Source organism: Poeciliopsis prolifica, unplaced genomic scaffold, assembly GCF_027474105.1.
Source record: "Poeciliopsis prolifica strain line A6 unplaced genomic scaffold, Auburn_PproV2 SCAFFOLD068, whole genome shotgun sequence".
In the NCBI taxonomy this organism is placed as follows: Eukaryota; Metazoa; Chordata; class Actinopteri; order Cyprinodontiformes; family Poeciliidae; genus Poeciliopsis; species Poeciliopsis prolifica.
In genome coordinates this window covers 1,141,315-1,255,938 of record NW_026562443.1, presented here as the reverse complement: position 1 = coordinate 1,255,938, position 114,624 = coordinate 1,141,315, and the positions used below count along the sequence as shown (strand labels likewise).

Here is a 114,624-nt window from a genome sequence, read left to right as displayed (position 1 = left end):
ACAAACTGACTCAGGGTCAGATGAGCAGGAACTCATCAACTGGTCAACATGTTTTTGACGTCATGAGGTTTTCAACTAGAATTAGTCATCTAGAAACGAGTCACACAGAAGCTACATGTGTATTTAAGGAAGGTTTTAAACTATCTGAACAGGAAGCGCTGCAGGTCGTGTTTAGGCTCCTTGTTCTGGTCAACATCATGTTCTCAGGAACCACAGAGTCAGTTATTAGTGAATATGGTGGTCAAGCTGCTGATCACGCTAGTCATCACGCTACATCAGTAAAACTCAACCAGAAGGAAAACAGGGAGATCCAAGATTTTAGAGAATAAAAGCACTAAATGATTGGAACAGGAAACATCACACAGCATCACGCCTCCGTCTCCATGCTGATTAAAGGTTCATGTTTTTCATTTGTTTTTCAGGTTAATTTCTTCGTCATGGTCAGTAGTTTTTTTCTGTAACAGATGGATGGATGACTGCTGGTGTGATGCTGCTTCACTTGAGTCCTGCTCATCTGACGGGGATTTCTCAAACTGAGCACTTGACTGAACCCAACAAAGACTAATGTTTCTTTTCCAGTTTCGTCACAGAGTACGACTGTTACTGCCTGGTGACATATAACAGCTTTAAGGCCATAATGTCTAGAAGTATAGAGTAGACCGTGTGTTCTCTAGCTGGAGTTAAAACAGACAACATAGAACAGCTCTATTTTCAGCTCTAAGCTCGACCATCGGTGGTCTCCGCTTACCTCTCAAATATTCGAATATAGATTTGAAATGCACACATTTTGAGAAAACTGGTAGCAATGAAGTCATGATCTGAAGCTTTCCAATGTGATTTCTTTGGGACAATTCAAATAATTTCTAAGGCAAAATCTTCTTCTAGTTCTTAACTCACATTTTATTAGCTTATTTCATAGAGTCAAATTTCTGAATGACTTGTTTTGTCGCTGTTTATATTTTTTATTTTGTTTGTTAGTTTGTCTCCTTTGTAAAATGATATTTTGGTTCCCAATGAGGCAACCTAAAGATGTAGCACTTGAGTGATGAATTTGTTTGGCTGTGGATCAATGTCTCTGTGGAAAAATGTGATTCCTGTTCGAATCTTTTTGCTTTTAGTTTCCTAGAGAATGAAAGAGGAGCTCATAAGGGAAGCTCATATTTACTCAGAACGTCTTACTTCTCAGAGACTCTATCACCAGTAAAAGTGTGTTGACCTGATAGAAGAGAAAGGGGGGCTGCACTCTGACGGCCCCCCCGTTCACTGCCAGGAAGAAGAAAGAATAATCCATATTGTAGAGCAGAACACAACCCAGACTCATCATCCTAATAAATGTTTGAATGAAATAATAATAATAATAATAATAATAATAATAATAATAATAATAATAATAATAATAATAATAATAATAATAATTTACTTTTGGTCATTTGTATTTTTTCCAAGCACAAATCAAAAGAGAAGAAAAAACAAGACAAAACTACAGATCAATATGCAACATTTCAGTTCTTTCAGTGCGGAGAACTCAACATGTAAACTGGAAGACGAGGAGGTTGAACCACAGGCTTGAACCTCTCACATTCACGCATGCACACACACACGCTTTACTGGAAGCCCTTCTAAAAATAGAAACAGCTGGTGAATCCCACTCTACTACCTGGAAGGAGAAGCAGGGAAGGTTCTTTCTCCAGTGAAACAACTTTCAGTGGAGAAAGCTCCATCATTTCATTCTGCTGTGTGGAGCACTGAAGTGTAGCCCATCCAGTGGAGCGTGAGCAGAATGAGGCGCGGCTCTGAGCTGCAACACACACCACACCCTGAGCTGTGTCAACCAGCTGCTGGTGACCTGGGAGATGCCATGGCAGATGGGGTCAGATGGGGTCAGATCGGGTCAGAGCCCCTCAGATCGGCTCAGATCGGGTCAGAGCCCCTCAGATCGGCTCAGATCGGGTCAGATCGGGTCAGAGCCCCTCAGATCGGCTCAGATCGGGTCAGATCAGCTCAGAGCCCCTCAGATCGGGTCGAGCGGGTCAGAGCCCCTCAGATCGGCTCAGATCGGGTCAGATCGGGTCAGAGCCCCTCAGATCGGCTCAGATCGGGTCAGATCAGCTCAGAGCCCCTCAGATCGGGTCGAGCGGGTCAGAGCCCCTCAGATCGGGTCGAGCGGGTCAGAGCCCCTCAGATCGGGTCGAGCGGGTCAGAGCGCCTCAGCTTACACAGCAGAAAACATCCTCCCAAGCATGTATGATAATCATCAAAATAACAATCAGACTAAACTCTAAACATTCCTGTTGCCTAAATGCAAAGTGTTCTCCTAAAATGACTCCAAAATAGAAAAGACGGAGTGGAGAAACTATGACTTGAACTCATGTGCAGAGGTGAATCTAGGGATGTTAGGGCCCATGTTGAAGCCATGGGGCCTCCTCTGTCTTCTGTAATTATATTTCAGGTTATTTAAATGAAACATACTTGGACTTAAATTCAGTTTCACCTTTAAATTCTCAGCATATGTTACAAGCAGCCAGGGTTGAGGAACAGGTCTCTGGAATAGGGGTTGGTGGGGGGGAGTTGGGCTGGGGGGTATCTAGATGCGTTGGGTTTTGTTCTGTTGTTCTCTTCAGTAATCCTAGATTTAGCACAAGACATTTGACAGATGAGGTGCTGAAGCTCCCAATACATACAACCGATTTCAGCACTTTGTATTTTGCCGAATGTTTTTCCAGGCTAGTTGCGGTGAAAACTGCATTCTGTCGTCTCTCAGAAGGATCAACTAGACAAACAGTTGATCCAGCTCATTATCTTCTGCTAGCATCTTTGTGCCAGAAAACACAGACTAACACACACCTCCCCTGGTGCAGAGGAGCCTATGATTTTAAGAGTGAGGGCTATTTTAGGTGCAAAAGGGGAACCAAAGAACTTTAAAGTTAGAAGTCATGATTTTATGCATCATCAGTGTTTGTTTCTTAAATGATCACATCACAGAGCCAGGACAGGAGAGACCAGAGGTGACTCGGCTGAATTCAGCTGCTTGGATCAGAGCTGCCGGTCTGTCCATCTGCAGCAGATCAGAGTCGGGTTGGCAGGGTTTCTTATGCTGTGGTCATTTGTATACAGGAAATAATGTCCTTTTAGAACGCTACATTGAGCAAATCCTGTTTCTATGCACAAATCAGCATGCACTAATCACTGTTTGAGTCACTTTAGTAAAACAAACTGCATGTAAAAAACTTTTTAACGTTGATTTTAGACTGAAGACCAGACTGAATCACATAATGTCTGTCCATGGTAACTCGAGTAGCTGCAGAGACTCACCGACTGATAAATTAGAAATAAGGATTAAAAAAAGACAAGTCAGCAGTTCACAGCTCATGCAGAGTGTGAGGAAACAGCAGAACCTTCCTTTAAAGGCAACAGAACCACTTTGAAACAGCGATGTGGGTCCGATGATGCAACAGGGTCGGCCACATTTACTGGACGCCCTTCTAAAGATATTCACCAGGCCTCAAAATAAATTCACTTAATGTCATTAAGAAAACTTGTGAGAAATTCAACCTTAAATATAGGAACTTTGAATAAATAACAGAAATGTTGGTACCCAATGCTGTTAATAGTTTACAAATATCACACTAGCCAATAGAACAGAACTTTGTCTTCGTATCAGTAGGATGGAGCATTCAGAGAGTGGCCTAGTCCATGCACTGCTCTCGTCATGTCAGCTCAGGCCACAGGTTTAGGATGGGAGTTGGTTGAATTGTGCATGGTCGCTCATTTTTATGTTTATTTGGGAATATTTATACATCATGATGCAGTTGAAATATCCACTGATGACGCATTTTCACTTTTTCATGCGGCGTCAGTGAGGTCATGTTATCATGGCGTCTGAAGGTTCCCAGCGCCAAAACAAGCGCGCCGCATCACATAGGTGTTTATGTTTGTGATGGTAGGACAGATAAATCCTTTTCTGGCTTTTCTCATCATGCATATGGTTTGAAAGTGGTTGTCATGGAGACTTGATGACATCAAGATGCCACTCTTTACTGTAACTTTTACTTCTCTGACTACTGTGTCCACTGTGTGTAGCAATAAATGGGTTGCTGTTCCACCCAGTGGCCAGTGTCTAAAAGAAATAGCTCTTCCTCACTCAGATCGACCCAACAGGAAACAGGAAGTCTTTAATTATTTAAAGACTTCCTGTTATTTTAATTCAGGCTAATCGTTTTGCCTCACAAGAGTTTGATAAAAATAAATACATACATTTCTGTTCTTCAGAGCAATGAGGTCCAATCATCAGCTTGTTGAGTCTTCACAGTTAAAATAGAAATAAAAACGATCATCCAACAAGAACTTCCTTACAGTTATCAGTTTAATTTTACATAAAGCAACGGTTTCATTTCAGTCGTCATAGTATGCATCACAAAACAGTCAGTCCGCCTATATCATCATATGTTAGGTCACTTAAAAATGTATGACAACAGATATAAGTTGAGTTTTTACAAGTGTTAAAGTTAGCATTTTATAACGTCAAACACAGAATGGGTAACACTGGCATCAGGTATTTTCCGAGCTCCAACATTTAGTTTTGTTTTCCAGTCGTAAAGCTCGGCTTTGGGTCAAACTCCAGTCAGCAGAAAACAAAACGGCTGCTGTGTTTGGCAGGAAAACGAAGCTCAACTAAGATTCACATTGTCACGACAATCTGGCAGTGTGTTGCAATAACGCTACGTGAGCAGAGCTGCAGCACAAACTACAATACAAAACGTTTTGTCAACTTCATAATCCGTAACGCAACTTTAACACATTGCTGATATAAAGGAATCCAGGACATGTAAAGGCTGCATAGGTTGAGCTGCTAATGCTGCTGAATTCACTGAGCTGCAGTTCATTCAGGTTAATTGAGCTGAATGCAGCCAAACCAATCAGAGCTTTCGATACAACAGCTCATCAGTGACAAAGTTGAGATTCTACACATTTAGCGGGGCTGATTTAGTAAATATGGAAAATCTTTTTACACATTTCACAAGCTGAAAAAGGAAGAAGCTCCGCAAACTGTTGACAAAATAAAGTTCATAGGTCACAAGAGTAACTTTGTCAGAAGCAATCTGTTGCCTAAATAAAGAGGGGCTATGTAAACCAAACTGTAAACAATATGCAGTTTTCACAGTGAAGGGGGTTTAATCAGTTGTTGCATTGCTCTGTTACATTAAGTCCAGACAGAACATTGTTAAGTTTCATGTTCAACAAAACAAAATGTGGAAACAGAAAAGGAAAGGCGTTGTACTGAAATAACTGCAGTTAATAACTTTTATAAAACATATTTATTTACATTTTTGTTGAAACTGTCGCCATCCCATGACAGTATGTTATGAGACAGATAATCTGTGAAAAGGTCGAGCTTCAAATAACCAATCAGAGCCAGTAGGCGGGTCTTAGTGCTGTCAATCAGCCTCTGTTTGATGTTCATACACAGGGTGCGACGCAGCAGCTTCTTCCTAATAGCATAGCCTGTTGTTAGTGCTAACGCTGCTAGCATGGCTGCTCAACAGTTTTCCAGTAACACTAACTTGTTTCTCTGCCATTAGCACACTAAGCAGAGTACAAAAGGTTGATTGTCAGCGCTAAGCCCCTCCTCCTGGCTCTGACTGGTTGTTTTTAGTCAGAGCGTTGCATTTCTAAGTACTACAATAGAAGCTTAGAGAAGAGGCGGAGGACATCCATCTTTTTAAAGATTATCTGTATCATATACTGAGAGACAACGCTGAGACAGTTTTAGCAAATATGTAAAAAACATATATTTATTTAATAAAAGTTACATTTTGCAGCTTTAAAGATATTTAGTATTTCTTCTGAACAGGTCTGCGTGACGTTTGAAGACTTCTGGTTCATGTTTACAGTTTTTCCACAGAATAAGCATCAGAATATAAATGAAGGTGATCATCCTAAGTAGAAGTTTTGTGAAATTGAATGATGAATAATTTGAATCGTAGCTGCAGCTCCAACAGGTCAAAGGTTAAAAGCAGAATAGTGACTGGACTTTTCATTAAACAGACTATGATAGTTATGTGAATAAATGATGTGTATAAAATTGTTTTCTGTTGGACGCAGTACTTCATGTGTTGATGACAGCAAGCCGTTTCTTCCTACAGGCACACACTGGTCATCACACCAGTGTCAGCATGAGGTCCAGCACACACAGAGGAGTTCAGGATCAAACTAACAACCTCTCCTCTCCTTCCCAGTGGAAGCGGGCCGGTCCTGCTCAGGTCCACCAGGACGACACCAGCTGACTCCTCCCCGCTCTGAAATAAGTTTCATGTGGTTCCAAGGAGGTCAAAGGTGAGTATTCTGAGAGGCGTTCTGGAGCCGGTGTCTGACTTGGACGGGGACTTCTTCATCCTGTTGAAACAACAACATGTTTATTATCAGGTATTACTCAGGTATTGCTGTAGAAATCTTGAAATGCAGACTTAATTCTGGTAATGATATTATATAAATATTTTTTTATTGATTTGAGCCATTCTTCTTGTAGGTTTCTATCCCGTCCAGATAGAAACAACCATTTTACTTGTAAGCATGTAACCTCAGCTGTCAGCCTCAGGTAAAGGTAGGGATGTTCTCGTTGTGAACTGCAGGGGGCGCTGGCCAAGAAACAAGAGCCTTCTTGTTTGACTGAAACCTGCAGCTGCTCACATGGTCAATTATGATGGAGTACTATAACCAGACTAACGTGCTGTACATAGGTTTTTGAATACAAGAATAATTTGACTGCTATGAGAACAAAGTTATGATATTAGTAGATCATAGATTCAATATTATTAGGAAAAAATTTGAAAATTCTGAGAAAAAAGTTGTTTGAATCAGAGTTGCCAGATTGGTTGTGTTTCCACCCAGTTGGGCTGCATGTTAGAACCTGTTGAACACGACACACTCATCAGAGTTAAAGAATTAGTTCCGTATTTATAAAACTGATACTAAAGTGTGACTTCGCAAACCGCTCAACATTCCTAATTTTATTTTTAAACCGTTTTTCATGTTGGAGTTTTCATATTACTACTTCATTTTCCAGTTATTAAGACTTAATTCTGGTAATGATATAAAAGAAAGGCTCATCCTGGCCCTAACATGGCTTATGGGGAAAAGTTTCACAGACAAAGATTGAACTAACCAAAAACTGAATATGACATGAACACCCAGGATGAGTTTATGTGAGGTTTTCTCTCTACAGTCCATCTAGAAAACACAGGATGCTTTGATGCTCACAGTCTCAGCCGTCTCCTCTCCCTCAGTGTGTTCGCTGCCTGGAGTGAAGGCCTCAAAGTCAGACAGAGCGCTTTCCACGGCCTCCTCGTCGTAGTCAGTCTGGTACTCATCAGATGGTTCTTCTGAAAGCACATGAAGCAGGAAACAGTGCGATCATGATTCCTTCACAGCTTTTGACAGAGACGTCACAACCAAAGACTTCAGCGGGAAAAAAGAAGACTTTAGGGAGACAGAGGTTTAGGTTTCAATGTTTGTTTCATTCTGTGATGCTGACCGTCTATCAGAGCGTTCTTCACTGGCTCAATTCTGGACACGATCTCTGCCAGGTCGGTGAAGGAGGCGTTGGGACACGTGACCACCTGGAAGATTCCAGCATTTATAAAAAAAATCTGCTCTAATACTGGGTGACTTCTGTTTAGCAGGTTTTCAGTGATACAGACACAAAGTTGTGTAACTTTAGGATGCTGTTCAGAAATCATTGCACTCCTTTAATAATTTATTATAAAGATAATTCCATATTCGTTTTATGAAGAAAGTAGAAAAAATATTGTGTTCCTGTTATGATGGGGAGACCTTAGTCAGCTACAGCTGCTGTCAGCAGCAACAAGATGTTTACTTCTAATTAACATCTCACTGATTCTTGTTTTACTTTTAATTGTTGTTCGTTATATCATAAAACATATAACATGTATTATATTGTTCCAGGCACAAAACAGTCATTTTTTACTGTGGAAATTTGATTTTATATGATAGAAATACTAGAAAACAAAGAGCAAATGCCACGCCTCCTAAACTCCAGCTGTGATTGGCTGTCACTCACATGTCCAGTCGTGGTTTTATGGAACTCCTCCTGGTGTCTGTCCCGCAGCATGCTGTCCACCACTCCGCTGCGGTGCCACACGTCAAACAGAGTCTTACCATGATGGTACCCCACCTCCTGAACTCAAGACCAAAGCAACGGCCCTTCCAGCTTCACATACTTTTCACTTTTCAAAAGAAAATCCAACAAAAACCAGGAAGACGACAAAAAGCTCACAGCAATTTCATCAAATTTGCCAAAATCCAGCGTTCCATATCGATCGATGGGCGGCCGGATGTATTCACAGTAGTCGCTGTCTTTGACCACCTCCAGCTGCCTCACGCAGCAGACGTACGCCAGACGTGTTTGGATCTCGGCCATGTTCAGAACCTGGAGGGAAGAGGCGGGTAAAACCAGAGTCTCTGCAGGCGGGGTTACCAACCGCGGCGGGTCTGACACGGCAGCAGTACCTTGACCTTTTCAGCCAGAGGGTTCAATCGTTTCCACAGCAGCCACCAGCCGCTCAGGCTGTCGCCGTAGTTGGTCAGACTGGTTTCATTCCGGCTTCCAACATCAATGGCGATGACAACCTTGGCACCCATAGAGCGAGCCACGTCAGCTGATGGAGAAGAGAAAGATTCCCTCAGCACCTGTTCCCCATTGTCACTTTCCATTATAAATTCAATATTTTTCAACGGGGGACGGAGAAGCTGGTCTGAGTGGATGAAGAAGACTGATGAAGGTAAAGTAAGAGTGGAGGTCTCTTCTCCTTGGTCTACCAAATAAACATATCCAAAATCAAAACAAGAGTAATTTGTATAATGTCCTAATTTTCTGTGCTATTAAGATCCAGTGGGAGCTGCCTGATCTCACCAGGAAGGTTGTTGATGTACCCTCCATCCATGAGTAAGTGTCCATCTTTGGGATCACAGAGAGGTGGCAGATAACCAGACAGCGACATGCTGGCTCTGACATAACGCCACAGTGAACCTGTGCAGAGGACGAGACGAGTGTAGAGGGAAAAAGGACAAAACACTGACAACATGTCTCTGGGATTAAAATATGAAAAAACATGAATGGAGGATGTTTTTGTTAAGCAAAAATGTTTTTTTTTTTCTATATTTGTGATGATTCTGTTTTTATTTTCAAGGCATTTTGTTTCTTTTTTCTGTCTTCTGGAAGTTTCACCTAAAGATAGCATTAGCTTTAGCATCTTCGACTAAAGCCGCTCTTTAAAAATCAACCAGCAGGTGGACGGCTTCAAAAATTCATTTCATCAAGATCTGACTGCAAAAGAAAGCACAAGTGGTTTTACTATATTTAAAGAAGCTGTATGAGAAGTGATGCCAGTTTCACACACCATCAGTGTGGACCCTCATGGAGGAAGCGGTGATATCTGTTGTTATGGTGAAGTACGGCAACCACAGGTCCTGGAGGTGGAGGGGTCACAAAAACACAAGAAGCAGCAGAAGAGAAAACTCTGATCATCGAGGGGAATTAGGAAATGAGTATTTGAGTTTTACAACCTTAAAACCCTCGTAGTGATTAACCCCCAAGGAAACTTTGAAATGACTGTCCACTTTGATATTTAGTTCCCAAAATGGTGCAACTTATGAAACTGTAATGAAAGCTCTGTGTTATGTTTTTCAATTTTACTTCTGTCACATAAAATCTCCGTAAAATACATTGAAGCTTGTGATTGTGAAAAAACAATATTAAAAATTTAAAAGGTGTAAATAGTTTTGGATGTCCCTGTAGAAAGTTTGGGGTTAAGCTCGGCTCCAAAGCTTTACTGTCCTGCCACTGTTGTTGGGGGAGGCTGGTGCTCTAAACCTACCTCTATCTGTTTGTCCTTGAAGATGGAGCTGACGCTGTAGTTAAAGGAGGCTCCAGAGAACATGGAGGTCACAGGGTAGGTCAGGTCCAAGATCTTCTTGAAGTACGACGTCATTCCCTGAACAAAACCAGAACGAAGGACAAGAAGTGAGGAGAATTGTGCCATAATAAGGAACAAGGCTTTCCAAGGTGTGATTCTTTTGCTAAAAACAATAAAAGCAGGAGCGCTGCCAGGAATCTTCGGCCCCATGACAAAAAATTTGATTGACACTCTTACCTTTGTCTCTCTTTCCCTCTACTTATTTATTTTTCTGTTTGACAACCTGATTTTATCATTTTTCTTAACAGCTTAGTACCTGACACAATCTACTGACTGCTGCTGAACACCGTGACCCAAGCAGGAACCAACCATTTCATGCAGCTCCAAATATGGATGTGTGTTTTGGTCTGGGGGGCGCAACATTTACTTTTTAATGCCAAAAAACAATCTTTGAGAATACAATATGATTATTTTTTAAATTTGCAGCCCCCCCCCCTTTTTTTTAAATTCTATAAACAAAAAATAAATAAATAAATTGTGGGGGCCCCTTGTTAGTCAGGGGCCCTTAGAATTGTCCTAACTTTCCCCCCTTTTTGGCGCCCCTAAATCAAAGAGTTGCTATATGTTGATGAACATTGTGAGAAGGTATCAGACATATGAAATGAAAGTGAACACACCATAGCCCACTCCCGAGCTCGGACCCTCATCCGACTGCTGCTCTTTTCCTCAGCGTACAGCGCTCCCATGAAGGAGCCGATGGAGGTGCCGCCCACCACGTCCACGGGGATCCCGGCTTCGATCAGCGCCCGCAGCACGCCGATCTGAGAGCAGCCTCTGAAAGAACAGCCATACAGTTGATATGGAAACAAACAACAACCATTTCACTTATTCAAGAGAAACACTTCTGTTATTTACAAAAGAGGATAAGAGCCACTGGAGAAAAATGAATTTGCAGATTTTTCCTTTAACCATTTACCTTATTTTTCTTTTTACAATATTAGAAATGCACTAAGAGAGGGAAACACACAAATTCAATTCAACAAATCAAATTTTTAAAATAAGAAAATAAACATTTTATTGCCTAAAATGCAATAAGAGCTCTTTTAGCTTTTTGTAACAGATAAAAAACCCGTCTAACATCAATATCTGAAAGGCTCAACTTAGCATCAATACAGTGTAGGGCTGATCTGGTGATTATGTTTTTGGGTTTACTGGTTAATAATTTAATTACTGCTCTGAATATGTTGTTCATTCAGCAAATGGCCTTTTTAGCGCCTGTATATTTTAGTTAACAACTAATTGATTACTAAATTAGCTGCAGATTATTTCAATAATCGCTTCGTCACGATTAATCTGATAAATCCTTTCATCTCTGAACAACATAAGTGCTTCAAATACACCAAACATATTTCCTGTACTTCATGTAATATCAAGCAATCGTACAATGATACTGATAACAGTCATGGCAGGGTAATTGAAAAGTGCCGACACCCTCTAAGTTCACGTCCTAAACTAACAAAGCCATGGGGAGAAACACAGAGCCTCAAATGGACATCATGGATCAAGCTCACCATTATTTTTACATGAGTCACTGAGTAGAAAACAAGTCCTACCTTGTCAGAGCTCCAGGACAAGCCAGAGCAGTGCGGGGAAAAAACAGGTTAAACACAAAACAAACAGTCACTTTAATGTGATCCGTACAAACACATGCAAACAATAACTGTCCAGATGAGGAAGAAAATCTCTAAAGCTTCACCCTAAAGGTTCTGTCTGGGTCAGACCCAAAGTAGAGATCCACCAATTGCAGTTTTCAGGCTGATTGTCGATTACCAATCGTTCAGAAGCCAGACCTGCAATTCATCAGCTGGCCCATTTATCAGTGCACCCCTGATCCAAAGCACAATTTCCCTACCAGTGAGGTCCGTTTCTATCCTGGAAGTTTTCAAGTTTAGAAATGGACTGAGAGGAACGTTCCAGAAGGGGAAACATGTCTAATGTTGAATGGGTACCTGGCACCGCCTCCACCCAGGACCAAGGCGATGCTGTTTCCTGTCAGGATCCTGGCCAGGCGGGAGAAGTCAGAGTGACGATCTGGACATTTTTCAAACACACGCTCGTACAGCTCTCTCTGCAAAACAGAAACAAACTTCAATGTGGAAAATGCTCTAGAAGGCCCAGTAGGTGAGTACTCCCTCATAACCCATGGATGTCCAGGTTCAGTACCAGCTTGGGTAAGCTCCTTTTGGAGAACACTCTGCGGGGACAGGACAGGTGGTGGTGTCTGGAGATCCAGCTGCGCATGTTGAGCCACTCGGCCGTCCCGCTGGGCGGCGGGCCGTCCTCCCTGTGCAGCAGCACCAGCTGCTTCTGGGCTCGCACTGAGCTGCTCTCCAGCATCCGCTCCAGCTGCAGCAGGGACGGTTTTCAGGAGGCAGAAAGAGACCACACATCACGACTGGTTTTTATTCAATTTTTTCCTTTCTCTCTTTTAGCCTACTTTTTAATATGCTGACATGCACACGCCACAGCTTACACAACCATGTTTTTGTGTGACTGTCGTCAGACATAGATAAACACACTGAAACTGATTAGACAACCTTTGACAGTACAGATTGCAGAAAACAGTAAAAAGCTTAACATGCGATACAGTCTTGGCCTCGCTTGGTTCCATCCATAAGGTGAGCTCACTGTGGCCCGAGCGCAGGACGGTGAATGTAACTCTGTATCTGTTCCATTTGTATGACATGTATGGCTTGTAACATTTGATCATTTTTTGGCTTTAAAGCCCGCTTTTATAAATCCAAATCTCATTATTTCTCAAGGTAATTCACACCCAGGGGTTCTGGTCGGGTCCTGAAACTGGTAAATGGACTTTGTAATAAAATAATCCAAACGGACAGAGACAAAAATGAATCAACTTCAACAATACAACAAATCTAACTCATGCCACAGAGTCAGAGGTTTTATGATCACCGAGCAGGACAAGAGGAGAAAATTCAGCTTTTTAGAAAGCGTGACACTTAAGAGTTTCCTGTGAATCTCTGATTGACAACCCAAAGGCTACTACTGCAGCAGACGCAGACATACTCTGATGATGCATAACAATAAGACCACCACCCTAACCCCTTTAGAATAGGCAATGATTAATAATGTAGCCACCGCTACATGAAGTTTTTCACAAATGACTGATGATCTGATTTAGTCAATAAGATCTTGATTCTCAAATTCAATTTTTTTTGCTGAAATCAAGTTTGTATTTTGTGTTTGTGGTCATTCATGCTACAAAATAAAACACATCCAGACTTCTGTTTATGTCCCCAAAACAACCCGCATGCATAGAAGAAGAACATAAATGTCACACAGCAGTGGGCTGTTTACCACGCAAGTAATAACGGATGGAACCGCCTATGGGCCAATTTTAACGTCTGTTCAGCAATTAGAGCCCACAGTATGACCACAAAATCATAAAAAGACAAAGGAGGCTAATAGAAGCTATTAGCAATGGCATTTTGAGGAGCACTGAGTGCAGCTTTTTGTAGGGAAGTCTGTCTGGTTGTGTAGTCTGAACGAGGATGTGATGTGGTTCACTGACACACTTCAAGCAGCCTTCAGTCAGAACCAGATCAGGTCTTCCAGCAGTCTGAGCTAATGTTATCATGTTATTCACTTCTCTGGGATCATGCATTATTATATGAAGGTGGACATCTCTGACCTCGCCCACAGTGGGCTCCTGCTCCCCCAACCCCACAATGATGATGCAGTCGGCCTGACGGATGCAGCGCTGGGTCCAGGGTGTGAGGCTGGAGTCGGACTGGTAGAGGACTATCCGGTGGATGTCTTCCTGCTGGCCAAGCCAGCTGGACAGACGGTACTCATGGACACTTTGTAAGTAAAGAATTCAGCAGATTAGGTGAATGAGTATTGTCTGGAAGTTTTAGAGTATCAGCCAGAATGTTTTACTCCATGTTTGCAGATCTGACACTAAAGCATCAAGGCAATGAAAAAGGAAAAGTTTCTTAGTTTATATAGTCAATGACTAACCTGTCCAGGGCAGCAGAGCCCAGTCTCTGTTTGATGATGTCACTAGTCAGCAGTAAGGTAGGGCCTGGTAGATGACCATAACAAAAAAAAACAACAACTGGTTACATTGCTAAATCCTTTACATGATGACTTGGCACTAATAAATAAATGTTAATGCACTGACAAAGAGTTTTACTTCCTGTTGAGCTTGCTATTTCTTTCCTGAAATAAAAGTCTCTTTACTTCCTGTTTTGGTCTATTAGCAGATTTCCTCAGAACACTGGGAACCAATAATACAGTCAGAACAGGAACATACAGCGACATAGATGCAGTGTTTCACTAAGTAACATTACCACAAATCTGAAGCTGCATGAAACTAAATAAGATCTATACTTCATAATGTGTTCCCAGAAAATATGTCAAGTTCACCTGTAGAATCAGTGCCTTGCTAAACTATTTAACCATCATAGAGCTGAATGGTAGAACATAATACAGGGGATTCAAAACCTTCAATAAAACTCAACAGTGCGTGGTGTAAATTTGTGTTCAACCCTCTTACTCCATCTGTCCCTAAAAAATGAAGTATGACTTATGATAGTGAGCAGATGCTACTCATGTGTAATTCAAGCTGAGTATAATAGCAGCTATTGTGTGAAAATCATTTTTAGAGAAGATTAGAGCACAAACAGCGTCATGAAGACCGACAAACCAGAGACAGGACTCTGTGGAGACAAGTAGAGTAGGATTCCCATCTAAAACATGCCAAGCTTTGAATGTCTGATGGAGCTCTGAGTGGCTGAGCTACAGCCATGAGACATGGCCGTCCACCTTATTGTCATGGTGGCAAAGACAGAGTTTATGAACAAAGCAGCCACAAAGCTGCTTTGCTTTCTTGATAATTGTGGGACTAAAAGTCCTTATTTCCAGGACTGGAAAGAAAACCTAGTGTTGCAAAAAACTCCACCAGGAACGCCACTTGCAGTTTTTCTACTGTAGAGGAAAGTGCTTCGTCAGATGAGACAAAAATGAAAGCTTCTGGCTAATATGCAAACATCTAGGAGTAAAAAGAGTCCTGATACCAAGTTTTTACTGACAGTACAAGTACTTCAGTATAGGTACTTGCTTATACTGAGTAGTTGGTACTTATAAGTTTGTGCTTATACTTCATCCAGTATTTGTTTGGACAAATGCATTACAACAGGGCGGCGTTCAGTCACTGACTACTTCAACAAATCATAAGCAGAGCAGAATATACAGATTATATAATCTTCAAATGCTATAAAGATATATTTTTCACACCTCATCTTTTCAGGTGTTTATTTTTTTCTAGTACTAAGTTATTTTATGTTGGTCTGTCAGATTAAACCTCTATAAATTACACTGAATATTTTTAATGTAAGGTGATGAAATGTGAGAAAGCTGACAGGTATTGGCACTGTGCACAGTATAAACATCCCTTTTGACAACATGAGGGAAGATGTGAAGAGTTTTTCTGACACTTGCACTTGCAGCTTCTGAAGAAGCAGCATGTCTGCGTGTGTGTGTGTGTGTGCGTGTGTGTGTGTGTACCGATGCCACTGAGAGCATGCTGGAGCTCCAGGGTGAAGGTGGTGAGAGGAACGTCGTCCGACACCGGCAGGATGGCCACAGTGGACAGATTAGAGGCTGGATTCCCAGCATCCCACTTACTGGTGGGCGTGTGGAGGCCCAGGCCACGACCTGGAGGACACAAAACCATTACAGTCAAAGAACTTAAAGAAAACAACCAACGCTGGTTTCCTTTTGCTTCTTTTTGATTGCATAAAATATTTTAAATATACCCATTAAAACATCATGATAGTTGAACTGAGTTTGTTACTTTGAGCTCAAGTCCAAAAATGCAGCAAAAATGCCTTTAGTTGGTTTGTTGGTATCTACAGAAAAATTTACCATAAGAAACAACAAAGTCTTAACCTGGGGGAGGGTGTGACACTGGAATCAAAAGTAAGAAAGAGAATTGATAGGATGCATTTGGCACCAATGAGGATAACCTCAGATTTGCTGCGGTTTAGTTGAAGAAAGTTTTTAATTTCTGCCCTCCTCCCTCACAACCAGTGAGGGAGGAGGGCAGAGGAGAGACAAAGGCTTTAGTCATGATGTAGAGCTGGGTGTTATCAGCACAACAGTGAAAATGAACATCAAATCTGAAGAAGATATTGCCAAGTGGAAGGATGTAAATGATGAAGAGGAAGGGCCTTTGGACAGGACCCTGAAGCACACTTGAGGTGACAGTAGAGGGAATTAAATTAAAGGACTTGAGTTGCATAAACTGAGAGCATACCAGAGAGATAAGGAGTAAACCAGTCAACCAATTAAACCACTTCAATGACTCAGCTGCAGTATTGACTAAACTGGAGTTAGAACTGCAACTGTGGTGGTTTGGAAACAATCTTTTTGTGATTACCGGTCAGAGGCCCGTTGACCTGCTGCATGTTGCCCAGGATCTTCTGTCCCAGCACATGGATCAGCCTGGTGACCACCTGAGGATATCTCCTCTTGATGGAGTTCAGCGCTCCTTCAGGCAGCTTGGCCAGCTCCGAGTCCCTGACAGCGTGGACCGTGGTGGCTCGATTCATGTGTGTCAGGGCCTCCACCTGGTCAGACGCAGAAATCTGAGCTGTTGTTCTGTTTTCTTGAACGTTTCAACAGGGTTGTGGACACCAACGCGTCAGCAGCTCACCACACCAATTAGGTCGCCGCGGCCATACTCCCCAGCCAACTCCTTCTTGCCGTTATCCTTGGCGATGACAGAGCGCAACCGACCGCTGAGGACGATGAAGGTGCTGTCTGACTTGTCTCCTTGTCTAAAAGAAGACAATTGGACTGATTGCAGAGTCGGACATCTGTTCAGTTTGAAAAGCGTTGCCTGGTTGAGCATACCTATAGACGGCGCGGCCAGCCTCTACGGCCATCCAGTCCAGGGCAAAGTCGATCTGCCTGACAAACGATGACATCCTCTTCACCACCGTGTGAGCTACGTTCAGCACCACCCTCGGCTCCTCCCGCATTATCCTGTGGTTACACACACCGAGATAGTCACACATTATTCATGATGAAAGGACACAGGTGTTGTGGACAGTGTGGTCCTACTCGTAGAAGTGGGCCTTGGATACGGAGAGGAAGGTGCAGTCTCGCTGGGCTCGCACGGTGAAGATGAGGGGCTCTCCTGTGAGGACGGCCAGGTGACCCACCATCTCTCCCGGGTGGGTGACGAAGAGCAGGCTCTCTTCCTCGCGGTCGATCATACGCTGGTAGACATGGAGCAGCCCTGAGATGACGAATGCCACGCTCACATCCTGAAAGAAGACGATCACCAAGATTGTTTGTTTTTCAAAAAACCCCAGTTTCATCTAAAACACAAACAATTATATCAAAAAATAGAAACTCTTGAAGAGCCTAGTTAAAGTATTTGTAAACTTTGAAAGGAAACTTTTAACAAAAAGCAAGTTTGTGTGTTAAAAACAGACTTATAACTCTAACTATGCTGCAAAAATATTGGATTATTCGATAATTTTAATATTTGCTTTTTTTATATTCTATTTTGCTACAGCTATTTTTTTCCTCTGTGGAGAAGGAAATGCCCTCAGCATGTCTATAAGCCTTTTAAGCATTTAAAAAATTTCAGACATTTTATTCTTACAGTAGAAAAATATTATGTTTCTGTTACACTTACTTGATCTCCTTGATGGGCTACCACACACCCAGCTTTGACCTGACGGAGGGTGACCCTTCCTTCCAACAGACTGGGGTCCTGTTGAGCAACGCCAGCAGATAATATTGTTCCTTTCTATATTGATATCGTATTACCATAAAACATCCACCTCAGCTTACTGGGAGAAACTTGAAAGATTTCCTGTAAAGGCTACCTGCAGCTGGATGACCTGCAGCAGATCCTTCTTAGCAGCCTGGAAGATGACGTTGACTTTGCTGTGGTGGACAGCTCCTCCTCCAGGTTCACCATAGTGATAAACAGCAGAAGGAGAGTGCTGCACAGTCACACTCTTCTTCAGGATAGACTGAGGAGACATCACCATTCAGACTGAGCATGTGTGAGCCAAACAAGTGACGCTGCAGCTTCCCAGCATCCTGATTCAAGCTAAATCATTTTAACAATGAAACAAAGTGAACTGTTCTACAGAGACCTTAACAGAGCCTTGGTTCACAAACTCTTCTTTGGCAGACTGAGTCTGATCAAACACTCTGGTAACCTCGGGAGGGCCATCACCTGCAAGACACGCACACACACATACACATACACACACAAGTTAGAATAGCTACAATATAGTATCTCTATACCCCGTCTGTAATAAATCCTCTAATAAAACCATTAAAGGATTTTAGTAGAGGATTTACTACAAACCTATCGGGAAAATGTTTTTTCACAGTTTTTTTTTTCACAAAACATTGATTACTATACTATTTCACAATGTATCAAAGCGTTGTTCCATGAAAAAATGCAATATTTACTGAGATGTGAGGGAAGTACTCACTTTTCTTAGATACTGTATGTATTTTCTTGACTTTTCTTCACATGATTGTCTGTGTTTTTGATTATGCATGAGCAGAACATTAGGTGTGCATACCTGAGCCCTGCATGGAGTTAGATTTCTTATATTTAGCTGTAGCTATGTCCCCGACGCTGAACTTTTCTGTCATGAAAGAAAAACAAACAAAAACCTTCAGATGAAAATTATAAGAGCAACGTCACAGAACCCCTGGAGATACGGCACTCATTTCCAACCTGCATCAGCTTTTTCAGAGCCTGTGTCTTCAGAGTGGGACAGCTGCCGACGAAACCCTTTGTGTTGATGAGCCTCACCCAGAACATTGGCTACAGACACCAGAGATATAGCCTGACTTTCCTAGTACACAATAAAAAAAAAAAGTCTTAAAAGTGTTCAAATTTATTCTCAAACAATTGATAAGTTTCTCATGATTTCTGGTGCAATTACAGTACCGGGTTGAAAAGCTCTGTGGTAAGGCCAAGGTAGTTGTGTAAGGCAAGAAAGGTTACTCTCTGGAGACGCACCATAATAATCTAGAGGGGGAAAAATCTCAACAATATGTAGTAGGAATATATTTTTAAAACAGCATCTGTATCAACATGCAGCTGAGATTTACCTGAATGACGCGGACCAAAGTCTCTGGGTACTTTTCAAAGACAGTCTGAAAGGCCACAGCTGGAAGACGCAGGACGGTGGACGGAACTGCAGCCCTGGCAGACACTGTTTTATAAGGAGCCGGGTAACCCTGAAATTCACAGAATGCACTGTCTGACAGGAAGAGGGCGCTCTTGACGAGAGACTGTTCCAATAACAACAAAGAGCAGCAAAGTAGGTGAAAGAGGAGGAGGCTGTAGACCTACGGTGATGATGTCCAGGATACTGAGCAGACTGTGGACACTGTCTCCTGGCAAGACATCCTTCACAACCGCGTCTGTCCCATCCTGAAGGACAGAAAGAAATCCACAACACTCTGGATGAGAACGAGAACTGAGTGGCAGACAGCGACGGCAAATGTTCCGAAGTCATCTTATTCCATATTTTTAGAGAATCAATTCAAACTACTGGACGGCAACAAATGACTCTTTTATTAATAAATTAATCTGATGATACAGATGATATGTCATCTATATCTATGATTTAATGATAAATCAGAAATAATTTGGCACATTCTGCTAATTTTCACTTTAACAATTCGAGCCTTTTTATAAAATATTAGATATTTTATAAAATATTACATATTTAAAACAAATATGCAACATAAAAAAATGCATATAAAAAATCAGTTTATGTGACATGTGTTCTAAGACTATAGAAGTTATCTTTAACTTTTGTGATTTTTTTCTAGTTGATTGCTTCACCAACAATTGGATCAGCTATGAAAAAATGTCTGTTGCTAACATGTTCTCCTTCTCATGCTGTAGCACATTCAATTCTGATCCAAAATACTTTCGAGTGAAAATCCCAACCTAGATACTGAAAAGCTTTGGCTGATTTAGATTATTTCATTACAAAGTCCAAATATTTCAAAGTTTTATGCTGGTAGCTGGTTACACAGATGCATCTTGTTCCAGAGGCACATTCTGGAGTATAACACTTCTACAAGCCTACTTAGGTCTTGCAGAATTGCCAGTATTAATCCTGGTTACTAACCCTTACATCCTGGAAAAACTCAATAAAACCAGAGATTTATATAAACTTATCTGTTGCAAATCTTTGGCTGTGTGTCGACCCTGACTGGTGACTGGCTTGGACAGAAACTACAAAAATCTGATATTTCTGTCTTGTTCATGAATGCACCATGTCTTGCAGTAAACCATCACTCTTCTATGTGGACATTACTGACAGAGGAAGACTCAGAGTTAGCTATGTTTTATTGTGTAGTAGTATTTGACCTTTCAGACTTTGTTGAGGGAACATCCTGGACTAGAAAATGTTGGAACATTTTACAGTTTAAATGAATATGTACATCCTGCAGAATAAACATGTATGAAATGCTAATGTTAGGCTAAATTGTTAACGCTGTCACTATTTTGTGGATTTCAAAACACGAACCTGACAAAAAATGAATGTTTTTATTCTGGTTTTCAACCAAATAGTTGGTCCACTTTACATAGTGGTGTGACATTGTTTCTGCTCCTAATATAAAAAAATATATATCTTTATTTACAGCAGGAGGGCTAATAAGAAGTATGTTAAGTATTGTTTTGATATTTTGTTTTATTTTGAAAGTGAACTCAAATTTGTCTAAAATTGCTATCAGCAATTTTATTGCTATTAAAACAAATAGTTGTACCACAGAAGTCTGATCAGTGCATCTCAACACAAAAACTGACTTTATTAAGTAAACATCTCATTAATGTGACATGTTCAAAATATTCCAGATAGTAAAAGCAGTCATGGAAAAAAAATCAGCAAAAACATATAAAGTTCAAACAGAAGTTAAATAATCCAATAACTATATTATCTGTGAAGCTTTGAGAATTTCAGTCTTACACTCTCATGGATGCAGAGCTCCAGGCGGCCATCTTGAACAACATAAATGCTGTCATCAGTGTCACCAGGTCGGAAGAGCCCCTCCCCCTGGTGCAGCTGGATCAGCACCATGTGGCGGCAGAGTTCCAAGAAGAGAGGCTTCTCAAAGTGGCCCAGCACCCTGAATGCAACATTCTGACAATTACTGACAATATTCAACCTTAATATACTACTTCCTTTACTATTAGCCAAATGCAAAGAATCAAACAATTCATTGGAAGCGACTAACAATAGCAGACATAAACTTATCTGATCTTTTGCAGTACAAGAGGGAGAAATACATTAGCTGTTTTTCTACTACTAATGTGTGCAAATCTTAAAATTAGGAAACAAAGTGGAATGAATATAATGTAACACTGGGGAGTGGGCTACAGAACAAGCTCGCATCCTATAAGGTGTTGCTAAAATAACACTTATTTTTGGCCTGTTTTCACATGTTGTCATCAATAGATGAATGTAGGGTGAAGAAGTTTGGAGTCTTCTGGACTTATTGAAACGCTGTATAAGTACAGGCCGTTAACCATTTGCTCAAGAAGGAAGCCAGGCAGGGTTTCCTGCTCATCCTTTTACTTTAAAGACTAAACCTCCAAAGAAAAGATGCAGAAGAATCTTTGATAGAAGTAGAACGTTACAAATGAAGCTGAAGAGGTAGTAATACCAAGATTACCCCCATTGATTCATCAACTCTAATGTTCCGAGGAAGGGAAAATGGTTCGGTTCAGATCTCTGGCTGATTGCTTGGTGCGTCTCTACTGGGTACAAGTAGAGACAAAAAAAACACAAAGAAACTCTGTCTGGTGTTCTTTACAAACCTGACATTCTTCAGCATGTAGAGCACCTCCGAGGGCAAGTGGGAGTTCTGCACGTCAAACTCAGTGAGATCAGCTTCGAGCAAACACGAAGGGGGCTCTTTGGGCTGCAGGGTGGGCGGTTCCTTCCGGATGCGCAGAATCCTAACCAGCACGTCAAGAAAACTAATCACTGAATCAAATCTCATGCATCGCATGGTCAGTTCATGGTGGGAGGCAACTTTCTTCCACCTGAACCTCAGAATAAACACTGAGCTCCTTCTGCTCTGATGTAATTGTTTTCTTGGCTTATCTTTGGGTAACACTTTATTTGACAGGCTGTGCAAAACACTGACACAACACCTGTCACAAACATGAAGGAACCTTCATGAATGTCTACGACTGTTGTTATGAAGTATCATTAGCTAAATAATGACATTTTTAATGCAAATTTATTCTAAAAGTTGCATTTCTATCCCCATCTAGACCAAAGTGGATAATGAGATCATGTTTGTTTTAAAAGTGGAGAAAATAAGCTATGCAAAATTTCAACAACTTGCACACTAAATGGCAACCATTTATGTTTTTTTTTTTTTTTTTTTTTTGCATTGATGTAAATTTCCTTGGCCTTTTGTTGTTGTTTTTATTTAAATGTTTTTTTTACTTCAATTACTGTTGCATTTATTTTAGTATATATTTGTTTCCATAGATTATCATTATCTAGTTTTGGAGGTGTTTAGCACATGCTCTTTGTTCCTGAAAACATGCATCTTGAAATTAATGGTGTATGCAATATGTTTATGCTCCACATTGTGGTATATGTAAACACCTTTGTTCTGTATGCAAACATATCAATAAAAATATCAACCAGAAAAAGCTCTCACTTTCGTGCTATGGACAGGACTTTGGTCCTCTTCCTTACTCTCTGCCGTGAAGCTGAGTTTGAATTGTTTGCAGGAGTTGTGGACAATGTCTGAACCTACAGCAGAGAAACAAAACAGTGATTTACAGATGGCAAGCGGAGGTTCATATCCCAACCAAAACAGAAACCGTGCAAAGCAGAACTTCAGGATGAGAAAGTGGGACAAGATAAATAAGCTTCAGGACAGTCGAGAGAGAGCCATGATGCTCTCAGTCTGATGGCTGTGTGCTACCACCTGTAAACACTCGGTGATGTGGAGAGATTTGGGCAATAGTCAAAAGAGAAAAACTGAAAGGAACTGCTGTTCTACAGGAAGTAACAGGATATAAATAAAGACAGGAGGAATGACCAATTCTTTGTCCTGATTTTTTTACTTTTGGGAAATCAGTGATCAGCTGATACTGGCATGTGCAGCTGTTCTTTTCCGCCGAACTTATCTAATTTTTAAATCTTTGCAAAGATTTAAAAATCAGACACTGTCCGTCCTCTTCTGCCCTGGTTTGACTGACACAGCAGGTCATGTTTTTACATTTGCAGTTAGCAATCGTCACCCCACTGTTAACAACTCAACAATTCCCTTGCAACATTTCAGACAAAACAAATGGAATCGGCTGAAATCTGAATCTGGTCAGGCTTCTTAAAGATTGGTAATCAGAGATTGACCAGAAACAGCAATCGGTGCACCCATATCTCAATTAGTGGATTGAACCTTCTGAGGATCACCTGATTACAGTGGGGGTGATGTGACCCTTCAGGAACTGAGAGTCATCATCAGCACTCAGCTACATCAGCTTGTTTGTCAAATTGTAACCAAAGAAAAAATCTATGAAGTCTGAAATGTAAGATGAAAGTAAAGTCTGGACCACTGATGGTGAAACATCTGGTGTCCACTAAATTTAGCAACAACACAAAGACTTGTAAACACAATATTCACACACTTTACTGGAAGGAAGTGCATACTGAGCAAACCAAGGAGACTTCTTGCCTGTTTTAGACCTTACTGACCTTTCTCATGATCTTCCTGCCGTAGAACATCACCTTGTCCCTCTTTCTGAAGCGGTAGTGAGGAACGCCGGCCTCTTCCTCTGGAACAACCACAAGCTCTCAGTCAGACCAGCAGACAGGGTCATGAAGTTCAATGACCTAATGCAAGTTGTCTATCAATCATGATATCAGTGTGTGAATGTGTGTGTGAGAGTGTGACTGGGAGAACGGGACTGTTGTGTTGAATGCTTTGAGAGGTCAGGATTAATACACATAAATGTGTCCATTTACCATGTGAAAGAGCTAACATGCAGTGCAGTAGAGCTGTAATGTGAACTTGTAAACGGTTAACAATAAGACACCAACTTGATTTTTTGTATCTTCTGTAGAGAAACAGCACAACAACTCCCAGAACAGAGACAGTGATCACAGCTCCAACCACAACAACAATCCACTGGAAGAAAAACACAACAGAGACAGAAAGTTCAAGCGGTACAAGCCAGTTCACCAAAACCAGAACCAGAACTGATACCAGGCTCTAAACATACAGCACATACTGTAGGCTATTCACAGGTCTGCAAACTGCAGAATATGAAATATTTCATTTTAAAAGGAAGGCGCTCACCAAACTGGATTCAGTCTGTTCCTCCACAAACTGTTCCATCTTGGCTCTGATCTCACTGGTGAGTGGACCTAGGTTCTGAAATATTCAGCACACAAACTCAGCAGATGAAACAAACTGGACCCGAGGCAGGCTGAGTCTGAAAGTACTAAATGAGTACTACAACTCAATTTATAAACCAACAAGCTCCATTCAGGGGAGTACCTTCAGTAAGGTCCGTACGTAAGTAAATTTTTGGACACCTTTACTGTACTTGAATATTTATTTTTGGGAAAACTTATGACTTTCGTCGCCGCTGCATTTCTAGAAAGCTTGTCGTTACTCGTTTCTTTTGGTTCAGCGGAGCTTTGTAGTCTGCTGTTGCCATGTTTTCCCCTTATCAGTTTAAATTGTGATCAGTTAGATGAAAAGCACATGGCTGGATCCCAGTAAGGTGGGATCCAGCTTTTTTCTTCTTTTTTTTTAAGAAAAACATTAGAAACGACTCTTCGCATTTTCACATTAGATTAATGCTTTCATAAATTCTAACCTGTATTTCAAAGGATGTCTGGTGTAGAATAATTTAGTTAAGGTCTGACCACTCTTAGCAATCTCACCTGCTGTATACAGTCTTATTTTCTTACAGGAATTGTGTTGTGCCCAATACTGGGGTCACCCACGCACCACTGACTTAGCACACAAAACACCTATGAACAGTTGCTGTGGACACAACTATGTGAGCTTTTAATTCTTAGAGCGAGGAAATAAATACAAGAGAAAGATCATCATAACAAGATGGTTTCTCATTATAGCCAGATATAAACCTTGTTAAAACATTATCAAGATATAAAACTTTCAATTTTAACAATAACACTTGTGTTTATTTCCTAGCTGTGGGAGTTAAACAGTTCTGTACACGACTGTCAGATAACCTTTGCTAAAAAAGAAAAAAAAAAGTCAAGGCTCAGGACACCCCCAACACCCTGCCTCCCTGAGCAGTGTGCCATATCCTTCATATCAAAATGAAGGATATTTGTAATCAATCAGCCATTGATTACAAATAATTAATTGATCTTCTTTGGGTACCACCAAAGGCAGCTGAGTGGTACTAATATGAAACCAAATAATCCTGACACTGAGAATTTTCTTACCGGGTAGACACAGCTATCCTCCTCATCCTGGCTGTCCATGCCTGCCTGGTGAATTAAAAAATAAAAATATCTCTCAGTGGAAAAATGACATTTAAATCCTAAGCATGTTTATCATCTGAGAATCGATTACATAGAAACACACTCTCCCTGTGTGCTCCACTGAAGTCATTTTGCCAGTAAGCTGATCTGCCCTGGGCTCCAGGAGAGAGAACAACACAGAACAAATGCTCGGAGGGATCTGGGTTAAAGATCACCTCCATTTCTCAGGCTCACTCCGAACTGGACCCTGGAGTTAAACACTAAGGGGTCCGGATACAAAGCTCAGTGGGATTAACAGATTAAAGCTCATTATTAATTAGAGATTTTTTTACGCGTGTTTTTGACTTGCTTATTTTCTTTTCCTCTCCTCTCATGTATAGCCAGTCATTTCTGCTCAAGTTGGGTGTCTTTGGCCGACTTCAAAGTGAGAAGTGACCTTTAAATACACTGGAAGCAATAAAGAGAGGAGCTTAAACGAAAGGATTTAATATTCAGGTAATATTTCAAGCAGCTCGGAGTCATGTGGCTGGCTGTCAAAGTCAGATATAGAGTTTAAGTGAAGCTCGTCGGTTGTTTCACCGAGCTAACGTCACGTTCAGTGAAGAAAACTACATTTCTAAGACTTGTTGATTAATGTTAAAAGTTGGGAGTTTATTCTCAGCAGTGTTTATTACATTACAAGCCGTCGACTCACAACAATAGAACAAGAAAATAAACGCTAAAAAGAAAGTAAAATAATACACTGAAAAATGCTGGGAATTTTCTACATTTACTAAAAAGTTTTTGTTTTGTTTTTTCTGAAACAACAGCGTAAACAACCTTCATACGTACCTTCTTTAAGGCTCAAAGTTTTTTGTATACATGCCTTATACTTGATACTACCATGTGACGGTATACAACTTCCTGCCAACATTTCAAAATAAAACCGTATTTGGGCAAAGGCAAGCCACATTAAGGATAGAGATAATCCCTGCACCTGAACTTGGATGCTCTCAAATGCTTCACAAATAAACATCTATATTATTCTTCATCATTCATGTTCTAAATGTCTTGTTTTGCAGCTGGATGGTCAGTTTTACAGAATATGGGTCTTTATCACAGTCAGATGTTTTTCCCTGTACTGTAAATGCTCTTTTGTCATAACACCTGTTTTCTGTTTGCTCATTCACTTGGTTAGCTGTTGAGTCCCACATCTTCCGGTCCTTATTTGGCTTACCTCTTTGGTCCAGATTCAGTATTCCTCATGCTAGTTTATATTTTTCAGCAACAAAGCCTGTTGCTGAAAAACAAACCATCATGAAATTGTTGTCTACATTTTCTGTAGACAAATGAAATGAATTTATTTATTTGCTAGCAACAAAATAATTCTTTCAGTAACTATTCTCAACACTATATTTGATGAAGGAATTTATTTTGAAGGACAAGTCATAGCGGTTCCGGAAGTAGATGAGCTTCTGTTTTCTTGTTTCAATCGCGTTTCCTCCAATTGCTAACGGCTTCTGTCAGTATCTTGTTTTTTAATTGGTCAACAAGTATTTTTTTTAATTGTTGACCAATCACTGCGCACTTCATTTGGCCGTAGTACACACTCGTTCCCACTAAGCGGGACGCTGAAGGTGAGATTTTTATGTTTAATAGTGGCTGTAAATGAGTTAGTTTCAGATTTCCAGAGTGAAACGTGCATATAGTGCAGAGCTAATTACACCCGTGCTGAACTCAGACACATTAAAGTCGCTGTCTTTATGTTGTTTTGCTGCTAATAGCTAATGCTAAAGCTAACAGCTGCCCTCTGCATGTGTCTTTATGTTCCTGGAGGAAGACCCGACGGGAACCATGGGGGTTCTGTCCACACTCATGAGGGGTCTGGTTCGAGGTGCGGACAGGATGTCTGAGTTCACCAGTAAACGCGGCCCCAGAACCCTCAACAAAGGCCGCAGCTCCCGCCCCGCAGGGGTGAAGCTCCCGAGCAGGAAGTTCCTGTCGGTTCGGGCCATGATTCCTGAGTTTGTGGTTCCTCATCTGGAGGGATTCAAGCTGAAACCCTACGTCTCGTATCGGTCACCAGCCGGTACGGAACCTCGGATGACAGCACAGAGTTTGTTCGAACAGGTCGTAGCCCCCCAGATCACCAGAGACTTTACGAAGGGCACATTCAACAAGGATCAGCTGGAGAAATACGGATTTGAACCCACACAGGAAGGGAAGCTGTTTAAACTGTATCCTAAGAACTATGTGCGTTAATAAGTGGATGGGAGACCATCAGGTTCATCATCACAGAGGGGACTGCAAACTTGTCATTTCTTAAGTGTTCAATCTCTAAATAAAATTTGAGTCGCTCTCCACGTGATTTATAGCAGAATGTCATTTACGTATCAGGGTTTAGTGATTCAAATCTGAAGGGAAATGTGGCCTGCTCGTTTTCATTTTTTAAAATCTTTCATAAGTTAAAGAACCTCATCCTAAAACGCTGCTGTTTCCACTGCAACATGAATAAATAGGGATCAAATGAACGAATTGCTTTTCACTGGTGAATTGTTAAAACTCAAAGTTTAAAGGTATCAGAAAAAAACACAAAGTGTAGAACGTTTTTAAGTTTAATTCTAAAATCCTCTCTCAAATACTGAGCATTTTGTAATGAGTCAGTGTTAACCTACATGCCACCAACAGTTAGCATTTATGTCCTTTAAAAAAAAAAGACAAAAAACTGATTCACCAGGCTTTTGATACAGTTCAGGGATATATAGTGTGGCCTTTTCACTGGCAGTGTGGCCCCCAGCTGCAATTCAAGAATGACACAAAGTTGGCCCTCCATCACAGGTGGTTGATGGAGATTTAAATTTTTATTTATAGTCTGAGTGAAATGATTAGTGATGATCTCCTTACATTGAAGATTATTTTATACTAAGCAGAACCAAATACATCAGGAGACTTTAATTGAAAAGCCAACTTTGCAGCACTAAAATCAGCTTTTATCAAATGTACTAAACTTGAATCAATATAGCAAGCAATTTGAAATCAAGTTACCTAAATCCTGTTCTTATGACTGACCAATTTGTTCAATTAAGCCTCTTGCATGCAAAATCCTTTTTTAAGTTTTATTTAACTTAATAAAGTTAGATAAGTGCCTGAATCAGAAAAGCTCAGAATAACATTGTTTTCCTTCAAAGTAAAAAACTAAATTAATTAAAAATTTGACTACTTTATTTAGTTAAAAATTTGCACATTTAGTTTAGGCAAAAATAAAAACTTTTTGTTATGACTTTATTTTTTTCTTTGGCCCACAAGTCCTTTTGACTTGATTTTGGCTCACATGACAAAGTTTGGAGACCTCTGGTTTATATCATGTGATTACAATAGATATAGAAGAGGGTTAAGTTTGCGCTTGATGAACCACTTCTGTGTTTCTTTTTTTTTTTTTTTGGTCAGTTTACTGCCAGAGGTCACCAGATCTTTCTTATACACCAAGTGTCACTGACCCTCTGCTGTAGGGCCTTCTGACTGCTGCTGCAGACATGTTCACCACAGACATGGGAGGTGTTTATTATAAAAACAGTGTCATAATCAAAATAAATGTTTCTGCTAAGTGAACCCCGTGTTTTGTGGGAGAGTGATCTACATGCTCGTTGCATCCTCTGCTCTGTTCAGGGTGTTTATGGGATGCATGGCGGAAGTTCATTCACTGCTGGTGGGACTCCTGTCAGGACGTTTCTGGAGTCCAGTCCCAGCGCCACACATGCAGCATGTGGTCGTAGAATGAGCAGCTAGCTAGCAGACAGGACAGTGATGGAGCATCCTGACCCGGGCTGGGGGCCGGCATCGCAGCAGGACTGCAGGGGGGCGGTCCACTCGCCTCTGGGATGTACCGACCTGCGTCGTCCTCCAGGGACGTGTCGAAGCTGGCAGTTGGAGACTCGTACTGAATGCGCAAGTGTCCTCTGCTCTGAGTGAGGCTTTCCTTTGGTTCTGTGGCAGGAGGGGAGTGCGGCGCAGGGTCCTCTAGGGACAGCCGAGACCAGTCGGCTCCATAGGCAAAGGAGTTGTGAAGGATGTAGGAAGCAACGACGGGACAGGCTCCTTCGCTGCCCTCTGAGCAAACACACACACATGCAAACCATCAGCAGTTGCAGTGAACAATACAAGTGAAAAACTAATTCTTCAACCTTCCAATTTAGTTTCAGCATTGAGTTCTCATATTTACACCTGGAGTGAATCTGATAAGTCTGAAATAAAGTAGAGCGGTCTTAGTTAGAATGTGGCCATTGGAATAATCATTCAAGAATGGTTACAGATCTGGCCTGTGACAGATGATGCTTCCTACACGTTTAGAGAGATTTGCTCTAATATGAAGCCTTTTAAGAATATTATTAGATACAACATATAACATTTTAATTGTCTTAAATGGAACTGGTAATACCAGTTTTGTCATTTCTTAGATCAAACATAAATGCTTAAGAGTCTCAAAAGGAAAGAATTCCTTCAATTTTGTTTTTTAATTGAATACTGAAGCTTCTTGTTATTTAAAAATTGGTACATCAGTCTCCTGCTAAAAAAATTAAAGCTCAACAGTGATATATTTAACTTTGAATCTGCACCAATTAAAGGGAACATTCCATAATGTCATAATAATAAAGTGCTATTGGTGAGCAGCCATGTTTCTATGCTTAGTAAGTCAGAAGAAGAAAATCCCTCTGTAAACAGTAATTAAGAACTTTGAGCAGCTTTTCCTCATCAATATGCTGATACCAACCTAAGGCCTGCTGGCAGTGGAGGATGTGGAAGTCATTATGCATGCAGGCAGCCAGCAGCAGGTACTGATGGCTGGGATGCCACTTCAGCCTCCACACCCCGCCTCCCACCGCGCTCTGCCCGAGAGGCTGCTTCATATTCCTGCCGTCCCACAGCAAGACCTGCTCATCATAGCTGCCGAAGGACAAGATTGGAGCACGATAACATGACGACCAAATACAACAACAGCAGGAGGCTGTTCCTTTAAAGATGAGGATACTGACCTGCCTGTGGCCAGGATGTGCTCCAGATGAGGGCTGCTGTGAATACTGCACACACCCATCGAGTGCCTGAAGCAGAAAAGCTCAGAATTTACCAGCAAGGTTTGGCAGGAAAGACACCAGCAGTAATACACACACAAATCTCTGTCTCTACCTTTTACTGGTGAACGCAGGGCTTGAAGGAGCAGCTCTGAGATCCCAGCCTTTCAGTTTGCAGTCATCCCCCCCTGGGGAAAAGGTTCCAAAATGAACACTAAGGCTGCTCAATGTTGTGCAATTATGCCATGCAAAACAGTCAAATTGCAAATGTCTGCTTGGAGTGCAATAACATTTGATTAATATATTCCAAGTGTTATAAGGCTCCATTTACATGCAGACGTAATATGTGACACAGAGGTTCTCTGCAACTTTCTGATCTATTCAGATTACAAAGAAAACAGCCACACTTTTTAGGTCCAATCAAGCACTTTCCACAGCTCAATGGTTGCCATGGAGATTAAAGGATTTCTCAAGCATGCATGAGAGAATAAAGGCAAACACTCCAGGTGTGTTTCTGATGAGGGAATAACATTACAACATAATAGAAAGCTCAAAGGAGTTGCTTTTACATAATAGTTCCCCTTTAAAGGCTGCCAAATCCTAGACCAAATTATTTTATTTTGGGCTATGTTCTGAAACTATCCGATCAATCACTTCAATATTTGCAGGAACTATAAAATGATGGGAAGCAGTTGTTTTACCAGAATAAAGCAGCTGTGTGTTCCAGTAAGAGAAGGCTGTGATCCAGGCCTCAAAGTCATGAGCTTTCCATTGGGACAGAGCCATCAGAGCTCCTTCAGCCAGAGAGAACACGCCAACGCACCCCGCAGAATCACTGCACGCCACCCGGATGTCACTGCTGCTGGGAACAGAAGAGTCTGCTTCATACGGCCTCTGATTATCCACCACTTGAAATTTGACTGAAGAAAAACAGTAGCAGAAGCTCACATAGCTTACAGTACCTGTCCATTCTACCAGTGGACCAGTCCAAAGACAAAGCCAGGCGTTCTGCTCCAACCACCACACTGCACATAGTCTGCAGACTGCACCCACCTTCCTACTGAATACACACGTTCATGAGTAAACACCACAACACCAGCTGTGAAACACATGCTAATGGAAACAAAACACTCTAAAATAAGAAACTCTGGACCATTACTCAGGCACACTCAGTCATGGTTGATCTAATGTTGCTGTTATCAGAAGACATGAGTGGGATTCTTCTGAAGCTGCAGTTCTCACCTGATTATCCAGCAGAGTGTAAAGGTTCAGCTCTCCTGTAGCAGCAACCATTCCCAGCAGCGGTCTGCCCGACACAGGGATGTGGCACCTGGCCGTGAGGGAAAACATTGAACAGAATGGAAATGATCAGCATTGCATCCGCGCTAGTGAAGCCCGACTTCTCACCATTTCAGATCTAAAATGCCTGCTGTGTCCAGGCGCTGCAGCTCAGTGAGAGGAGGGCTCATCGGACCCTCACGGCGAAACTGAAAAAGGTAGAGGCGGCCGGTCCGGCAGGGTGCGGCGTCGTCTCCACCTTCCTGCAGCATGAATGACATACAGCAGACATGAGCGTGTAACTACAACGTATGGCATGATCACTATTCACTTCAGTACTTTGTGCACATATTCTTTTTTGCATAGTTAAAAAGTTGCACCATGTAATCTGTCAGGCTAGGTTTGGACTTGTGATCCTTACGATGCCTTTATTACTGCTTATGGTGTATTGAGGGTGCTGTGGAATTTTTTGCCCAATTTTCCATTTCTACGAAATAATGACTTGTCTCCTGGACTCTTCTTCATATTCCTTCATGGCTTCTTTAAACAGTGGCTTTTTTTTTAGCAGCTCTCTGGGCATTTTCCAATACATTTCTATCTTGAAGCATCAGGGTAAAAGGTCAATGAACATTTAATTTTTCATGTTTGTATTTTACAAGAAATTAATTCAGACCATGTAACATTTTCCTCCCAACTAACTTGGGTTGGTATATCAAATAAGATACAAATAAAATGCAACACATGAAAAAGACATGACAAAACACAGATGAACTCAAACTTGTCCATTTTTCTCTTCATTTTTTTTTTTTTTTTTCAAATCCTTATTTTTTATTAATGATGGTAGTGGCGCATGGTCACATTTTGTACAATCTTTTTCTTTTTGCAGGAGTACTATGGCTTTATAATTTTCTTCTCGCTACTGTTTTTATTTGTTCCATTTTTCACTCTAATTAATAATAAGCTAGAAAAAAAATCGCAAAAGTTTTTAGATTAACAAAGGACTTGGAAATTGCGCAGATCAGTGTTGGAATGGATTCCTATGTTCTCCAACAGGTTGAGCCGCATCTCGTCTCACCGCTTTCTGCAGCTGGTATGTCCCACATGCCAGGATGTCGTGGCTGGGGGACAGCGGACACCACTCCACCGTGTCCGCGCTCAGCTCGGTGTCAAATACTTGCAGACTGCGGGTCCGTGACTTCCAAGCCATGGCCACCTGGTCTGCATAACGCTACCGTGTTGGTTGGTTGGGTGGCAGCTAAAAATTAATAACAGCACAATCTCGTTTAGTTTATTAATATATTTCGTCCCAGGCTAACTCCCGTTAAGCTAAGTAAGCTAACAAACAATGTGGTCACAACAGCCTGAGTTTACCTTCTCGCTAGACTCTCGGGGAAAGTGGGGTTTGGTCATAGGTAGACATTTGATTTAGTATACTTGCTAACTTACCTCAGCAATGGTTAGCTGTACGAAAAAGCTGGAAACAAAACTAACGCGCTGCCGAAGCAGAAGAAACGCTGTGCGTTCTTACGTCATCACTGTGCGTAGTGCCGCATTCAGGAACCAAACGGGAGTGTCAATGCACACTGTATATTTGTTGACAAGTGACAGGCAAGTCAGAAACGGTGACTTGCCTGACTGTATGAGTGGTACTAACTCATACAATTAGTACCACTAAACTGTATGAGTTAGTAGAACTCATACAGTTCACACTCATAGGCAGCTAAGTTTTTGGAGAGTTACAGATCATAAAAAGAGCAACGTTGGTGACATGTGTTCAAGGTACTCGATAATTAGAGATGAATAGGAGGGCCATAGTCGAGATCAGTCAAGAGTTTCAGTGATAAATCATATTCACAGGCGACATTGTGTTGAAGAGAGCATAGTGAGGTCGAGGTAAGCTCTTGTTAAATACGCAGAGTTTCCCTTAAAAGTGACTAAACTGGAGAGGAATAATAGAGGACATATTGGACAATGGATGTTGAATGTGTAACAGGAGGGGAGGAGAGAAGAAGAAATGGATGGATGTACTGGAGCGGGATTTGTATGGACATAAATACGGGATGTGACAGGGAAGGAAGATGGGTGTAGCGACCTCTAAAGGAAGAATATTAAAAAAAAAGACAACGAACTTGTGAAAATTCTTGTCCATATCAACTACAAGTGCAGGTAAAAATCACCTCAAACTCACAATTATTATTATTTTATTTTTATTAGTATTATTTTATTTTTAGTAAACCAGCCAGTAAAAAAAATGCCTTTTTGACGTAATGAGAAGCTACGCGCAAGACGATCACGTGATTTATTTTTCGGCTCGTCCCTTATTTTTGTAGCTACTGCTGTAAGAAGCTACCTCTAAAGCAAAACCAGTAGCTTGCAGCTTCGCCCACTAACGCCATGGATTTCAACGTGAAGAAGTTAGCCAGCGGTGCGGGGCTGTTTTTCACGCGAGCCGTCCAGGTATTTAAACGCTGCAGCGACTCGCCTCGCGCTTCCTTCCACTTCCACAGCTGTTACGTTTCAGGACGTTTGAGTCTGCAGTTCATCTTCAAAACACACCTCATTATCACAACTAGCAGGACATGTTCTCAATATTCAGGTTTTAGCTTTGCTATATTCAGTTGCAGGCTGACGAAGTAGAGCTATACAAATGTCACGGTCGGTAATTTTAGCCAAACCATTACTAATTAATGAAGAGTGGCTTTTATTCACGTTTTCGTTTACTCATTTTGCAACAACTGGGTAAAAATGATCAGTAAGTGCCCAAGCAGGTTGAGACCATGATAGGAAGGAATATTATTATGGAAATTATTAATGAAACTTTGAGCCTAAGTTATTTATTAGCATGTGGAGTTGTCGTTGGTTGATTTGTTTCTGGTTGTTTGCTGTTTCAGTATACTGAGGAGAAGCTGGGCCAGGCGGAAAGGACAGAGTTGGATGCTCACTTTGAGAACCTAATGAGCCGCGCTGACTGCACCAAACACTGGACAGAGAAGATCTACAGACAGACTGAGTACCTGCTGCAGCCCAACCCAAGTATGATTACTATGTGGTAAAGTGTCATTACAGAAGGAAGTATTACCTGAGTTCATAGTGTCTTTGAGCAGGACCACTGTAATGTCTAGGGATGTCTGCAGTATTACGTTTCAGGGTGGCATAGTGACAGTCATAAGGTTGTTGCCTTTTTGGTTAGTCAGAAATAAGCGTCTTTTAAACTGCAGACTGTTGTAACTTCAGTGTCTATATTTTTCAGTTTAAAATCATCAGGTGCTTATCAAGTTCAAAACTACCTCAAGCTAATCGCAAGTGTACAAAAGCATACTGCATATTCTAAACTAATGTATTAAACCAAAAGTAATAGAAATGTTGGGAAGCTGTGTGTGGGAAAGAAAGTACACCCCTGCCGTATTCCTCTTAAATGCCAAAGTTTTTAAGATGGAAAGCAGTTCTTAATTAATTGATAATTAGCAAGTATGTCTGCCTATATCAGGCAGGAGTTTGGGCAGTTTGGTGATCTGAGCTATATACGTTCATCTTCGCAAAAGGGCCAATGAAGAAAAGGCATCAGCAGATACCTTAATGAAACAACTGTTGCTCCACATCGATGTGGGATGAGTTATAAGGCTATTCCCAACCAATTTGTGGAAAGCATTCTAAATGTTGGAGTTGATGACAGAACATCAATTAATGGAGGGTGCTGGATTCACTCACATGACATCACTTGCACTATATGCAGAAAATGTTTCAGATGAAGTGGGAAAACCCCAGAACTGTTTGAAACAAGTACTTAAAAACGTGTAGAAACACAAATTTAGTTATTTCTAATAAATTGTGTTAAGAAGAACACTGGGTATAAAAAAAATCTGTAGAAATGTATCTGGTGTCAGGCATCAGCTTGAGAAAAGATGCTTATGAATTGATATAAAACAATTTATCTGATTGGTTTTAACTTCCTATATCTGAACACGCCTACGTCATTTATTTCTGACTAGCCTTTAATGTGTCAGCATTTCATTTAGGCATAGCATAAACTGGAGAACAGAACATTTCATTTTTTCGCTAAGCAAAACTTTTTTTCCTGATTGTTTTATATGATACAAGGGTATTTCCTTCACAATTTATTTCACTAAAATGTAGAAGAATGTTTCTATACACTTGTAACCAAATGCCTCTCTGATAGTAACTCTTTGGAGAGCCTGTTTGTTGTGACTCTACACGTAAAAAAAGGCAATATGTGTAGCATTTAAGCTTTTTATCATTATTTTACAAGTGAAATTTTGTCATGTAAAAATGTCTGTCATTTTTACATGACAAATTTTTGTCACAAAACTGAAAAATATAGACACTAACGTTCCATCTGTCATTTAAATGACAGATCTCCATCTGTCATTTAAAAATTACCAACATAACATATGTGAGGAGGTTGCTAATACAGACACACGATTTAGGTTTGCAGATTTTGCAGTTAAGTAAAATGCAAGATCTTTTGAGCAATGTTCTAAGAACGCATGAGACCAAGGTTGGGTGTGTTGCTATGTTTGTTGAAAAACCAAAGGCAGTGAATCGGCAAAAACTGTTCTTGCCAGCTGTCTAGCATGGTGGTGGAGGAATGATGATGTGCACTTGTCTGGCAGTCACTGAACCTGAGTAGCTTCCCATCATTTAGCTGTCAGTGAAGGCCACTGAACAGCACTGTTAAATGCAAGAGCAACTGTTTTACTATTAAATCTGGGCTGAAATTGGATTGTGCAACAGGACAATGATCCCAAGCAACCTGCAGTAGAGTGGATGTGATAGCCGGGTAAGTCCAGCCCCTGACCTGACTGAAATGCTCTGAGTGGAACCCAGAAAGTTTCTCTGTTAACTTATTAATATTGATCATTCAAGCCTCTACAAATAATGTCTTTTAAGACATTATTTGTCTTAGAAATAAGGCAAACAATAGGACAAACTAATAGTCATCCAGAAAACAACTGCCTAAAGGTGCTGCTGCTGACAGTGGCGCTACATGCCATTGAATCCTAAGGTGTACTTTGTTGTTTTCTCAATTTTGTCTTGACATTTATTGAATAAATGTTTGTGCTTTGCAGTATTTTTACACTTTTTTTCATGATATTGGAATCTGGTTGATTATAAACTTACAGATCATTCACTATTTCCCCCTCCTGGCTATGATTAATTATGTTGATCAGGCTGTATAGGATGAGATGCAAGGACAGAGAGCTCTAACTTGTCATTTTTTTGACTCTTCATGCCACAGTTGATCATACTGGTGAGTACCCTGCCTTCCAATCCCCATGCAGTGCTCTGCTGTGGAAACCTTTCATCCTTTGCATCATCAGCATAAAGGAGGAATCAACAGGAACAAAAAGCTCACATATTTGTGATGTTGAGATCAAATACCGATTTTTCACTCTACGATTAGGAACATTAGAGTGAGTGTTGAACACTGAAAGCAAGAATTATCTCAGAACAAAGGTTGCTGTTTACACAGCTAATCAGACAAAATGTTTCCTTGTACCTTTTCCACTAAACCGATCTCAGAGCCAGAGCTGACTGAGCACCAGGCTTCTTCAAATTTGCTTTATACAAACTCCTACTGGCGGTTCTTCCTGCCCACGGCCATCACCATCTGCAACAACTTTTTGAAGAAGTTTGGATACATCAGTGATCACATGTTCTCTGCCATATGAAGGGATTTTGGAGAAAAATATCTCAGATTTTTAAATTTGATCCACATCTCGACAGTACTTTTGATTTTCCATGTATTTGTACCAATCTGTCTTAGTCAGTGATAATAAATCAGAACTGCAGTTTCCTTTTCAGTATTTGATTAGTTTATAGTTTGCCTGCTGAGAGAACAATATGTGGAACTGAACAGGTGATCACTGATGTATTTTGTTCATTGTTAATTCAACTGACTGAATAACTAAAACAAAAAAACTATGTTACTAATAAATTAGTAATAGTAAATTATGTCTAAATTTGTTTACATTTTTAAACAAAACTTTTCTTGCTCGTATAGACTCCTAAAACTACTCTGACAGATTATGTGCCACTTGCAGAAACAAATGTGTTTCAGAATAAAGTTGGTTAAAGTGTTGCTGGAGTTTTCACCTCACTATGCACCTTGAAAGTAGGTGAAGTTGTGCCAGAAGTTTTTGGATTTCAGTTTGTAATGAGTAGAAATGATTGTAAAGAATAACTTGTCTGCTTCATAAATTAAACTCGGGATTTTCCCTGCAGGTGCCAGAATTGAGGAGTTTCTCTATGAGAAGCTGGACATGAAAGCACCCTCCAGGGTTACCAACGCAGAGCTGTTGGGTCACTATATGGAAGAGGCTGCGAAGGAGTTTGGGCCTGGTACACCGTACGGTGAGTGTACTAGCTGTGAAAGGTCTGAAGGTTAGATTGCAACATGCTACCAGTGGTTTCTTGAACTCTTGTTTCTGATCCTCAGAAATGACTGTTATGTTGCTTTTAGCTGTGTCCCTGCTTCAGCACACCCAACTGAATAGGAAATGAGTAGGTCACTAAAAGATCCTCCACACACTTCGTCAGTCCCGAGCTGTCGGCTGATGCTGTAGTTTTGTGGCTTGACTGAAGACAAAAGGATGTTCCTGCAGGTGGTTGAAACCACGGATAGGAGCGGCAACACTTCATTTGAAGTTGATACTTTTACTGAAATTTTAATACAACTTTGCTTTAGAAATTTAAGTATTTACCAAATAATGCAAATTTGACACTTATAATGCACTTTTATCACAATTTCTATTGCAACTTTGGATTAAAAATGTCACTATTTACTGAATGATATTTTGTGGTAAGTCATAAACATTCATGAAGTTTCATCTTAAGTGAAATTAACATATTCTCAGAGTTTAATCAGTGGTTAAACTCTTCTTTTGTTGAAATATTAAAATTTAAATTAATGAAACGTAATGTTGACATAAAATATCAATGCTAACAAAACGTTATCGTCGGCGTTATTGAATATTTCACTTATGCAAGATGACAGAAGATTGAGGCTTTCTGATGCTTTTGCCTAAAACTGGCTCTAAGATCTTTTTTTAGCATAAAAGCATTTATTCTGTTACCTGTTCTATGAATGTCCTTCCTCTCTACATGTTGCTTGCACTGTTTTCCACTACAGGCTGTAAATAGTTGTTCCTGTCTGTGTAGGCCTGTGGATCAATAGAACTTTAAATGAGGTTAGCTGCTCTCTGCATTCTGCTGCAGCATCAGTAGGCATGTAGCTGTCACTAGGGAAAGCTATTGCTCTAAAACTCAATAAGAGAGTCTGATTTATGCATGAGTTGCACAACCCTAGTACTTCAGTGTCTTTTAAAAAAATGGACTGAAAATTCAGATAAGCTCAAACTCTGACTGATGCCACAGTTTTTCTAGGTTCTATTAATTTCTTAGAAAGTGGAAATAAATGCTCCACTTTTCACACAAAAAGTGGAGGATTTTTGTCAATAAATAAATGTTACATTTATGTATCTGTGGTTGTGTTAAAATATTAGCATATATGGGGCCCCTGAAGCAATGAAGACAGTTCATTGGAAGATACCTGCCTTTAAGGTCAGAAACTACACCATGTCAACACAATGGTTTCGTTGTTGGAATATCCTGCTTTATGTATTTGTTAAAATAGTCACCATGCCGTCACAATATGTTAGGAGATTGATAATCTGTGAAAAGATGGATCTCCTCTACATCCTTTCTGAGCGACTTGTTGGCTTCTGAAGAAACGCATCGCTCCCAACCAAAAACAACCAATCAGAGACAGGTCTTATGTGGTTTTATGACTTTTTAAAAGAATAAACATTTGAAGTTCAAACATTACTTGTTTCTTCAAACTTTAGTCAAATAAACGACACTAACCCAAAGCCAATGTTTCTCATTGGAAGAGATGTACTAGCAACTTTTTCTTACGCAATGTGGGTTATTGTGATGCACATACTTATTAACCACTGATTAAAATTTACCAATGGCAGTCGAAGTCAAAGGGGAGGGGGAAGTCGAGGGACTAAGAATTCCCAAAAAGGATTTTTCTTTCATTAACTAAAGGGAAAAAGGAACATCAATATTGGCCAGTAAAAGCCTCTGTGCATTTCTGATGATGACTTTTGCCCTGTCTTCTTAACTATGTCCGTTTCTAGTTAAGAACTCTTCAAGGGTCATTATGAATCTGCTACAGGAATAGAGTTCTGTCAAGTTGTGCTGCCATTGTTGTTTTAAATAAAGAATCTTTTGCACAATGGTGACACCTACTGGAGCAACATTCCTACATTTACCATCTTCATAGGAATTCACAAGTCCAGGAGTGGTGAACCAGTTCATCATTAAGAGCCAAATTAATTAATCGACAAAAAGAGGTACGCAGCAATTTCAAGATGAGCTTTGTACCACATTTCTGAAATGTTTTTGTTTCGTGGGACTCCTAAAGGTGTTTAGTTTTTGCAATTATCTTTGGGTTTGGTTTGTACCCTGTTTAACTCTTTCACGTGTGTCAGTAAGAACAGCACAATGTTTAGACTTAGCTTGTTAAAATGTTGTAAAAACTCATTCATAGGCATTTTCAAAAAAAACTTTTGAGCTTTGTCTGACAAACTGCCAGATGTGGAAGTGTCTCATGCAGGACATTTTTGAAACTTGTTGGACAATTTACTTAGATTTGTATCTATTTGAGGGCATTGTGTTGATCATTCAGATATTTTAAACATTATTTTGGTGGAACACCCCAAGATCATCACTGGCTTCTTTAAAAACTTTCTGGATTCGCCCATGCTCAGGTTGAATTTAGCGTAACGCAAAGTTTAACATAAATATTATGTGAGAAAAACATCATGAGAACTCAGTAACAGTAATACATATTAACAATTTAAACTTTCAGAGGAATCTCTGATTTTGTTCAATTTTTTCTGCAGTTGAAAAATTGCTCCATATCTCCAATCTAGGAACCACGAAGTACATTGACATCAAATGATGCAGCCAATAGAAATACAGATACTTGTTGGGAAAAGCTGGACCATAGAAACAGATTTCATTCCTAAGTGATTCAGCTCATATCTGTCACCTACATTTTCTTCTCCTAGATAGACAACTCACCAGACGTTCACCATCTGCGCATTGTGCATTTTACACTGCTCTAGTGATGCAGCGTAAACCTGAACAAAATACAAAGCAATACATGAGGAGTTGGTCAATAGCAACTGCAGTAGCACTGAATCAACTGATTTGTGACATTTCTTTGATCTTGTTGCAGGGAGCACTTTGCTGAAAGTTGGGGACTGTGAGAGGAGACTGGGAGCAGCAGAGAGAGAGTTCATTCAGACCTCAGCCATCAGCTTTCTCAACCCACTCAGGAACTTCCTGGAAGGAGACTGGCGAACCATCTCAGTGAGTTTTTAACATCATGACGGTCACTGAGGTTTAGCACCTCGCTTAAGTGTTAGAATGATGTCTAAATTTCACATTTCGATACCCACTTTGATAACACGTTCATTAGAGGGAAAGTAAACGATGGATTTACCATGAGAAAAAAGTCAACTCGTATAGGACTTTAGGAAGTGTGTGTCCCATTATCTCTGATGTAAAACTAAGCACTTTAGAGGAGGACAGAGTTATTACTCCCTCATGCAATTGCTGGGTTTCCCCCAGAAAACTTGCCAACCCCAGTGGTCAGGGCGCCGAGGTGGTCCACCGGCGGTACAGCCGGCTTTTGTATTAAAAAATGTTAAGTAGACAAGAAATGAAAAAATATTACTGTTAAGGGAGAATGTCGTCATTGAAACGCTATTTAAATCTACAATTAGTCTTTAAAACAACAAATCAATTGGACTTTTGCTTAATCCAAATTAAGTCAGCAGCTCCAGAAGGCCCCCCAGGGATTCAGGGGCCATAAATGCTCATATGTTAACAGAGATCACATCTACATAAATGTAGCATTTATTTATTGAGCACATCAATGTTGCTAAATTTGATTTAATGTTTTTTTTTCATACATAAATTAAAATATTTTAAATATTTTAACATTTAAATGTAAGATTTTAAGGAGCTGGAAAGTTTACTTTGTAAATGTTCAAGGAACAATATTCATAGTTAGATAGTTTGTTATCACAGCAACAATTTGATGGTATGAATTTAATCTTTGACATTGAGCTCTGTTTGTTCTCAAATACAAATTAGTAAACTGCAATTATAACTGATTGCTTTTTAGGTTGGTCAATTAATCTACTTAATCTTTTTTTAAATTATTTTTATTAATGGAATTAATGAATAGATAAATTTTCGTTTTTTAGTTATATAAAAAAACATGTACATCTGGACATCAGTTCAGAATTTGAAGCTCAAGCACTCCTGGGTTATGAATGAAGCAACAATCTAGATTTGCCTAGTCAAAGTCTCGGCTGAAATTCAATAAATTGCTGTGAAATTACTTCAAACAGGTTGTTTATTCTTGAAAACCTTCCAGGTGACATAATTGAAACAGTTCTGTAACTTTCCCTTGAGGAAGGATATCGTCATTTTAAAAAACACATTTTATATTTCTTTAATGTTTTGAAATATTAAAGTGTGGCCAATAAAAAAGCAAAAACGAAAGAAAATTGAATGGGTGTTGTCTTGCTGCAGTAGCTGGGAGCTTAGACCCTCTCTGATGTTTTTATACAGAGAGAGCGCCGTCTGCTGGAGAACCTCCGCCTGGACCTGGACGCCTGTAAAGCACGTGTAAAGAAGGCCAAGGCGGCCGAGGCCAAGGCAGCGGTGAGCCCCGACTCACTCCCACGACCCCTCAGCTTTCCCTTTAATCATTCTAATAAAAGCTTTGGTGTTTGTTGCACTCGACTATTACTAACTGTCTTCATATTGGCCATCTTTGCAGTGCGAGGGTGCTGTAAGTATTAAAAACTGCTTTATATGGTGTACACCTTGAGTTATTTTCTCAGTCTTACTTGCTTCAGAGTGCAGTGCCACTTCTATTGGCGAAAAGACAAAAAAATGATTTAAAAACTAGACTGAAAAAATATCCACAACCTCAAGCTGACTCTTTTTTTGTCTCTATGGACTCTGCATCATTAGCGTCTCAATGACTTACTATGTATGGATGAATCATGCTTATTCTTTATTTGCTTTCATTTGTGTGCCTTTTTTTGTTTGCTGTTATCTTTGTTTCTTTTAATTCCTTTTTAGATTAGGATTTAGTGACATCTAAGGCATTGCTTTGGTGCCCTTCTGCATGAAACTGTTCTGATGATGCAAGTTATCGAGGTAAATTGGTAGCAAAATGGCAGGAGCGTGGAGATTTCAAATTAAATCTTCAAATTAATGAACTGCACACCTGCATAGAAAATGCAAAAAAACTTCAGTATTTACACACATTATCTTGATTATAATTTTTTATCAGTAATCAAAAAGCCGTACTTTAGATTCTGTTCAAATGCATTTGACTTAATTTATTTATTTATTTTTTTTGCAAATTTCTTAAAAAAAAACGTTCTCACTGTGAAAATTCTTATTCATTGTAAAAAATGGTTCTGTCACTAGATGGCAATAGAGCCATACAAACATTTTTTATGTTACCAGACTTTTCGTACAATAATTTATTGGACTTGTCAACAGAGGAGCTTTCACCAGAGCAGATGCCTGAAGTCTAACTAGATCACAAATTAGAAATGCAAGACAAGTCTTGTAGAAAATAAAGAATCATTGCTCTTTGTTTTCCTTCTGCTGTTTTTATTTGATGTGAAAATATTACAGATATAATATCAAAGCACATAAACACACTTATTTTAAAAGCCTTTTGTGTTGATGTTTTACAGATTGACCACAGGAGTTAGATGATCAAATAACTTCCCCTTTTTAAAAAGCACATCTAAAATGCCTACAACAAAGTCTGAGCAGGGCGAACAAAAGTGTCAGTCATGTTTTTCTTGGCTCTAACAAAATGCCTGGCAATCTGAATGAAGCAGCTGCACATTCTCCATGTTCTTAATTGAGTGGAAGAACAATCAATGCTGGCAAAAGATCAAGTGAAGGATTATAAGGATAGCATAAAACAGATGCAGAGTGTGACAATCACTGCACTTTTCTGGAAAGTGAGCTTAAAATAGGAAATGATGACTTTGTTCCTGCACCATCACTTCCTCTGCAACCATGCTTCTTTATGTGTCAGGGAGTTATTTATAATTCAATCCTTGTCCTGTACTTGTACAAAATAAATCAGATAACCAGCCATTCACTTATTGTGTGTTTTGGCCAGAATTACAGCCAGTTTCCCCTTTTTTTTTTCTTTGTTTTGAATTAATTTATTTTTGTGATTCATAATTGTTATATTTTTAGTTTCTTTATTTGAAGAAATATTTTCTTTTATGTGATGATGAAACCATTACTTGGCTGGCACGCTTGCATGTGCATGATAAAAGCACAGCCTGCAGCTTCCGACTGGAGTAGTAAGGTCAGTGAGAGACTGACTCACTGGTTTCAGCTGTTGTTTGTATACAGTGATTGCATCACCTCTCTGCACCTTTCTTTTATAACTTCAGACACACCTAATATGAAAGTATGCTGGCTGTTGTAAATTCCCCTCCTTTTTTTTCTCCCTCACAGTTAATCTGTGTAATTCCTGTAAGCTCATGTCACTTTAAATTAGGCCTGGATTCCAGGACCTTTTATTACACCTTCAGAAGAAATGTAAACATAAATCTTGTATTTGAAGATGGTTTCTATATGCATTATCTTGCAAAAGTCTTTACATTGAACTTTTTCACAGTCTGTCATGCAACAACTACAAACTCCAATGGCTCTTGTAAGGTTTTTATGTGAGTGAACAACACACTGTCGGGGCTGAATTGTAAGGTGGATTAAAAATTATACTTGGTTTTCTATTTTGAATGTGTAGTTGAACTCTGATGCAGACCAAAAATGCATATGTGAACACCAGTTGGACTGGAGAACGATCCAGAAGCACAAAGCAGATCATATCATGGGGCATTGTGGGTAAATGCAACCAAAACAAATGGATGAGTCTACTGGAGAAATGGTTTGTAGTCTTTCTCCAAAGAGAAATTATCCAACGGTTGATATCTGATGCCACTCAATTTTTATTTGCATTTTGTGAAGAAGGAAGTTTTCATGTTGCTTCGTTCAGTGGTTGTTGGTGAGGGGGTGAAGAGGTTTCTCAAAGGGTTTGGTTGGTTTGACATAGTGCAGTGTGAAAGCAAACTGAACATCTGAAACTGTAGCACTTGTTGCAATTTTGGTCCCCATTCAAACAGAGTCCACCTGTGTTTTTATGTGTGAAAACACCCCTAATCGTAGTATGAATGCAGCTGTTCCATTTCTGGTCTTGGCAGATTTTTAGATGAAACAGAAGATTTCCTTCTGTTTCACCATCAGATCAGATTGCTTTGTGTTTCTCACATAAAACAGCAATACACTATAGCATAGTTTGTTGTTGTAACGTCAATACCTTTGCAAGGCAGTGTGCAGTTTGAATATACAGCAGTACAAATGATGAAATAATAATTCTGATTTGTGTAGGTGGCCCCAGATTTTCAGGAGACCAGACCTCGCAACTATGTGCTTTCTGCCAGTGCCTCTGCGGTAAGAAGACACTTCCCACCAATTCTATAAAGTTTAGATGCCACATACTACAATGACAAATCTATGCTGGATATAGGAGAAGCATCTGTTTACGTCTCTCAGATTGCTGAAAACATCTAATATTTTCTTACTGTTCCTTCTCTTTGTATTACATTATGTCTGTTGTAAATGGGATGTGAAGCATGACTTGAGCATTGAGAAGGGGGCGTGTCCATAAACAGAGATTACTTCAGTTTGCATGCCAGACTTGTGTGTAACATTCTCTCAAGCATGCTGACATTTAGAAAGTTGTCAAAACGTTAAGAGAAAATATGCAGCAGCCCAGTTAATGTTGTACTTTTACATAGTAAGAAGTCATTCCACAGTAATCCTGTCAGCATAAACTAAGTTGATACTTATGTTTATGTTCACTGGAAGTACAGTGCTGGGAAACGTTTTTATCACCCTCTAATTTACAGCAGCATAGCTCACATCACAGTCCTGGTGTTAAACAATAAGAGAGGTTGTCATTGTCACAGATGGTGCAACACCATCCATGATGATATTGTGATTTCAAAGAAATATTTTGAATCACTCAGTGCCTTCCTTCTGGCCTTTATGAGTCGGTCTTCAAAAGCCTATTTGATGTTTGATTTAAGTGTTGAAAATGCTCTGATTTTCATATATTTGTCTTTTACACATTTAAATTCAGTTTGTTGACAACTTCTCCTGAGCACTTTTTCAAACCAGGACTCTGAGTGAAACTTTTTTTGTGAAGTTCTCCACATGCACAAAGCGCCTGGCTGTAGGGTTTGTTGTACACATGCACGGGCAGCTAACAACAAAAACAGTGGTGGATTGTTCTTGTGCCCTGTTCTTGTGCATGTGTACAATAAACTTCACCTGCTCCATTTGACACAACGTTTGATGAGGAATACATGAGTACTTCGTTGATGGGAGACACGTTACTATTTATGGATATTATATTATTTATTTATGGATTCTAAGGGGGAAAAGTGTGTTCTCAATGACCTCCGAAAATCACAGCGCCGTCCAGTGGTTTCGCATGTCAAGTACGACTGACTTAAGCTACCATCTAAACATGAAACTTTTTCCCAATTGACATCTGAAAATACTGGCAGTTCCTAAATCAGCTAACAGCAGTAAATGACTGTTTGTAGGGCTATTTTTTTTCTCTCTTTTGAACTGCTAGACCTCCAGCTAATATCTCTTTAATCTGAGAGGAGTCACAACAGGTCAGTGAGTTGTCCTTTAGCGGACGGATTGCGCCCTGAAAGTGGAAGAAAACTGTCCTCAGAAGGTTTTAGAGAGCATTGTATCAGATTTGTTATTTCAACAAGTACATCAGTTATTTCCTTCTGGCTTGTGGTCAAACTCAGGCTTAAAGCTTGTGATTGTGTAGCCAGACTGCTTTGACTTGTCTTGATAGTCACCAGTTTGTAATGAAGATGACAGATGGGTTCAGTTTGTGAGAAACTGGATGGGAAACAAATCCTTAATCCTCACCAGTATCGACCTGTCTGTGTAACAAACTTTCCAGTGCTCTTTTTTTCATTTTCCTTGTTGCCTAAAACTTTAGCAGACTGGAAGATGCTCTGAAGCTACAACTGCCCTCATTTGGAGAGAAAGAAAATCAGAAAGAAACATCATTTTGTTGCTTTTGAAACATCCTTTCTACCTGAATTCAAAAAACTTTATTGATCCCAAAGGGAAAATAAGTCATGGGAATGAGTTAGAAGCTGGATTGTCTTGCTGAAACTTGTTTCTCTTTTCTTTTTTTCTTTTTTGACTCGGCGTATCGGTCAATCAGCTCTGGACTGAGGAAGTGGAAAAAGTAAGTACATCTGATTGGTCATTATATACAGTTTCGTTCCCCTTTTTTAAAAACATTTCAGGCTGAACAAGCTTTGTGTCTTTAGAGCAGTTCCAACAGGTGTGAATATGGAGCACGAGAGTTTCGACTTGGTTTCGACATATTAGATTTGTCTAACAAATGAGCTGATCTGGTCTGATGTTTCAGGCTGAACAAGATCTCAGGCTGGCTCAGACGGAATTCGATCGGCAGGCAGAAGTTACACGGCTGCTTTTGGAAGGCATCAGTAGTACACATGTAGGTCAGCCACCAGATTTCTGGTCCCACACACACACTCTACTGATTCCTATTTCATTCATTATAGAAAAACATTTAGGTTGAAGAGGTTTCCACTGTGGCTTTCCTAATTTATTTTGCATTTTCCATTTTGTATGTCTAAATGCTCTTAACACAGCCCTGAGTTCTACTGCTGTTTTCTCACTGATCAAACTTTTTCTGGAGTACTTTTCTGACCAGACTTTGAGCTCGAAGTTGATGGTGCCCTTCTTCTTTTTCTTCCAGTTTCTAATAATGCGTTGGGCAGTTTTTAGTCCAATTTTGGAAGTTTCTGCATCTCCTTAGATGTTTGCTCTGCTTGATGCCAATGATGTAACCCTTCTCAAACAGACCAACATCTTACCAACCACAGGTTGCCTCTTTCCACATGGTGGTTTAAGAAATGAGAAGCTCCTCATTGCATCAGCTGGGGTTAAATAACTTAAAAACCTAACTCTCTAATAATTTGTGGCCTAATAGTTAAAAATAATCATCACTCTTGCACTAAGTATGTAATAGGAGCATTTTGGGGGGCATTTCCTGCCAACAGTTAGCCGTGCCCCCTGTCTCCCTAGACTGGAAGCTATCTTTTGTATTTTTACCTCAGAATTGCCACCTTTCTATTATTCTTATTTTGATTTGAAACAGTATGGACTCCTGCAATTCTTGTATTTGTGCCCTCTGTCTCTTGCACAGTTTTCAGCCATTACAACTGTTTAATCCATTTTTTACATGTATTTTTCCGAGCCTCCTTTGAACGAAACATAAGCACTAAAATGTTTGCGGTGGTTTTAACACCAGAGACCTGCTGCTGCTGTGCAGACACACACATGTGTGTTAGAAACATTGCAGCAAACCAGCAAAAGGCAAAAGGCTTTGCACAGTTTTTGTCCCAAACTAACAGAATTAGTTGAGCAATGCTGTTTGTTGCAGATCATGTTAACTGAATGATGACTGGCTAATGGCAACACTAATATTGTTGTTATCCATGTTCAAAAGTGGATAGTACTGATTACATTCACTTGATTAACCTTTTGGGAGAAAAAGTACTTGTAAGAGTAGTTTTTTTGCACTTTACTTTTTTCTTTTATTTGAGTTATATTATTTCTACTCTTCCTTGAGTAGATTGAATTTGCATTTAATGAAATAGACTTCAGAGATTGGAAAAATGAAACTTCTGCAACATACGAGTTAATGTATATACAATATATGAGCAATATTTTATACATGTCAACATTTTATGCATGTCACATAGAAATAAAAAATACAAAATAAATTATTCAGGCTGAACAAGATCTCAGGATGTATTAATGAACATGGTGATTTCATTGAAAGGTTACATAAAGGTTTATGTATTTATATTAGAGTATAAGCTTGTTTACTCTGCCCCCACAAAATAATACCCTCCCTGGCTAAACTCCTCTGGAGCTGGAGCTGAATAGCAGGCTGGTGTCTATGTGATTAATTTAATCCAGCTCTTTCTTGGATAGGAAGTAACTGTTTCACTGTTGTCTTCACAGGTGAACCACCTGCGCTGTCTGCATGAGTTTGTGGAGGCCCAGGCCGCTTACTATAAGCAGGGTCATCTTCATATGCTGGAGCTGCAGAAAGAGCTGGGAAGGTGAGAGACAATAGAAGAGCTGATCCCAAAGCACAGCTGTTCCCCGTCATGTGACCAAAGACTTTAACTGCAATCAGCTTGTGAACTTTGTACACAAGCTAAAAGGCACATAGTTCAGAATGTTAAAGATTGAATGCTAGCTTAATCAGCTTCAATATGTTTTATGACTCCTGGTTATATTATAAGGCGGTGGAAGAGGGTGTGTCTGATTGTGTATTTGCGGACATTTTGGTCATGAATTTCATGACTGGGATAATTTAACACGGCGTCCTGTGCAGCAGCTCCATCATACTGCGGGAGCTCGGTGCTGCTCAGCTGTACAGAAATGGACTCATTGGTTTTAATTGTACTGCTCACAATGTTAGCATCCTGCTTGTTTCAGTTCATCCTCTGGTGTTGCAGGTTTATCGTTTCTCCCTGCAACACTAAGACCAACAAATGAAATATGTGTTATTGTGCTTAATAAACCACATTATTATTGCAACAAGGAACTACAATCCTTCAAAGGTCAAAAGACAGCACTGACTCAAACAGGAGAAACAATAGCAGCAATGCAACTGTCTCTGCACCTCCTGCTGTTTCTGAGCATTTTGAATTTTTTCTGCAAAGCATGCCTTCATTAGCTCTTGTATCATTTATTATAATGCATTTTATAAACAAGGGTTCCCTCAATTGGCTCCAATTGGTCCAGAGTGCTGCTCCTCTCCTGTCGACCAACACTTGGAAACCCAGTCACATCATTCCTGTCCTTTACTCTCTTCACTGAATCCCAGTGCGTTTTTGGAGTTTGCTTTAAACTTTTAATTTTTGTTTTTCAAGCTGTTTGTGGCATTGCACCTTCTTATGTAAGTGACTTCAACAAGCACATTACCTAGTTGTGTCTCTTCGGTCTGCTGATCAACGTCTTCTGAAAGTCCCTGGGTCAAAGTTCAAACAGCATGGTGATCATTAGTTTGCTCCAGCTGGTCCAAAGCTTAGGAATTCATTACCTTTTGATTTGCAGACCATCAGTGAGCTATTTTTTTTATGTAAAAGCTAAGCTAAAATTGCTTCTATTATTTTTACAGATTTGGATTGTTTTTATTTTATGCTCTAATGGAAAGCTCTTTGGTTCAGTAGTGACTGTTGTAATAAAATTAGAATGATTGTAATTCTGGTTTACTGAACATTCTAGTCAGTTCTAAAGCTATGGATCAAGTTATTCTGTACTACTAATTTCAGTGTTGTGCAGAATAACTGCAGATTTGAAAACCGTCATTTTTAAGTTGAGATTCTTTCAAAACTCCTCTACAAAACCTCTTTAACGTTTTGGCCCTTTAAGTGTTCATCCGGGGCCATAGAAGTATTACTGGCATGAACAACAGGATGAATTCCTCACACTTTAAAAACAGAAGCCTCCTTAATATTACATCACAGCAGTCATTTGCAACTACATCAGTTGTGGTTGTCTGATATATTGTTCATCTCTTTATCTACCTTAGTTTGATTTTGCAGCATCTAATTCTTTGTTTTATATTCTTGAAAGTAGTTTAATTTAGTTTGTGATCCATTTCTTTTCCATCTGTATCAGCATAAAAATATTCTTGGATACATCCTCTGTCTGCTGAGTCTGCTGATGAGCTTTAGTTCCTTTTTCTTTACCAAATCATGACAAATAATTTCTACTGTTTTGTGCTTTCAGTTCTGATGAGGATGTGTGAGTATCACTCTTTTATTTTTCTTTTTTTCTTTTTTTAACATTTTTACCGCAATGTATTTGCTCCCAAGAAATATTGGATCAGTTGTTGCCTTGAGTTAGTGCCTTTGGAAATCCTTGTTTGTTTTGCTGTCTCCTGCATCCACTGCAGCCAGTATTTTTTTTTTCTCGGCTCATCTAACTGATTTACATCAGGGTCACATCTTTTGAAGAAGTCCGCTCACGTCAAAATGTTTGTTTTTAAAGTTGTTGAATTGATCATTTACAATAATTTAACATGATTTTCAGTGTCATTGTTATCACCAAATGTGGACTGTATTTAATGGGTTAAAATAGTCACATTAGTACTGGAGGTCAGATTGATGGAATTAAGAGTAAATAGCAGACATAATTGTATTCTTTAAGGGTCCTAAGGAAAGACTCTGGACCAAAAATCTCTGTTGTTTGAGTTTAAAAGCAAAATATCAGTCATCCTGGCAGTAACATCTTTAATTCCTGCTAGTGGTCTAATTAACTCATTGGACGTAGCAGTCTTCAACAATAAATGTAGCTGAGCACCATCAGTATCAACATGGCAACTCTATTCATACCTACATTATGTGAAGCATCCTAATCCCAGCAGTGCTCCCTGTGGAACACCATAAATGTAAATGTAATCTCTCCACCGTGGTCCAAATTATTTTGCAAATTGGATTTAAGCATCGCAAAGATAAAATTTTTTGTTGTGCTATTAAATTTGTAGATGGTATTGTGTGTGAGGGCTCTATGAATCACTGTAATTCATTTCAGAGAGCTGGTTGATTCATTTATCTGATGAGCTCAATCTAAGAAAATCTATTGAAGAAGGATGTTCTATATTATTAAGTAGGCCACAAGTTTCAAGCAATATGGGAAAGGGTTAGGATCTCTGCTGATGAAAATCATCAGATAGTGTAGTGCCGTATGACAAGGTATGAAAACATTAGATATTTAATGGAAACTGAAGCATTATTGTACTTATTCAAAACAAAGATGGGTTTCTACAGATAAAGGCATAATGAGGAAGGTTTCTGTTAGACAAATTTATCAGATTAAGAGAGCAGCTGTTAAAATGCCCTTACAAAGCAGTAAACAGTGATTTGAAGCTGCTGATGCCTCTGGAACCTCAAGGTGGAGGATCCTCCAGAGGCTTGCAGTGCATGAATTTATTATTGGGCCCCTAACCAGAGTTCACAAGCAGAAACGGTCACAGTGGGCCCAGCCGTACATGAAGATTAACTTTCAAACATACTTGTTCACTGAGGACTGCAATGCAATCCTGGATGGTCCAGATGGACTCAGTATTGGATTGGTGGTGGATGGCCAGCATGTCCCAACACGGCTGTGACGTGAAATCATGGGGAGAGAATCATTGCTAAACCCCTTCAGAGACCCTGAATGTGTGAAAATGACCTCAGCAAAGTGTATGGACTTTCTGACTGATCACTTTCTTTCATGGTTCAAAAAGAAGAACCGGACCTTCAGTAGCAAAGTCATCTTCATGCATCACCATCTGATGCTGCAAGGAATACCACTGTGTCATTGGCTGCTATAGGCATAAAAGGGGAGAAACTCATGGTGTGTCACCATCTTCCTTTGACCTCTGACCCTATTGAGAACCTTTGGAGTTCCCTCAAGCAGAAGATCTGAGGGTGGGATGCAGTTCATATCAAACAGCAGCTCTGGGAAGGTTTTCTGACATCCTGCAAAGAAATTCAAGCAGAAACTTTTCACAAACTCACAAGTTCAATGGATGCGAGAATTGTGCAGGTGATATCAAAGAAGAGGTCCAATGTTAATATGTAACTGGGTCTGTTGAGATGTTTCTGATTGAAATAGCTTTTGATTTTAGTACATGTGACTACTTAATGCTGCTCATTCAAAGAATGACCGTTTGCAGTTGTTTATAATCCGTAAAATGTTTAGAAAATCTGCTGTGCATAATAATGTGGAGCAGTGCATGTTGAGTTTTTTTATTTTTGAAACAAATACTTTTCTCATGGGGAGCTTTGTTCAGTAAAATTTGATTTATATTGTAATAGTTCACGACTTGAAAATGAAACTCACCATCATTTGCATTGACCATCTAAGAAAATCTGAGAAAATATCATTTGCGTAATAATTTGGGACACGGTGTAATGCTGCACCCAAACACCAGCAGGACAGACAGTCAATAAATTAAAATATTATTGATGATCAATTTAACTATTAGAATAGCTTTTCTGACGAACATATGACATTCAGGGTTAGAATATCACACCAGATTATAAAAAAAAAAAATTGAAATAGAAATATGAGCTTAGTGAAAATTATGTTTAATACATTCTTAAAAGTTATTTTCAAAAGGTACTTTTGATTAATTCCAGTGTATTGATCAGAGATGTGTGTTTGTTGTGCTATCAGTAAAGTATGTAAGTATTGCTCTCAGCAGTACATGATTTCCTCATGTTTCTATGATGCATACTTTCACAGCTGGGTGTGTTGAGCTCTCTGTGATTGGTTTGGTTTTTCATGTTTGAGGTACATGCATACCGGACCTCATATTTGACCATGGTGTGTGCCTCCTGTTCTTCAGGCTTCCCAATGCTTTCGCACTGAACTCCACTCACTCCGTGGCTGCTGCAGCAGGTGCATCAGAAGGCGCAGAGAGCCCAGTGGAGACGGAGACGCTGAAGATTGAAGAAGTCCAGGCACCAGCTACCGGAACCCGCAAGGCCAAAGTTCTGTATGACTATGATGCTGCTGATTCGAGTGAGCTCTCCCTTCTGGCTGATGAGGTGAGGATTTCTCATCAACCTGCTGCAAATGATCTTTGATAATGGATGGATAAATAGATTTGATTTATAATGCCCTTGAGCTCTCAAAGGTCAAAGATTACTAACTTTTGATGGAAAAGTATATTATAGTTAGAACTGTAATTTTCAAAGCAGCTCAGTATGAAAAAAAAAATAGAACCATGGAGTGAAATTACTGCAAGATTTCTGCATTTCTTTGAAATGTATAGCATTTTAATACAGCTTCAGATCAAGAGATATGCAGACTCAAACCAGAGCATTTTCCTTTGGTTTGTTGATTAGTTCAGTGAAATTAAAACTTGAAAATGTTGAGCAGTTGTGTTGGGACTCATCATTATGGTGTGTGGAACGCCATTTTCACACACCATAGCCACATCTTGCCAAACCACTGTGCCGACACTTTATTGTGTCGCTGCATTCGATAATGTTGTGGTCAATATTTAAGGTAAGATTTAGAGAAGAGTGTCGCTGCTTCTCAGGTCCAATTATCATGAAGTCTCTCTTGTCAGTGTTAAGAAGCAGGAAATGATTTGATGACCAGCCCCTAATTGCTATTAGGCAGATCTCTAATTTCAACAAGTTAGCACAGTTATCAGTAGTGAAAGGCAGATGTAGCTACAGATCATCAGCACAGCAGTGAAAGATTAGACAAAAGGAACACAAAAGAAGACTGAGAGGAAGAAGATGGAAAGAAAATAGCAGAAAGCCAATTACAAACCCTGAGGGATCCCGAGCCTCACAGCACAGCTCACACAGAGCTCATTTTTGAAGCCGACATTCTGAGATATCATGGACAGATAAGATCTCAGCAGTGAGAATATGTTTCCAGTAACTTCAATAAAATGTTGACGCCTGTCCAGTAGAATTCTGTGGTCCACAGTTGGTAATACTGTCGTTTAATGTGAACTAAGCCACCAATCCTGCATTCAATCAATCAATCAATCAATCAAATGTTATTTGTATAGCACATTTCGGCAGCAAGGCATTTCAAAGTTCTTTACATCATAAACACAAGAACACAAAGTCATGCAACATATAATAGACAATACATTGTTATATATTACATTTCAAAAACAATTCTAAACAGGTGTGTTTTTAATTGCGATTTAAAGGAAGTCAGGGTTTCCGTTGTTTTACAGTTTTCTGGAAGTTTGTTCCAAATTTTTGGTGCATAGATGCTGAAAGCTGCTTCTCCTCTCTTGGTTCTGGTTCTGGGGATGCAAAGCAGTCCAGAACCAGAAGACCTGAGAGGTCTGGAAGGTTGATACAACAACAGCAGATCTTTAATGTATTGTGGTGCATTCCTCAATGCTTGGTTCACCATCAGTGACCGATACAGAATGTGCCGCAGCATATCCTGTGAACACATTGCTGAGGAACTTAATTGGAAAGAGTTCATTGTTGTCATACTCCTGCACAGCTTAGAGAGCTTAGAGAGAGTGAACAGTGAGTATATAATCACCAAGATCAGCATGAGCCATCAGGGACAATGAATGGAATGAAAACAAAGTGTGAACATGTGCATCCTTTTTATTTCATCAGAGATAAGAATTTGTTTCATCACCCAACTGTGAAACTTATGCTGCTTCTCATCTGTTCTACCTTTGGTTGATTGTCAGCTGAGGCCTGGAGCCATCTGGGCTCTTAGCTGCCTGCTCTGTATGCCTGTCCTAAAATGCTCCTTGTGTTCTGTGTTTCAGCTGATTACAGTTTACACAGTGCCAGGAATGGACTCTGACTGGCTGATTGGAGAGAAAGGAAATCAGAAAGGAAAAGTGCCTGTCACATACCTGGAGCTTCTGAGTTAGAGTGCATGCATGTGTAAACGTGTGTGAACGGGCACAACTGAAGCTTTCACTTCAAAGAAAGTCACACTTGCACTAGCGAGTGACCTTCAGTAAACACTCCACTGCAATCCGCTGCACACACTCCTCAGAACAATCAGAAAAGGTCTGAACATAGAGACACTGTTACAGCGAGAGCAGGAAACTCCCTGGCTGGGATCAGTCACATTCCTTCTAGACCAGTTTTGGTGATGTCATAACAATGTTGTCATTGATATTCTATTTATTGAAGTGCATGTCAGATGTTTAATCAGAGGATTTCTGATGCTGACTGATTTGTTTTTCCCCGAGTGTTTCTTCATGTTTCTACAAACGTTCCTATGATCTGGGAAAAACCTCCCAACAAATATAGTGATGTGAAAAGTGTTTCCCCTCTTGATGATTTCCTTTTTGTTTTTCTTTTGCAAGCTTGTCCCATTCAGAGCATCAAACCTTTTGAAATATTAGTCGGGTAACATATGTAAACACAAAATGCTCATTTTAAATGAGGATGTTTATTGTTACAGGTAGGCCCGTGGTGATGAACAAATCAATTAATTGCACGATAAATTAAAATGAGCTCCATACTATAATGATCTCTTGTTTGTTTTCGTCCTGTCTCTGTCTCTCTACCAAAGAGACTAGATGACTTGAGTCTTCACTCCGGTGCTTTGTTACTCTTCTCCTCTCGTTCCCTTGGTAGCAGCTTAGAGGGAGGTAAAAGCGTCTGTTTTCGTCCTCTTGGGCTGAACCCAATACATGGGACACAATAGCGAAAACAGCTAAAAAAGTTGATCAATTTTCAACTTTGTGGTCTTTCTCGGCTGTGTGTGCATGTCTGTGTGCATGAGCTAGAAATTTGACATGAACGAATTACGCCGTTCACTCGGCTGGATGAAGGCAAGCGACAGCTGCAGTCTGAAAGGTTGACTGCAGCTCTAACGTTACAGGCTACAGAATATAAAGCTGAATCTAAAGTCATTCAGCTTTAGATTCAAGCTGAATGACTGCAGTGAACTACTGAACCCGTGGAGCCACTGCTTTGTAAAACAGTAGCAATTAAAACAATAGAACCAATATAAGTGCACCTAAAATGCACCGATCCAGGTTTCCTTGCAAGTTCACCTCTGGATGTCAGTAGAAAAATAAACTGACCAAGTTATTAGGTTTATGAGGTAATCACTTTTTTAGATCTACTTTATTATTCACAATATAATTAACACTTTGGTTTAAAAACTGCATTTTGTGTTTACTTGTGTTGTTTTGGATATTTAAATTGGTTTGATGTTCTGAAACACTGAAGTGTGAGAAACAAAAGACTTGGAAGTCATGGAGGGGCAAACGCTCGTTCACCACACTGCATATTTCTGCTTTTTCTAATATGTTTGTTCTGCTTTAGTAGGTTTCATCTAAAACCCTTCATCTTTCCATGAAACAGTCTTGGACATCAGGCATGCAGTTTCATGTCGGTCCATTCGGGTTAACAATAAACGCAGTGAATCCTGGCTGTAATTAAATCACCTGGTTGAAGTCTAGATGTCCTAAACTACCATAGATTGCTTTACAGGAGAAACACTAAAACGAGAACAGCATTTACTTTTTAACTTTTTCTTTTCATCCATAACAAACTCAAACCTTCCACTGAAGCATTAATGTGCAGTGGAAAAGGGCAGATAATGGTCCTAATGGGTTCTTTTCCACTCCTGACTGTTGAGAGGAAGATTTGCCTTAAGTCTTAGCAATACCGCTTGCTTCAGACCGTTCCACCAAACTACAGATTTCCGCCTGCGGAACAGTCTGCACTCCTGTTCAGCAAATGACAAACTGCCTTACAGTGACAGGGCAGCTGCTCACAGAATGTTTCTTGTGCAAGTTTGTCACATTCAAGCCACAGCCAGCATGCAAGTGCCCTTTCCCTTCATCATGCCAGTGCTTCTCCAGGCGGTTTGTCCTCTTAGTGTTTTCTTTGAACACCTTCAGGCCTGTCTGACTCAAACCTTAAAGTGTCCTCAGTCTTCGTGCTGCATGTGCTGCAAACTGCTGTAGTCGCCTGTCCTGCTGGAAGTGTGCGTGAGTGAACAAACAATGTGAGATTTAAACTTCTTTGCACCAAACCTCACATCCAGTCTGTGTATGCATGAACCTTTCTGACCTCCTAATCACCGGTGTTATGAATTTTAGTGAAACAAGCGGAAGGCTGTCTTCGCTCCAGACGTTGAGACAGGGGACTGTAACCACCTTGTCCTTCGAGCCTCACTTGTTTTTGCTTTTAATAAATGTGCTACTGATGTACCTTTATTTTTGTTTGAGTTGATTTGCCTCTTACTATCTGAATGAGCAAAAATAATTTAATAAAATACATAATTTATTTGAAATTGGTTCCTTTTTTGTCATTTGCATTTACACCATCAGTGAAATATATTCACTAAATCTGTCTCTGCTCTTCTTGTAGCCATCAACAAACTTCTGGCTTGATTCTGTCTGGATAATTGACCAATCTTCTGATGAGAAATGGTGGTAAATTCATATTGGGTGGTTTCCTTGATGTGTGGCCTCTTCAAATTATAGTCCACAACATTCCAGTCCCAATTCAGATGTGTTTTTGGGTTTTAATTGTGCTGCTCAGACTGCCGAGTCTCATCCAACTGACCCAAACTAAACAACCCAGGAAATATCTGAGGCCCAGAAAGTCAGAGATTCAAGGACCGCTGGATAGTAGGGACACACATCCAGTTTAATGAGGTCAGACAGTTCAGTAAAAATGATTGAAATTAAACTTGTGATGAATCACATGTCTGGAGTCCTTCTCAAAGTTAATGAATATTTTTTGCGGGACATATCCAAAACATACAGAAAGTTACTAAGGAGTGGCAAGTGGACTCCCAGAAAAGAGGTCAACTTGGGAACAGCTGTTTTATCAACAGAATGTTAGTGCTGTCAAGTATGACTAATTCAAGGAACCATTAAAAAGTGGTCTTATTCATAGTGGTGTGAGTTATAAGTCGCTTGGAGTCATAATTGTGCTCAAAATTACCGTTGGAGTGACTTTATGCAGGAAACAAAGATGTAAACCTAAACTTCCTGAATTCATGTTTGACATTCAAAGGTTTTATCCAAGAGTTGCTAATACTGCTTCATGCCCTGTGGACGCATTAGGTCACATGTGTCAAACTCAAGGCCCGGGGGCCAAATTCGGCCCGTCGTAGCTTTTTATGTGGCCCTCCACATACTAAACACTAAGTGTGATTAAATATTATATAATGAATCATATCAGTGCAGTTTTTATCTGTTTACTGCCAATTTATATCAATCAATCTTTCCAGTTTCTTGAGAATTTAGTTGATGTATGATTATAGTCCATGATTTATACAGCGAGTAAATAAACAGTCTCATTTATTATTAGTCCCTGAAGGGACTGAAGAGATCTTCAATAACATTATGTAATTTTAAGAATTCATTGACAGATTAACATTATGTGAACAGGTTTTATCAACACATTCTGGCACAACCGGCCCTTTAAGAGCCTTCTTGATCTTGATTTGGCCCAAAACGAAAATGAGTTTGACACACTTGCATTAGGCAGTACTAGCAGATGCTGATGGGGATTGAATGGGTTGCATTGTGGGTTTCTGTGATGCCAACAGGTCATGTCTGGTGTAGCATCAGAACCATTATGTTCCCCTCTACAGCACAAGATTCCCATAATTCCCGTTGCATAATTCAGTCATGTAAAAACAGTGCAACTCCTCTAAATATTTATCTGTACTGCTGATGCTGTTTAATGATTCTGTGAGCTTTATTCCAGTTTGACCTTTCTACCAAATGTTTTTACCCTTCAATGGCTGCCGTGTTGCCATGTGCTGACAGGCTGCACATCCAATATCTGGCTGTTAATAAAAACAACTCTAAAGCCATGGTTATTCAGACATTTTTAGACAAGTCCGCTTCACAACCTCTGTTGCTGGTTTCTTTCCAGAACAATGACTCAGATGCTCAAACTCCCAGCTGAGTAATGAAAACTTGCTGTAAAATGGAGTGTACCTTGGTTGCTATTTAACTGTTATTGTTGTTGTTACTTTATGCCAGAAAAGACTGGTGAAGTACTTTCTAAGTGAACTTTGAATTGAGCTGAAAGTGTTTCTGTTGTTAAATCCAAACAGACGTTCATAATGTTCTGACTTAACAGTCCGTAGCACTTTGGCACCGGGATCAGATGAGCTTAATGATTCTGTTGGCCTGTTGGAATTCCAGACTTACGGGCCTTACTTGACTGCTTATATACAGTGGTATTCTTAGATTATTCATAGATTACATAGTGGAGACCTTAGTTGAACATTAATGTGGCCTTTAAAGTTAATGACTGAGAAAATATTGTTTCATGGCCTCAAAGTCCCTCCCAATCTTTGCTTTCTGCTTGTCTGAGATCAGCTCTCAAGTGCAGAACCTGACATTAGATTAGTTTGTTGTTGCAATTTATTACCTCTACTTGACTTGCACTTCTCCTAAAGTTATTAGATCAAGGCCTAAGGTCAACCAGATGAGCTCCTGTTTTACTCCAGTTTCAGTTCTCTTGCTGTGGCTTGTGGCTCTGTTGTGCTTCAACAGTGATGATCAGTGTTTGGACTCAACTCTCCCATGAACACGTTTGAAAACTGAATGCTTTTCTCTGTGTTCTGTTCACGAGTCAAAGTGAAACATCTGTGCAGCACAGTCAGAGTAAAATGCTTTGTAATGATGCCAAAGAACTGAGACAAGAAGAAAATTGTAAAAGTTCGTAAGAAAAAGGAAGAGCAGTGTGACTCAGAACTCATGGTGTTGAACTAATGGAAATGAAATTAAGTCATGGTCACACGGCTGTTCATTCGTTCGTTCGTTTGTTCGTTCATTCATTCATTCACTTCCTTACATCCTTGTCCCTTGTGGGGTCAAGAGAAGTGCTGGTGCCTATCTCCACCCTGGACAGCCTTATTATTTATTAATAATAATAATAATAAAAAACAATATTCTGTAGTAACAGAAGGAAGAGAAATTAGTTAACTCCACAGACACATGTGTGTGTGAGTGTGTATTCTGGTCTTTCTGCAGTTTGCAGCACATGCAGCACAAACACACATTGAAAAACATTCAATGTGTGTGACCATCGTAGGACGTGGTCACACACATTGAAAGAAAACACTCTTCGACACCACATGCTTACCACAGTGGTAAAGTTCCACTATAAATACATGTTAGAACAAATCCTCAGCCATGAGCTGGCCTGTGTGATTTATAGCAGGCTTCATGTGCAGCCTCTGATGCATTGACATAAAGAAGAATATGTTCCTCTCCTGATATTTTGACTCTTCTCCTGGTCTGAAGTGTCTCAGCTTCCTCACACTAACCAGGCCACAGAGGACACATGTATATGTGTCAGTGTTTGAAACCTAATGCAACATGTGTGAACTCATGGTTTGAGCTTTTCTTGGAATGATGATTGTTACAATTACAAGTTAATGTGAGTGACCTTGTGACTCAACCTTTTTTTTTTTTTTTCTAAAGCAGCCAGACACACTGAAGGACCTTAGCAAAGAGGCCACAAAATCAGATTTGTAGGATGCTTGCAACAGCTTCCATAGAAGTCGCTGTCAGGTTCTGGGTTTTCTGCTGCAGCCCAAGTTCAAACTACAGACATCTTAACTTTACAGATGAAGCGCTATTGCTGGCTGGAACATACTTTCTGGCAGTAATGACTTCTGCTAGAAGAGCTTTGATGACAGAAGGGCCTACAGGTTAACCTCATAATGCCACACGAGTTTCGTTTCCCTTTTCCCTGTGGCTCATGCTGTGTGTTTTGGTGGTGAGGTAATAATAGTGTTACGTGTTTAGATGGGAGATCTTGTCTGAGTTGATTACCTACTTCCAGATGTCAGTTCTGATGGCTAAAATATCTATAGTTTATGCAGGCTGGTGTGAGAGGTATTCAGGCTTTTCCTGTAAACGGTAAATATTTTTATGCAGCATGATTCAGCACCCAAACCCGCAGTTAAGAAACATAAAGGGGAAAAAAAATGCCTCACTCAAAGTATTTTGAATATTTTCTTTCTTTTGATTTGAAGAACTCTGGAATGTCTGTGTATTGTCTCTGCTGGTATTGCTGACAGCAGTCATGAGTCGTGTGCAGTGGTTTGTAAAAACATCAGTGCTGCTTGAACCTGTCAATTTGCCATGTTACAACCGCAGCCTTGATTGAACTTCATTGGGATTGTATGTAGCTGATTATCAGTGTCATCAGTATTTACCGAGCAACAACATTCCAAATTCACCGAGTCCATTTCTGCCGGATCATCTCTGAAACTCCAAAATAAAAAAACAGATATTCTCAGACGTCACCCAATAATATGTCAGTCCAGCTGCAGTATTATTTTGATAACTGCATGCAACTAAATCACACTTTGAGTCCAGCTGCTGCCTGAAGGCTGCAGAACGTCATGAAGACCCAGGAACAGCTGACAGGTCCCATAGAAAATCACTGGAAAATGGGACATAAGACGAGTCATATTGGAGACACAGAAAGTGTTCAGGTCCAATAGGATTATAACTGATTGTACAAATGATAATTACTATGAATTATAATATAGCATCCACCTGGTTGTTTATTGTGCATCTGGGGGTACTTGACAGAACTGAACCCTGCAACATGACTGTGACCCAAAACATAGCAGTAAATCTGAGAGGCCTAGTCAAAGCCTAACCTACTAAAACTTACCTCAAATTACTTCTTTTGACAATCATAATTGTATAAAATATCTCCAAAGATTTTAAGAAAGATATCATCAGTGACTGGCTGTCAGAGTGGTTATCCAGTCGTCCAGGAATCCTGCAGATACTCACAGTGCTCAGATCTTTCCTGTTGCATTCATAAAATGTCACTCAAACTCCTCTGCGAGAGCAACAGTACTTGAAAAGTATTCTATGAAAGGAGTTCATTGATGTCCCAGCAGTCGAGAGACCAGACCTGCATAACCTGAATAACCTCAACAACCACGCAGAGTTTTCCAGCCTCCCATTGTTTCAGGCAGGCAGCAGATACTGAGTGGGTGAAACAGAGAGCAGCTGCATCCCTTTCCAGTCGGCTTCCCAGGAACATTCAGGCCACAGAAACCCAAGACCCAACTGGTAGTATTTCCAGTTTGGGCTGGTGTTTTGACTCCTGTGATTCAGAGGCAGCAAAAAACCAGTGAGAAATCTAATGAGGAAATCATGACTCAGGGTTGTTGCCTAGTGTAAGTACAGTCAGATATCGGCTGTAAGCATGACTGTCTACTCTTAAGCCTTATTAAAATGTTTTATTCTTTTCTTGATGGGTGGCATTTTCATATGATGGAACCATGTTAATAAAGCCTGTATCTGGATTCATTTGGACTATTCAGTTTTATATTTTATGAGCACACATGAGTCACTTCAGCTAAACCTTCTGCCAGTTGTTATGCAGACTTCTGACGTCGCCACCATTCTCCCTGCAGCAGAGCTGACGCGCCTCATCACCACTTTCTGTTAAAGATGTTTGTACTCAGCTGAAATACAGACATCATCATCTGGGGATTTGATAACCTTTTGTAGTTCCAGTAAATGTCTTCTGCATGGTGGCCAGTCTCTGACTTTACAGGACTCATGATTATGTAAATCAGACATCTCAAATCCAGGCCTTGAGGGCTGGTGCCCTGCAGCTTTTCGCTGTGCCCCTGGTTCAACACACCTCAGTCAATCACTGATCAGCTCCTTAGTACAAAGTCAAGTTCTCCAGCTAATGATCTGATTATTGACTCAGGTGAGTTGAAGCATCTAAAACCTGCAGGACAGTGGGTCACGAGAGCTGGATCTCAGGAGCCTGGGTCTAGATGAATTTTCTTCAAAAAATTGCAAACTTGCCCTTTAATTTAGAGTCAAACTGCGAGTGTCAGATCACTGATTCTTTAGAAGAGGAACAAAACAGGTCCTATGGATAAAGCACACAATGTCAATAAAATATACACAAAATATATGTTTTTTTCAAATATCTGGCTAAACTAACTTGGGCCATGTGAGCACAACTAGGTATGTTTTTCTCATGTTTGCTTAATATTTCTTATTTTAAACTTTGTAGCAGATGGACAATGCAAAACTCAATACAATATAATAGTTGAAAACAAATGAAGGAATACTAAGTTGATATATTATGACAATTAAGTATAAGTATTCAAATAAATAATTACAAATCATTTTTATCTATTTTCCAACTCCATTGAAATTTGTCCCAGGTTTTTGTCAACACTGTCAGACATAAAAGAATAATCAGAATAGTCAGACTGTAAGAATAATCAGGTGTTTTTGGGGGGCATCAGACATAAAGTCAGATGGACTTTGTTGTTTTTTTGTTTTAAATAATATTTCTTTTGTTTCTTGAGAAGCATTAGTCTGTAAAATTGAGTAAAATATCACTAACAGGGACATTAAAAAAATAATTTTATATTTATTTTTGACAGATGACGTTGACAAAGTTCTAGGTCAGGGCCCTTAAAATTGTAATTTTCAAAAACGTTTGCAACCGGGAGCCTGCGCCTCTGCATCTTTACATTTCCAAACCATTATTTGTCATATTTGAATACATAAGCTTGAGGAATAAGAATTTTTTTTGAGGGGGGGAATTTAAATCCATTTTGTCACTGAGATTCAAACTTTAGCACTGCTCCCCAGCAGCAGTGCTATCTCTAAAATTGTTAGATATAGCAATGCAATTTGTATGCATGAACACACAGCTATTTGTGCTCCACATTGACAGCACATGCTAATAAGCAATAAAAATGATTTGGCAAAGGAGAAGTTACTTTTGCCCACATGCCTGTGCCTCCCCCCTGGACTGTTGGCACCTTGGGCATAGAGCCATGTTGCCCAAAGGAAAAACTTCTGTCACACTGAACCTAATTTTTAAAACTAAACAAATTTGCATTGTTGCAGAACATGAAATTCATGTTCTGCAAATGAAATATTTGCTGATGTAGGCTGACAGTTGTCGGTTAAAGGATGTCAGTCCAAAAACGTGCTTTGAATTCTTTCGTTGCGTCACTCCTTGGAAGCATACCGCCCGTTTCATAGCTTCACATTTCCTTCTAAACTTTCACCTGTGGAGGTGTGTGTACAGGACTGAAACCCCAGCCGCCCACACACTCACTGCCTCGCTAATGATTCTTTTCAATTCGTCTGAATTGTTTTTCTGCACCTGAATCATCATTCATCTGTCCACAGTGTGCAACTGCTTCTCTTTGCAGGGTCAAAGAGACTGTAGAGGTCATGAGTCCATCACAGATAACAAGTCAGGAATTAAACTGAGAAACAAACAAATGGGTCAGAGGCAGAGATAAAAAATAAAAAAAGCTACATAATAACCTGTGTGCATATTGCATACCATAACCAAGTTGTTTGATGAAATATGATTTCTTTTATTTGAAGTCTGCATGCAATTGTTTATTTTTTCTTGTTTTTGTCACAGGGAAATGCTCCAGGAATGTGGAATTAACACACAATTATGAAAAAATACTTGCAGGTAAGAGACAGAGAACAACACAGTGTGGGCGTGAGAATGAGTTTCAAGAAAATGAGAAACAGCTGGAAGGAGAATGACGGGTTCTAACACAATGGGTTCTAACACAACGATGGGAAAAAAGAACTAGAGGAGATCTACAAAGAAACACGCGTCGAGAAAATAAACTAAATATGAAATCCACAAATGCAGAAACACCCCTGCTAATTAATAAGTCTAAGCGGTAATAAATCCAAGGAAGCCGTCGGGAAATAAAGAAGCAGCAAAATAGAGATGCAAGAATACAACAAATATAAAGACCAAATATTAATAAGTAATAAGGAGACGATCGAAGCCGAAAACACAAATGAAACTAAAAAAAAATCACCTACAGATGATCCCATGTACATCTGGACTGTAAAATCCATCCATCCATCCATCCATCCATCCATCCATCCATCCATCCATCCATCCATCCATCCATCCATCCATCCATCCATCCATCCATCCATCCATCCATCCATCCATCCATCCATCCATCCATCCATCCATCCATCCATCCATCCATCCATCCATCCATCTATCTATCTATCTATCTATCTATCTATCTATCTATCTATCTATCTATCTATCTATCTATCTATCTATCTATCTATCTATCTATCTATCTATCTATCTATCTATCTATCTATCTATCTATCTATCTATCTATCTATCTATCTATCTATCTATCTATCTATCTATCTATCTTGCATTAATTATTAATTATCCTCTTTAGCTCTTTAAACTGAATAAACTCATCTTCCTGCTTACATTCCAAACTGCATTCAGATGTCAGCACACAATCATTTCTCATTCTGGAATGGTTGTGTTCTTCCCCCCGCCTCTGCACTCTGTTTATTTTTTTTTATGGTTCCTTATCTTCACTCTTCATGACTTATGGGAAACACTGCAGTCACGTGGAGAAAAAAAAGCAAAATATTAACAGATAAGTCTGTTTGCCTCGGTATTCTTTGACAAAATGCTGTTTCCTGCATAGTTTTTCATGTTCTTTCATGTCTGACGATATTCGGTTCTCACTCACAATTTATATAATAATTTTTCATTGTATGCGTGTGTGTTATTGTCTGTTTCATGTGTGATCAAGACAAACCACAGCTGACCTGTTGCCCTAGAAACTGCTCTGCATCTCTTCAGTCAGTTTCACTCTTCAGGTCTTATGTCATTTTCATATGATGATGGAAAACGTTTCTTTTCCTGTTATCGATTATTGCCTGTATCAGTCAAGTTCAGTCATTCAAGTTTATCCTTGTATCACATGCCAGCAGACAGGCGGCTTCAGGTGCTTTACATAAGATTAGCAAAAAACTACAAAGTTGTAATTCAGAACTGAATCATCTTTATTTTTAAGAGCATAGCACTTTGCCCCTGATAAGTAATCCACTTACCGCTGTCCCACAGCAGCTTACCTGGATCTAAGTTCAGACTTTGATTAGGCCACTTTAGGCACATGCAGAGATGTCGGGGGTTTTCTGCAGGTCGCCACCTCACAGCCAGTACTTCTCCTGCCGGAGTGGAATTGTTTTTCACATTCCTTTACAGTTTTTTTTCTCGGTAGTTTTGCTGCACTTCTCAGAACAGAATTGAAATTCTCAAAACTCCTTTATGATCTTCAAATCATTGTGTCACTGGTGCACATCAAAACAGCTCCTTCTTGTTACTGTCAACAAGTTGTAAATGCTTCCTCACATCATAAAAGTGATTATGTCAATGACTTTTGTCATATTGATCAGAATATATTATAAAAATACCTCCACTGCATATAATCTTTAGCATGGTTCTCATACTACGTCAATTTCTTTACATTTCCATTCGACTTTTCTCTAAATCTGTCCTGGACTGATAAATTGCTCCCAGGTGAATTCTGACTTTCTCCACTGTGGGTAAATGTGTGCAGCATTTGATCAACCAACGATCAACCAGTTTTCTGAAATAGATCAAAGTTGCATCTCATGAACCATCAACATAGCGTGTGCAGCCAGACAAAAAAACACAATGTCACACTTCTGACGATGGAAGGACAAGGATTTAGACGGGATCAACAGCCAGAGAGAAGAAGAGATGGAAGAGGAGTAAAGATGTGCTGGAGGAGTTAGAAGGTTAAGCAGAAGAAGAGGCTGAGGACAGAAACCGCACAGAACAAGGTCAACTTAAATAAAGCTTAAATCTTCTGCTCCGAATTCCCAGAAATGCACAAATAAAGCAGAAGTTCAAAATGAGGTTCTGACATGTTTATCTGAAATGGAGAGGAGCGTTTGCAAGGAGCTTAACAGTATTAGTAAGCGTCTTATCATTCTAACATTAATACTTTGAATGGTTAATTTGTTAAAGTGTGTGAGATATAGCTAACCTTTCTTTAACCTTAAACATGTTTTTTTACAGATGGTCTCCTGAGATACTCCTTAGTTGTAAAACTGTCTCTGTTTAGAATATATTCCTGTGTTCTCCTTTCTTGTAATCAGCACCAGCCTCCTTTTTCTTGTTTCATTACCTCCCGCATTTCTTTCACTCTTGCTTTGTTTGTACTAATAAAACAGACAATCTCTGCTGCAAAGAGTCAGAACAGCTGGGAGGGGCCAGGCTGATTTCTGCCAGGCTGATTTCTGCCAGGCTGGTTTCTGCCAGGCTGGCAGACTGTGTTTTCTCTTTTTGCAAACGAGACCTTGATCAAACTAATTAACGTTGTCTGTGGTTCTTTTTATTTAGGTAAACAAAATACCTATCAGAGGTTAAAAGAATTGAACACTTATTATTTTGGCTAATGAGACTATGAAAATGAATGCTTTAAAATTGTCTTTGTTTTCCTAGAACAGACACAATATCTGGTAGCTCCTTCCTCCTCACTGCTGTCCCATGATCAGCCACTATTCCAGTTTCTTGTGTGCTTTCTTTTTGAGAGTCAGTTTGAATTATTGTTGCCATTTCTTTGGATAGAGTTCCTTTATTTTGATCTATTATATGAATGACTCTCCTTTACTGCTCGGTCCATCACAATGACAAATAAATTTAAAAAATTGTAGACGTTTGTAAGTCGTTCAATACTTTTTCACAGCGTTGTAATGATAAGGATGAAAACACGGTTTTCGTTTTGATATTTAAGTCTTTTTGTATTTTGGTTTTTAAAAAGCCTAATTTTACTTGACAATGATTGAGTTGTAAAAGCAATGAAACGTCCAAGGGGGTGAATACTTTTATAGACAGTATAAATCATATTCAAAAATTATGCCTCGATGTAGATTTATGAAGACAACTGCAACTCTTTGCTGTTGGTAAACTAGACCAGTTGCTCCTGTTTATCGTAATTACATGTGATCTTTGCGTTTGTGGCTGGCTTCGTCCAGCCTGACGCTCTCTTCCTGAGAAAAACCTTCTTTGGGGCTCTTTGGATCCTCGCACTGACAAACTGAGAAATGATGCCATGTTGGACCAGGTGTGTGTGTGTTTTTTAGAATTCATCTTTATTGCAGAACCCCTGACCGTCACTATACAGACTCCCAACTATATAGTTCACAGATAGCAATGGCATTTTAAGAGTTAAATCACAGCATTAGCTGGAGAATACAGAAATACAGCTTACAAGCCATGATTCAAACAATCACTTCAGCACATTATCAAGCAGCACTTTTGATATAAAAAAAAATAAAGTGAAAAGCCAAAATAAATATTTGAACAGATTTCTAATTTGGCCCTGCCCTCAGCACACATAGCACTGCCTAAAGCATTTTCCAGAACCCATCAGACGTGTTTACATTTTGAACATGTCATTTTCCCCCATCATTGATTAGAAAAACATGCTGACACAGCAGGACTTCAAAGAGAGAGTAAATACAGTGCTACTCTATTTTGGTGGATTCAGGACAGATATCAGTGGAAGTGGGGGGTTTCAAATTTTTCTGCTGAGTATTCTTTATGTGTTTTGTTCAATTGTGAAGCCCAGATGAGCTAAATCCAGTCGACCTTGACCTGAGCTACTCTGCAGAAACTGATTTTAGTGGAACAACTTTCTGTCTTCATTCTCCATCCAGCTAAATTCTTCCTGTTTGTTGTCTGTCTCTAGCAACTTCTAATATCAAAGAAGTGGCTTCAGCAGACAAACTGTTTCACACGTAGCTGCGGCTCTTCAAATCTACTGTCTGTGTAAAGTACTTCATCCAAGTGAACTACTATACAGCTTTTATACTAGCTCTGAAAGACTACCTGACCTTAGACATTTCAGTAGCACCTATAGAATTTGACCTGGTCAAATTACTGATAAATAAATAACAATAGTAAGAAAACTGACAATGACAAAGATCAGATTTAAATTAATGCAATTAATTAATTTGTACACATTTGCTACTAAAAATAAACAGTCATGCTCGTTATAAATCCTGGGGAAATGAGCACTTAATCAGACATCACCGTGTGTACAAGGCAAAAATTCTCCCTTACTTATTTACTTGGTTACTTGCTTCATAACAAGTGGCTTTCATCACCTCATAACTCCAGACTTACAGGAAACGAGAATAAAAAAACAATACAAAATAACTCCCAGCCTGATGCAAGCCCTATAATACATGTCCCTTTATGATAAATTAGAATAAATTAAAAACTTTCTAGAAACACAAAAATATTTCATCCCAGCATAATATGCAATATAATAAATGTAAAATATAAGATATATCAGGAGATTTAACACAGAATGGAATGTGCTACAAAGTTGACACGTTAGATCAGTGGGTAACACTTTATTCATAACCAGTTCTGAACATGAAGGAGTCTTTATGAATGGTTATGGTCATGAAGTGTCGTTTAGTAAATAATAGATTTTTTTATTCTATTTTTAGTACAATTTTGCATTAAAAGTGTCATTATTTACCAAATCTAATTTTCTGCTTAGTATTCTTTATGTGTTTTGTTCAGTTGTGAACTTCATGATGACAGTCATAAACACTCATTAAGACTCCATAACAGGTGTCATGTTGTGTTTAAGACAGGGTCATGTCAGTGTTATGCACGCTTCAAATAACTTGTTACTGATTAGTATAGCTTTGTTGCATCAGTGATGTGGCAGCTGTTAGTGAGAAGAAAATGTAGAAAGGAAGCTAACCTGCTGCTGAGAAGGTTCTACTTGGCGCTACAGAGGTGGACTAGTTAAAGCATAAACCTGCATCGTTGGACTCAGGAGCCACTACCTTTCTCTGGCCAATCATCAGACACGAGCTGAGCTCCAAAGAATGAATGGAAGTCATTTTTATACAGAAGGTTTGGATGAGAAGAAGTTACATGTAGTTTGTCATTAGTATCCAGCCTAAATATGCCAGATGTGAAGAGAGATCTTTTTACATTATGCTTGCAACCCAGTGTATCCTCTGCTTTTAGGAGAGTTTGGTCCTTTGGGTAACCTTGTCTGAAGACCAAAACCTCGCTACGGACCACCAGGAAATCATCACATTTACTGTTCTCATAGAGGGTCTGCAGGAAAACTCTGTAGAGGCCCTTCCTGGGCACCATCAGACTCCCGTTGAAGTATCTGAAACCTCCATCAATGTACGCCTCTCCTCTTGTGTCTTCCCAAAGAAGATATTTTCCATTTGTGGTGTTTTCACGTAGAACTGAAAGTGCAGACAGAAACACAAGATAATATTTCATGTAAAATTAAGAAAAAGTCAAAGGAAAGAACAGGACTCTACTGGCCACCAAGAGCAAAAAGTTCAATAAGATCAAACTCAATATTATCTGGTTTGTACTGGTTATACTTCCATCACACTACTGGGTTTATGCACACGATGCTGAAGCATCATGATATCAGATATCAGGCTGTCATGATATCAGAAAAAATAGGCAGCCACCACAACTGTTTGCTTAAAGCTGCAGTAAAGTATATGCTTTTTACATATTTGTTTAAACTGCCACCATGTCATGATAGTTTAGCATGACACAGATAAAATGAAAAGATAGATCTCCTTCACCTCCCCCATAAGCTATTTTTGCCTTCTGAAGAAATGCAAAAACAACCAATCAGAACCAGGAGGAGTGGTTCTGATTGGCTACTGTCAGATGATCTGACAGTAGCTTGTCTGAGTGCTAAGCTTATAGGGAGATGAACACTAAGTGGTGCTGTGCTGGCACTGATAAAGATCAGCATATTGAATCCTTACAGTAGCTGAGACGAGGGGGGAATGAGCCTCTAACACTTTTACTAGAATATGTAATTAAAATCATAATTTCATACCTTTATTATTTAACTGTCTTATTCTTTTGTTCCATGTCACTGGAAGAGTCAGAGTAAAACATGAAGGGATGGTTTTAAGTGCTGACTGTGTCGTATCTGGCTGAAAAAAAACTAACTCAGCAGATTCCTGGGGAGGGAGGAATGTGGCCTATTGCCCATCTGCATTCTAATAGAACATGATTAAAAAATGGTTGAATGGGACTTACTTTTTCCCAAAGTAAGAGGTTAATTTCTGGAGACATTTCCGAAACACCTGTGTGTGTATGTCAGTAGGTACGACATGACCTAGATAATCTAGGTACATTACCTCAACATTTCAGAGTTACTCTGTAAGACAATCATGTCTGGACAAGGCTGTGTTAAGACACTTTATTATTAATACTACAATAGTTCCTTATCAGGCACACAGAAGTGGGGAGAGACCAATGAATGAGAGAAAAGCTGAAGAGTCAGTGTCAGGGATGTTAGGCCTTCTTATAAATGGAAACCCAGAAAAGTCCTCCTTCCCTCACGTTTAAACATCATTACCTGTCAACATGGTGCTCGGAAGCCGCTGTGCACATTGAGGTTGTTGCAGCTTTTCAGCAACACCTAAGACAAAGATACAAAATATATCACCTTTAACAAATGATGTGTAAAACAAAAACAGACTTCAGCATCAACCTCTCACCAAACAACACATTTACCTGATGACTGGCTGTCAGACTCAGACTTGGTCTGGGAGAAAAAAAACAAACACAGACTTTGTTAAAACAGGAAAACAGAATCAGTTTCTAAATTGGCGCTAAAAAGATCATGTGGTTGTGATACAGGTGATTCTATTTATAACCTGACCAATCACACTGCAGCTAGTTTATGGTGCTAAAGTACAGTTGCAGCACGACTTCTAAAACATGCAGAGTCTAAAATAACAATACTCAACGTGAATGTTGTTGAAGTTATGCCCTGCATATTACAATACGTCTTTATATTACAATACGTCTACCAGACCTTTATTATTTCAGCCCAGCACATTATACAAGGTGAATATGGTTTGAATAAGAAAACTCTGGGTAGAATACTTGGCTCCTGTAGAAAGCCTGGCTGCTTTTAATGTTTTACAAAAATGTAACAAGATTGGAGTCTAGTTTTTCTGGATTCGAAGGAGGAAAGATTTTTACAGAATTCCGTCATGTTTTTAGCAGCAGGGAATTATTTGAACAAAGCAGATCCACCTGCACTGTCTTCCATGAACCTTTTCAGTGGTTTCTCTCTATTTCTCCTCCACTGACACTTTCATAAACAAAAACAAAGTCTAATATTTTCACGATCCCTGCAATGCACATGTCCAAAATATTTAGGCCTTTCTTGTCTAACTTTATGTCTAATCTGCTCCATTTTTTTATTTTGCTCAGGAATCAGCCAATGGATTTCCAGGATTCACTTTGGTGAATTAATGGGGATACCTATGTAAACATGGAACTTCCTGTTGGATTCATCAAAACTAGAAGGAAAAAAAAAAATCCAGCAAGCTGTTCTAGAAGCAGACTCCTTATTTTGGAGCCAAAGTTTGTTACATTTGATTGGTAAAATACAATAAAGCTTACACAAGTGAATTTGTTTGCTTTGTACTTGGAGATAAAACAGGGTTTGGTTAAATCCAGACTAACAGGTCAGACCTCAAAGAAAACCAGAAATCAGCAAAGGCCAGTAAAAGCCTGAATGGGGCATAACTGAAGGAGAATATATATCTCGTAAAAACAATATGTTATCCTAGTCGACCTTTAAATGTTTTAATGTTTTAAGGGTCTGTTAGTTGTTGTGTGAACAGCTTGCCAAGCTCCCACTCCACCAATGTCAAACAGACTGAGCAGAATATGCTCAGTCATGATTGGATGACTGAAGTTTTAGGATGCAACACATGTTGGCTTACTGAATTTATTCACTTAGCAAACAGTATGTCAGAGAAGCCTGTAATAGCAGCAGTCATCCTGCTGACCATCAGCTTGGTCACACATGACTAATTCCTAGCAAATACTTTTGTCTGCTCACCCTGTGTGTTGACCAACTTGGTCTCTGCTGTTTCATGTTATTGAAACAGCATGTTTCATGTTTCCCATCTCCACTGAGATTGTTTCAAATGACGGCAAAACGTCGTTTCTAATGACCAACATCATCACACTGCCTTCACCAAACGCTGTCAATCATTGGCAGAGAGGATTCTTATCACCAGAGCTGTCCAGGCCACAGAATACATCAGATAAATAAATGTGGCACCATCTGAGTGTGAGGCGTGCTGTGAGCTCTACTGCAACAACAGTTGCAACAAAGAAAAAAACACAAACAGATTAAACATGAACCGGGGAGACCTACAATGAAGAGAGAGGAAACTGGGGACTTTCCCTATGGGCTGAATTGTCTTTTCTCTCGGCTAAAGCGGCTCCGTGGGTCGCTGTCCGTGGGTCTCTCTCCACGCGCGCCTGGTCACAACAACCCGCATCCACAACCCGCACGTGCGTGTAGAGAAAGCTTGTTCTCGAAACGCGACCTATATTCACTAAATTAATACATAAATGAAGCGCATTGATCCTGCACGAGGGAACACACCCTGACCTCCCTGCTGACAGAAGCTTGTTCACCAGTTGCGCACTTTGAAAAACTTCAGTTTGCACCCTGCAGCTTCTTAAACAGTAATACTTCCACACGCGGTTCACAACAGCTGCTGAGAACAGATTAAAAGTGAACAATTACCTGGCTGTCAGCAGCGCAGTCACACCGCCTCTCCAGTCTGAACGTGAGGAACACCGCCACAGTTCCGCAAAGCAGCAGAAGGAGCGCCGCCGCCACAAACTGGGCCATCTGTCGTCGGTGCCTTTCCCTCTGGAGCTGAATGTGTCGGCTCTTCTGGCACCGGAGGCCTGCCTCTGCCTCTGCCTCTGCCTCTGCCTCCACTCCTCCCTCCCAGTCACACCGGCAGTTGTTCTCCTCCTCCATGTCTTGTGCTTTCCTGTTCGCGGACCGAGTCCCGACTGCCTGCCACTGCCTCCATTTATCTGCACTTTCGCCCACGTTGAAAGCCGCGCTCCATTGAAAAGAGTCTCGATTTAAAATGAGTTTCACCAAGAGCAGAAAATGACACCAGAACTTCCTGTTTGTTAGGGCTTTGACGTTCCCGGAGTCTGTGAAAAAAAAATCTGATTGGAATGAACAGAATATATGCGCGTGATAAGAACATCAGCATAAACAGAGCAAAGTCCCAATAAAGACTGTCCAACTGTCCTCACTGAAGACACATTTAGAGTCCCTGCAGATTCACATTGATTCGCTTCTATAAAGACCGGAAAATGAACTTCTGTCCCATTTCACAAGAGGACATCTATGTTGCAGAGGCGGAATTAGCCGTTTTAGTTATAGATTCTCTAGTTTGGGTTTTTTATTAGGCCTCATTTCTGCTTCATGCTGCATTCATCCCTCCCTTCATCTTCAGGATGATTCAAAGCCGATCCAAACCCGACCTTGTCAGTTTGGAGAGCTGTTAGATTTTGGTTGACTTGTAGATGCCATTTTCTCTCCTGGTCTTGACTTGGGGTTGTACAGTCAACCTGAATATGAATATTCAGGTTGACTGTACAAAAATGCTTTGGGAGACCCCTCCTCCCAAAGCATTTAGCAACACACTTGCATGCGGGTGCCTGCTGCAACATCAGTGCACATGTCTCATATTTCCAAAAACTTATGATCAGAGATGTTCTGGTTGCCATAAAAGCATGAGACTTCCAAAACAACTCCACGTCACTGTCTGCTCATACAGCGTCTTATCAAGCTGATTTCTGGCAGTCATATTCCAATCATAGATTCATCCTCCAAGACATCCTCTGGATGGTCACCATACAACTCCCATTCAAAAATACCATTCTTACAAATACCTGAGAAGTAGAAAAAAATAAATAAATGAAATAAAATAAACATTAACATGAAAATGAAACAAATGATAAGTAATAACTGGATTATTCATATCTGATATGTGACGTTCTCCTTGTAAAAAGCCCATTTTAATGCTTTCAAACTGTTTGCTATTAAATATATCGAACCAACAGAATGGATCAGACTATGTTATGAAGTACTTTTGCGATATTTTGAAGTATGCTACGTTTAAACAAACAACAGGTATAACACATGTAAATTAAAAGTCAGCCTTTTAGGCTGGTTATGTTTAAATGATGCAGAGAGTTAGACTCAGCAACAAAATGCTCCTCTGTAAACCTTCTGGAATTTGGAACATGAGAGTGAATCAGCTGGAGAAGTGGCAGCACTATTTTCTTGTTTTAAAAAAGGCAAAATGTCCAAGTCACTGAAAGTAAAATATCAACATCCAAAGGTTAAAACCCAGCACATTTCCTCTTAAACCAGCAGATTTCCTTTCTCAAACAATATGAAACAATAACCTGGCCAAACTCTTCAAATTCAACAGATGGGCTTTCTAAACTTATGTTGCGCTTTACATCTGCTCAAAACAAATGTGAGGGAACAAAACCACAAACCAGCGACTGCATCAATTATCCTGAAAACACACACACACAAAAAAAAAGTGCTCACAACACAGGACCCATTTGCAGTTTGCCGTTCATCTTTTCTAATGTTTTAACGCTTTGTGACGTTGCAGGAAGTGCTGTTATAAATTCCACCATTTTCTAGTAAATGTAAAAGAAACTGACAGGCAGAAATCACAGTGATTGTTTTAAGCATCTAAAACATCTGTCCGTTTTGAAAACAGAAGTAAAAAGTTGCTGCTTTCAGCAAGCTGTTCTTGACGTCAGCCAGTGTTTGCTGAGAGATGCACTGGCCACATGTGATGGATGACGCAAAATAAAAAATAAAATAAAATAAAAAAATAGGGCAGAAGTTTGATCAGTTTCCTGGAGTTCCAGTAGTTGTTAACTCTGATCATGGTGCTGCTTCCTTTTCTTTTTCTGCAACAGAAAATGAAAGGAAGCGGAGATGCCAATCCTTAAAGTTCTGCTGCTTTTTAACCGATGTTGAGGTTCTGCTCCTGTCTTTGAACTACGATGGTCACTGCTTTCAGATGTGCTTTCAGAGAAGCTGAGCAAAAGGGCAAATGTCCATAATTAACATGTGATTTCAAAATATATCATGATCCGAAGAATGGGATCCTAGAAACAAGTGACTGAAGTGATCTACCTCAGAGAAACCTGAAGTAAAAATGCTGCTCCAATAGGGATTTCTTTTTCATTTAACCTTTAATTACAGCGTTAGTTGTAATAGTTACACTGGAAACAACAAGTGCTTAGTAAGATTCTTTTGGGTTCTTTCCTTCAGACAGAAACTGAACTGTTTCACTTTCCAGGACCCACATTCTTCAGTTTGGCAAACACTTTGGAAATATCCAGAAGGAATGAGCCTTCCCACCAAAGAAAGAAGTCGAGTCACCTCAAAGAGCTGCTTTCAGACGTTCGGTAGGCAACTCTCAGATTGAAAATAAATGTAAAGAAAAGAAGCTAAAGTTCTAGAAACAGGTTCTTGACTCTGATACTAGACTGTTTGGACAGAATCATTTCCAGCAGGGAGTGACCTCTTATAAACTCCTCCACCATATGAACGTACAAACAGATGTTCTTGCACTGTAAATGCAAACATGGGATTTAATTGAAAACAGGACACTTAAATCAGTTTTCATCAAATTACTATCAACACTCACTTTTAGTAAGTTACATGGAATTTGTGGTTAAAAAGTCTCTCCAACTCACTCTATTTGAGCTGGATTAATTCAGAAAAAGTATGTTTTTGGTAATTGTACTTTGACTCAATACTTCAAGAATCCAAGTACAAATGCTTTTCTTGGGTGTTTTTTCTATTCCGGAGCCATATTTATATAGCATGCCTTTCAAATATTTGATGTAATTAGTAATTCTGTGAAGTGGGAGAAGGGGCTGCTTGGTGGGTCAGAGTTAAAGTGCAACCCGCATGGAGGCCTTAGTCCTCAATGTGGCTGTCACAGGTCCGAATCCCGGCCTGATGATTGCTGCATGTCTTCCTCCTCTGTCGTTATCCATGTTATTGTCTGACCTCTCTCAAATAAAGGCCACTAGAGCCAAAAAAGCCTTACTGACAAAAGATGGACGCATGGCACCAAGCTGTACCTCTGCTTCCTGCAGGACTGCCTTAACTCTTTGTGGTGCAGATATCAGAAATTTTGGTTCCTGCTGACACTAGCACTACACAGTAACAGGAGATCTAGTGTTTGCTGCTCTATCATGTTCATCTCACATTGTTCCACGGCCCAGGAGCTCTGACAAGTGGAGACCGGAAGCAGTGAACTCATTTCCAGTTTCATTAAATCTTTATTAAACCTGGATAAGATGATTTGTGACATGGTGCAAATCATCCAGCACATGTACGATTTTTATCCTAAGCCCTTGTCTCTGTTATTATTACTTTGATTTCTACAGTGTTGGTCATATTTGTCGTTGATAGTAATCCTTCCATGTGTTCTTCCCTCTCATCATCCAGGGAATTCATTCTTAATAACTCACCTGGTTAAATAAAGATGAAATAAAACACCAGCTGAAAGTTGTGGCTGAAATCAAGACTTGACATCTGTTTGCAGTCTGTTGCTCTTTCACTGTAGTAAGCGTTAGTTCCACTTCCTGTTCTCTGCTCTGTGCAGACCGAGGTCAGCTGCAGTCCTCCTGATTCAGGGTTCCTCGTGTTCCCAGTTGCCACTCTGCATCCAATCATCTCAAACCAGCAACCCCATTCTCTTCAAACACCAACAAAGCATTTTTATTTTCTCCTCCTAATGTCTGCTTACTGGAAATTCCGTTTTTTAGAATTATCGTTTACTGTGAACCACAAATTAATTCCTAGTAGATCAGCAGTTTCTCACACCAGCCTTTCTGGCACCAACAACTATTTCACATTAAGGTCTGCAAATTAAAATCTTTCTTCCTCATTCTCATTTTTAGTCATCATGTCATCACCAGCAGCACATCTCCACTGGCTGACATGCGACTGGCTGATTGGATATTCTGTATTATGACATATTTATCTAGTAATATATGGAGTAAATGTTAATGAGGGACTTAAATTGGAATATTAGGAGAAACACAAGTGAAACAGTTAAACTCATCTTTATTTGAGAGTTGAGCTCTGAGTTTCAGGTCTTATTTACAGTTTGGATTGTTGCAGTTCTGATTTCTGGGCGCTCTCAGTCCTCCGACCGTCTATGTGGCAAAGTGGGAAATAAAAACAATAGAAAAAGCTGACAGCAACATCGCGCCCAGAGAGGGTCAGCACTTGTTGAGTGACGGTGCACACACAGTATCCTACCTGTACAATAATCGTGCTACTATTCACATTCATCTGTACATTAAGAATTGTATTTACAGTGATCACATTAGGGAGAGAGAGCCGGTACCTGAGGAGTTACTTCCATGATTAGCTTTTGCTCGTCCACCAAAATAAAACAAAGCGCATCCGGCCAGTGCTGGGCCAAATAACAGCAGGTCCGTCAGATCTGCTGTCCGGTGACCGCGCTGGTTTCACAACTCACTGCTCCCGCTCATGCAACACGGCTGGAAGTGGTCAGAGGAAGCAGCAGGCTCCATAACAACAGGATCAACACTGGAATTGAGTTTATGTTTCAAACATCAAATGGCCCCATCATCTGAGTCATCACCACACACCCTCCACATTACTGCGAGACATCTTTCTGAATTTATTTATTTTTGTTTCAAACCTTTGCTGAGGTAGGCAGCAAAGAGCAGATAAGATTAGAATTTTATGGCATTTTACGCAAGTCCAAGATGTTTCGCTTCCCCAGGAGACACGCAACACAGGAACTTAATAAAAAAAAAACAGGATGACTGCTGTTTCTTTAAGAGAAACACTCCTCTTGCAAGCGTTCAAGTGAACTAACACACTTTAACAAAAGACAGGAAGCTATAAAACAAAAAGGTGAGGTCACTTCACTCAGACTTTCTCCAAAAGCGCACAAACTGTACATGGAAACATGTTGGGCGAGTAAAAAATACCGTTCAACATCACACCGAATAAAAAACACCATGGAGGAACACGTTGGAAATGTGCAGCATTTTCTCCAAAGACAGAAACGTCAACAAATAAATAAGAACAGAATAAAAATAATTCATTAAATAACAATCGTTGTCTCAGTTTAGGATGGTCTAAAAAGTAATCTGAGTTGAACTTAAACTGCCCAGAGTCCATAAAAAAAAAAAAAAAAGTTAAATATATATATATCTATGAAATGCTAGGCTCCCTCTCATTGGGTTCAGGAACATCAGCTAACAGGCGTATGCTTTGCACCTGTCACAATATTCCGATTTACAGAACAACAGTGCCCTCTGCAGGCTCTTGATCGCAATATATCATGTTCTTTTTGGAAGCCTTTTCACTGTTCATCCATTTCACAATCAAAATATATCAAACAGGGCTCTCAGGTGGGAACTTTGTATGCGTTTCTTGATCTCAAACATCATCTTTGTTCTTTCTGTCAGTTTGCAAAGAGGTGCCATTTCTCCAGAGCAGCGGGTCAGACGTTGGGGAGCTTTAGATTTGGTATGTTCCAGCAGCTTCATGTCAGCTGTAAATCTAGGAGTCTGATTTGGGGCTGAATGGCGGCGTTAAGCCTTGTAGTTGTTTGCCTGTGTGGTGAGCGCTAGCTGACCGTTGGGTGCCACCTCTGTGGCCTCGTCCTCCAGCAGGCCGGACACGTCGGCGTTGGGGATGCTGTCATGGTAGCTGCTGAAGCTGATGTTGTCCTCCTTCAGCTCGATGGTCCAGAAGGGGGCATTGAGCTTGCGGTTCTGGTACTCCCGGTAGGTGTACACACCTCCCACGAAGCCCAGCAGCAGCAGCACCACCAGGATGATGACGGCCAGGATGATGATGTTGAACTGTGTCCATGAGACCTCCTTCAGGGCTGCTGTGGTGTTGTCAGTGGGACTGCTCAGGCTGGTCAGCAGGGCCTGGGTAGTGGTGGTGGTGGTGCTGCTGCCCAAGGTGGCGCCGCCCTTGTCGACTGGGTTGCCTTTGGTTGCTGTGGAGGTCAAAGTGGTGCTGGTGAAAGGTGATATTGGGGAAGACCCGCCGGACGTGGGGCTCTTGGTCGTGACCTCTGCTGGTGCTGGTATCATCCGCGCTTCTGAAGAGAGAAAAACATTTTAAACTTCAGTAAATCTTAATTCAAAGTAATGTGGCCAAGAAACCCATAATCCAGAACAAAGGCCGGGTTTCCCCCGGAAAACTTGCTAAACCAAGAACACTGTCCAAACAGAACATTTTGAGTGAAAGGTGATGCGTCGGTTCTGCAGAGGTGCACAACAGGGAGCTGCAAGAGCATGTGAAGATGATGTGATTGGTCGGTGCCCTCACCCCCAGCTTTGTTCTTAGTTTAATGCTTTAACTATAACTATATCACTGCTTCTGGTGTATAAAAAACCCTTGAAATAACAAGCATCACTTAGCTTGGTAAGTGATGCTTGGTAAGTGGTTTCCCAAGTAACCACTTGGGAAAAACCTGAAAGAGCGCTGCTTCTCTTTCATCATTAATAAATCTGAAGATTCCCTTGACATTGTGTTTTTGTTGTTACCTTTTGCAGCTGTTAAGTGTTCTTTTTTTCTATTCTATAATCTCTCAACCTTTAATATGTGGGATGAAAATCTCTTTTCTGTCCCTCAGGTGTTTGGGTTCTTATAAAAATACAAATACAATACATTCAATTGTCCAAGCAATTTTTGTCAAACACCCCAAGGTCAAGGCTAAAACAATGTCCCTTCTCTGTGGCAAAAGCCCTAATTTGGAGCAACTTTCTCCTGGATCTTCATTCTATTACTGATCCTGGTATTTTTAAGTCTAAACTTAAGACTTTTAATACTATGTAGGATTGTGTACGGATATTGTATTGTCTTTTGTCATGTAATCTTTTTAATATAAAGTGTTTTGGTCTTTCTGGCTGGTTGTTGTTAAGAGCTAAATAAACAAATCAATCTTTAAGTTGAAGTCTCCAGGTTTCAGATCACGCTATTGACAGAAGCGAAGCTGCTGCTGATGAACACTGAAGGACTATTTTTCTCCAGAATGCCTGGGTATTCTCTGTGGAATGCCTGGGGCTGTAACATATTTTCTAAAATACTGATTTTATTCATTATTTGCAAAAGAAAATCCTGTGTAGGAACTTGAATCCAATCCTACATGTCCAACAACAGTGTGGTGCTGACTTATGAAAGGATTTTAACATCCAGCCCAAGGAGCTATACTGCAACATGAACCACAGAACTTGTGGAACTATGTTTTTTTTGCCAAATGAGGCCAAAGAAAAGATGCTTGGAGAAAACAAAAAGTCCAGGCCACAGAACCTGGGCACCTCATAGATCATTGAGTTGACTTTGAGCTCAGGATGAGACCATTCATCAGACACAAAGTGGGTCATCAACAAGACAATGATTCCAAACAAAGTAACAAATCTTCCACAAATGAGATAGTTGAGTTGTTACAATGAGTCAGTCAAACTCCAGACTTCCACCTGACTCACATACTTAAAGGATCTGTGCAGAAACACAGTGAATGATGATGTAACAAAGAGTGTGCCTAACTTCATTCAAATAGCACCAGAGTAATTTTATCTGAAGTTGTCTCTACCTGATGCTGAGTCAATGGTTGAGATTTTTTTTCACTCACATCTTTTTAACATTGATTTTGTGTTTGCTTATTAAAGGTAATAATGTTGAGTCTTGATTTTGTACACTTGAGATTAGGTAAATAATATTAGAAGACTGTAACTAAAGCATATCCTGAGGTTCTGGCCTTACTTGGACGGGTGCAGTTATGTGCTCTGGCGTCCCCTACGAACCCAGAGGCGCACTCATGGCACCGGGACCCAGAGGTGTTGTTGATGCATCTCAGGCAGCTGCCGGTTTTAGGGTCGCAGAGCTGGGTGGGGCCCAGAGGGTCTGCGTTGCCGCTGCAGTCGCACGGTGTACAGGCCCCGGACGAGTGGTAGAAGCCAGGGCTACACTGGTCACAGTGCGGGCCGCTGTAGTGGGAAAGGCACCTTTCACACACGGCAGAGCCACTGGAATCTGAACAAGGAAAGAGAGATTACCACGTCAACTGCTGATCGCTGCTTCAACCAGGAAGGCTTTCACTGATGGTACTCAACGGTCCCAAAATCAAAGGAATGGCTGTTGTTTAATTAACAGAGAAAACTCCAAGCAATACTTTATGAATTCATATAGATTCCTAAATGTATATGACCATAAAACAAATAAAATGTAGAAAAATACAACAACAAGAAACAATTGTGGTACTAAACCTCAACCTGAAAAGCTCTTAGATTAATGCAGTGTTTCAGTGATCTCTTAAAACGTGCCTTTGGCCACTAGGGGGCCCAAGATGACTAGATGTGAATGTGGAAGCCATGTTGTGTCGTAGCAGGTTGTTTTCTCTCAGGTATAGTCATGGAAACATGGACTGCTGCTGAGTCTCCTGAGGACAGGTCACACCCTGCCTCTTCATTTTAATATTCTCCAGAAGGCAGGCTGATTGACCCAAATTTTAATAGATAGACGCGTGGCAAATTAAAGGAAAAAAAATTGTTTCACAAAACTATGAGCGTAACAAAATAAAATACAATCTGAAATATAAATTTATTAAAAATGAGAAGATTAAAACACCTAGAGAAGTGATATGTCTGAAATCATCCTCCATCATTATCCATAAAAACATCAACACACACAGTGTGTTTTGGAATCACACACACACACACACACACCCCCACACACACACACACACACACACACACACACACACACACACACACACCCCCACACACACACACACACACACACACACCCTCACTGTTCTGGAAGCCTTCACATAAAACAGATTCAAGGCTTTATGTTCATTTGTCATTAGTCTGTGTTGTAATACTTTAAAATCGAAACAGCCCCTGTTGTGTTACGAGTCAGAACTCACAAAACATAGCATAATGGACAGATTATGCTATGTAAAATCTGATTTTATTAGGAACTGATCTCCTTTCAACACAAGAACCATCACTGACTGTTGGAACCAAGTGTTCTTTGTTTCCAGGAGTCGGCTTTCTCTCTCTGTAACATGACACTACCGCCTCTTCTAGCATGTCGGCCTGGAGATGCAGTATTAACGGCCCTCCCTGAGGGGGCAACTTTTCATCAAACATCGTCTTATTGACAAGCAACTAGTGTCCAACAGGCCTGCCTGGACCTGTGAAGGTGGTCTCGGTGATCCTGGGGAACGAAGGGAACAGGCAGCAGGGAAACATCAGTTCATCACCCAGTTAGTCAAATGTGAGATCTAAGCCATACTTGGAACAGGTGCTGTCTAAATTCAGCCTTCACAAGTATACACAACCAAAATGAAGATGTTTACAAACATTCATCTTCAGCATGAAGCTCACAATAAGTCTGGCTTTTTCTGTGGTGGGCTGAGAATACAGTCAACACCTTCAACAAATTTTAAAAGCAAGAATCAGGTGCGGCAGTAGGAATTTGTTGTGAATTTTCTCGAAACACTGATTTAAAGTGACACATATAAGCTCAATTATGTGAATAGAATTTCAGCTGTTTTGCTTCAAAGAAGCTTAAAATTGGTAGATAACCAAAAGTAAAAGCACTCTTTGGAACGTGAATGAATCCCCAGGCGAGATGGGATTTGGATTTCCTCCAGCATGTTTATCGAAGAGTTTCTCCCAAGAAGCAACGCTGTATCTCCAGACTGTGGCATTGGAGATGTAAGTATTTAATCTTTCTCCTTTTATAGCAAACAGCCACATGAGCCTTCTAAATACAGCTTTCAGTCTCGTTCTGGAAGATATTTTGTAAAGAGAAGTGGCAGCAATTAGAGGTAGCTAACAAACTAATTTGAGCTCAATTGGCTTGTAGCTTCAGTGATTAACTCAAAACTTACACCAATTCGATCATAGATCTTTCAGCTCCAGATTATGTGAAGAGTACTTAAAGGGGACTTATGAGGACTTAGCCCAGCTATTGCTTTCCTGCACTATCCCACTCATTCAAATCTCACTTCACACACAGCCTGGGATTTCTCCCATTCTCATGGATTCCTCAGGTAGAATTCTTCCAGCCCAGTCAGCAAACAGAAGGAGAAGTTGTGAACAATGACGTTGATTTTCGGTGCTGTTTTAGAACTGTAGCCTGCCTGTAGTTTTAACAGCAGCAGCAGAGGAAGTGAATTTCTGTGTTGGTCAAGCTTCCCAAAATGAAATTAACATGAACAATCGCCACAGTCAGATCTGCTCTTCTCTCTTTGCAGTGGAGGCATTTTCCAGTAAGCTTCTTAGCGTCTCAGAGCCACATTATATATGGCATGGGCAAATATTAGTGACTGGGTAAAATGTAAAACTTCAACAGAGTCCATGGCTTCAGGAAGCAATCGTTTCTCAACAGCCAGAGCCCAGACCCTCTGGATGAAGTAAAGTGTAAAATAAGGGGATCGTTTTTACCAGAATAATGAGGACTGGGCTGTCTTATCCATTTTTACATTTAACCTGTAAATACTGACTAATTATCATACAAACAGGGTATCCAAAACAACATATAAGGCTTTATTTACACTGAAACAATCATAGCACTTCTATTGTGATTCAGTTGCTTGTTTACACGTCTTTGTGAAACCAGGTCTTACACTGAAATCTTTTGGATTTCAGTGTGAGACTGCAACAGATTCAACGTGTCTTTGCGGTCTCATCTAAAATGTGGATCTTTTCCCTAATCAGCATCTAAAAATAATGGCAGTTTCCAGATTGCAGTCTCACCTAAGAATGAAATTCCGGGTCTTAGTTAGACGACTGCGGACCTGCAGTGTGCGATTAGTGGTAGCATAGAAACATACAGAAGAACCCTGGCTCCACTTTGTCGGTGTACAACTTAGAAGCATTGCACAGGAACCATGTGAGTAAAGGCTTGTATCAAGCTTGGCTAGCTGAAACTGGCTTCTAGTCACCTATTGGATTATTATAACAGAGTCCAACTGCCAACTCCTCTCACCTAAAATATAAAAACAAGTGAGAGTGGAGCTCAACCCTAAGAAAGTACCTCAGATACCAACTGTGAAAAGCAGAGTGATCCTCTGCAACAGTGTGGAACCAGTGTGGAACCAGTCTGCAATGGAGCTAGACACAAAGCTATCTGAGGTCTGTCTAGAGTAGTCATGTGACTGCGCTGTATTCCAACAGTGAGCAGTCTGCTCCTCATGATAATCTTGATTTAACCTCTGCTTGGGGTTCAAAGGCATCAGCCTGTAGGGTTGGGTTATATAACTCAGAGCAAAGAGCTGCTGTGCACAGCACCGCATGGGGCCAGCAGGCCTGACCTGCTCCCTTATCCACCGTCCTTTAGTTCATGTGTCGCTTTATACGACACATGAACTAAAGGTCTGATAAAGCCTGAGATGCTCTCTTTTTGTAAGAGTTCCTCTCCTTTTTAGGAAAGAGGAAAGGAGGACAGATTTCTGCTGATGTACAAGATTAGCTGTCAGAACTGAGCCAAACTCTACCACTAGGTGAAGACATAATCATACATGGATGATTTAGTATGTGTGACCCACATTCTGTACTGGTGCAGTTCACTTCACCTCTCTGAGTATCTGCAGAGAACTAGATTCATCCACCTCAACAGGGCACATTAGCACATCTAGAAAGCTCATCCATGTTTTAACGTTAAGTCAGGATTCTCCATGGTGGCTACTTTTCATTTGTCACTGATGCTGAGGATACCACTAATATATGACTGCTTCTCTCTGGTGTCAACCACCCTCCACAGTCATGCAACCTACTAATGGGAACCAGGAAGGACATTTTGATCATCTCTTCCCTCACTCAGCTTCTCCTGCAGTGATGCTCTCTAAACAGAGAAAGATGCTAGCCCATCCCCCCTCAGTCTGTTGCTGCCTGTCTCTGAAACGGCCCAGCTGTGCTCACGCTGTCCCTGCTCAACTCAGCCTGGTTCATGTCCCTTCCACTTCCTCCCTCGTTGTGCAGTTTCCACTTGGGCTCCGAGCAGAAACCAACGCCGTCTGCCCCGGTACATCTATGGCAGGTGTGTCAAACTCATTTTCGTTTTGGGCCAAATCAAGATCATGAAGGCTCTTAAAGGGCCGGTTGTGCCAGAATGTGTTGATAAAACCTGTTCACATAATGTTAATCTATCAATGAATTCTTAAAATTACATAATATTATTGAAGATCTCTTCAGTCCTTTCAGGAACTAATAATAAATGAGACTGTTTATTTACTCGCTGTATAAATCATGGAATATAATCATACATCAACTAAATTCTCAAGAAACTGGAAGGATTGATTGATATAAATTGGCAGTAAACAGATAGAAACTGCATTGATATGATTGATAATATAATATTTAATCACACTTAGTGTTTAGTCTAGACTGTAGAGGGCCACATAAAAGCTACGGTGGGCTGGATTTGGCCCCCAGGCCTCGAGTTTGATACAAGTGATCTATGGCATGATTGATGTCATGCAGGGAGCCACCAATGGGGGCATCAGAAGCTGCCTATGGGAATCACTAGTTGATGCAAAGCTGAATAAAAACTGAATGTTTAGAAGACAGGGTTCACATGGAGTTTGATGCAGATTGGCTGTGATCTAAGTCACAGAGTGGTGCTGTGATGCTTGAGCCTGATGAAGCGAAACCGTGAAAGGCCAGTGACACACAAAACACAACACATGGCTACACGCCAAGCTGTAATTAGGGGGTTCTGGCAATGGAGATAATATCTAGTGTCTATTCACCTGCTTACATCATCTCCCCATTATGCTGTGTTGTGTTTAATAAGGGAAACACTAGCAGCCTGGAGGTGAGTATGTGGGGTCATGTGGGCAGAGTTAGAGATTCTACATTCCAAACCCAGACAAAAAGTTTGTTCACTTTCACCTAATCAGTGGTGAAAGTGAACAAACTCCTTTCTTTTTTAGATAGCGGAGACTTCTTATCCCCTCCATATCCATAGAAACATCTCATCACACTCCACTACATCAAATAATCTTTATAAATGACCACTTTACTATTTTTGGTAATAAACTAACTATATCAAAGGCATCTATTAATTTGTGGAGTCTTGTTAGTTACATAGTATACAACAAGAGAAAGGAAACATTGAGTAATCAGTACCATCTCCTTTAAGTGTTAGAGTGGTGATGCATTAATCTCCACACAACTCATAAAATGGTGGTAAATTAAGATTATTTTCTTCTGGGGTGTTGTGGTGGCACAGGTGCAAAGCACAACCCATGTATTGAGGCCTTAGTCCTGGTGGTGGTAGTCGCAGGTTCAATTTGCTGCATGTCTTCCCCTTTTCTCATTACCTTGTTTCCTGTCGAACTACTTTCAGATGAAGCCCACTACAGCCAACAAGACCTTTTTTTAAAAAAAAAAAAAAAAGATTGTTTTCTTCTGAAAAAGCCCCAAAGTCATTTTATACAGCATTCAGTTTGAGAATCCTTAAGAAGCTGCAACTAACATAAGCAGATCTCTATAAGTCATGCACTGTACCATTAATTATCTGCTTTGTCCTGCTTTGGGTTGAGTGGTGTATAAAGCTAGACTCTGAAATAGAAGCCAACAACAAACCAACAAGTGTGCTGGAACTAACTTAGACAGAATCTGCCTACTGCTAACAACCAACCCTTGGATTAGAAGGAGAGCGGGGACTGACCAATGAGACAGGTGCCGGTAGAGGTGGAGTTGGAGCAGGGGCACGGTGCACAGGCTTCGGTCAGGGCGGCACCAGGACGGCGGAAGAAACCCACCTTGCAGTCCTCACAGTTGGACCCCTGGGTGTTCCCCTCACAGTTCAGGCACACTCCTGCAGGACACAGCAGACATTATGTGAATAACTAAAATTTCTCTGATTTGTGCTATGAAAATTAAATCAGCATGTAATAAAAGTTTTCTAATGAATTCCTCAATATTTTCCAGTTAACAACAGGTTAGGTGCTCTTAAAAGCAGAAGGCAAATATATGAGTGTCTCTTCCAGGAAAAACATAAATACATGATTTCATGAAGGAAGTTCATGTTTTGCAACATCAAACTTAGCTGTGGGAAGATATCTGACCAGGAGGGGGAGGGTAATGGCTGGGTTGGTGGTGGGTGCTGTGGTTATGTGCGTTTGTCTGCATGTGTGTGTTTTGAAAATGTGCAGAATTATAAACAGCTGCATGAAAATATTATCATGCAATATGAATTCAAAGCATGCTAAGTTATTTTGTGGGTTTTCTTGTCTAAACATGGACATTTTAAAATGTGTTCTGAAAAACAATGTCAGCAACTGTACCTTATGCTTGTGAGCTCATGTCTCTCAGTTTGGGAATATTCAGCAGCTGCTGTTGATCAAATAGTGACATGATTGGGTTCTAGTGTTGAAAACACTCCAGGTCTTCCTTTGATCACTGTTAAGCATTTCAACTAGTCCATCTCACAGAGTTTAAGGCAAATCCACTGACAAGTTATTTTGGTCAGTGAGCCCTCTGCAGGAAGGTGCATGTACTTACTCTAAGCTCTTAAATAGATTCCACAGGACCATCCAAAAGATCTAATCTTCTGTTCTTTGGAACATTTATTTGGGTTTCTGAAGTCACCAGTGACTTGGATGAGTGATGCATCACAAACCTACAGGTCATTACAAGAACCGAGAAGCTACTCTCCATCTCAGGGTTCTGGAGCTTTTTACACGTCCTATGGGAAGAACGCTTTTCTGCTGTGATGTACAACAATAACAATAACAATAACTGCAGGACTGAAAAAATAGGAGGTGATTCAGAGGTTCTCTAATGCACAAAAGTTGTTTACAGTATATATGCTGCAGCAGGAAGGCACAATGAAGACATCTCATAAGGGTTTTTAGTTTCCAGTGAAATATAAGATGTTCAGGCCAAAGCAAACTTTGTTCTTGTTTTTGACAAAAATCAAACATGTATATCAGTTCTTATAAAACAAGAACATCCTTACAAAACCAACAACTCCTCTCACTTCTAATCATCCTATCTTGAATAGACTTCCCAAAAAGGAAGTTGTAATTCAACTGGCTGTGCTTTGCTTTCATAGTATTATGAAAAAGATAATATTAAGAATGCCCCAATCTGATTCCAGATATTGGATTATATTGGATGGTCATGGGAAAGAATATAACCATCCTTTCAATGATTATAACCATCGAAAGGGTCGATGGATATAACGGCAAAATACTTAGCTGATCAAATCTGGTCTTTGGCTTGTCTTTACAAAAATGAACAATGGTTAAGAGAAACATGAAAGGAAAGAACAATGACCTGGACAACAAATGACAGACGAACTGTGACCTATCGCATTGTTGAAATTATTTAAGGAAATATCACTGTTGTGTATTTAACAGTGTCTGTGAATTATTATGCCTGCATAGTGACAGACGAAGGTTGCAAACATAATTCCACCTAGATCCTGGCATAACAATTGGACAAAAATGAAGACAGTTGATTCGCTGGTAACGTAAAACCTAGGGGATGTTAGTTTATGAACCTTTGTTCATTCTGAGACTCAGAATGAACTCAGTTCATCTGTCCAACCTTTGCTGTGGACAGATGAACTGTGCTGTCCACAGCACAGTTTATCATCAACTGTGAAAACAGTTGATGATAAACTGTACAATCCTGTTTGCAGCTTTAGCCGTGATGTTAGCTGGACACAAATCCCTGCAGTCCTTTCCTGACGTCCAGAGTTTTTGGGGAAACGTTTGCACCATGCTCCTGGATGAACCGACCTGGGGAAAGTCTGGGTCGGGGTTTAGAAGGAGCTGTCAAACCTGAGCTTTGTTAATTCACAGCGCAGTGACCACTAAGCCCAGGAGAAGGCTGCAGCTCTCCATCTGCCCCTGCATTAGTATGTGAGGACATATGGCTTCTCACACTGCCACCCCCACAACACACACTGTCCCCCTTTGCCTCCTCTCTCCATCATTCTTCCATCATTCTCTAACTCTGCTAGTTTCTTTAAGTATCTGAGCCTGAATACTGTAAGGTGGAAATACTTTCTGCTGATGACAGGAGTCTGTTTTGTTCTCGATGTCTGAAGTACACAGAGTGAAAAGGAGGGTGAGTTTTCTTCAGATTATAATAATAATAATTGTATTTCTGGTGCCCTTTCTATCTCTACTTGAAATCTCAAAGGGCTCATTCACATGCTGATGATGGCAAGTTACAGGATTGTAGCTGCAGCTGCCCTGAGGCAGGCTGACAGAAGTGAGGCTAAACTTTTTTTGCTTCATCAGCCCTTTTGACCAACACCAGCAGGCAAAGTGGGTGAGGTGTTTCACCTAGGAAAACAACCTGGGTGGACCGGGAATCTAACTGGCGATCCACCTATTGCACGATGAACTCCTACCGCCTCCAACGCCACATGTCTTCCACAGCAACAGAACCTTCTCTTGAGTTATGCTAAGGTTGAAGAGATGTTGCAGAATCCCACAGATTTGCTCTACAGCTTCAGGCTTTCAGAACTCTGACACCATCTGGACCAGCAGTCTGGTTCGGATTCCGTCTCTACAACTGCCTCTTCATCTGATTTCTAGATACAGAAAAATGGGAGGTGGAACCACAGGGAGCAGAGCATCATCTCCTGATATGATTGAAGTCAAGCTTAAAGAAGCAGAAGAGTCCATGACTGAGATGGAAGATGGAACACTTGAGATTTGACAGGAAAGCCGAGGGTCAGAGGAGGGTAGGGTGTCTGTTCAGCCTGACTCGATGTCCTCTCAGTGTGGCTGGCACAGAACATTCCAGTCTGGAACAACCCTGCAGGCTTCTTCAGCCTCCTCTGACCACTTTCTCACAGATCTCTTGCTTACAGGTCATGTCTGAACACGGTTTGCATTCCAAGCAGATAAGATCTTGCTTTAGAGGTGTAAAAATCATTCATATTAGTGTAACACAAATCCAAATTGTTTTATCTGGTAATGTGCAAATCTAGAATATAGATTGTGATCTCATGCTGATCCTCATCTTGAATTACACTGATCAGTGGATGAGGAGATGAGGATACACCACTTACTTTGCTGTGAAAGACAACTGAAAAGGACATCTTGGTGAAATATTTTATATTTATGCTACTTTAATAAACAGGTGTGGACCACTAAACACAGTGTGTAACACTTCTGACAGCATGCATGTCAAACAGAAATGGACAGCAGTATCTGAGAATCTTTGAAGCTTTGATGGCTCAATTAAAATCCATTAAACAATAATTTGATCACATAATCTGACTTTGTCATACTTTTTAGACAGAAAAACCCTATTTTACTAACTACATAAGACCCAAAATGAAGTTTGTGGCTCTAATGAGAAGAAATGTGCAACAGTCCAAGGGGTGTGAATACTTTTGCAACACCACAACTCTAATGTATATATATATGTCTTGTCCCCCAGTAGTCCCTCCCAAACTCCATTTAAAGCCAGAAACTGGGAAGTAAATCCTGTAATTACCTTGGAGCTGTGGGTTAGCTGCTGGTGGAAAAAAACGTCTGTGGCTTTATCTCGGGTGTTGCTGTTCTTATACTGTTCTAGCTTTAAACATATTTACGCCAGGGAATATTCATTTTCATGTTCAAAGGTCCAAATTGGATTTCTGGATAAGGTCAAAAAGCAACTAGCAATGAGCAAATTCCATTCAGTTCATTTGCTTCCATCTTATGAGAAATAGAAATAGCATAACAAAGACGTTATCAACTTAGTTGCTTTTCATGACTCATGTCTTTTCTTTACACACATAATAAACAAACTGAAGCGGTGAGACCAGACCAGCTGAGGTAAATCTGACAGCTAATCTGAGACAGTTAGAATACACAGCACTGCCTGTCTGCATTCAGCTGCCACAGCAAGCTCACTATTTTTGCACATTCCTTTTTTTTTTTCCAAAAGGCATTCCATTTTTAAAAACCCTTCCATTTTACAAAGTCAAGACATTATTTGAATTTATTGATTTGGTGAAAAGTATGAAATCATTTAGTTTGAATTAACAATTTACAGCACTTTTTAGTTGAAAAATAGAAAAAAATAACAGAGCAGAAGGACTAATTACATTCTTTTGCAACTCTCCAAAAAGAGTCAGCCTGTCAGTTTGTCTGAATTGAACAAAAAAGAAAACAGGAATTCTATATGCTACATCAATGTTCTAACAACACTACCCTTACAACATATAGCTTCGTCATTTTTTCTCTATGGCTACAGAAAGTCTTGAGTAAGAAGAATCTTGCTCTGAGGAAGATCTTTGCAGGAACAGCTGACCTTTCAGGCTGACCTTTTAACCTCTCTTTTGGTTAAACATGTCCTGCTGCTATTTCTGCCTGACATTTATATTTTTGAAAATTGTAAGTTTGTGGGATCAAACCCACATATCAGCAAATTCTACAACATTCCACGTGTAATTGAACACATACCAGACAGATGTCTGATCTGGAGAGGGATCAGACTTCAACAAAGGCTCTGCTGATGTACTGATCTAATCAGGTGCTGTTAAAATGTTTGTTCAGATTCCTTAGTTTATTTTAAAGGAGGTCCTATAGATCTGCATTGTACAGCTCGGTTTTGTTTGATTGTATAATTGATTCTATCCAGAGGTTCTCACACTGATGAAATCAAATGTTAGCTGTTCTGCCTCATTCACTAGAAAATACAAGCAATCCGGAGAAGCAAAGTCTTTCCCTTCTAACTCACCAGACTGTGGGTGGCAGTAGTTGGTGTGGTTGTTGCATTGGCAGAGCCGGCAGCCAGTGTTACTGAAGTGGAAGAAACCTGGGTGGCACTCATCACACTTCGGCCCGTACACTCCTGTCTTACACGTGCAGGTCCCTGAGCTGGAAGGAAGAGCCACAGAAAAACAAACCCGTCAACAAACACGGACAACAGAACCAAAGCAACAACAGCCATCCTGGGGTTTGGGTGTTAGCACTGCTGCTTCTGAGTCTGAATCACAGCTGAAGCAGACACACACATGGCTTCCATGCTGACTCCAATCCTAAAACTGGCCCAAAGGTCACGTTGTAGCCACCCTGTTGCTGCTTTAAAGTTGCAGTACGTCATTTTTATAAAAAACATATATATTTTTTTACACATTTGTTAAAAATGTCATAATATTGTGACAGGACGGCATGAGACAGATAATGTGCGGAAAACCTAATTGAAGCTCCTCTACTACTCTTCCACTGTTAGCTAGAAACAACCAATCAGAGCCAGGAGGAGAGACTTAGCGCTGTCAATCATGCAGTCCATTTGTATGCCACTGATGCCCCTTTCCCTCCCTCTCTGCTCTCGCTGCAGCTTCTGTCTCTCAGCAGAGCCTGTCATTAATCCTGAGGCTGGTTAGCCTTAACACCTATGACAACAAATAAACAGTTTTCCTATAACAATAAATTGTTTCTCGACATTAGCACATTGAGCAGCGAATACATGAGTTGATTGACAGCACTAAGCTCCTCCTCCTGGCTCTGATTGGCTGTTTTTGGTTGGGAACGGTGCAGTCCTTCAGATAAGCAATAAAAGCTCAGGGAGGAGGTGGAGGAGATCCATCAGATTATCTGTCTCATAAACTGTCACAACATCAAATATGCGAAAAACATTTTTTATAAAAGTTACATACTGCAGCTTTAAGCATTTATCAGCTGGTCACATGCTGATCAGTGGAGCTCTGTGTAGGAGGGAGCAGCCCTGATTGTTATCAGACAGTCATTTCTACGCAGCTGAGAATTCTTCAGGTCTCAGATTGAGCATGTAATTTTATTTGTGGTGGAACAGAGGAAATGATGCTGAGTCAGAAAAGTGGAGATATTTTTAGTGTAACCACTGGAAGCAATGGCTACACTAAACACCGACTCTAATGAGGAGAAAGCACAGTTACTGAAGGAAAAACACTTTCTCATAGCTCACTACAGCCTACTGCTGCACATTTAAATTCATGTTGGGATGTTTCCACTTTACAATGGAGGAGAAATTCAGTTTGTTTTTTGTTTTATTTTTACTTTCTTTATCAGCAATGCAAATTGAGCTGATGAGGCCAGGAAACTGAACAAACAGAGGCATGGTATTTAAATGATACTTCCCAGATTTGTCAACGGCAGACTGGACGGGAGTGGAAGAGTATGAGGATTTCAGCAGCCGTTGATAAATGACACCCAGTGTGTGTTTGTTTTTAGATAACAGTCAGAGCCGCAGAGTCCTGCAGGCAAACAGATCCACGCTGCAGCAGGTATGATGACATGCAGCAGGAACTCTCGAGTCAGATGTGGCTCAGATCCGGTCAAACCACTTATGCCAAAGCAGGTTCCTTATTTTGTTCTTCCCAACTGGAAACTTGAAAAAGCCAAGTTCAGGGCCTGGAGATAAATGCCATCACCTAGGCAACAGGTGTTCTTTCTTGATGACTTTTCTATTCCAATTATGTAATTTTGACTCTTTAATAGACAAACAAAACCAATTTTGTTAGGTGTTTGGTGTTGGATTTATGGATTCCAGTTTCATTACCGGTATTGTTCTGTGTTCCTTCATCTCTTTCTTTGATTAGATCAAATTTGTTTCTGTTTTAGCTCCTAAATCTATTTTTTGTGTCTAGTTATTCTTTATAACTCTACTTTAATTATGTTAGACTCATTTTCTAGCATCAGTAATATTATATAATGTTGTAACTGTGCGAAAACGCCCTCCGACGCCCAGGTCAGGTAATTTCCTAGGAAGAATGCAAGACGCTACAAGCCTAGACAACAGACTCAGAAACATAATCAGGGCATAATGACAACTGAAGTAAATCCAAAGTGACAGGGAGCACTTTCCAGAAGCGTGTGTGTGGGTCTTCACATAAGGAGGCCTTTGTTAAAACAAAGCTTAATGCAAATCAGGAGGCCAGGGGCGGAGCTAAATTCAGCAATGCCGGAGACCAGGAGGTCAGCAGTCCTCGTTTTCCTGGCCACACACACACACACACACACACACACACACACACACACACACACACACACACACACACACACACACACACACACACACACACACACACACACACACACACGCCGAAAAGAAACTAAATATTCATATGATGAATCATGACCCTGATACAGACTCAGAGCATTGAGCTGCAACATGAAGGACAAAAATATATGCACACATGTACTTCTTATATATTTATTTAACAGAACTCAAAATCCTAAATACCAAGGAACATAACTAAGAAATGAAAATCAGAAAGTGGAAAAATACAGACATCACCCAGAACCTCAAAGAGAGCCCAGACACAGGCCCTGATCCCCAGTTAAATCTACAAGTCTTTGTGAACTGTGAACTTTGTAAATGTCTGCAGCTCCATACACTGGACCTATCCTCCAACTTAAATTTACTACAACACATCTTCCATGTTCAGTCAAAATATATAAATTTTCATTTTGCTCCATCTAAGCCTGAACAGAAAAAGGTTGAGATGAACTGAGCCAAGGGATGCTGAGCTGCTCTGAACAGGAAGCAGCCTGTCCTTAACTCCACATCTAATCACCCACTGACTGACTAACCCTAACCCTAACCCTAGACAAACTATTTCTGAAAGATTTTGATGTGGATTCTAAATCAATATGATCCAGCTATGTTTGCTGTAAAGAATACAGGTCCCAATTGAATATGTAGTTATACCCAGAGATCAAGTTTGTCCATTTCAGTCCTCCCTGGTCCTCCACATGCCCTGCTTCCCTCTGTCAGGGATCTGCAGCCTCACACAATATAAATAATCCCCTCTGAAGAATAAATGGGAATTACAATCACAGAACAACATCGTTGAACTTTGAGCCCATAAGCCATTCTAAACAGTGCTACAGTCTGTGGTCGGAGGCCTACGGAAACATCCTGTAGACGGAATGTGGAAGTTGGTTTGGTCCAAGGTTTAATCGGATGAATCCAGTTAAATCCTGATTTATACCAGTCCACCCAAACCAACTGGAGAGCTGATGGACATTATCTGCCTTCTAGTGGCTGGACGATAGGAGTTTAATAAATTTTGACTCATAACCAGGCCAACTTGTTTATTGCCTTCATTGGTGTCATTGCCACATTATGATTTTTTTTATGATGTGGCAATGGAACTTATGACACTTTCTTATGTACTTCTTTTTTTCCAAAGAATTAGTCTTTGGAAGATGCATGGACACCAAGAATAAAGTCTGCATGTCCTTCATGCAAAAAAGAAAAATAGACTAATTATGATCACATTCACCAAATAATAAATGTTCAAAACCTTCTACGGACGATTCTACAGTCAACTCCGAGAAATGTTTTTGTGCTTCATGATATTTTTCTCCTGACTCTGTTCTGTTCTAATTTGACTGTTTTATAGCTTGTGTTAAGCCTAAATGCAACCAGGGTAGCAACAGCTTATCTACAAACTACACCAAGCTTGGATGGTCATTTCCTTTCTGTGCCAATTAAAGAGAATCAGATTGAGTTTTGGAGGCATTCAATAACACCTAGAAAGCATTTTCTGATCATTTGATCAATTGAGATCTAACTGATCCCCCACTCACAGTACTGTGCGGGGAAAGGGTGTGAGAAGCACATACATGAGGACCCTCCTGCTGGTTCTGATTGGTTGTTACTGACTGGGAGGCGGGAGCGGTCTATTTTTTGCAGATGACAGTAGAACCACTGGGAGCAGCCAGAGGAGTTTGATCATTTTCACACACTGTACATGTCTTATTTTTTTCTGTAAGAACATAGTAACAGTTTTAACAAATAAGTAAAATATGTGTTTTTCTTAGTTATCTAGTGCAGCTTTAAGATGTGATGCAGGAAAAGATCCCAGATGGCCAACAGCATCTGATTTCTGAGTTTATAACCAACAATCCTGAATTATCTTTTTTCAACCTTTCATATTAACAACAGCAAAAAAGAAAAGGATCAAAAGAATAAATGCCTTTTACAAATTACATTATCATTTCTTTCTAATAAGCCTTCACCTTACAAGCAGAAATCATTTCCATTTGGACTCATTAGGAAGTCAGCCTGCCATCAGCCACATGGCTGCAGAAGAAGACTGGGATGAAGCCAGAGGCCCCCAGAGGGCCCTGTAATCCCCCTGATAATTTGTGCCCTCTTGACCGCCAGGAGGGGCGGAAGGGGGGCGTTATTATTGTTTTGAGTGATTTCACTGTACCGTGTTGGCACAGCTGCTGCGTGCAAGATCTGCACATTAAGTAGGTCAGTATTACAGGGGCGACAAAGCTTAACCCCATTCTGCTGCTGCTGCTGTTTCCCTGTTGGTTGCTGCATGTGTGGCTCCAGAACATCCTCACTGCAGCATTGGTGGGGGGGGAATCAGCTCAGTCAGTGGTCGAGGGAAACCAACCAGTGCACTACCCTGTGTTGTTTCTGATGAATTCATGGGCCAGCAGCGAGATCCTGAACGGGTGTGTCACACGGGCCCGTCTCCCAGCAGACTTTCCTGGCTCAGATCAGCCTCTTTCTGAGCCAGGACAGCCTGGACACGCTCAGCTACTTACACAAAGAGCCAGTTCTGAGGTCAAAGGTCAAGAACATTCTATGTCAAGCAGTTAAAAAAAATCCAGATGCTTTACTTTAACTTACTTTATTTTACTTTGTGTTGAGAACGTTTGAAGTGGTTGCCAGGTTAATCACATCCTATCTTGTAAAATCAGGTGGAAAAGAAACTTATATATTGATACTTATATAGAAAATTGAACGATTAAAACTCACTGTGTCCTGAAGAAGATGAAGCTGTGTCAAATCTGAATAAAACTTAGTCCATCAAAATTGATTTATACCTTCCTCAATAAAAAGGTGGTGATTTATTTAACTATGTTACAGCATCAAACCTTTCTTATAATTACCTACCATCTTTTTGTACATCCCTTCTAGTATTTTGATGATTTATCTTTGGGGATGAGCTGCAAGTCTTTGAGGCTGGATGGCCTGCTTGCCATCACCCTAATCTTTAGCTCCCTCCACAAATTCTCGGTCAGACAAAGGTTGGTACTCTGGCTGAGTGACTCCAAAACATTCCCAGTGATAAGACACATGCTGATCAAATGAAAAAATAATTTAACCCTCAGAATAATTTAGGGCTTGAAGCAGCCATTTTCAGACAATAAATATATTAGTTTGTTTGCTGTGTCAGTCTGCCTTAGTCATGAGCTTCATTCTAATGGAAATGCAAAAAGTCACCAAAATCTTCTACAATTATCCAGATTTCTACGGTTTTCTACAAGATGAAACAAGAAGTGACAGCATGATGCAAGTCAGAGTTTTCTACCAGAAGCTACAGAGATGAAAACCATTTAGTGAACTGAATGAAGCAGAGAGACATGTCACTCGATGTGTATCCACCGTCCTTCCAAATGCGCAATTTGACAATTAGAAAATAAATTTGCTTCATGGAAACACTGCAAATTATTTAAAAAACTAACTTTTATAAAAACTTTGATGCTAGGATGAGATGTTTTTTTTTTGACCATATCAAAATTGGTTCATTTTGCAAAACTGCATTGGAACAACTTTTTCCTCATGATCAACAACCAGATGTTGCCAGTGGTGCAAACCACAAAGAAGACAACAGGAAGTAGCGAGAGAATTATGGGGCAGCATGTTTTTTAATGATTATTGCAAAAACAAACTTACTCATGTAATTGCATTTCTTATTTAATGAAAATGTCACAATTTTGAAATTGACAATGTAATTTTTATTACATTGGTAATAAAAACGTATCCACTGTCTTTGCTGCTACTCATCTTCCAGTGTTTACTTTTTGCTTTAATTTACCCAACAATTTCATTTTTTTCTTTCCTTTTTAAGCCCACACCTCTGAACCCTCTCATGCATTCCTGATAGACCACCATTAATGTCAAGTCAATCATGTGTCATTTCTATAAAACCTCATAATCAGTAATGTTTTACATCAGTCTTTTGCAATCTGGTGTCTACATTAAGTTTGCACAATAACTAGTCAGTTCTGTATTTATTTGTAATTTCCAGAAATTTACATGAAAATGAGGAAGCATCTTCTCTCACTTTGTCATATTAATCATATTAACTTTTCATCAATATCAGTACAAGTTTTCATTGCTCATAAATGGAGTTTTATCAAATTAGGTGACACAGAAAGTGAAAAAGCCACATAGATAATCAATATTCATTCCAGACTCAGATTTTTCCAACCTCTATGATGTGACACAGACAGTGCAGCTGACCTCAATAAACAGCTCAAACAACACTATAGCAGACACACATCGACAGAAACATCTAACCACTGTACATCCCATGATCGGCAGCCCCTCTGCAGAATGTGAGGGAGAGGGGAACATCTCTCAGGGCCTGCTGGGAAAACTGAACAGCATCATAATAGCATAATAATAGCAGCTCTGGAGCTCAGGCGTCTCCAGAGCTGCTAACCCTGAAGGAATGTTTGGGTTCCAGGGCAGTTCAGCCCAGAATTCCAGGGTTAGATGGACATGTCTGGAAGGATCTGGCAGCAACAAACAAATACTAGTTCCAGTGCAGCCAGTGCAGTGCACCAATCCTGACTGACAGAATCCACACACCTGGTGGTCTTCTATTTCTGCCTTATACTTTAAAATAAGGCAAACGTTTAACATCTTTCGTTCCAGGGGAAACTGGACAGGATGTCAGAAGCTTTTACAATCCTTTGCTTTAAAACAGAAGTTTAATAAGACATTGGATCATATTATCCAACACATGGAAAAGCTGCTAGTAGACAACACAGAGTTCTATTCCATTATTGGCTGGTTGTGAAGAGTTTAAGTAACTCTTCACAGAACTCAGTACTGAGCGGATTAAACTGTTCATTAGTCAAGACATCACTGTGAGCTCACAAGTGCTATACATGTCAATTCTGTTAAAGCATTCGTTCATTCATTCACTCATTCACTCATTCATTTATTCATTCATTCATTCATTCATCCATCTATCCATCCATCCTCGAAGGTCTTGGGTCTGTCCCAGGGTCTACATCAAAAGAAGGGGCCTGTGTAAGTGGCCCTATGTTGTGGCTGGTCTGAAACTCAAAGACTCTTAACCTTTTCCTATCCATTAACACACCTCAATAAAGGTCATGAAGACAATGATGCTCTTCCATGTGAACCTGGTACTGACTGATTGAAGAAAACTCAAAGTTGATTATTTTATTTTATTATTTTAGCATCAGAAAGGAGTTTCAAACTAAGGTATAATACAGAGATATGTTAAGGTATACAAAGAATACCATACCATGCAGTATGGTATTGTATGTGTAAGATATACACATGAAAGGTATGTGTATATCTTATATGGTAAGGTATGAAAGATCTACACATAGATACAAATTTCACAGTCTAGTTTCAGAAAGAGCCCAGCACAAAAAAAAGATGCTATTGACCACTGAAACTAGGTTTAAAGGGGTTTCTTGCTAAAACTTAGTTTTACAATTATGCCTTCTACACCTAATGACTCCTCATGCCATGAAGAATGGAAAAAAGTATTCGGAATTGTTTTTTTCTCGGAGAGAAATCAGAGGCAATGGAAATCAGACTATGCAGATCAAAACCTTACTCATCAAAATTAGCCACCAAACTGTGATGGGATTCAGTTGGGTAAAGGTGGTTCTAACATTCAAGCATAAATAACACAACATTTTCTTCATTGCTGTAGTTCACACCACACAAGCAGCTGAGCAAAGGTCACAGCAGTATGAGTATCACGCTGACGGAAGGTGAGTTAATCTACAACCCTGAGCCTTAAAGAGGACTCAGCACTTTTTCTGTACAGACTAACGTGTGTTTACTGATTTCATGCAGCTGAAGACTAACATTCAGTTGTTTCTTTTACCAGCTTGTTATAATGTTATCGGGATGTTATCTACAATGTATGTAACAAGAAGGTATTGGTGGCAGAAACCAGGAGTTTCCCTTCCTGAGTTTTACAGAAGAAGCTCTGTGAACTCTGGCATTACAATCAAGCTTGTTACATAATGCTGCCTCACATAAAGGTTGTTTGCTTCTTTAAAGAGAAACACAACAAAATAGTTTAGACTTCAAGCTTGTTGATCTCACTTTGCATCTGGTCTTCTTCTGATCAATCCAGTTTCTCCAACGGTCACCATGTGACATTTTGGTCCCATGATTGCTGAAGTTTTGCTGATTTTTCTAAATTTTGATTAACCGAGTCCTGCATGGGCATGTATTTTCCTCTATTCTTTAAAGCAGAGGGCCATTCTTATTCAATGGATTTACAATATCATATAACTGTGGGTATTGTTTTTGAGTTGGCTTAGTAGACAAGATATTAAGTTTGAGACACTGCAAACATGAAAACCGAGTGGTTACAAAACAATACATGTGTTATTTTAAAACCATTCTTCATGAACGTAGTGTAGTTAGTATTATTGTCATTATCCAGACTGAAGTGAGCAGGCCTGAATGTGGCCTGAATGTGGCACTTAAACACCTGAGAAAGACAAAACATTAAAAATGGATATTTCAGAGTTTTCACACAAAACTCATCTTTGTTTTAAATAAAAACCTTTTTGTTGTAAAAAAAAAAAAAAAAACTTTCTCACATGGCCAGCATTTAAAGAGATGCTACCCTGCTTCACATTAATCAGATTAATTGTGATGACTCAATTATTTAAATAATCTACTAATTTAGTAATTGATTAATCACTATAATACAGACTCAAAAAATGGCCATATGCTGGAAGAACAACATATTCAGAGAAGTAATTAACCCAAAACTGTACAAAAATAGGTACATTTTGGATTTTGGATAAAAAAAAAACCCTTTATGCCTGTAAATATGTTCAGCTCAGAGCTGCTCAAGTAGCATAGTTCATAGGTTAAACTTCAGTGAACAAAACTTCTAGTAAACACCTTTTGGTATCCAGTTATGAACAGGATTCTATGTTATTGTATTTCAGGCAATAAGATGTTTATGTTCAGACTGTGCCAACTTTTTATTTCATTGATTAATCAATAGAATAACTAATTACGAGCTGCAGCCCTTTTTCATGCTAACCCTCTGCCTCCCTGTGAGATACAACATATTTAATCTGACCCCCGTCAATCTGATCTTTGCTGAGCGGCTTTGGGCTTTGTGTAACTTCACCAATTGCTGCCATGTTGATCCAAAGACTTAGGTGAGCTGTGCCAATCTGGTGCTGTCATATATTTTTATTTTATAATAGCTGGTACATAGAAGGACATTCAGATTTTGATGTATTGAATAACTTTTCATTCATATATTCCTTCCTCTTTCTGTGTAGCGCTGCTGACTCTGGAGTCATTACTAGCAGGTGTGTCTATATATCATCACAAAGACACTGTATGTGAAAATTCCAGATAGTTCATTCATAATAGATACGCAAGATTAAGGCGCAGACTGGTCCCATCACAGCTCATTACTTAATGGGAAAGATTTGTAAAGAAGCAGGGTGGAGGGTGGAGGTCTGGGGGGAAGCTGGCTAATCTGTGGAGTTTACAGTGGTAAGCTCTTGGATGGGGTAAAGCAGGGTAGCAGGGTTTATCTGAGTCCAGGCCCAGAACATCAGAGTGAGACCACAAGAACCTCCAGAACATCAGACTGAGACCACAAGAACCACAACAAGAACCTCCAGAACCACAAGAACCCTCTGATATATGAACTTAGCAAACCTATGCAGCTTCACCCAGATGTCAAATATCTGCTGATTTTCCAGACAGGATTCATTACACCTCTTAGATTTATGTACTTATGGATGTGTATGCAGTGACGTGCTTCTATGAGAATGACAGCACAAATCCTCCACACTACAGTGGACACTGACTCAGCCTGCTGGAGGGCAGCAGGGGCAGCAGCAGCAGGGGCAGAAGCAGCAGCAGCATTTATTTTCCTAGAAACAGGCAGGAGGTATAGAGACTATTTTAACTACTTTTCTAACCTCCCCCCCAACCCACTCCCAACACACACAGACATGCCTACACACACATACACACACTCATGCACGCACACACCCACACCCACACACGCACACGCACACACACACACACACAGCTTTCAGTTCTTGTGACTTGTGGGGAAGCTGTATGTAAAATGTGCAGTCTGTGAACCGGCTCTGATTTCAGACAGTAAGCAGGGTGAGCCATTATTCCTCCTGAATGAGGGGTCGGATTAGTGCTCAGAACCAGGATCAGGCCGGGTTCTGATGTACACAGCATCTGGAGGAGAACTGAGTTGTGGAACACCGTGACCCGGCATCCATGCTGGAGGTCATCAGTCTGGTTCGACGTTGTGGTGTATTGTGGAGCAGGTAGGTTGAAACTACCTCTGAGTTGTCAGATCTCAAAGTGTGTTGTCAGAGTTTTTACAACATGTCTGCAAGTCAATAACTAATCAAACATAAACCACACCATATGACTTGTCTAAACCCATTTAAAGTTCTGCAACTGCTTCTTTCCTCAGGCTGTCAGAGCCCTGAACACACATGCACACTTCCATAACATGCTTTATGTTATCGAACATAAAGCCGCCCAGTACATAAACTCGTTACTGACTGTGGATTTTAAGACGTTTGAGAATGTGGACTTGAAGTCAAATAATCAAACAGAACCATTAGAAATTGAAGAACTTCCAATAGCAATTATTAGATGATGTCACTTCCACCGTCTCGTTCGTGATGCGTTTCAAAGTTCTGCTTCCTGCTCAAACCATGTTCTGTGAAATATTGTTGTTGGAGCTTTTACTGTTAGTAGTAAAGATTTTATTATTGCTACTGCCACTTGTATTAACTGTCCTCTGAAGTCAGCACACAATGTCGTTTTGTTATGCAACATGCCTCGCATGAAGCGCAAGAAGTTGATGATCACTGCACTATTATGATATGGTTGTGGTTGTGATGCATGCATCCTGACATGCTTTTATTTTATTAGATTAAGACTATATGATTTTTTGCAAGCACAGACACTTTAAAGTTCTTTGAGAATAACATTAATATGGTCATAATATGCAATTATGTAATTATATGAGCATCTCAAACAAACACAACTGCAGGTTGAAACCAAAACATACCAAGAGGCCAAAAGGTTTGACATTATTCACATATTGACAAGTTTCCTGCATTCAGCTGTGTCACAGTAAAGGAAGAGTTTATGTTTTTAAGATAGGGCTCTTTCAAAAAAAAATCTAAGAATATTCTGACCTATTGAATATGACTGTATATTGTTGCTTTGATGTATTTTCACTGTGGCCACATTTGATGAAGACCCTAAAGCTCAGGGAGCTTGGTTCAGACACAGTAACAATGGAAGCATAGGAGAATACTGAGAGTTGTGTGCTTTAGATTCACTGTATCATCACCATGCACTATATTAAACCATGACTGAATAATAAAATATGACAACTTTACTTAACATACTGCAAATCATTTTCTTTAGCAAAAATTGTCAACAAATGAGCATGGACTTCTACGTCACAATGTCTGCAGTTTGAATTACTTCATTGATTTGAAACAAGCGTCATAATTCTGAACCAGAAGAAGCCAGACGCAGTAACTGACGAGGTAAACAATGGCTGAAAAGAATCATTTTAAAATTAAGAAAGAACAGTGAAGCACATCACATCACAATCCCACCAGACCTGGCTCTGACGACATATCCAAACAAACTTCTCCATAGAAGCTGCAGTTAGTGCTCCACAAAATGTCATTTCTTAAGCTGGGCTTTCTTTTTCTTAGCTTCGTTCATGATGTTACAATCTTGCGACGAGACCGTTGGCTTCCTTTGCTCAATAACTTTAAAGCTGGTCCATAGACGGCAGTTTCCATTGTTATTTCCATCAGCAGAGCGCTGCTGTGTGACGTCTAATGTTGTTCTTCTGTGCATGTGGGTCACTTTGGGAACATAAACCATCTACACAGAAGTCTCATCACTGTCATTTGTACAATTACACACAAAAAAATGTTAACTGAATTTCAGCAAAAAAAAAAAAAAAAAAGAGCATAAAAACCTGCTGGGTGAACAAAGCTTCATAGGATAACCCTCCACCTGTTTGCTAGTGCAGAGCCTGCATACAGCTGTTGCCCTCCTACTGAAAGCAGGTTTTCCAAATAACCGCAGTATTTAATTTGCACAATGAATTAACTGATTTCAAAATTTAATGCAGGCAGGTTGAGGACATCTGAAGTGCTGGATGTGGCCTGTGGGCCCTTCAATGCCCAAATCTGAGATAGTTACGTTGGTAACATAATACTCAACGTTTCAACTTACATTATGTGCATCCACTCTGGAGAGTTCACCAACTGTTAGCTGGAAAGCTAATGTGTAGTTCCTCAAAATACAGGCCAAAAGAAAGTTATTTACTGCAGGTGAGACTATTTACTCCTTTTAGCCTTGAAAACAAAGAGATAAAGCCAAGTGATTTTTACTGGATGCTTAGATTCAAGGATAGCAGCTGCTAACCTAAGAAATGGCAACAGAGACTGCAACATAAAACTGACGACGATTTTCAGTCACAATAAAATAAAAATCAAGGTCAAGGTTGTTGCCTTTTTATAAGAACCTTTGTTAGAGTGCTCCTGAAACCCCACTCCAGCCACCTGCAGAACATAAACCTTTGGGGTTGAATAGTAAACAGTCATATTAGCATTCAGTTGCCCATCAAATGGCTCTGGGGGTGGTGTGTGTGCATGTGTGTGTGTGTGTGTGTGTGTGTGTGTGTGTGTGTGTGTGTGTGTGTGTGTGTGTGTGTGTGTGTGTGTGTGTGTGTGTGTGTGTCCGTGTGTGTGTGTGTGTATGTGTAACGTTTGAGGGGTGGGGGGGTTTATGGGTTACAGCTCAATAAGCGCTGATGAGAACAAAACACCCTGGTGCACATGTTAATTTTCAGGTGCTGTGTTCAGGTCTGCTATGGGCTCACAAGTTTACATACTCCAACCCAACGTCCTACATGCAGGCTCTGGGATGGACAGCAATAGTTCACCGACAGGAAGAGTCAAAATAGACACATTGAAAATAAATAAATGTTCAATTTAGTTTTTTTGTGTGTGTATGTCTCACATTTACAAAAAATGATACAAATATGGCTAATATTTTAGGAGCTTCATATCTAGTTCAGTCTGTCATTAGATTGTGGTTAACTGTAGCACAAACACTGCTGAGGTCTTGGCAAAAAACAAATGTTGCTAAAGTTAAAGTACGCCTTCGGGTTAAAGGAAAAAAGCATCCTGACCTGTCACAGTCCGGGCTTACGGCCCCGAAAGAGTCGCAGGAGCAGGGCAGACAGCCGCTGGTGCCGTTGGTGAAGTACTCCTCCTCACACTCCTCACACTGCAGGCCCGTGTAGCCCAGCAGGCAGGAACACTGACCCGTGCTCTGGTTGCATATGTCTGGATCCGAAATTCCTTCAGTGCCGCTGCTGCAGTTACACACCCCCTCTGGTTGGCGAGGTGAGTAGAGATCAGCAATGAAAGAAGAAGGACAAAGTATGTAAATATCATCTGATGTAAGACAAGAGGCAGAAATCGGTGTATTGTAGAGTGCTGCACCATGAGCTGCAGGTATATAAACAGAAATCAGTTCAAACACCAAAACATGGCCTATGGAGGCTGTTTTTAATAAAACAGTGTTTACAGCACCAGTATGGAGAAGATCTGAAACAATGCAACCCAAACATTTTTTAAAGAAGTGAAACGCCACACAGTAGTCCACAACAACAAGGCATTTTTGAAACAGTTTTTGTCACAGATGTTCAAAAGAGTCATTCACTAAAGAATACAATGCAGCAATTAACATGGACAGCTTTACTTTATTCAGCTTGCTATCATCAGCATATAAATAAGGTCTTTTTTTTTATGAACATCAGTCTGATTATGGGCCATTTGCATGTTTGGTTTTCCCCTGGGTCAGTCATCGTCTGCCCGGGTCTAACAACTGTCATATTCAACTCTGCAGAGTGAGCTATTTTGTTTTATTTGGTAATAATAAATCTGTGCGAATATACATGATATGTATTTGCACATATTTCATCACAGCTCCATTCTCCGTCTAATTGTATTCAATAAACATGTTCCCCCTGGCTCAGATTATTAAGTATTATCACATCTCTTGTGATATCCTGACGTCATGGAATTTTAGATTTCAAGTCACTTTATGAGCACTTTTAGCTACTAAGCCTGTCCACTGTACAAGTGAATGGGTTGGTTAGAATGTTCATCTTAGTGCAAACAGGGCAGACGTCCCTACTTTGAACCGGATCAAATGCTCTTTACCAGGCCTCTGCAGAACATCGACACGGAAAAACATCCCATGAGAGGGGAGAGTTTGCTGTTTCATTCAGATCAGACTGCAAAAGGAAAGGAATGGTCAAAAGCAGAATCTAATTATTTGTGAGGTCAAAAGACACAAGCTGAAATTATTTTTCTTCAATATTTTAAACTGTTGAGCCTTGCTATAATACCTCAAGCCGGTGCCCCGCCCTCTTGGTATAATCTTTTTTGTGAGGCTGGTGTAAACAGTGAACAGGGAAGCAGTTAATCCAGCATGCTTCATAAACCTGTACAGTCCAATGGTAGTGTTAGCTACCAGGCTTACATTCCTTTTGAGCTGCTTAATATTTCCACCTTTAGTGACAATGGAACAATGTTTTGGGGAATATCTGCAGGGAAATTGCACGCAGCAATGGACTAAACATGAACATGACGGAGATGTTATGGAGCTGTAGGCATCCCCAGTGAGAGAGCAAAATGCAGTATAACTGAGGAAGGAGCAACAACTCATTATTTTTCATCTGCAAAATCAAAAAGTAAAACTTGCTTTTGCACCTTTTCTGAACTACAGAATAATCTCTCGTCCCATGTAGAGATACATGTTAGACCAAACAGAGTTGATCGAACCTGAGCATATGATGTCAGGCACGTGGATGATAACCATATAGACTACAAAGAGGTAATCTATTATTTATCTGATGTCAAGTTAGGTGTGGCAAGTGAAGGCGCCGCTGTTTGTCTTCATTCTGCGCTGAGAAGACAAAGAAATCAGACAGTTCAGGAGGAAAAAAAAATCTGAATTTTTATTGGAATGTTGCTCAGGCATCCCATTCTGGATAATACTCTGGTTCCACTGCAGCTTGAGCGTTTATGTAACAAAGGCAGTTGTGCTGGTCTGTAGAATACAGTCTAGCGGTCTGTCGCCTGTGATCACCCCTGAAGAAGCGTAACATGCAAAGAATGTGTCTCATTCCACACAGCCACTACAGTTCCAGCTCGATCTCCAGCTCCTCCAGGTGGATAATGGGAATCCAGAGGTGCTTCTCCAAAGTTACACAACAGGTTTGATGCAAACCAGACTGGATGCGTACGTTGCAGTGAGGCAGAGTTCACCTCCTTCCTGTCCTGTAAGCTGACTGTAACACAGCAACACTAACAACTCCCCACAAAACCTTCAGCTACTACTGCGAGCATTTTCTATATTTCATATATAGCAAATCAAATTTGTAGGTAAAGTAGAAATAATAATTCTGACATTATGTAGAGCCTTGTCTCCACTGAAAGGTATGTCATGGTTTGGTGTGGTTTAATAAACTATTTTGTCTGTCTCCATTGTAAAAGCGGCCATTCCAAGCGACCCTTATGAACCCGGGCCCCCTTCAAGTGTAGGTCCGTAGGATGATGGGACAGTACAGTGAGAGTGGAGCTTTTGTTGTCACAAAATGCTTGTCACTGGTTGTGACAAGCACTAGATGCACACTTGATCACAGTGTGAATGAGAATGACTGATTTCATTGTAAAGAGTCTTTGAGTGTCCTACTAAACCGATATGCAAGACTGGGGTCATTTATTTTTCATTTCATTGCACTAGTGCAAGGTTTCCCCCAGAAAACCTGCTAAACACTAGGGCAGTCCACCAGCAGTTCACCATGTTTTGCTACTAAAAAACTTTAAGTTACAATACCTATAAGTTACTTTACCTTTGTATAGTTATTATCTCGCTGTTTAATAAGTAAAGAGAGCTGATTTTATAACCGCAATGAAAATATAGCAGGATTTTATCTAGTTATTGTGGTTTTTGATCCTGGGTAAACCTTTCAGATCTGCTGACAGTCAACAGGCTCCAACTGGGCTCGGGACCACAAACAATGGAAACATGATGTAATATAAGAGCCTCACAAAAATGTACACCTAAATTAAAATGCACAAAATTTGAGCACTTTTACGAACATTTATTTCTACGGTTCGTCAAAGTACTTATTGACTAGGGCTGCAACTAACAGATATTTTAGTTGTTGATTATTAAAATTGCCACATTACACACTTTCTTGTTTGACCACTTAATACTTATTATACAATTCTAGAAATAGATTGAAAAATGCAAATAAACAATCAATTCCTTTTTTAAATAAGAAAATCAATATGTTATTGCCTAAAAGGCAGTAATGCAGCATTGCTTTACTATCCCACTTGAGTTCTGGATAAAACACCTTTACAAACTTGAATGCAACATGTATAAATATGTTTTATACATTTTTGTATTAATTACTTGTCTGAGTATGTTGCCTTTCAGCAAATGGTCTTTTTTGAGTCTCTATACCCCAGTTAGCAATGAATTGATTACTAATTTAGTAGAAGATGGTTTCATATTCATCACCATTATAGCCCAATTAATTATTTCAATTTTATGAGAGAAATAAACTGAAACATAATGGACACCTATCTGGGTTTAAACTAGAGACTGTTAGGAGTGATATGGAAGTAGATCGGGATAAAATGGCAACGTGTGGGCTCAAAATGGGGGTATGACTGGGCAAACTGACCCCCAGTATTGGTATTCACGCATTAGCTAAGATCTCCATCCAAGCAGTCGATCAGAAAAGAGAATTGCTCACAAAAGCACACTGGAAGAAAACAAACTGCTATTAAAACACTAACACCATTACAGAAACACAATATGGCTAAATGTGGCGAAAAGGCCTGTTGTTCAGGGCAGAGGTAACTACTTAGCAAGAAGAAATCTCAGGATTAAAATGATGAGATTTAGACCAGCAAGAACAGAAAAAAACCCACTTCTGTATGCTGAAACCCTCTTGTAAATTGGAGAGATCTTAGCCATATAATAAAAAAGACAAAAGATAGGTGGGATTTTCGCAAAGAGTCATTCTGGTTCAAAAGCGTTCAGCGTCTGTCTGCTGCTGACAGAACAACACATTCACATGGAGGGTGGGATGTGTGCGGGGTGTGAGAGGGGAGTGGTCCCACTGTCATTGCTCATTCATGGCTTCAGCCTGCCTGGCCATTTTGGTTGGGTGGCCTTGTTCTGATGCTTAACATGCCATCAAAACAACAATCCAGAGAGGGTGAAGCAGCTGATCGCTGCTGCCTTCCTGCTTTCTCTCCAGACGCATTTGCTTTCTGAAGGGACAGAGAGGTTTTACCGAGCAGCAGCATCCACCCCCTCACGGTTCCCCCTCCTGCAGCCCACTGGAGTGTGTGGCTCATCTTCTAATAAAGGCCTGCAAATTACATCAAAGGCCACGCAGAAGCACCTGCATTATGCACCCTGTAAATATGGAATATGTGTCATTTAGCGGGCTTTTGTGATGTGAACGGGTGCAGCGTAGAAACTGGTGCTCTGCCTATTGTTGCCATCTTTTTATGGTCGCTGTCTGCGTCAAAATGACAGCGCGAGCCTCCAGCAGCCTGAGTCAGTGAACACACTGGCGCCGTGTTTGTTACTGTGTGCAACACAAATCCAACTGAAGGTAAAAAACAAACAAAAAACAGCAACTCATCCCAGATCGCTCACCTTGACTGTTCTCTACTGAGGTAACAGACGCATCAGCGTTATCTGCAGCCCAGGCATCGTTGGTGGTGTGCTGGGAAACCATGGACACCATGGTTTGCAGCATCTTCTCCGGGCTAAAAAGATATTTCTGAGCGTCGGTGGAGCGTTTGCGCGTCCAGGTCAGCCGGGAACTCGACGCTGTTATTTGCTCCTTGATGGGGGAGATTATTCCAGCGTCTGGGGTGTTAGCGGTGTGACTGGTGGTGGTTGCCGGGTCCGTTGTTGGAGGCTGGAAGGTGGTCGCCTTTTCAGAGCCAGGGCTGCCGGGGCTTGTCGGGTGGGAAGTGATTCCAGCCGGAGGAGCGGACAGGGTTCTGGTCCCGGGTGAAGCAGCGCGAGGCTCGCCGGTGCGAAAGGCGTCCCAGCCGCCTGAGCCGGGCTTCCTGCTGGAGATAGGCGACGCATCGCTGAGACTGATGCGAGGGGCAGATTCCGAAAAGCCAATATATCCGTAGAGAATGAGTAGCAGGGCTGGGGATATGTACATCATTGAGGACGTTAAGCTCATACTCGCTCTCAGCTCTCCATGTATAAGCCCCGGTAACGGTCTCCCTCAGACCCGGCCCTGAATAAACGCGTACTCCACCATTGATGTCCCCCGGCGGTGTAACGCTGCTGTTTGTTACCTACAATACTTCAACCTCACTGCAATCGAGCTGCTGACAGGGACTGACGGGCTCAGCAGCCAATAGGAGCTCTGGAGGGCTGTCTCTTAGAGTTGTTTTAGTTCCTGATTGGACAACCTCTTAACATGGTTTTAACGTGAAGAGGATTATCAAACGACCCTACTACACTGCCCAACATCTTCATTTAAATATCCTCATTCATAAATTTATCAGTTTATTTTTCTGTATTTTATAGTTTATAGGCCCGCTATTTATTGTACGTTGTCTATACCCGGAACAGATTATAAAGCGTGTTTACCCCGGAGGTTTATTTGTTATGTCACAACGTTGTTGGAGTATATACTTCCAACAGACTATAACAGGGGATGACATGTTCTGGCTTGTTTTATAAATACTTTTTCCAATAGTCATATTTGGCAGTTGATATCCTGTTTGTAGTCGTTTTGTATTTAATTTATTTTAAAATCAGTTGGATTATGAAATAACTAGAGACTTCCTCTTAACGGTTTGCTTAAATTAAATACTACAAAGGTGTCTGAGATGTTTTCCCCCTAACACCTTACACACACCCTCCGACAAAAGACAGTACAATTAATATATATATAGATATAGATATATATATCTATATATCTATATAGATATAGATATATCTATCTATCAATCTATCTATATCTATCTATATCTATATCTATATATCTATCTATCTATCTATCTATCTATCTATCTATCTATCTATCTATCTATCTATCTATCTATCTATCTATCTATCTATCTATCTATCTATCTATCTATCTATCTATATATATATATATATATATATATATATAATATATATATATATATATATATATATATATATATATATATATATATATATATATATATAATGCTTAAGAAAGTTAAAATTAAGTCTTGTTTCTGACAGAGAATTTGACACTGTTTATATGGCTTCTGTTTTCATAGTCGGATCACATTGCCTCCTAGTGGTCAAAATATGTATTACTACATAGATAGATAGATAGATAGATAGATAGATAGATAGATAGATAGATAGATAGATAGATAGATAGATAGATAGATAGATAGATAGATAGATAGATAGATAGATAGATAGATAGATAGATAGATAGATAGATAGATAGATAGATAGATAGATAGATAGATAGATAGATAGATAGATAGATAGATAGATAGATAGATAGATAGATAGATAGATAGATAGATAGATAGATAGATAGATAGATAGATAGATAGATAGATAGATAGATCAGAAATCTTCTATTGAAGAGGTAGGACTTAAATTATTGAAGGGCCAAAGCTGTGATACCCACCCACTTGTCAAACCTACACATAAGGTTCTCATGACCTGGTGTGTCAAAGATAAATTGTAAATCTAATAGTACAACAAAGTGAAACACATTTATCATAGTCTATTTTCAAAAAAAAAAAAGCATAACAAAATGTTAACAAAGCAAACTAAGCATTGGGATGAGTTTTAAACTCAGACTTAAGTTTAAGGATTATCAAAGAAGAAAAGTAGTAAGGAGTTGACCATTTTTATTTAAGCTTTGAACAAAATATTCTCTAGGATCAGGAAATCGCTTCTTGAGATGGATTTCTAAAACAAATAACCATTCATAATTCTATCGCTGATTACAGTTATTTTACATTATATCTAAATCTTGTGCTGACATTGATCTCAGTGTCAGTTGAAGTAGCTTTATTTTTAATCTGCATTTGCACAATTGCTGATAAATTTGGTTAGTCATGAGTTCAATTACTCATTCATTTCTGTTACAGATTGTTTGGAGATGTTATTTTCTTGTTTCAGTATTTAATTTTTCCTGCAGATGTTATTGGATGTTTCCCAGGTGAAAAAGGATAAGATGGAGGCTAACATTATCAGCAGATGGATACAATCTCACACATTTCAATTCCTTCCCTTCTGATGTTTTGCCTGTTTCATTAATCTATTTGACTATGTATTTAAGCCTTAATTTTGTTCTACAAAGACATTTCTTGTCATATGCCATTTTTTTATTTACTTATTCATCACTTTTCCATAAAAAACAAGTACATATGAAATATACATTTGTGAAAAATATAGCAAAAAATAAACAGATCTAGTAGACACAATGAATCACAGTGGCATATTCAAAAACATGCAGTGAGAAAATAAAGTAAGTAAGCAAGCAAGCAAGTAAGTAAGTAAGTAATTAAGCAACTAAGTAAGTAAGCAAACAAGTACATAATTAAACAAACAAGCAAGTAAGAAATTAAACAAGTAATTAAGTAAGTAAGTAAGCAAGCAAGTAAGAAAGTAAGAAAATACGTACATAAGTAAGCAAGCAAGCAAGTAAGTGAGTAAGAAAGTAAGTAAGTAAGTAAGGTTCATTTACAAAGGGCTTTACACAGACATAAAATCACAAAGTGCTGTACAATAGAAATCAGCCTTAAGACCACACAAAACATAAATTAAAGCCTAGAAAAATAAATATGTGTTTAGTTGCTTTTTAAGAACCTGAACAGCGTCAGAAAAACTGAGCTGCTAGGGTAAACTGTTCCACAAGCTTGGGGCCACCGCTTTAGTTTTTAACCATGTACGTGGAACCACCAGAAGAAAATTAAACGTTTTGAAAGTTCTTCAATTAATGTTTTGATAAGTGTAAGAAGGAGAGTTTTGGTCACATCTATGCGTAAAGAATATGAAACTTTAAATCATAAGACATTAAGATGACTTTTATAATTTCCAAATAAGTAAT

The 114,624-nt window shown here is 40.0% G+C and overlaps 6 protein-coding genes across 16 annotated transcripts; 2 read left to right on the top strand and 4 right to left on the bottom strand.

The window, feature by feature from the left end:
* Nucleotides 1-4,345: 4,345 nt before the first annotated feature.
* Nucleotides 4,346-26,470, bottom strand: pnpla7b (patatin-like phospholipase domain containing 7b). 2 transcript variants are annotated; one of them, XM_055020506.1, is made up of 35 exons: nucleotides 26,345-26,470; nucleotides 25,475-25,515; nucleotides 24,348-24,422; nucleotides 24,089-24,176; nucleotides 23,744-23,823; nucleotides 22,701-22,795; nucleotides 21,841-21,981; nucleotides 20,990-21,149; nucleotides 19,357-19,437; nucleotides 19,113-19,241; nucleotides 18,949-19,029; nucleotides 18,733-18,853; nucleotides 18,575-18,640; nucleotides 18,134-18,216; nucleotides 17,858-18,007; nucleotides 17,665-17,742; nucleotides 17,082-17,287; nucleotides 16,872-17,003; nucleotides 16,672-16,795; nucleotides 16,396-16,585; nucleotides 15,522-15,671; nucleotides 13,974-14,037; nucleotides 13,645-13,813; nucleotides 12,156-12,338; nucleotides 11,942-12,060; nucleotides 10,610-10,766; nucleotides 9,894-10,010; nucleotides 9,417-9,486; nucleotides 8,930-9,046; nucleotides 8,527-8,675; nucleotides 8,294-8,446; nucleotides 8,078-8,194; nucleotides 7,532-7,616; nucleotides 7,258-7,379; nucleotides 4,346-6,393 (listed from the first exon to the last, which is right to left on the bottom strand). In XM_055020506.1, exons 1-35 carry the CDS (start codon nucleotides 26,463-26,465, stop codon nucleotides 6,328-6,330), a joined length of 4,080 nt encoding a protein of 1,359 aa, XP_054876481.1. In that variant the 5' UTR covers nucleotides 26,466-26,470; the 3' UTR covers nucleotides 4,346-6,327. The 2 variants fall into 2 exon arrangements, with proteins under 2 accessions (XP_054876481.1, XP_054876480.1); XM_055020505.1 differs by having other exon boundaries at nucleotides 25,475-25,519; nucleotides 26,345-26,469.
* A 536-nt stretch (nucleotides 26,471-27,006) lies between these two features.
* mrpl41 (mitochondrial ribosomal protein L41) lies at nucleotides 27,007-27,855 on the top strand. Of its 2 annotated transcripts, none has more exons than XM_055020509.1 (2): nucleotides 27,007-27,129; nucleotides 27,333-27,855. In XM_055020509.1, exon 2 carries the CDS (start codon nucleotides 27,347-27,349, stop codon nucleotides 27,752-27,754), a length of 408 nt encoding a protein of 135 aa, XP_054876484.1. In that variant the 5' UTR covers nucleotides 27,007-27,129; nucleotides 27,333-27,346; the 3' UTR covers nucleotides 27,755-27,855. The 2 variants fall into 2 exon arrangements, with proteins under 2 accessions (XP_054876484.1, XP_054876485.1); XM_055020510.1 differs by having other exon boundaries at nucleotides 27,008-27,129; nucleotides 27,329-27,855.
* Nucleotides 27,856-28,313: 458 nt separating this feature from the next.
* Nucleotides 28,314-33,367, bottom strand: dph7 (diphthamide biosynthesis 7). Of its 2 annotated transcripts, none has more exons than XM_055020507.1 (10): nucleotides 33,283-33,367; nucleotides 32,912-33,091; nucleotides 31,966-32,099; nucleotides 31,801-31,888; nucleotides 31,521-31,615; nucleotides 31,260-31,417; nucleotides 30,674-30,746; nucleotides 30,523-30,588; nucleotides 30,261-30,433; nucleotides 28,314-29,599 (listed from the first exon to the last, which is right to left on the bottom strand). In XM_055020507.1, exons 2-10 carry the CDS (start codon nucleotides 33,041-33,043, stop codon nucleotides 29,211-29,213), a joined length of 1,308 nt encoding a protein of 435 aa, XP_054876482.1. In that variant the 5' UTR covers nucleotides 33,044-33,091; nucleotides 33,283-33,367; the 3' UTR covers nucleotides 28,314-29,210. The 2 variants fall into 2 exon arrangements, with proteins under 2 accessions (XP_054876482.1, XP_054876483.1); XM_055020508.1 differs by lacking the exon at nucleotides 33,283-33,367 and adding an exon at nucleotides 33,208-33,276.
* An 85-nt stretch (nucleotides 33,368-33,452) lies between these two features.
* sh3glb2a (SH3-domain GRB2-like endophilin B2a) lies at nucleotides 33,453-65,388 on the top strand. 8 transcript variants are annotated; one of them, XM_055020540.1, is made up of 14 exons: nucleotides 33,453-34,002; nucleotides 34,728-34,869; nucleotides 37,094-37,105; nucleotides 38,080-38,208; nucleotides 41,105-41,238; nucleotides 42,511-42,603; nucleotides 42,722-42,733; nucleotides 45,379-45,441; nucleotides 47,252-47,275; nucleotides 47,462-47,551; nucleotides 49,090-49,190; nucleotides 50,872-50,886; nucleotides 53,480-53,681; nucleotides 55,400-57,897. In XM_055020540.1, exons 2-14 carry the CDS (start codon nucleotides 34,791-34,793, stop codon nucleotides 55,505-55,507), a joined length of 1,062 nt encoding a protein of 353 aa, XP_054876515.1. In that variant the 5' UTR covers nucleotides 33,453-34,002; nucleotides 34,728-34,790; the 3' UTR covers nucleotides 55,508-57,897. The 8 variants fall into 8 exon arrangements, with proteins under 8 accessions (XP_054876515.1, XP_054876514.1, XP_054876507.1 ...); XM_055020539.1 differs by lacking the exons at nucleotides 33,453-34,002; nucleotides 55,400-57,897 and adding exons at nucleotides 34,141-34,293; nucleotides 65,028-65,388; XM_055020532.1 differs by lacking the exon at nucleotides 33,453-34,002 and adding an exon at nucleotides 34,141-34,293.
* Nucleotides 65,389-68,554: 3,166 nt separating this feature from the next.
* On the bottom strand, nucleotides 68,555-74,642 carry LOC129351629 (uncharacterized). The gene is made up of 4 exons (XM_055020583.1): nucleotides 74,062-74,642; nucleotides 72,018-72,048; nucleotides 71,860-71,922; nucleotides 68,555-70,711 (listed from the first exon to the last, which is right to left on the bottom strand). The coding sequence occupies exons 1-4, from the start codon at nucleotides 74,302-74,304 to the stop codon at nucleotides 70,278-70,280; spliced, it is 771 nt and encodes a 256-aa protein (XP_054876558.1). The 5' UTR covers nucleotides 74,305-74,642; the 3' UTR covers nucleotides 68,555-70,277.
* Nucleotides 74,643-78,442: 3,800 nt separating this feature from the next.
* On the bottom strand, nucleotides 78,443-111,871 carry LOC129351613 (multiple epidermal growth factor-like domains protein 9). The gene is made up of 6 exons (XM_055020555.1): nucleotides 111,198-111,871; nucleotides 106,630-106,834; nucleotides 93,108-93,247; nucleotides 88,081-88,230; nucleotides 82,159-82,428; nucleotides 78,443-80,491 (listed from the first exon to the last, which is right to left on the bottom strand). Exons 1-6 carry the CDS (start codon nucleotides 111,742-111,744, stop codon nucleotides 79,971-79,973), a joined length of 1,833 nt encoding a protein of 610 aa, XP_054876530.1. The 5' UTR covers nucleotides 111,745-111,871; the 3' UTR covers nucleotides 78,443-79,970.
* Between the last annotated feature and the right edge of the window lie 2,753 nt (nucleotides 111,872-114,624).

What these genes read in the sequence shown, in the direction of transcription:
- pnpla7b (XM_055020506.1), bottom strand. Translation starts at nt 26,465, where the DNA reads ATGTGGCTTGCCTTTGCCCAAATACGGTTTTATTTTGAAATGTTGGCA. An exon ending in AAAGGAGCTTACCCAAGCTG is followed by an intron (nt 12,061 to 12,155) that starts GTACTGAACCTG and finishes TCTGTTTTGCAG; the next exon opens with AGAGAGCTGTACGAGCGTGT. An exon ending in ATAAAACCACGACTGGACAT is followed by an intron (nt 7,617 to 8,077) that starts GTGAGTGACAGC and finishes GGAATCTTCCAG; the next exon opens with GTGGTCACGTGTCCCAACGC.
- mrpl41 (XM_055020509.1), top strand. Translation starts at nt 27,347, where the DNA reads ATGGGGGTTCTGTCCACACTCATGAGGGGTCTGGTTCGAGGTGCGGAC.
- dph7 (XM_055020507.1), bottom strand. Translation starts at nt 33,043, where the DNA reads ATGGCTTGGAAGTCACGGACCCGCAGTCTGCAAGTATTTGACACCGAG. An exon ending in CATACCAGCTGCAGAAAGCG is followed by an intron (nt 32,100 to 32,911) that starts GTGAGACGAGAT and finishes TTCATGCTGCAG; the next exon opens with GAAGGTGGAGACGACGCCGC. An exon ending in CACACAGCTGCTTTATTCTG is followed by an intron (nt 30,747 to 31,259) that starts GTAAAACAACTG and finishes CCTTTTCCCCAG; the next exon opens with GGGGGGATGACTGCAAACTG.
- sh3glb2a (XM_055020532.1), top strand. Translation starts at nt 34,231, where the DNA reads ATGGATTTCAACGTGAAGAAGTTAGCCAGCGGTGCGGGGCTGTTTTTC. An exon ending in AAGGCATCAGTAGTACACAT is followed by an intron (nt 47,552 to 49,089) that starts GTAGGTCAGCCA and finishes TTGTCTTCACAG; the next exon opens with GTGAACCACCTGCGCTGTCT. An exon ending in TCTCCCTTCTGGCTGATGAG is followed by an intron (nt 53,682 to 55,399) that starts GTGAGGATTTCT and finishes TCTGTGTTTCAG; the next exon opens with CTGATTACAGTTTACACAGT.
- LOC129351629 (XM_055020583.1), bottom strand. Translation starts at nt 74,304, where the DNA reads ATGGAGGAGGAGAACAACTGCCGGTGTGACTGGGAGGGAGGAGTGGAG. An exon ending in ACTGCGCTGCTGACAGCCAG is followed by an intron (nt 72,049 to 74,061) that starts GTAATTGTTCAC and finishes TTTTTCTCCCAG; the next exon opens with ACCAAGTCTGAGTCTGACAG. An exon ending in TCCGAGCACCATGTTGACAG is followed by an intron (nt 70,712 to 71,859) that starts GTAATGATGTTT and finishes CTGCACTTTCAG; the next exon opens with TTCTACGTGAAAACACCACA.
- LOC129351613 (XM_055020555.1), bottom strand. Translation starts at nt 111,744, where the DNA reads ATGAGCTTAACGTCCTCAATGATGTACATATCCCCAGCCCTGCTACTC. An exon ending in TACCGGCACCTGTCTCATTG is followed by an intron (nt 82,429 to 88,080) that starts GTCAGTCCCCGC and finishes TTCCTTGTTCAG; the next exon opens with ATTCCAGTGGCTCTGCCGTG. An exon ending in ACATAACTGCACCCGTCCAA is followed by an intron (nt 80,492 to 82,158) that starts GTAAGGCCAGAA and finishes TTCTCTCTTCAG; the next exon opens with AAGCGCGGATGATACCAGCA.